This window comes from Euphorbia lathyris, chromosome 6 (genome assembly GCF_963576675.1).
Source record: "Euphorbia lathyris chromosome 6, ddEupLath1.1, whole genome shotgun sequence".
Classification (NCBI taxonomy): Eukaryota; Viridiplantae; Streptophyta; class Magnoliopsida; order Malpighiales; family Euphorbiaceae; genus Euphorbia; species Euphorbia lathyris.
The window spans coordinates 38,916,822-39,061,000 of record NC_088915.1 but is presented as its reverse complement, the minus strand read 5'-3'; the positions used below and the strand labels follow the sequence as shown (position 1 = coordinate 39,061,000).

The 144,179-nt window shown below is 37.1% G+C and overlaps 1 non-coding gene across 1 annotated transcript; it reads left to right on the top strand.

The window, feature by feature from the left end:
• Positions 1–104,891: 104,891 nt before the first annotated feature.
• LOC136234434 (small nucleolar RNA R71) lies at positions 104,892–104,997 on the top strand. The gene has a single exon (XR_010691318.1). It is a non-coding gene; the product is annotated as a small nucleolar RNA R71 (small nucleolar RNA).
• Positions 104,998–144,179: the final 39,182 nt, after the last annotated feature.

The window sequence follows — 144,179 nt, the reverse complement described above, 5'->3', positions numbered from 1 at the left end:
GGTGATAAGTTATAAATATGATAAACAATGACTCCTAATATATACGGTTAATGATTTACTCTTGCAATGACGACTACGTGTAGTGTAACCGACCCGTGAAGTACTTAGACTACGTGGTTCCTAGTCAAGGCGTGTCTAATGCTTGGGATTAGAAATTAGGGCCCGTAAGTTCCGTGGCTTGTCAATTCCTACGGTTTCCGGCGCGTCACTTCCGGTAAGGCAACAACTATATGAATCCCTAAAGATAGCCCGAATGGCGACGGAAATCGCATTCCCCTACACGATAATCAATTACGAATATCAAAACAAGTAGCAAACATCAACACATATATAGAAAAAGAGATTGTGAATCATAAATTATAAATATGGAAAATGTAAATATGGGATACAACCAAGCCTTAGTACATAGGAAGAGTACAAGCTAATTAGCAAGTGAAAAGGGAAGAATCCACCCTCGGAACTAGCTAACCGGACTCAAGGCCGTCTCTTAGGACTTGGAGGTGGAACTCTCGAGCTTGGTGAACGAAGGTAGAACGGAACTTTGACGGAATGCCGGAATAAACGAACAAGCTCTCAAGGTGATAGAGTTTTGCTATGTAAAATGTGAAAAATAAAATCTAAAACTATATGGCAAGAGTTCAATACATAAAATTCTAGATCCTCAAAATGAGTGCTAGTCACTCTTATTTATACACATCAAGCTAGGGGTAGAATTGTAAGTTCACAAGATACAAGCATGGAGATACATTATTTCTGCAGAATTCCCATGACACGCCACGCGTATGGTAGGGGACGCCCCGCGTATTGACCCATTCCGTCAGAAATCTCCTGCATGTGGACCAAATTCAGATCTTGTTGTCTCAACCACGCCCCGCGTAGACTGGGGTACGCTCCGTCTGGTTGAGCTCCTGAGATTTAATAGCTCGAAATGTGTCTTTTACGCCTCGCGTGGCCTAGCGGACGCCTCGCGTATGTGAGTCCCTGGAACTTTAGATTGAAGAACTTCCCATATACGCCTCGCGTGTAGGTTGGGACGCCCCGCGCGAGAGCAGTTGACTTGGAAGACCATGCAGTCTGACATTCATGATTGAGCTTATCATTGCTTATACGCCCTGCGTGTAAGGTAGGACGCCCCGCGTGGCAGCGGGTAAGTCCCACATGGTGCCTGCGGATCGAGCAATTATTTCTGACTTGGTGTTCCACGCCCCGCGTGGAGGGTGATACGCCCCGCGTATGTCGGTGGATTTTTGCTCCTTACTCGTACCTGAAATACAATTCTCGAGAGCCGAGTTAGCTTGACGTTGATTTTCTAAATTAATAAAAAATAAAGATAATTAACCGAAAGTACGAATTTTATTTTTATTTCATTATTTTATTAAAACATTCTATTTTTGCAATTAAACTTATTTATTTAATCCAGAATTAAACCGTAAATCACGCTGAAAGATAGGGACGAAATGCCCCTATCAATTAGTGGCACCAAAAATAATGTCATCAACATATATCTGAGCCAGTAGGGTATCTTTACCCTTCCTCTTAATGAATAAGGTTGTATCAGCTTTACCTCTGACATAATTTCTAGTCAGCAGGAAACTGGTCAGCCTCTCATACCAAGCACGTGGTGCTTGCTTGAGACCATACAGAGTCTTTTTGAGCTTATAAACATGGTTTGGGAACTTGGGATCCTCAAACCCTGGAGGCTGATTAACATAGACTTCCTCGTTTATAACTCGATTAAGGAATGCACTCTTAACATCCATTTGAAATAACTTAAAGTTCATGTAACTAGCATAAGCACATAAAATTCTTATAGCCTCTAGCCTTGCCACTGGTGCAAAGGTCTCACATAAATGATATCATCCACATAAATCTGAGCCAACAGGGTATCTTTACCCTTCCTCTTAATGAATAAGGTTGTATCAGCTTTGCCTCTGACGTAATTTCTAGTCACAGGAAACTGGTCAGCCTCTCATAACAAGCACGTGGTGCTTGCTTGAGGCCGTACAAAGACTTTTTGAGTTTATAAACGTGGTTGGGGAACTTAGGGTCCTCAAACCCTGGAGGTTGATTAACATAGACTTCCTCGTTTACAACTCCATTAAGAAATGCACTCTTAAAATCCATTTGAAATAATTTAAAGTTCATATAAGATGCATATGCACATAAAATTCTAATAGCCTCTAGCCTTGCCACTGGGGCAAAGGTCTCACCGTAGTCAATACCTTCTTGCTGACTGTAGCCCTGAGCTACAAGTCTTGCTTTGTTTCTGACCACGTTCCCTTGTTCATCCAGCTTGTTGCTGAAGACCCATCTTGTTCCTATGGTCTTCTGGCTTCTTGGGTTTGGCACTAAGTCCCATACTTCATTTCTTCTGAACTGATCAAGTTCTTCTTGCATTGCATTCATCCAGAATTCATCGTACTCAGCTTCAGCGAAATTCTTTGGTTCCTGGACTGAGACGAATGCTACGTTGCTGAGGTATCTCCCGAGTTGATTTCTTGTCATCAGGGTGTTTTCAGCAGCATCAAGAATGACACTCTCTAACTGTCCTCTTGGTATTCTGATCTCTTTTGGAAGAGTGATGTCTTGAGCTGGTTGTGTTTCAACAATCTCTGCAGGTGTAGATTGGTCAGTGAAGACAATTTGAGTTTCGCTTTTACCTTTGGTCATCCCTTGAGGTAGTGACTCAGCAGCTGTTTCTTGGTCAGCAGGTGCTGAGTGTGGATCATCCTCAGTCAGCTGTTTGTCTTTTCCTGCAGGGTTAGTTTCATCGAACTCAATATGTACGGACTCTTCTAAGACCTGAGTTCGTTTATTGAAAACTCCGTATGCTTTGCTGTTTGTTGAGTAGCCTAAAAAGATAGCTTCATCAGCTTTTGAATCAAACTTAGCAAGGCTGTCTTTAGTATTTAAAATGAAACATTTACAGCCGAAGGCACGAAAGTATCCAATGTTGGGTTTTCGTCCTTTCCAAAGTTCGTAGGGAGTCTTCTTTAATATGGGTTTGACTAGAGCCCTATTAAGTATGTAGCAAGCTGTGTTGACAGATTCTCCCCAAAAGTACTTCGGAAGCCTATTCTCACTCAGCATTGTCCTGGCTATTTCAACCAAGGTTCTGCTTTTCCTCTCAACTACCCCATTCTATTGAGGCGTTCTAGGAGCAGAAAAATTATGGTCAATGTCGCTGGCTTCACAGAATTCAACAAACTGTTGATTTTTGAATTCTCCACCATTATCACTTCGGATGTGAGCTAACTTTAGGTCTTTATCATTTTCAAGTTTTCTTACTAATGTTAAAAATGTCTCAAAGGTTTCATCCTTGCTACTCATCAAGATGATCCAAGTGTACCGAGAAAAGTCATCTACAATGACCAAGGAAAATCTCCTACCACCCAAGCTCAGCGGCTGGACTGGTCCGAAGAGATCCAAGTGTAGCAACTCGAGTGGACGCTTGGTCGAGACAATGTTTTTTTACTGTGAAAAGATTTTTTAGTTTGTTTCCCATACTGACAAGCATTGCATAATTGATCCTTTTCGAACTTAAGTTCTAGCAGTCCCTCAACTAATTGCTTTCTTGCTAATTTGGCCAGGAGGTCCATGCTTACATGACCAAGTCTCCTGTGCCATAGCCAGGAATTTTCTTCCTTTGACACTAAGCATACAATTTTTGAGAATTTCTTTTCCAAATTCAGCATAAAGACATTATCAACACGAGGGCCAGTTAAAATTAATTCATTTGTTTTTCCCTCGAGTATTTTACATCCAGTGTTATCAAATATAACTTTTCTGCCATTGTCACATAGCTGAGCTACGCTCAGTAAGTTATATATAAGTCCACTGACTAGGGAGACTGACTCAATAGTAGGATTACCACCAACGGTTCCTGACCCTACTATCTTACCCTTTTTGTTGTCTCTGAAACTTACGCTTCCACCTCGTTTACGCACAAGTGTTATGAACTGAGTTTCATCACCAGTCATATGCTTCGAGCATGCGCTGTCAATGTACCACATTTTTTACTTCTCAGCACACCTCAGGCTTACCTGCAATATAGCTAGTTATCTTTAGGTACCCAAGTCTTTTTGGGTCCTTGTTTGTTAGGCTCAGCAGGTGAAACATCATGTTTAATCTTATGACGACACACTTGAATAGTGTGCCCATTTTTCCCACAGAAGTCACATCTGACCTTCCATTGGGGATATCTCACTGACTGGTCAGCACCCTAGTGCTGAGCATGCCAGCACACCTTTGTGGTGTGTCCTTTCTTCCCACAAAAGTCACACTGGAAATTCCACTGAGGATTCCATCTCTGCTGACTAGTACTTCGGTACTAAGTAGTCAGAGGAATATTTCTTTTATTCGGAACCTTGAATTGATTCTGAATAGATGTGACGTCCTTTCTCAGTTTCTTAGAATCTGATTGGACCTTGGAGACAAACTTGTGCATAGTTTTTATGTTGCTATGCAAAGTTGAGTTGTCTTGGAGAAGATATCGAAGGTCACTGAGTTTGACCTCTTCAATCTCATCACATCGCCTGCTGAGTGCTCTAACCTTCTTGTTACACTTTTTGATAAGTGTGTAAAGGTCACTTAGGCCATTTATCATTTCATTTCTGAGCAGGGGTAGTGATATTACCTCAGTTGAGTGTGCCTCATCGTCAGATGCAATGGAGGGGTCAGCATGCTTAGAAACACAAGGCTCAGCAAGCTCATCAGCCATGAAACAAATCTTTGCTGACTCAGTGGCATCAGCTTCTGATGATGATGACTCATCACTGTCACTCCAGGTTGCCACCATTGCCTTCTTGCTGTTCCTCTTTTCCTTCCTCAAGGTAGGACAGCTTGATTTGATATGGCTAGTTTGATGACATTCAAAGCATGTGATGGGCTTTGACCTGTCCTTCTTGTACTTGCTGTCGCTGGACTCAGCTTTGTACTTGTCAAACTTCTTGTAAGGCTTCTTGGAATATTTGTCATTCTTTATGAACAGCCTTTTCATTTTTCTAGTGAACATGGCCATTTCTTCATCGTCTGTTGAGCTCCCATCAATGGAGTCAGCTTTCATGACAAGAGACTTTTGCTTCTTGTCCTCAGACTTCTCCTTCACCTCAAAGTTCTTCATTGAAATCTCATGGGTCAGCAGAGATCCAATGAGTTCATCATATTTGTAGGTGGTCAAGTCTTGAGCTTCCTCAACAGCAGTTTTCTTGGCTTGCCAGCTTTTGGGAAGACTCCTCAGTATCTTCTTGACTTGCTCTTCCTCAGTAAAGATCTTGCCAAGTCTTTTGAGCTCGTTGATTATGTTTGTGAATCTTGAGTTCATTTCAGAGATTCCTTCATCATCATTCATCTCAAACAGCTCGTACAACCTCATGTGCTGATTCACCTTGGACTCCTTAACTTTGTTGGTTCCTTCATAGGTGACCTCAAGTTTCTTCCAGATTTCCTGTGCTGACTTACAACCTGAAATTTTGTTGTACTCTGCAGCATCTAACGCACAGTGAAGCATGTTTATAGCCGAAGCATGATTTTGTAGCTTCTTAAGGTCATCTTCTGTCCACTTAGTCTCAGCCTTAACAACCGTTTGGCCGTCAACAGTTTCAACAGGAACAAATGGGCCTTGGACTATAAAAAGCCACGCACTCATATTTGTTGCCTGAATGAAGTTTTTCATTCTGTTCTTCCAAAAGGTGTAGTTAGACCCGAAGAACAGAGGAGGCCGAGTAATGGACAATCCCTCAGGAAGAATCTGAGTTGTCTGATTTTCTAGGAGGAAACGAGTGCTGTTCTCAGCCATTGTGGGGATCAGCTCAAGATAGTTATATCTTGCTCAGTGAGCTTTTAAGCTCTGATACCACTTGTTGGTCCGGTGTAACGTGACAAGATTAGTTCCAAAGGGGGGGGGTAGGAACTATTCTAAATTTTTGTCCGTTAAGGCTGACTTCTTTTCTTTAAGAAAATGTTTACACAACAGTGCTGAGTAGTTTAAGACACAAGCATAGTCAACTGGTGACTAAGTCTGTTTCTTTTCTTGAGTCAGGAGATAGCACTAAAGTCTATTCCTGAACTCAGATTCTCAGTGCACTCAACTCAGCGTGAGTTCGTTACTAAGTCAGTTTTATAGCAAGCAATATATAAAGGAGTTAAGGGTTAGAAATATGTTACTCAGCAGACATATCCTGGTTCGGCCTCTCCGCCTACGTCCAGTCCCCAGAACTCGTTTCGAGCTTTTTGAATCCTCTACTGAGCTCTTTAAAGGTACAACACGAAACCTTTTACGACAGAAGCTGAGTATACAAGAGTACCTTCCTCTATTCCTCTACTCACTCCTATTACTACCGCTGAGTACTATAACCGAGTACTCAGCTTCTCCTTTCTATACTTCTAGAAATGATAAGTGTTAGTCCTAAACAACAATTGCTAAGAAACTTTAGATGAATAAAATCACTCTAGACTTTTACACAAGATTGGAATTGGTGTAAGATTTGCTTTGCTTTTCTCACAGAACTTCAAGTATTAATTTGGTCAGCGTTTCGACTTAATTGAAGATCTGCATCGAATGAAGCAATTGAGAGGCCTATTTATAGTGACACTTCAAGCACCGGTGATTTCGAATTTCGAAATAACCGTTGGAGGCAAACGGCTTCCTGTCGCTTTCACTCAGTACGTTCTCAGCGTCCTCGGCCAATCATATTCTTGTATCTTTTGTCTTCGCCAGTGCTTAGCGGCTTTTCGTTAGATGAAACAGAATGTTCCCACATTTATGGAAAAGTCTTCCAGACAGCTTCCTGCGCCTTCTGAGCTTTACCCAAAGTAGAAATACTTTATCTCCAAGTTTATTATGTTTTGCCGCTGACTTGTACTTCTTGTCGTTCAACTCAGCAGCTTCATCTTGAAGCTATTGGTAGGAGGCTTCTCGATCCTTCTTGTTGCTGGGCTTATGTCTTACTCAGTACGACGTCGTTTTGTCTTCATGGGCCGTGAGGTCTTGATCTGTTGACTTGGTCTTGACTTCCACTTATGGGCCTTTAGGCTTTTTATCTTAATGTCTTATAAATCAAATAACTCAACATTGAACAAACACATTAGTATGAATAAATCAAAGCATTTAAATTTAATGTGTTGGAATATTTTTATCATTCACATAAATAATTTTGTCAAATCAAAATCATGTGGAAAGGTGTTTCAACACAAGTTAGAAGTAAAATGAAGTGATAATTCACAAGACACGCGGGGCGTGGAAGCAACCATGCGGGGCATAGGACAATGCCCCCTGACTCATGGCAGTCAACTGCGTGTTCCCACACGGTTAACACTTACCACACGGGGCCCAATCCTAATGAACTCCTTCACCGGATCCATGTAACTGTCTAGATATCTGAATATCTAAAGCTTGTGAGATCAGCTTTCTGTCTCGACAGAAAACACTGTTACATGCAAGTCTCAACAGTAATATGCCAACCCCTATAACATATTACTTGACTTGGGTTAACTTTATGTCTATTGGTCTATTATAAAGTACAGTCTCACTTCATGCTTGTATGAACACTTTATAACTACTTAAATAAACTTAGGGTTACTTTCTTTATGAAAGATTTGTGCCTTTATATATAGTTACATTTTAATGCTATATATCTGATTAAACAAATGATCAAATAAACAATTTATTCATTAATATTAATATCCTAAAACAATTGTCTTTAGGACACTAAACTCCAACATTCTCCCACTTGGACTAAAGCCAATTGTTTCTGAAACTAATACCAGAAGAACTAAGATGTTTATCGTGAGCTCTTTGTGGTAATGGCTTGGTCAACGGATCTGCAACGTTGTCCTCAGTAGGCACCTTTCTATTCTCACATCTCCCCTGGCTATGATCCCCCTAATGAGATGATATCGCTTGAGATAATGTTTGGATGCATTATGAGATTGTGGTTCCTTTTCTTGTGCAATGGCTCCATTGTTATCACAGTACATAGTAATGGGATTCACAATGTCAGGCACCACTCCTAGTTCTGTTATGAACTTCCTAATCCAAACAGCCTCCTTTGCCGCTTCTGCAGCTGCGATGTACTCTGATTCTGTCGACGAGAAAGCAACACTTCCTTGCTTGGAACTCTTCCAACTGACTGAAACTCCATTCAGGATAAACTGGTATCCTGATTGGGATCTATAATCATTTTAATCAGTCAGATGACTAGCAATCCAGTCAGATAAACTGGTATCCTTCAATTTTCAATTCTCCGTGTCCATATATGAGGAACATGTCTTTAGTTCTTCTAAGATACTTAAGAATGTTCTTGACAGCAATCCTGTGATCAAATCCTGGATTCCCTTGATATCGGCTCATCATACTCAATGCGAACGCCACATCAGGTCTAGTGCAAAGCATGGCATACATGATCGAACCAACCGCACTAGAGTAAGGGATTACAACCATGCTTTTCTTATCACTATCCGTTTTAGGACATTGATCATTTGATAACTTGACACCATGGATCATTGGTAAGTTACCTCTTTTCGATTCATGCATGTCAAAACGCTTTAGGACTTTGTCAATATATGTAGACTGGGATAGTCCGAGCAGTCTCTTCGATCTATCCCGATAGATCTTAATCCCTAAGATATAGGCTGCTTCTCCCAAGTCTTTCATGGAGAAATTACCCGATAACCAAACTTTTACTGATTGCAACATTGCAACATCGTTTCCCATAAGTAGTATATCATCAACATATAGTACTAAGAAAACGTCTGAGCTCCCACTTATCTTCTTGTAAACACAAGCCTCTTCAGGGTTTTGCTCGAAACCAAATTGTTTTATGGTTTCATCAAAACGTTTGTTCCAGCTTCTAGATGCTTGCTTGAGTCCATAAATGGACCTTTGAAGTTTGTAAACCTTGGTTGCATCCTTCGACGTGAAACCTTCAGGTTGCATCATGTATACATCCTCAAGCAGGTTTCCATTTAGGAAAGCTGTTTTCACATCCATTTGCCAAATCTCATAGTCAAAATGAGCGGCAACTGCAAGCAATATTCTGATGGATTTGAACATGGCTACTGGAGAGAAAGTCTCGTCATATCCTTTCGCTACTAACCTAGCTTTGTAGGTACTAACCTTTCCATCCATATCCGTCTTCTTCTTGAAGATCCACCTGCACCCAATGGGCTTTATCCCTTCGGGTGGATCAACCAAAGTCCACACTTGGTTAGTATATATGGAGTCCATTTCAGAATTCATGGCTTCAAGCCATGCTTTCGATTCTAGACTAGCAAGAGCTTCTTCATAGGTTTCAGGTTCATCGTGTAACACGGGAACCAGTTCGTTATCTCCCACTAGAAAACCATATCTAACTGGGAGTTCACGAATTCTTTGAGACCTACGAGTGGGATATGACACTTGTGTTTCATCTAGTGAAACGAGTTCGGGTTCAACTTCTTCCGCTGCTGTCTCAACATGTGTTTCCTCTTGAACTTCCTCAAGTTCAATTACGCTTCCATTTCGTGTCTCTTCCAGAAACTCTTTCTCTAGAAACACTGCATGTTTGGATACTATTACTTTCTGATCATCTCGATGATAAAAGTAATATCCCACAGTTTCCTTTGGGTATCCAATGAAGAAACATTTGTCAGATTTGGGATCCAATTTATTTGACATAATACGTTTGACGTATGATGAACATCCCTATATTCTCATAAAGGAGAAGATGGGTTTTCTACCAATGAACAGTTCATGCGGTGTAGAACTTGTGGATTTAGTTGGAACTCGGTTTAAGGTAAATAGGGCAGTTTCTAAGGCATAGCCCCAGAATGATTTTGGAAGAGATGTGGTACTCATCATGGATCGTACCATATCCAATAAGGTTTGATTTCTCCTTTCTGACACACCATTGTGTTGTGGTGTAGAAGGAGGCGTCCATTGTGAGCATATTCCACATTCATTTAGATAATTCATAAATTCTTCTGAAAGATATTCCCCACCTCGATCGGATCGAAGTATTTTAATAGTCTTTCCAGTTTGATTTTCAACTTCATTCTTAAAGCATTTGAATTTCTCAAAAGCTTCTAACTTATGCTTCATCAAATAGATATAACCATATCTAGTATGATCATATATGAAGCTAATGAAGTATCTGAATCCTCCTCTTGCTTGGACTGACATAGGACCACATACATCTGAATGTATTAATCCTAGAGTGTCTGATACACGTTGACCTTTATTAAAGGGTGTCTTTGTCATTTTTCCTTTTAAACATGACTTACATGTTCCCATTGATTCACAATCAATCGAGTCTATAAGCCCATCTTGATGTAGCTTAAGCATGCGTCTCTGGTTTATATGGCCTAAATGACAATGTCACAAGTAAGTTGAATTATCTAATCTAAGTCTTTTGGTATCAATTGCGAAAGCAGAAATCTTATTATTTAAAACATAAATTCCATTCAATGATATTCCTGAAAAATAGAAAATGTTATTTCTATAAAATTCGCAACTATTGTTCTTAATTGAAACATGAAAGCCATCATCAACTAGACAGTTAATAGAAATAATGTTACAAGACATCTTTGGAACATACAAACAGTTCCTTAATTCTATTACAAGTCCTGATGGTAGATGTAGATCATAATCTCCAATTGTGAGTGCGGCAACCCTTGCACCATTTCCAACTCGCAAGTTCACGTCTCCTTTCTTCAAATCCCTAGCCTACTTTAGTTCCTGCATATTCATACAAATATGAGATCCACATCCGGTATCTAATACCCAAGATTCAGACTGTGAGATTGAGTTAATTTCAATATAGAACATACCAGAAGTTGAAGCACCGTCCTTTCCCTTCTTGAGAGAAGCTAGGTACTCCTTGCAATTTCTCCTCCAATGCCCTTCTTTACCACAGAAGTGGCATTCCCCTTTGGGCTTTTTGACTTGCTTTCCTTTGGCTTGGACTGGCTTGCCTCCCTTGTTCTTCTTGGGATATTTTGGATTGGGAAAATTCCCTTTCCTCTTCTTTGATCCCTCAATCACAAGAGCGGGTATCACCTTATCTTTCTTTAAGTTGGGCTCAACAGCCTTGAGCATATTGGCGAGCTCTTCAAGAGAGGTCTGTAAGTCATTCATCTGGTAGTTCATGGTGAACTGTGAATAACTTTCTGGGAGGGATGTGAGAAGTAAGTCGACACTTAGTTCATGATCCATCGCGAAGCCAATACTAGAAAGTTTGGTGATATAGCCAATCATCTTGACACAATGTGTCATAACAGATGTACCCTCTTGCATCTTGCAGCGAAACAACAGTTTTGATATCTCAAAACGTTCACAACGAGTCTGTTTCCCGAACAGCTCTTTCAAGTGCATGACGATAGAATATGCATCCATCTCCTCATTTTGCCTTTGTAGATCTGGTGTCATCGATGCAAGTATGATGCACCCTACATGTTCATCATCGGATTTATGCTTCTGATAGGCATCAATCTCATCAATGGGTGCATCATTAGCCGGGAGAGCGGGTATCAACGTATCCAATACATACCCTATCTTTTCGAACTTCAAAACAATTTTGAGGTTACGAAACCAGTCGGCGAAGTTTGAACCATTCAATTTGTTATTGGTAAGGATATTTCTTAGATCGGTTTTCGACATGATTATTTTAGAGTACGATTTGTATATAACCTGAGAGTGAGAAAAGTGACGAATGTTATTCATTTGGTTAATTCATTTGCAATTTAAATACGTTGGACTTTTATGTTTTTAAACTGCTCCCACTATTTTACCAAATTAATAACCCTCAATATTAATTCGAAGAATTAATCAAACTCTTTAGTGGGCTAGGACCCTATCTAGCGAAGTTTCACCTTGAGTGACTCAACAAGCTAGCCCCATTCGATAGGTAGATTTATGTAATCAATCATATCTCAATATGACTCCTAGGTTATTGGGTTACTAACCGCATTAGTAACTAATATATCTTTGATTATTAATCCCAATCATATTGCCTACTAGCTTTGAACAACATGAGTGACTCATCCAATTATTCTCTACTAGTTTAAGTCGTAACCTTATATTCGTGAAAACGATTTTCGATAATTCAGGTGTTACCATAAGATCCCAAGCTTGAGTGACTTAATAACCCAAAGGCCCCCAGTACTGCCGGCTGAATTATAAAATTAGGGAGGCAACTATTTTATAACTTGCTTATCCACTTAACTTTTATTGTGTGAGGGATTTTATTTTAAGTCTCATAATCTAACCTAGTCTTGATTTGCTTTAGCATACATCAGACACTCATTCAACATTGACAATTATGGACATATCTCTAAGTTTATTCCGTTGAGCCAGAAACAGAATAAAGGGTCACCTTAGGGAAATACTAACTATTATATATTTCTCTTTGGGTCCTCCGTCTTTTCCTTGGCGCCTTGAATTACAACAATATTCAATTTCTAAGAAACTTCAATTTACTTGAAGGGATTTGGATGAGAAGAGAAATACAATAGAGAGTAAGAGAAGGAAGGACTCGCAGGTCCTATTTTTAAAATACCAAAAGACTGAATAACTATTATAGAGGGTCTAATATGTCCATAACGCCAAACATGCAAAGACTCAATTAAATTAAATTTAGTTGGTTGATTACACAAACTATTTATGTAATATTTTTAGTTAAACAAATTAACAACTTAATTAATTTTACATCCAATTTTGTTCTTGTTAATTTTGCATCCTTTATATTAAATCTAATCAAATTGTAGCAAGTACGTATTAGATTAATATAACATGTACAAAATCAGTATTATGCATATCCTAATTAATTCGTATAATTCATTTAACTCTTTGAATTACTTATATCAAATATTTAAGTAAAACAAAGTTTTAAATAAATTGGTTTTGATAATCAAAACAAAACAATTATATTCTGAAAACTATTCATATATATATTTAAAACCCGAGCCTATTTTTAAAATAATTTTAAAAACCCGCACCTTATGATTGGGCCGGGCCGACCCTTACGTCATGGTTGCTGCCCTAGGGCAGCAGCAGGCACCGCAACGCTGCTGCCTTAGCGGCAGTAGCGTCGCGCCCCACTGGTTGCCTCGCGGCGGCGACCCCAATGCTACTGTTTTATTTATTTATTTTTTTTAAATAAATATATATATATATATATATATAATTGTTTCAAAACGGTTTCAAAACAATTTTTCAGAATATCAGTTTTATCTTTTAGATTCAACAAAAACTAAAACGTTTTAATCTAACTATAAAACCTTTAATTTTGTTTAAACGATTATCAACCGAAATAATTAGGAACTATTCATAATCAGTTTTAATTATCAAGTAATCAAAACATATTTTTCTTTAGATTAATTGAACTAACCAATTAATTAATTAATCTAACAATAAATCTATTCAATCTGATTGACAAACTATTTTATTTACATATATGAAATAACAGATTAACATAAGCTCTGATACCAATGAAGGAAAATAGACAAGCCTAGGCGTAGCGGAATAATAAAATTTTATCTATTTTATTTATTTCCTTTTTCCAAGATCTGTTAATTGTTATTTCATACAAGGAAGGATAGAAAGCAATACCTTTAGGGAAGAACTATCTATAGTTGCAAACGAAGTGCCCACAACTTCTTATAATCAACCTGTGAGCAACGAACGTTTTTGTTAAACACAGAAAAACAAAACGAATCAGTAATCAACCTTTAAAGTATAGCAATCACAATGATTGTCTCTAACAGAAATCGATACGAGATCAAAGAGGGAGTAAGAAATAAAGTAAATTAGCCGAGACAAAAAACGGAACGATTCCTCTTCTCCTTCTTTTATATGTATCGAAATAATGGGGGTTAGGGTGTCTATTTGTAGACTTCTCAAAACCCTAATCCCAGTTGTGTTAGGAAATTAAATAAATGGAATCTTATTCGGAATAGGATTCCTAATTAGATAATTAAATAAACACTTCACTATTATCTAAATAATAACTAATTATATCTAGATAATTATTATTAATCAAATTAATAATGAATTAATGTTAGGGATAATTAATTAGAGTTTCAATCACATAAAAATTTCTAATTAATATTATCAGATAATCCTTTAATTTAATTTATAACCATAATCTGATTATAATTATTAAATCAAACTAATATCCCTATTTAATATATAAATTTCGGCCCATGCACTATGTCTCACTAATTTACACTTTCGTCCTCCGATTCCAAGTCCTATATGCGACCCATTAGGTTCTTTATTGCCACTACCGTATATATCCTTTGAAATTATTCATCAAGATTAATTCCAACATATATATAACGGAATACCGTCGCGAGCTGTTACTAGCAGAACCTATGATATTCCCCCAGAGCAATTAAGAAGTCAGGTTGATAACTAACATTAACCTTTCTGCATTAGGTACAGTATAATACGATCCTTCATCAACTATATCCTGTTGGTCAATTCCTTATAACAATGGAACGTGTCAAGGTTACATATAACGAAGAGTCCATTTTACTTGGACAGGTTGAATTCACTCTGAAAGATAAGTTAAGTGAAATATTCATTTATACTCTTAACTCTATCACCTTGCAAGGATTTCAGTTAATTCACCACAAGCGGCCATTTGGATATATCTCCCACTTATCGGGAGTGACGAATGCTCAATCTGACATTAACTATTCTGCAATTACTTTGTGTGATACCCAACCCTGCTCTCTCACACCCCAGGCTCTCACCTGTTGGATCATGCTCGCACATAATCAAAGTATCGGACTCCGTAATCCAGAATCACTAATTAACGAATGTTTGAGTCTGAGGATTAGTTATACCTACTAATACCAATGAGATGAACAATTGACACATTAGATAAATCAATCCATTCTGTTATCTCAAGTCGGGTCCCAATCCTAATGAACTCCTTCACCGGATCCATGTAACAGTCTAGATATTTGAATATCTAAAGCTTGTGAGATCAGCTTTCTGTCTCGACAGAAAACACTGTTACTGTTACATGCAAGTCTCAACAGTAATATGCCAACCCCTATAACATATTACTTGACTTGAGTTAATTTTAAGTCTATTGGTCTATTATAAAGTACAGTCTCACTTCATGCTTGTATGAACACTTTATAACTACTTAAATAAACTTAGGGTTACTTTCTTTATGAATGATTTGTGCCTTTATATATAGTTACATTTTAATGCTATATATCTGATTAAACAAATGATCAAATAAACAATTTATTCATTAATATTAATATCCTAAAACAATTGTCTTTAGGACACTAAACTCCAACAAACGGTACGCCCCTCTTATCCGAGTCTCTGCCTAAAAACAAGCAATAAAAGGCGTCTCACACGGAGCGTACTCTTCGGTACGCTCCGCGTGAGAACAGACCTGTAAGGTCCTTGTGATTTGCCCTAATTCTCCTATTTTTCATTTTGTTTTTGTTTTCTTTTATTTTACGACGTTTTTGGAATTAACGTCCTTTTAATCACGCGGAGGGCCGTGCAACCCCGCACTTATAGTTTGTTTTGAACTAACAAAAACAAAAATAAAAATAAGATAAACAAAATAATAAACTACTTTATTAGTTCAAATCTTTCCCGACACACCACCTCCATCGGAAATTAATTAAAAGTTCCGTTATTTGTCTTTAAAAGTAAAATCGTTAAAATAGAAAGGATCGGTTTAATTAAGAAATTTAAGTCTTGATTTCGAAGTTAAGGAATTTATGCATAGTCGAGATTTGTACTCAACAAAAAGCATTGAGTCCTAACCCACAAGATATCTCTATAATGAAATTTAAAAAGGCAATAAAGACGAGATTTTTGAAAATTTTACGAGAACTTGAAACTACACAATTAAACCCGAAATTCATGTGAGGTATTTTGAGCCTAAAAGAGTTCATACGAGAACTCTATTCCTTTCACAACAATTTGAGGGCTTTGACTTCACTCAACTCATAGAGTTTGCATCTAATACCGGGTTAAGTACACTTGTTTTGGTAAGAAGGACGATAGATGATAAAACGAACCCACTTAGGCTAATTATTTCTTAATTATTTTTCTCGTTTTTCATAAACCTCTAGGAAGCCCCCTCGAGCCTATTAACCGACTTCTTTGCTAACACCCTTATTTTTCCTCTTGTTCGAATACCGAACTCAAATGCATCGGAAATACCCAAACTAAGCTAAGTCTCTAGCAAGTAAGCATAATGAATCTTTGAAATCGTTTTTGTGCCACTCTCAAATAAAAAGAAAAGAAAAATAAATAAAACAACAATGGAGAGCAAATAGGCATTCTCAAGCTCCACCCGAGCAATTTCAAAATATATTTTTCGCGCTTGCTAGGACAAAACAATGAGAAAACGATGCAACCCCCAAAAGTGGTATTCGGACTCGAGTTTCCAAAAAAATTAACCACTTACCACTAAAAATCCACCCACATTACAACCCCCCTCCGGGTTCATTTTTAATATTGCCCAACTATAACATAGGTGGAAAAACCCGGATGAGCATGCAAACTTGAGGTGACTTTGAGTAAGTATAAAGAAGAGCGATAAACACCAACCCACCAAAGATTGAGCGTTAAGAGTGAAATCCCTTGGTGAGGTACAATTGAGTTCTCAAAAGATAATCAATCCCCATTAATATTGCCTATTAACTTTGATCATGGAGGTTTCGAATAAGTTTGGTCACTGATTCGCTTGCGTAAGTACTTGCCGAAAACTTTTCGTAAAACCTTAGTTTTGAAATCACACACTTGGTTAAACCAACCGGAGGTTTTTTTCTTAATTGTCTCAATCCCTTGTCTTTAGACTTCTTTTACTTGAGGACAAGTGAAACTTTAAAGTCCGAGGAGGTTGATAGGAACGTTTTGTCCCTATCTTTTAGCGTGATTTACGGTTTAATTTTGGACTAAATAAGTAAGTTTAATTACAAAAAGTGTGTGTTTTTAAATAAATAACAAAATAAAAATAAATTATATGTTTTTAGTTAATTTCCTTTGTTTTTGATTAATTTCAGAAAAATAAACGTCAAGCTAATTTGGTTCTCGAGAATCGTATTTTGTAGGTACAAGTTAGAAGTAAAACGAAGTGATAATTCACAAGATACGCGGGGCGTGGAAGTAACCATGAGGGGAATAGGACAATGCCCCCTGAATCACGGCAGCCAATTGCGCGTTCCCACATGGTCAACACCTACCACGCGTGGCGTCTATGGTGTGAATCAAGAACAAAAGTTCCAGAAGCTCAACTACGCGGGGCGTCCCCCATACCATCCGGGCGTCCAAGGCATAATCCAAGCAACAAAGTTCTAGGATCTCAACCACGCGGAAGAAATGATCAACGGAATGGGCTAATTTGGCAGAGACGCGGGGCGTACCACCTTCCACGTGCGGCGTGCCTTGTGAAACCTGCAAATATAGTGTGAATTCTTACTTATAACTTGTGTATTTATGATTTTACCCCCGAGCTTGATGTGTATAAATAAGAGTGATTAGCACTCATTTCCTCATTCAGATTTTTATGTAACTAAACTCTATCACTTTGAGAGCTTGTTCACCTATCCCGTCACTCCTTTAAAGTTACGTTCCATCCTCTTCCAACGAGCTCGAGAAGTTCCACCTCCAAGACCTAAGAGACGGCCTTGAGTCCGATTAGCTAGTTCCAAGGGCCGATTCTTCCCTTCTTACTTGCTAATTAGCTTGTACTCTTCCTATGTACTAGGCTTGGTTGTATTCATATTCTTTCCATTCCATATTTATAATATATGATTTGCAATTCCCGTTTCTCTATACTTGTTGATGTTTACTACTTGTTTTGATATTCGTAATTGATTATTGTGTAGGGGATGCGATTACCGGTGCCCTTTCACAGGTCATCTTTAGGGAACCATATAGGTGCTGCCCTACTGGAAGTAACACACCGGAAATTGTAGGCATTGACAAGCCACGGAACTTACAGGCCCTAGTTTCTAATCCCCAGTATTAGACACACCTTGACTAGGAACCACATAGTCTAAGCACTTCACGGGTCGGTCGGTCTACAGATAGTCATCTTTGCAAGACTAAAGTATCAATCGTATATGTTCGGAGTCATTGCTCATTATAATTGTAACTTATCACAACCCGTAGAGTTTTGGTTACATAAGTCTGTCTCACCATAGTTTAGGAGTAGTTTGTAGTTGTCACCCAAACCAACCTAAAGTATTCACCGCCTAGATAACGAATAGAATTGAGTAGTTAAATACTTGTGGTTATAAATCCTGTGGATTCGATACCCAGTCTTAATCGGATTATTACTTGATACAGCGGGGTACACTTGCCCCTAAGTAGCCGCGTCTAGTAGAGTTTAAGCACACACACATAACACCGTACTCTTACATATTCTCACCCCTCATCCACACACATACATACACCTCTACTCGGACCGCGCATCAGAAATCCGCAGTGAGACACCACAGATCTTCGTCTCGAGTCCTCAAGTGAGTATCTAGTTATATACAATAAAACATTGCAAAACTAATTTATTACAATTAAAAAGATTAAATTTAATAACAGAAAAAATGTCTTACTTGATCGCATCAATATAAGCCTCAATGTCTTTGTGCACCTTCTCCCACACTGTATCGAGTGCTCCAGTTGATGAATTCAACCACTGCTTTAAATGTGTGCACTCTCTACTCGACACGTTGTTGTGTTTCCTAAGTGCAACACATTGTTCGTCCACGCTCGGCAAAACTTATCCTTAGGCACTATCTATGTGGTCTCCACATACTGTATCACACGAGGCCATTTGGCAGTACTATTCTTCATGATTCTCACTGCCTCCTCAAATTCGGCTACTGTTGGCGCTTCAATTATTTTTTTTCCATTTGTTATTCTTAAAAATTTCTCCAAAATCCTTCATTCCAATCAATTTGCCAACTCTATCCTCCACATCTTTATTAATATGCCACGTACACAACAAATGATGAGTTTCTGGAAAAATCTCACTAACCGGTCTCATTAATCCTAACTCCCCGTTAGTAGCAATGGCTATTGGATGAACATCACCTCCGAGAAAAAGCCTCAATTTTCCTAAAACCCACATATTGTTGGGGTTTAGTGTCCTATAGTCAATTGTTCTAGATATAAACCAGCTGTAAATGAATTGTTCTTTATATCATTTGTTTTAATAAGATATGGTTTACAAACTGTATAAAGGCAATTACTTTTAAGAACTAAATAAGTCTAATAAAAGGAAATCCCTAAGTTTATTTAAAGTGATTATAAAGTGTTCATACAAGCATGACGTGAGACAAAACATTATAATAAACTAATAAACTTAAAACCACCCCAAGTCAGGCATTGACATAATGCTATAGAGACTTGCATGTAATAATGTTTTCTATCGAGACAGAGAGCTGATCTCATAAGCTTCAGATATGCAGATATCTGGACAGTTACATGGATCTAGTGAAGGAGTTCATTAGGATTGGGGACCCGACTTGAGATAATAGGATGGATGGATTTATCCTTTGTCACATGTTCATCGCATTGGTATTAATAGGTATAAGTAATCCTCAGACTCAAATGATTGTTAGTGATTCTGGATTATGGAATGTGATACTTTGACTCTGTTCAAACACGATCCACCACAGAGATGACTCTGGGGTGTGTGCGGGCAGGCGTTGGGTATCATAGGAAGTAATTGCAGGATAGTTAACATTGGATTGAGCATTTGTCACTCCTGATAAATGGGAGATACGTCCAAGGTTCACTTGTGGAAGACTTGACTCTAAATCATTGCAATGTGATAGCTTAAGACTTGAAATAGAGATTTCACTTAACCTATCTATTCGGAGTTAACTCGGCCTGTACAAGTAAAACAAACGTCTCGCTATATGTGACTTGACATAATCCATAGTCATAAGATTCTGTTCAAGGATGTAGTTGATAAAGGATCGAATTATACTGTAACTAATACGAAAAGGTCAACGACGGAATCAACCTGTCTTCTTATAGCTCTGGGGGAATGTTTACGGTTCTGCCAATCACAGTCCTCGCACTCATTCCGTTATACAAAGATTAAATGTAATTTTGGGAAATTAATTTAATGGTTATATACGGCTAGTAGTAATAAGAACCTAATGGGTCACACATAAGACTTGGAACCAAAAAGAGGAATGAATATTAATTAATTGATGGAAGCCCAACTTAGTCCACTAAGCCCCAAATAAGGAGGGGGGCAAAATTCAATGTGTTTAGACACATGTGGGAATTAATTTAATTTTGACAATTTTAATTAGATTATAATTGTGGATTAAATTAATTATAGGATAATTAAGTTAGAAGGTTTATTGAGATTAAATTGCTTCTAATTATTATCCTATTAAATAAGTTAATATTATCTTTATATATTTAGATATAATTATAGATAATGATAATAATAGTATTATTCCGAATATAACTCTTAATAAGTAACCCAATTCTATCTAACTAGAGTTTAGATAGAAGAGGTTATTTATACCCCCTCCTGTTGTGAATTTCGGCCAACCCTAGTCTATCCCACATACTGAGATTTTCGACCCCTACAGTAGAGGACGAAATTCCACCGCTTGCTTCCATTCGATTGATTTTATCTCTTTCTCTTTCTCATTGATCTTGTGTTGATTTGTTAGAGACAATCTATTTTGATTGTTTTCCTGGCTAAGATTCTAACTTGTTTGATCTTGTGTTTTGTTTGTGCTCGTGAACTCGGAACTAGAGTTGAGGGAACTTTGCTAGCAACAGTAGATAGTTCATCAGAAATGTATTTCCTTCTATCCTTCCTTATATGAAATAACGATTAACGGATCTTGGTTTAAGGAAATATGTTAAAAAATTTATATTTTTGCTGCCAAACGTTTGCCTATTTTCCTTTAGTGGTATCAGAGCCTTTGTTAAATCCGTTATTTCATATATGAAAATAAAAGGTTTCAATGAGATTGAATAAATATTTATTGTTAGGTTAATTAATAAAATTGTTTTGATTAATTAATCTAAAGATAAATAAGTTTTGATTACCTGATAATTAAAACTGATTATGCAAAAGTTCCTGATTAATTTGGTTGATAATCATTATAACAAAAACTAATAGTTTTATGATTAGATTAATAAAAGTTTGTTTTGTTAATTCTAAAAGATAAAACATAAAATCTTTGAAAGTTTTCTGATATTCTGAAAATTGTTTTAAATTATATATATATATATATATATATATATATATATATATATATAGTTGCAGCAGCTCGGGTTGCGCCTCAAGGCAGCAACCTGAGCTGCTGCTCGTTGGTTGCTGCTTTGCGCAGCAACCAACAGCGGTAGGCCGCTGGTGCCACGAAGGCAGCAGCGGTAGGTCGCTGGTGCCACGAAGGAAGCAGCGGGCCTGCCGCTAACGGCAGCAGCAAGTCGAGGGTCGGGCCATCTATCGGCCCGACCCGACCATTGGTATTTTAAAACTGTTTTAAAATATAAGGTTTTAAATATATATGTATATGTTTTCAGAAATAAATAGTTTTCTGTTTTGATTATCTAATAAAATGAATTTATTTAAAAGTTTGTTTTACTTAATATTTGATATATGTAAATCAAAGTGTTAAATGAATTATACAAATTAATTGGGATATGCATAATGTGAATTTTTGTTTAGTTATATTAATGTAATATGTAATTGTTACAGTTTGATTAAATTAGATATAAGAGATACAAAATTAATGGAATTAAAATTGGATGAAAGTTAATTTGAGAAGTTAATGTGATTAACCTAGATATTACATAAATAATTTATGGAATCAACCAATTAAATTTATTTAATTGAGTCTATGCATGTTTGAAGTTATGGACATACTTGGACCCTTTATTTAGTCTTTTGGTATTTTTGGAAAATAGGGTCTGTGTGTCTTGCCTATCTACTATCTATTGTAATTTCTCCTCTCATCTAATTCCCTTCAAATTAGTTGAAGTTTTCTTTAGTAGTATAGAAATCCATATTGATGTAATTTTAAGGCACCATGGAGAAGACGGGGGACCTAAAGAGAAATATGTAATAGTTAGTATTTCCCTAGGGTTGACCATTTATTCCGTTTCTGGCTCAACAGAATAATTTAGATTATATGACCATAACTACCAATGTAAATTTTATGTGTCTGATGTATGCTAAAGCAAATCAAGACTAGGTTAGATTATGAGACTTAAAATAAAAATCTCTCACTAATTAAAAGCTAAGTAAATAAGCAAGTTATTAAAATCGGTTGCTCCTCCCTAATATTATAATTCAGCCGGCTGTATCTGGGGACTTTGGGTTGTTGAGCAAACTCAAGCTCGGGTCTTATGGTAACACCTGAATTATTGAAAATTGTTTTCACGAATATGGGGTAATACTTAAATTAGATTATAATAATTGGATGAGTAAACTCATGTTGTTATAAACTAGTGGGCAATATGGTTGTGATTAATATAATGTGGTTAGTAATCCAATAACCTAGGAATCGCATTGTTGATGTGATTGATTATATGAATCTACCTAACAAATGAGACTAGCTTGTTGAGCAAACTCAAGGCGAAATTTCAAGAGTTAGGATCCTAGCTCACTAAATGATTTGTGAAATTCTTCGAATTAATATGGAGGGCTATTAATTTGGCAAAATAGTGGGAGCAATTTAAAATAAAATTAAAAGTCCTATAATTATAAATTGATATACTTTAAAGCAAATGAATAACATACGTTTACTCTTTCTCGCTCTCAGGTTACATTAAAACACACTCCTAAAATCATGACTAAAACCAATCTGCAAAATATACTTACCGATAATAAGTTGAACGGTTCAAACTTCATCGACTAGTATCGCAACCTCAAAATCGTTTTGAAGTTCGATAAGATAGGGTATGTACTTGATACATCAATACCCCCTACCCCAGCTGATGATGCTCCCATTGAAGAGATTGATGCTTACCAGAAGCATAAGTCCGATGACGATCACGCGGGATGCATCATACTTGCATCAATGACACCAGAATTGCAAAGGCAACATGAGGAGATGGATGCCTATTCTATTGTCGCACACCTGAAAGAGTTGCTTGGGAAACAGACTCGTTGCAAACACGAGATATCGAAGCTGTTGTATCGCTGCAGGATGCAAGAGGTCACATCTGTGATGACACATTGTGTCAAGATGATTGACTATATTACTAAGCTTTCTAATATTGGATTCGCGATGGATCATGAACTAAGTGTCGACTTAATTCTTTAGTCCCTCCCAGAGAGTTATTCACAGTTCATCATGAACTACCAGATGAATGACTTGCAAACCTCTATTGAAGAGCTTGCAAACATGCTCAAGACAGTTGAGCCCAATATGAAGAAAGATAAGGCAATACCCGCTCTTGTCATTGAGGGATCAAGGAAGAGGAAAGGGAACCCTCCCAATCCTAGATATCCCAAGAAGGGCAAGAGAGCCATGCCAGCTCAAGCCAAGGGGAAGCAAGTGAAGAAGCCCAAAGGAGAATGCCACTTTTGTGGTAAAGATGGGCATTGGAGAAGGAACTGCAAGGAGTACCTAGCCTCCCTCAAGAAGGGAAAAGACGGTGCTTCTACATCTGGTATGTTTTATATTGAAATCAATACAATGTCACAGTCTGAATCTTGGGTATTGGATACTGGATGTGGATCTCATATTTGTACAAATATGCAGGAACTAAGGCAGACTAGGGATTTGAAGAAAGGAGACATAAACTTGCGAGTTGGGAATGGAGCAAGAGTTGCAGCGCTCGCAATTGGAGATTATGTTCTAAATTTTCCATCTAGGCTTGTAATAGAATTAAGGAACTGTTTGTATGTTCCAGAGATGTCTCGAAACATTATTTCTATTAGTTGTCTTATTGATGATCGCTTTAATATTTCAATAAAGAACAAAGCTTGTGAGTTTTATAGAAATGGGATTTTCTATTTTTCAGGAATATCATTGAATGGAATTTATGTTTTATATGATAAGATTTATGTATTCACAATTGATACCAAAAGACATAAGCTAGATAATTCAACTTACTTGTGGCATTGTCGTTTAGGCCATATAAACAAAAGACGCATGCTTAAGCTACATCAAGATGGACTTATAGACTCAATTGATTGTGAATCAATGGAAACATTTGAATCTTGTTCAAAAGGAAAAATGACAAAGACGCCCATTAGCAATAAAGGCGAGCGTGTATCAGACACTCTAGGATTAATACATTCAGATGTATGTGGTCCTATATCAGTCCAAGCAAGAGGAGGATTCAGATACTTCATTAGCTTCATAGATGACCATACCAGATATGGATATATGTACTTAATGAAGCACAAGTCAGAAGCTTTTGAGAAATTCAAATGCTTTAAGAATGAAGTAGAAAATCAAACAGGAAAGAAAATTAAAATACTTCGATCAGATCGAGGTGGAGAATATCTTTCAGATGATTTTCTAAATTATCTAGTTTAATGTGGGATTTGCTCACAATGGACACCTCCTTATACACCACAACACAATGGTGTACCCTGATGAGTATCCGGTAGAGCGGTAAAATATAATGATGATAAGTGTGTGCTAGGGTTATGGATATGATCTTTCTAAGTGCTTTAACTCTACTAGATGCTACTACGTAGGGGCAAGTATACCCCGTCGTATCAAGTAATAATCCGGTTAAGACCGGGTATCGAATCCACGAGATTTATATCTACAAGTATTAAACTACTCGGTTTTACACGTTATCTAAGCGGTGAATACTTTAGACTTGAGTTTGGTGACGACTATAAACTACTCCTAAACTATGGGTGAGACAATTTTCATGTATTTTAAGCCATTTTCGAGTGATACAGATAATGATAAGTTATAACATATGACAAACAACACGAAACATATACGATTAATGATTTACTCTTGCAAAGACGACTATTTATAGACCGAACAACTCCGTGAGGTTCTAGGGTCGTGATTTCCCTTTAAGGCGACTCTAATTCTTAGGATAAGAAACTAGGGCCCGTAAGTTTCGTGGCTCGTCAATTCCTACGGTTTCTGGATTGTCAACTCCGGTAAGGCAACACCTATGTGATTCCTAATAGATTTCGGAGCTCGTAAACGACCTACACAATAATCAATTATAAGTATCAAAGCAAGCAATAAGTAATAACATGTATAGTGAAAACGGAATTGGAAATCATATATTATAAATATGAAATGCGATAATACGGAATACAACCAAGCCTAGTACATAGAAAGAGTACAAGCTAATTAACGAGTAGAAAGGGAAGAAGAATCGGCCCTTAGGACTAGCTAACCAGACTCAAAGTCGTCTCTTAGGACTTGGAGGTGGAACTTTCGAGCTTGGTGAATACGGATGGAACTGAACTTCGACGGAGTAACGGGAGGATTATACAAGCTCTCAAGGTGTGGGGAACTTTAGTACATAGAAAATTGAATCCTGAAATGAGTGCTAATCACTCTTATTTATACATCAAGCTCGGGGGTAGAATAGTAAATACACTAGTTACATTATTTCTGCAGTTTTCCCATAACACGCCCCGCGTGGACAGGCAGATGCCCCGCGTGTTTGCCCATTCCGTTGATAATTTCCTGCATGAGGATCAGATTCAGGCCTGATGTCATAAACACGCCCCGCGTGGACAGGCAGATGCCCCGCGTGTTTGCCCATTCCGTTGATAATTTCTGGCATGTGGATCAGATTCAGTCTTGTTATTTGAACCACGCCCCACGTGGACAGGCAGACGCCCCGCGTGTTTGCCCATTTCGTTGATAATTAACCTACGTGTGGATCAGATTCAGACCTGTTGTCATAATTATGCCCCACGTAGGTTGGCGTACGCCCCACGTAGGTTGGCGTACGCCCCACGTGGTTGAGCCTCTGAAGTTTAATGGTTTGAATCATGCCTTTGACGCCCCGCGTGGCTTGGAGAACGCCCCGTGTACCTGAGCTCCTGAAACTTTAGATTGAAGAATTGCTCCTGTACGCCCCGCGTATAAGTGGAGACGCCCCGTGTGGTGTCTTTTGTCTTCTATGATTGAGAGGGCCTTGTTTTACGCCCCGCGTGGTTGCTTCTACGCCCCGCGTGTGCGTTTTACTCCTTAACTTGTACCTGCGAAATACAATTCTCGAGAGCTGAGTTAGCTTGACGTTTGTTTTTCTGAAATTAATCAAAAACAAAGGAAATTAACCAAAAGCATAAAATTTATTTTTATTTTGTTATTTTAATAAAAACACATTATTTTTGTAATTAAACTTACTTATTTAGTCCAAAATTAAACCGTAAATCACGCTAAAAGATAGGGACAAAATGTCCCTATCAACCTCCTCGGACTTTAAAGTTTTACTTGTCCTCAAGTAAATAAAATCGAAAGACAAGGGATTGAGACAATTGAGAAACAAACCTCCGGTTGGTTTTACCAAGTGCGTGATTTCGAAACGACGGTTTTACGAAAAGTTTTCGACAAGTACTTACGCAAGAGAATGAGTGACCAAAACTTATTTGAAACCTCCATGATCAAACTTAATATGCAATATTAACGGGGATTGATTATCTTTTGATAACTTGATTGTACCTCACCAAGGGATTTCACTCTTACGCTCAAACTTTGGTGGGCCGGTGTTTTTGCGCTCTTCTTTGTACTTACTCGAAGTCACTTTGAGTTTGCATTTTCATCCGTGTTTTTCCTCCTATATTATGGTTTAGGCAATATTAAAAATGAACCTGGAGGGGGGTTGTAATGTGGGTGGCTTTTTTAACGGTTAATTTTTAGAAACTCGAGTCCAAATACCATTTTGATGATCGCATTGCTTTTTCATTTTGGCCTTAGCAAGTTTGTAAAATATAACTTGAAATTGCTCGGGTGGAGCTTGAGAATGTCTTTTTGCTCTTTATTTCTGCTTCATTTGTTCTCTTTATTTGAGAGCGGCACAAAAAATGATTTCGGAGATTTATTGTGCTTACTTGTTAGGCCGTTTCGGGTGATTCCAATGCGATTGATTTTATTGGTATTTAAACAAGAGGAAAAATGGTTAAATGTTAAAAAGGTTTTAGCAAAGAAGTCGGTTAATAGGCTAGAGGGGGCTTCTTAAAGGTTTATGAAAACAAGAAAAATAATTAAGAAAGGAATTAGCCTAAGTGGGTCCATTTTATCATCTATTACCCTTCTTACCAAAATAAGTGTGTACTTAACCCGGTATTAGATGCAAACTCTATGAGTTGAGTGAAGTCAAAGCTCTCGAAATGTTGTGAAAGAAGTAGAGTTCTCGTACGAACTCTTTTGGGCTCAAAAATACCTCACATGAATTTCGGGTTAAATTATGTACTTTCAAATTCTCGTAAAATTTTCAAAAATCCCATTTTTATTGCCTTTTTAAATTTCATTATAGAGATAACTTGTGGGTTAGGACTCAATGCTTTTGTTTAGTACAAACCTTAGCTTTGCATAAATTCCATAACTTCGAAATCAAGACTTAAATTTCTTAATTAAACCGATCCTTTATGTTTCGATGTATTTACCTTTGACGACAAATAACGGAACTTTTAATTATTGTCTGTAGAAGATAGTGTGTTGGGTAATTTATGAGCAAATAAATGAGTTCAATTATGTTTGTTTATTTTATTTTTATTTTTGTTTTTGGTAGTGCAAAACAAACTGTAAGTGCGGGGTTGCATGGCCCTCCGCGTGATTAAAACGACATGTATTCCAACGACGTCGCAAAAGAAATGAAAACAAAAACAAAATGAAAAATAAAGATGGAATTAAAGAGAAACAAGGACCTTAGAGCTCTGTACTTACGCGAGGCGTACCCAAGAGGGCGCTCCGCGTAAGAGGTGTATTTTATGTGATTTTTGGGCAGAGACTCGGATACGCGGGGCGTAGACAGGGGTACGCTCCGCGTAGACCGAGTGGAAATTCGTTATTTAATGGACAAGGTGGTTCACGCGGGGCGTAGATAGGGGTACGCTCCATGTAAACCTTATTAATGCATGCAAAAACAGGAAAATCGAACACGTAAACCACGAGTTAGGGCAAATAAACGAACAAAACACAAATAGAGACCGAAGGAAAGTGAAATATATATTAAGATAAACGAAAGAAAATAAAATACGATAAAAACACAAAAAACAAAACAAGAAACGGAAGACATAAAAACGGAAATGTAAAAACACAGAAATTACAAAAAATGAAAACACAAGGACAGAAAATCATAAAAACATAAAAACCGAAAATAAAAACATAAAGAAATTATGGTGGAGACGGAGGAGGATGGCCATGAATGTTGAAGTGGGTGAAGAAGGTGTTGGTGAAGGCGTCGAACTTGGCCCGGTCCGCTTGCCGTTAGGCCTCGAATGTGTCGAAGCGAGTGGCGAGGGCGGCTTGGTCCATGAGGCGATGAGCCTCTAGGGTGTTGAAATGGGTGGCGACGTTGGCCTCGAGGGTGTCAAACCGGGAGTTGAAGTGGGCCCGATCTTGCCTTTGGTTCCCTTCCAAGACCTCCAACCGGGCATAGATCGATTGGAAGTCGGGGTTGGGGGTGGGCTAAAGTTGAGGCCAAAGTCCGAGTCCTACTCGTCGTCCGCTTGTTGTTGGCTGGCCCCCGAACTTTCACCCGGACCGGAGGGACAACGTTTGAGGGTTTGGAAGGCATTCTTATCCAATGGGCGAGGGTCATAGTGGGGAAGGCGATCAAGAGTGGCGGGGCCAAGAGCGGAGGCAGCATAGATGTTAATCAAGTGCCCCAACCCGAGTTTGGCACGCTTTCGTGAGGGCATTTGGTGGAGCATGGTGGTAACAAGGTAGGAGAGGTCGAAAGTAAGGCCATTCTCGCAACAATAAAGGGCAAGAAGCTCGAGCTTGTTGACCTTGTTGGCCTCAGAATTCCCCGAGAAATAGTAGTTGATGTAGAGATGGAGGAGGTAGAGGACGGGATCGCGGATGCTACCCATGTGAAGGTTGGAGACGTCATAAGTGTCCGACCCGGTTATGGTTTTCCAGAATTCGCTAGCAGAGGCATCGGTGGGCCAATGGGTGATGTCGACATTCGTTTGCATGGTGAAATGGGTTCGGATCCAAGCCGTGTCGATGGAATGGGGTTGGTTTTAATGGCGAAAGGTGAGGAGCGTGGCACCGGGGACACCGTTGGAAGTGAGGGAAGTGTAGAATTCTTGGACCAACAAAGGGTACACGTGGTGGCATGCACAAAAAAGGTCGTGCCATCCAAGGGTACGAAGGCGATCCTCGATACACGACCAAGATCATAATGATCGAGCGCGCTGAGGTTGATGTAGGGGAGAGCCATGACGGTGGAAGAGGAGATAGTTTGGTTAGTGATCGCCTCCCCTTCAGTGAGAATATGAAAGGGGGCACGGTATTGGCAAGTAAGAGGTGGTGTTTCCTCGCGTTCGGATGGGGGAGGTGATTGTGTTTGGTTTGGACGGGAAGAGCGGACACGAGTGGACCGCGGGGGATGGTCATTGGCGGGTCGCTTACTTCGGGTCATGGTAAGAGGGAGTGAGTGAGATTAGGAGGGAAGTAGGAGGTTGGAGTGAGTGTGAGGGAGGAAGGGGGAGAAATAGGGTAGTTTATATAGGGAAGGGGTGGGAATCTAGGCAATTTGCGGATTCCCAGGGGGGTATGCGGGGCGTGAAGGGGCCATGCCACGCGTATCCCATGTCCTGATCAATTTTTGGTCCAATAGGGCCAAGGCACGCGGGCTGTGCGTGGGAGCACGCCACGCGTACTCTGGCCTCTGACCGAAAAGTGGTGGAAGGATGGATAGTACGCGGGGCGTGCATGGGGGTACGCCCCGCGTGGAAGACGGGAGTTGAAGCATTTTGTTTTGTTTTTTAAAGATGTTTTTAATTTTTATGGGGTTTTAATGGTTTTTAAATTTTTATGGGTTTTAATGAGTAATTAAGGTGGTGGTTAAAGGGAAAATTAATTATGGATGGAGGTTAAGTTATTTTTGAATTTGAAAAGAATGGAGGTGATTGGAGGTTAGAAGAGGTGGAGTGGAGAAGTGGGAAAGAGGTGTGGGGAAGAGGGAAAGTTGCCATGGGGAGTTGCAGTCCGCAACTCCCCTAGGATACGCGGGGCATGCCATAGGGCACGCTACGCGTGATTTTATTATGTCATTTATTGGCGAAGGATGCTACAAGTCTAGGAACACGCGGGGCGTAGTAGGGGGTACGCCCCGTGTAACATGCTTTGTAGCACTAGGAAATGTTCAGAAGCTCATCTACGCGAGGCGCACCGGTGTGTACGCTCCACGTAGATGTTTGGATTAAAAATGGGATTTGTTTTTTCGTATTGTGGGTTTTATGATTTTTTTTTACGTTTTGGTGTGTATTTAAAAATGGACGAAACGATAAAACCGAAAGAAAACGAAAACAATTTGAAAGAAGATGAAAATACACACAAAGAAAAATAAAATTAATTTGCAAAACGTATATGATACATATAGATAAAAAGTTTGGAAAATGCAAAACGGGGCTACGTTTATAGTTAGAGTAGCTCGACTTTCGTGCGTGCGTGCTCATGGAGTCTGGATATGTGTGGCTTCGCCATGTTGTGGGAAGGCTCCGCCTCGGTATATTTTCAATCGGTGGCCGTTCACTCGTTGGATTATGTTGTCGGGACCTTGGATTTCTACCACTCCGGATGGGTGTGCATTGATGACCGTGTATGGTCCCGACCACCGACTTTTCAATTTTCCAAGGAAAAAACGGAGACGGGAGTTGTATAAGAGAACTTGGTCCCCCTTGTTGAACTCCCGAATTTGCACGTGCTTGTCGTGCCATTTTTTCGTACGCTCCTTGTAAAGTTTTGCATTTTCGTACAACCCTAGACGAAGTTCATTAAGGACATTGAGTTGAAGGAGACGATGTTCCCCTGTAACCTGCACATCAAAATTTAAAAATTTCAGAGCCCAATATGCCTTATGCTCTAATTCCACCGGTAAGTGGTATGATTTCCCGAAAACTAATCGATAAGGTGACATTCTGATGGGCGTTTTATGTAGGAAAATAGACAAGCCTAAGCATAGCGGAATAATAAAATTTTATCTATTTTATCTATTTCCCTTTTTCCAAGATCTGTTAATTGTTATTTCACATAAAGAGGGATAGAAAGTAATACATTTATCGAAGAACTATATACTGTTGCAAACGAAGTGCCCACAACTTGTTATTATCAACTCGTGAACCACGAACGTTTGATTCAACACAAAAACAAAAACTATCAGTAATCAACCTTTAATAAATAGCAATCGCAATGATTACCTCTAACAGAAATCGATACGAGATCAAAGAATGAGTAAGAAATAAAGTAAATTAGCCGAGATGACAACGGAACAATTCCTTCTCCTCTTTTACTGTGTGTGTCGAAATTATGGGGTTAGGGAGTCTATTTATAGACTTCTCAAAACCCTAATCCCAGTTGTGTTAGGTAATTAAATAATTGGAATCTTATTCGGAATAGGATTCCTAATTAGATAATTAAATAAACACTTTACTATTATCTAAATAATAACTAATTATATCTAGATAATTATTATTAATCAAATTAATAATTAATGTTAGGGATAATTAATTAGAGTTTCAATCACATAAAAACTTCTAATTAATATTATCAGATAATCTTTTAATTTAATTCATAACCATAATCAAATTATAATTATTAATCAAATTAATTTATCCCCTAATTAATATATATAAATTTCGGCCCCCTATATTGTGTCTCACTAATTACATTTTCGTCCTCCGATTTCAAGTCCCATATGCGACCCATTAGGTTCTTTATTGCCACTAGCCGTATATATCCTTTGAAATTATTCATCACGATTAATTCCAACATATATATAACGGAATACCGTCGCGAGCTGTTACTAGCAGAACCTATGATATTCCCCCAGAGCAATTAAGAAGTCAGGTTGATAACTGACGTTAACCTTTCTGTATTAGGTGCAGTATAATACGATCCTTCATCAACTATATACCGTCGGTCAATTCCTTATAACCATAGAATGTGTCAAGGTTACATATAACGAAGAGCCCGGTTTTACTTGTACAGGTTGAATTCATTCTGAAAAGATAAGTTAAGTGAAATGTTCATTTCTACTCTTAGCTGTATCACCTTGCAAGGATTTTAGTCAATTCACCACAAGCGGCCATTTGGATATATCTCCCACTTACCGGGAGTGACGAATGCTCAATCTGACATTAACTATTCTGCAATTACTTTGTGTGATACCCAACCCTGCTCTCACACACCCTAGGCTCTCACCTATTGGATCGTGCTCGCACAGAATCAAAGTATCAGACCCCATAATCCTGAATCACTAATTAACGAATGTTTGAGTCTGAGGATTAGTTATACCTACTAATACCAATGAGATGAACAGTTGACACATTAGATAAATCAATCCATTCTATTATCTCAAGTCGGGTCCCAATCCTAATGAACTCCTTCACCGGATCCATGTAACTGTCTAGATATCCGAATGTCTAAAGCTTGTGAGATCAGCTTTCTGTCTCGACAGAAAACACTGTTACATGCAAGTCTCAACAGTAATATGCCAACCCCTATAACATATCACTTGACTTGGGTTTACTTTAATTCTATTGGTCTATTATAAAGTACAGTCTCACTTCATGCTTGTATGAACACTTTATAACTACTTAAATAAACTTAGGGTTACTTTCTTTATGAAAGATTCTTGCCTTTATATATAGTTTCATTTTAATGCTATATATCTGATTAATCAAATGATCAAATAAAAAATTTATTCATTAATATTAATATCCTAAAACAATTGTCTTTAGGACACTAAACTCCAACATTTTAAACGTCGTGCGGTAGGCCCAAAGAGCGTCATCGAGCTTTAGGCTCCAATCTTTCCTAGAAGTGCTAACCGTTTTTTCCAGAATACGTTTTAATTCTCGGTTAGAAACCTCAACTTGCCCACTAGTTTGCGGGTGGTAGGGCGTGGATACTCGGTGTGTAACCCCGTATTTATGTAAGAGTTGATCGAATTGACGGTTGCAAAAGTGGGAACCACCATCACTAATGATAGACCGAGGGGTCCCGAACCGAGTAAAATGTTTTTCTTAATGAATTTTCCCACCACCTTAGAATCGTTTGAGGGCAAGGCAACGACTTCCACCCATTTAGAGACATAGTCAACGGCCACTAAAATGTAGGCGTTGTTATGCGACTTAGGGAAAGGTCCCATGAAGTCTATCCCTCAAACATCGAAGAGTTCACAAACTAGGATTCCTTGTTGGAGCATTTCATTTTTACGGGAGATGTTCCCGCTTCGTTGACAAGCGTCACATGACTTGACGAAGTCTTGGGATTCTTTGGACATGGTGGGCCAATAAAAGCCGCATTGCAAGACTTTTGCCATAGTTCGACTCGGGCCAAAATGGTCCCCCGGCTCTTGGGTGTGACACATGTGTAATACATGGTTGACCTCTTCCTCCGATATTCACCTACGAATAATATTGTCGGCACAAGATTTGAACAAAAAAGGTTCTTCCCAAAAATAATTCTTAGCGTCGTGAAAGAACTTCTTACATTGCTCATAGGTAAGGTGCAGGGGAAGAATATTACCGGCCTTGTAGTTTGCCATGTCTGCATACCAAGGTAGAGGGGTTACCGCGTAGAGTGTCTCGTCGGGAAAAGTCTCTTTGATCTCCACAAGTTCCGGAGATTCGGCTTTCTCGCTTTGCAAACGGGAAAGATGGTCGGCCAGGACATTCTCCACTCCTTTTTTATCTTTTATTTCAATGTCGAATTCTTGGAGGAGGAGAATCCATCGTATCAACCGAGGTTTGGCATCTTTCTTGGTCATTAAGTACTTAAGAGCTGCGTGGTCAGTGTATACGATAATTTTTTATAACATAAGATATGATCTAAATTTATCGAAAGCAAAAACTACCGCAAGCATCTCTTTCTCCGTGATTGAATAGTTTCGTTGGGCCTCATTAAGAGTTTTGCTCGCATAGAAAATTGGGCGGAAAAGTTTATCCACCCGTTGGCCCAAACAAGCACCTACTGCCAAATCACTAACATCGCACATTAGTTCAAAGGGGAGATCCCAATTGGGTTTCACCATGATGGTTGATAGCTCCCATTTATATAGGTTTTTAGGATTAATTTAGTTTGTTTTAATTAGCTTTTAGTTAAGTTTCTGTATTAATTTTTTAGTTTTTAGTTAAATTTAGTAACCGTTACTTTTCGTGTGGGGATTAATTCCCCTTGATCATTTTTCGTCACCGTTGTGCCCCCTTTTTTGGGAACGCATTGGACCGGACTAACCCATTAACTATCGGAGATAGGAAAGATTATACCTGTGTCGAGGAGTTTGATTACCTCGGCCTTCACTACCTCTTTCATGTTCGGGTTAAGTCGTCATTGCGGTTGCACGAAGGGTGTGACTTTATCCTCCATAAAGATGCGGTGTGTGAAAATGGTGGGGCTAATCCCTTTGATGTCATGAATGGTCCATCCAAATGCGCTTTTGTGTTTTTGTAACACCGTAATCAATGCTTCCTCCATTTCCTCTGTCAAAAGAGAAGATATGACAACGGGTAAGAAACTAGGAGGTTGTAAAAATACATATTTCAAATTAGGAGGCAAGGGTTTAAGTTCCAAAGTCGGGGGCTCTTCGAGAGACGACTTTGGCTTCGCTTTGCTATCTCGGTCCAAACCCTCGAACCGGTTCCTTGCCAACAAACACTGTTCTATCTCGGAGGAGTATTCAAACAGTTTATTTAATGGCTCCTCATCCACGTGCTCATTATTACTTGAATCCAAAGAAGTTTCCATGGAAGGCCTATCACACAAATTCTCAATAGAGTCCATGGAATTTAAAAAATGACAATCCTCCATGGTATGAGAAGGGAATTTCATGGAGTTGTATACGTTAAATACTACCTCTTCGTCTTGCAACCGTAGTATAAGCTTACCCTCGTGGACATCAATGAGAGTCCTACCCGTTGCAAGAAATGGTCATCCTAGGAGGATTGGTACCGAATCGTCTTCCGCCATGTCGAGCACTACAAAATCGGCGGGGAAAATGAACTTGTCCACTTTCACTAAGACATCCTCCACAACTCCTTTCGGCCGGGCAATTGATCTATCGGCCAATTGAAGCGTCATGTTGGTAGGCTTTGGCTCTCCCAAACTGAGTTTCCTAAAAACGGACAAAGGCATTAGATTGATACTAGCACCTAAATCACATAAAGCTCTACTAAACTCAACATTACCAATTGTGCATGGGATGGAAAAACTTCCTAAATCTTTGAGTTTAGGTGGGAGTTTATTCATTATAATCGCGGAGCATTCCTCCGTTAGCGCTATCGTTTCATTTTGTTCTAACTTTCGCTTTTTAGCGAGGATTTCTTTAAGAAACTTTGCATAGGTCGGGATTTGTTCCAATGCCTACGCAAACGGGATATTAATGTGAAGCTTCTTAAAAATTTCCAAAAACTTGCCATATTGGTGATCCAATTTTTCCTTTTTTAGTCTTTGTGGAAATGGGAGCTTCGGTACATAAGTCCCAATTGGATCACTAACATCTTTACTATTATCCGAGGAAATCATGGTTTTCGGGTCCGAACCGGGGTTGCTTACCGCTTCCGGTTCGTTACTTACCTTTGGAGCGGTTGGAATCGCCTTTGGAACCGGTGGCTCCAAACCCTTACCACTACGGAGTGTAATCGCTTGCGCGGTCTCCCGATTCTTGGGCCTTGGGTTTTGTTTGGTATTGGTTGGGAGAGAACCGTGTTGTCTCTCTTGTTGTTGGCGATTCAATTGGGCCACTTGATGCCCCACATCCTTGGGCGTGGGGGGGTTGACCCAAACCTTGCTCCTTGTATTCATTATTAAATCCGAATGGGGGCTTCAACACATTTTGATTGTTTCCATATGACAAATTCGGGTGTTGGTGTTGAGGCCTCCATCCGTTGTTATTATTATTACAGTGGTGATAAGAATTAGGGTTATGATAGGAGTTATAATTAGAATTGTACCTTGGTTGTCCCCCTACATAACTTACGCTTTCGGCATCGCCGGCAAAAGGGCTACCGACGTGGCATTCTTGACCATGATGGTCACCACCGCAATGCGAGCACATAAGGACTTGTGCGGATTGTTTGAGGCTCATTTGTGCCATTAAGGCATCTAGCTTCTTATTCATCTCAACCATGGAGATTTTGGGAGCCTCGTCTTCCACAACAAATGTTTGATGTCGCGAGGGTCCGACAAGACGATCTTCCTGCCATTAGACGCTTTTTCTAGCTAACTCGTGGATAAGTTCATAAGCCTCGCTTGCTGATTTCCTAAACAAATCCCCACCTGCGGTGGAATCCACGGTTGCATGATTAGTGGGAGTTAAACCATGATAGAAGGTACTTACAAGATCGTGCTTGGGGATGTCATGATGTGGGAAATTTCGGAGCAACTTTCGAAACCTAGCCCAAGCTGAGTGAAGGGCCTCGTATTCAAGTTGCCTAAAGGAAGTGATATCATTTCTCAACTTAACCGTTTTGGACGACGGGAAGTAGTAGGAAAGGAACTCCTTCTCAAGCTCCTCCCACGATGTAATCGATCCCGCTTCCAACGAGTGCAACCATTCCAATGCTTGACATGTCAAAGAGAAAGGAAAAAGCTTTAGACATACGGCTTCAATCGGAACACCATTTTGCCGAGAAGTATCGGCACACATAAGAAATTTATCAAGATGTCCGTTAGGGTTCTCATGAAGTTCTCCTCCAAATTGACCGAGTTGTTGAATCAATTGGATCATGCTTGTCTTAATCTCATAGGTGTTGGCCGAGATGGTGGGAGCGACGATTCCATTGCGATTTTGGGGCCTATATGGAGCAAGGATCTCCATCATCGTTCGTGTGTCATTGCCCCCTCCATTTCGGATGTTGTTCACGGGTTGGACGGGTGGTCTTTGGTTTGCCTCGGGTTGGTTGGCTTCGTTGTTGAGGTTGGCCATCTTTTCTCTCCGGATCCTACAAAGAGTACGTTCAATTTCAAGATCAATAGGAACGAGAGTACCACTTCGAGATCAGGTGTACATAAACTATAGAAATAAATAAAGAAAATTTAAGTACATGAAGAATGTTGTTAGTAGAAGTTGATATAAACAATTTATACAAAAAGAATGCTTAGACTAACAATAAACCATTTTTGTCTAATATTGCAAGAAATTATAAATCCCCGGCAACAGCGCCAAAAACTTGATGAGTATCCGGTAGAGCAGTAAAATATAATGATGATAAGTGTGTGCTAGGGTTATGGATATGATCTTTCTAAGTGCTTTAACTCTACTGGACGCTACTACGTAGGGGCAAGTGTACCCCGTCGTATCAAGTAATAATCCGGTTAAGACCGGGTATCGAATCCACGGGATTTATATCTACAAGTATTAAACTACTCGGTTTTACATGTTATCTAAGCGGTGAATACTTTAGACTTGAGTTTGGCGATGACTATAAACTACTCCTAAACTATGGGTGAGACAATTTTCATGTATTTCAAGCCCTTTTCGAGTGATATGGATAATGATAAGTTATAACATATGACAAACAACACGAAACATATACGATTAATGATTTACTCTTGCAAAGACGACTATTTATAGACCGAACAACTCCGTGAGGTTCTAGGGTCGTGATTTCCCTTTAAGGCGACTCTAATTATTAGAATCAGAAACTAGGGCCCGTAAGTTCCGTGGCTCGTCAATTCCTACGGTTTCCGGATTGTCAACTCCGGTAAGGCAACACCTATGTGATTCCTAATAGATTTCGGAGCTCGTAAACGACCTACACAATAATCAATTATAAGTATCAAAGCAAGCAATAAGTAATAACACGTAAGTGAAAACAGAATTGTAAATCATATATTATAAATTTGAAATGCGATAATACGGAATACAACCAAGCCTAGTACATAGAAAGAGTACAAGCTAATTAATGAGTAGAAAGGGAAGAAGAATCGGCCCTTAGGACTAGCTAACCGGACTCAAAGTCGTCTCTTAGGACTTGGAGGTGGAACTTTCGAGCTTGGTGAATACGGATGGAACGGAACTTTAGCGGAGTAATGGGAGGATTATACAAGCTCTCAAGGTGTGGGGAACTTTAGTACATAGAAAATTAAATCCTGAAATGAGTGCTAATCACTCTTATTTATACATCAAGCTCGGGGGTAGAATCATAAATACACAAGTTACATTATTTCTGCAGTTTTCCCATGACACACCCCACGTGGATAGGCAGACGCCCCGCGTTTTTGCCTATTCCGTTGATAATTTCCTGCATGAGGATCAGATTCAGGCCTGATGTCATAAACACGCCCCACGTGGACAGGCAGACGCCCTGCGTGTTTGCCCATTCCATTGATAATTTCTGGCATGTGGATCAGATTCAGGCCTGATGTCATAAACACGCCCCGCGTGGATAGGCAGACGCCCCGCGTGTTTGCCCATTCCATTGATAATTTCCTACATATGGATCAGATTCAGACCTGTTGTCATAACTACGCCCCGCGTAGGTTGGCGTACGCCCCACGTAGGTTGGCGTACGCCCCGCATGGTTGAGCCTCTGAAGTTCAATGGTTTGAATCATGCCTTTGATGCCCCGCGTGGCTTGGAGAACACCCCGCGTACCTGAGCTCCTGAAACTTTAGATTGAAGAATTGCTCCTGTACGCCCCGCGTATAAGTGGAGACGCCCCGCGTGGTGTCTTTTGACTTCTGTGATTAAGAGGGCATTGTTTTACATCCCGCGTGGTTGCTTCTGCACCCCGCGTGTGCGTTTTACTCCTTAACTTGTACCTGCGAAATACAATTCTTGAGAGCCGAGTTAGCTTGACGTTTGTTTTTCTGAAATTAATAAAAAACAAAGGAAATTAACCAAAAGCATAAAATTTATTTTTATTTTGTTATTTTATTAAAAACACATTATTTTTGTAATTAAACTTACTTATTTAGTCCAAAATTAAACCGTAAATCGCGCTAAAAGATAGGGACAAAACGTCCCTATCATACCCGAAAGGAGAAAATGTACCTTATTGGATATGGTACGGTCCATGATGAGCACAATATTACTTCCAAAGATGTTCTAGGGTTATGCCTTAGAAACTGCCCTGTTTACCCTAAATCGAGTACCAACTAAATCCGCAAGTTCCACACCATATCAATTGTTCATTGGTAGGAAACTTGTCTTCTCTTTTATGAGAATATGCTGTTGTTCAGCATTTGTAAAACGTGTAGCATCAGATAAATTGGATGCTAAATCTGATAAGTGTTTCTTCATAGGATACCCTAAGGAAACTTTGGGGTATTACTTCTATCATCCAGATGATCAGAAAGTAATAGTATCCAAACATGCAGTGTTTCTAGAGAAAGAGTTTCTTGAAGAAATACAAACGGGAAGCATGATTGGACTTGAAGAAGTTTAAGAAGAAACACCAGCTGAAACAATAGAGGCGATTGAGGAACCCGAGGTATAAAGGCAAATAGGCTAACGTTTGGCAGCGGAAATATAAAAAATTTAACCTTTTTCCATTAACCCAATATCCGTTAATCGTTATTTCATATAAAGAGTGATAGAAGGAAATACCTTTCGAAGTTCTATCTACCGTTGCAATCGAAGTGCCCACAACTCTTACTCCGAGTTCCCGAGCACAAGACAAAAACACAATTCAAAATTAAGTAAGAACTCAACCGTGTAAAAAACAATCAAGAATAGATTGTCTCTAATTAATCAACACAAGATCAAGGAATAAGAGAAAGAGATGAAATTCGATCGAATCGGAAGGAAGCGGTGAATGATCTTGTCCTCAACAAGGGGGTCGAAATTCTCTCTCTTCGGTAGACTAGGGCTTGGCCAAAATTCTCATATAAGGGGGTATATATACTCTCTTGTATCTAAACCCTAGTTAGATAGAATTAGGTTACTGAATAAGAATTTAATTCGGAATAAAATTCTTATTAGTTATTATCTATAATTATATCTAAATATAAAGATAATAATAATAACCTTATAGGATAATAATAATAGAAGCAATTTAATCTCATTAAACCTCCTAACTTATTTATCCTTTAATTAATTTAATTCACAATCATAATCTAATTAGAATTGTTAAAATCAAATTAATTATTTATGTATTTTACATACATAAAATCGCCCCCCTATGTACTGGGCCTTAGTGGACTCAGTTGGGCTTCCATCAATTAATTAACATTTGTTTCTCTTTCGGGCTCCAAGTCTTATGTGTGACCCATTAGGTTCTTATTGCTTCTAGCCGTATGCAACTATTAAATTAATTTTTTCAGAATTATATTTAATCTTTGCATAACGGAATGAGCACGCGAAATGTGATTAGCAAATCCGAAACATTCCCCCAAAGCTATAAGAAGACAGGTTGATTCTGTCGTTGACCTTTCCGTATTAGTTACAGTATAATTCGATCCTTTATCAACTACATCCTTGAACTGAATCTTATGACTATGGATAATGTCAAGTCACATATAGCGAGATGTTCATTTTACTTGTACAGGCCGAGTTAACTCCAATTAGATAGCTTAAGTGAAATCTGTATTTCAAGTCTTAAGCTATCACCTTGTAAGGATTTAGAGTCAAGTCTTCCACAAGCGATCCTTGGACGTATCTCCCATTTATCGGGAGTGACAAATGCTCAATCCAATGTATAACTATCCTGCAATTACTTCCTGTGATACCCAACATCTGACGTTCACACCCCAGAGTCATCTTTGTTATGGATCGTGTTACAACTGGATCAAAGCATCACATTCCATAATCCAGAATCACTAATTAATATTCCTTTGAGTCTTAGGATTACTTATACCTATTAATACCAATGAGATGAACAGGTGACAAGGATGAATCTACCCATCCCGTTATCTCAAGTCGGGCCCCCAATCCTAATGATTTCCCTTTCATCGGATCCATGCAACTGTCCAGATATCTGCATATCTAAAGCTTGTGAGATCAGCTCTCTGTCTGGACAGAAGACATTGTTACATGCAAGTCTCAGCAGTGATATTTCAATCCTATTTCTAAACATATTACTTGACTTGGGGTGGTTTTAAGTTTATTAGTTTATTATAAAGTTTCGTCTCACTTCAAGCTTGTATGAACACTTTATAATAACTTTAAACAAACTTAGGGATTTCCTTTTATTAGACTTATTTAGTTCTTAAAAGAGGTTGCCTTTATATAGTTATGAAACCATATCTTATTAAAATAAATGACATAAAGAACACTTCATTTATATTAAGTTCATATCCTATAACAATTGTCTATAGGACACTAAACCCTAACATACTCCCACTTGGACTAAAGCCAATTGTTTCTACAACTTATCCTTGTAGAACTTAGATGACGATCATGTACTTTCTGGGCTAAGGGCTTTGTCAACGGATCTGCAATGTTGTCCTCAGTAGGTACTCTTTCTATTCTCACATCTCCTCTTGCCACAATCTCTCTTACAATGTGGTATCGCTTTAGGTAATGCTTGGATGCATTATGAGACCGTGGTTCCTTTGCTTGTGCAATGGCTCCATTGTTATCACAGTACAGAGTAATGGGATTTACAATGTCAGGCACCACACCAAGTTCTGTAATGAACTTCTTAATCCAAACCGCTTCCTTTGCTGCTTCCGCAGCAGCGATGTACTCTGACTCGGTCGTAGAGAAAGCTACGCTTCCCTGCTTGGAACTCTTCCAACTGACCGCGCCCCCATTCAAAATAAACAGGTATCCTGATTGGGATCTAAAATCGTTCTCATCTATGAGATGACTGACATCTGAAAATCCTTCTATTTTCAGATCCCATTCTCCATACACTAGGAACATGTCTTTAGTCCTTCTCAAGTACTTAAGTATGTTCTTGACGGCATTCCAATGCTCGTCTCCCGGATTACCTTGATAACGACTCGTTATACTTAACGTGAATGCTACGTCAGGTCTAGTGCAAAGCATAGCATACATAATCGAACCGATTGCGCTGGTGTACGGGATTACAGCCATGCGTTTCTTATCATCTTCGGTTTTAGGACATTGATGATTGCTTAACTTTACTCCATGTACCATGGGTAAGTTACCTCGTTTCGATTCAAGCATGCTAAACCGCTTTAGCACCTTTTCAATGTATGTAGCCTGTGAAAGACCAAGCAGTCTTCTTGATCTATCTCTGTAAATCTTTATACCAAGTATATAAGCTGCTTCACTAAGGTCTTTCATGGAGAAGTTACCTGATAACCATACTTTCACCGACTGTAGTAGAGCTATATCATTTCCCATCAATAATATATCGTCGACATATAATATTAGAAATGCAATTGAGCTCCCACTTTCTTTCTTGTAAATGCAAGCTTCTTCGCAATTTTGTTCGAAACCAAATTGTTTTATGGTTTCGTCAAAACGCTTGTTCCAGCTTCTCGATGCTTGCTTGAGTCCATAAATGGATCTCTGTAGTTTGCAAACTTTCTTTGCAAACTTTCTTTGCATCCTTTGATATGAAACCTTTAGGCTGAATCATATATACATCCTCAAGCAGGTTTCCGTTTAGGAAAGCTGTTTTCACATCCATTTGCCAAATCTCGTAATCGTAGTGAGCGGCAATAGCGAGCATTATTCTGATTGATTTGGACATAGCCACAGGAGAGAAAGTTTCGTCATAATCAATTCCTTGTTTCTGATGATATCCTTTCGCTACTAACCTAGCTTTGTAGGTGCTAACCTTTCCATCCATGCCAATCTTCTTCTTGAAGATCCACCTGCACCCAATGGGTTTTATCCCTTCGGGTGGATCAACCAAAGTCCACACCTGGTTGGTATACATGGAATCCATTTCAGAATCCATGGCCTCGAGCCATGCTTTAGAATCTGGACTGGTAAGAGCCTCTTCGTAGTTTTCGGGTTCGTCGTCTAACACGGGAACCTCATCATCATCTCCCACTAGAAAACCATATCTAACTGGGAGTTCACGAACTCTTTGTGATCTACAAGTAGGTGGCACTTGAGTCTCATCCAATGGGACTGCTTCGGGTTCCTCAACCGCCTCTATTGTTTCAGTCGGTGTTTCTTCTTCTTGAACTTCATCAAGTTCAATCATGCCTCCCTTTTCTGTTTCTTCGAGAAACTCTTTCTCCAAGAAGGTTGCGTGCTTGGATACTATTACTTTCTGATCATCTGGATGATAGAAGTAATACCCTATAGTTTCCTTAGGGTATCCAATGAAGAAACATTTATCGGATTTAGAATCTAGTTTGTCTGACGCTACGCGTTTGACAAATGCTGAACAACCCCATACTCTCATGAATAAAAATGTGGGTTTCCTACCAACGAACAATTCATATGGTGTGGAACTAGCGGATTTAGTTGGTACTCGATTTAGGGTGAAGAGGGCAGTTTCTAAGGCATAGCCCTAGAATGTCTTTGGAAGTAATGCAATGCTCATCATAGATCGCACCATATCTAGTAAGGTACGGTTCCTCCTTTCGGATACAACATTGTGTTGTGGTGTATAGGGAGGTGTCCATTGTGAGCATATCCCACATTCAGTTAGATAATTCAGAAAATCATCTGAAAGATATTCACCACCTCGATCGGATTGAAGTATCTTTATTTTCTTTCCTAATTGATTTTCTACTTCATTCTTGAAGCATTTGAATTTCTCAAAAGCTTCGGACTTGTGCTTCATCAAGTAAACATAACCATATCTGGTATGGTCATCTATGAAGCTTAAGAAGTATCTGAATCCTCCTCTTGCTTGGACTGATATAGGACCGCATACATCTGAATGTATTAATCTAGAGTGTCTGATACACGCTCACCTTTATTGCTAAAGGGTGTCTTTGTCGTTTTACCTTTTAAACATGCTTCGCATGTTTCCAATGATTCAGAATCAATTGAATCTATAAACTCATCTTGATGTAGCTTAAGCATGCGTCTTTTGTTTATATGGCCTAAACGACAATGCCACAAGTAAGTCGAATTATCTAGCTTATGTCTTTTGGTATCAATCGTGAATACAAAAATTTTATCATCTAGCACATAAATCCCATTTTGTGATATTCCTGAAAAATAGAAAATCCCATCTCTATAAAAATCGCAATGTTTGTCTTTTATTGAAATATGAAAACCGTCGTCAACAAGACGGCTAATAGAAATAATGTTTCTGGACATTTCTGGAACATACAAACAGTTCCCTAATTCTATTACAAGCCCAGAGGGCAAACTCAAAGCATAATCTCCAACAGCGAGGGCGGCAACTCTTGCTCCATTTCCCACTCGCAAGTTTATGCTTCCTTTCTTCAATTCCTTAGTCCGTCTGAGTCCCTGAATGTTCATACAAATATGAGATCCACATCCGGTATCTAATACCCATGATTCAGAAAGTGAAATTGTATTTATTTCAATATAAAACATACCAGATGTTGATGTCCCGACTTTTCCCTTCTTGAGGGTAGCTAGGTACACCAAACAGTTTCTTTTCCAATGGCCATCTTCACCACAAAAGTGGCACTCTCCTTTGGGCTTCTTCACTTCCTTTCCCTTTGTTTCGGTGAGCATGGCCCCCTTGCCCTTCTTAGGGTAGTTAGGATTGGGAGAGTTCCCTTTCCTCTTCTTTGATCCTTCAATAGCAAGGGCCGGTATTCCCTCGTTTTCTTTCATATTATGCTCGACTGTCTCGAGCATATTTGCAAGCTCTTCAAAAGAGGTTTGCAAGCCATTCACCTGGTAGTTCATGATGAACTGTGAATAACTCTCGGGGAGGGATTGAAGAAGTAAGTCTACACTTAGTTCATGATCCATCGCATCTCCAATACTAGAAAACATGGTAATAAGACCAATCATCTTGACACAATGTGTCATTACAAATGTGCCCTCCTGCATCTTGCATCTATACAACTGCTTTGTTATCTTGTAGCATTCGCACCGAGTTTGATTCCCAAACAACTCTTTCAGGTGCGCGACCATGGAATAGGCATCCATTTCCTCATGTTGCCTTTTCAATTCCGGTGTCATTGATGCAAGCATGATGCATCCCTCGTGATCGTCATCAGCCTTATGCTTCAGGTAAGCATTGATCTCTTCGATGGGAGCATCACAAGCCGGGGTAGGGGATATCGGTGTATCAAGTACATACCCTATCTTATCGAACTTCAAAACGATTTTGAGGTTGCGATACCAGTCAGTGAAGTTTGAACCGTTCAACTTGTTATCGGTAAGTATATTTTGCAGATTGGTTTTAGTCATGATTTTAGGAGTGTTTTAATTTAACCTGAGAGTGAGAAAGAGTAAACGTATGTTATTCATTTGCCTTAAAGTACATCAATCTAAAATTATAGGTCTTTTAATTCATTTTAAATTGCTCCCACTATTTTACCAAATTAATAGCCCTCCATATTAATTCGAAGAATTTCACAAATCCTTTAGTGAGCTAGGATCCTAACTCTTGAGATTTCACCTTGAGTTTACTCAACAAGCTAGTCTCATTTATTAGGTAGATTCATGCAATCAATCACATCAATAATGTGATTCCTAGGTTATTGGGTTACTAACCACATTAGTAACTAATATGCTATTCATATTAATCCTAACCATATTGCCCATTAGTTTATGATAACATGAGTTTACCCATCCAATTACCATAATCTAATTTAAGTATTACCCCATATTCATGAAAAACGATTTTTCGATAATTCAGGTGTTACCATAAGACCCCCGAGCTTGAGTTTACTCAACAACCCAAAGGCTCGCAGTACTACCGGCTGAATTATAATATTAAGGAGGGGCAACCGATTTTAATAACTTGCTTATTTACTTAACTTTTAATTAGTGAGGGATTTTTATTTTAAGTCTCATAATCTAACCTAGTCTTGGTTTGCTTTAGCATACATCAGACACATACATTGGTGTTATGGACATATTATCTACATTATTCCGTTGAGCCATAAACGGAATAAAAGGGCAACCTAGGGAAATACTAACTATTACATATTTCTCTTTAGGTCCTCCATCTTCTCCATGGCGCCTTGAAATTACATATTAATTTCTATACTACTAAAGAAAACTTCAATTAACTTGAAGGGAATTAGATGAGAGGAGAAATTACAATAGATAGTAGATAGGCAGGACTAGCAGACCCTATTTCAAAAATACCAAAAGACTAAATAGAGGGTCCAAATATGTCCATAACTCCAAACATACATAGACTAAATTAAATAAATTTAATTGGTTGATTACATAAAATATTTATGTAATATTTAGGTTAATCGCATTAACTTATCAAATCAACTTTCATCCAATTTTAATTCTATCAGTTTCGTATCTTCTATATTAAATCTAATTAAATGTATCAATTACATATTAGATTAATACAACTATACAAAACCTTATTTATGCATATCCCGGTTATTTTGATTTTAATTCATTTAATACTTTTGATTTACAAATAGGTAAAACCAAACTTTTAAATAAATTTTCATTCGATAATCAAAACGGAAAACTATTAATTTCTGAAACTTATATATATAAATATATTTAAAACTATTTTATTTTAAAACGGTTTTAAAACAAATAGCCTTTTACTCGTGTCGAGCCCGCAAAGGGGGCCAGGACCTAAACACGCTGGTGCCGTTTGGCAGCAGCGCTGCGGCTGGCTGCCGCTGCCTTACGGTAGCGATGTCCAGTCGCAAAACGGTTGCTGCCGCGAGGCAGCAACCGTGAACAGTAGTTCGGGTTGCTGCCTCGCGGTGCAACCTGGACTACTGTTCCATTTTATTTATATATATATATATATATATATATATATATATATATATATATCAGTATTAAAATGGTTTTAAAACGATTTTCAGAAAATAGAAAAACCTTTCAAAGATTTTCTGTTTTATCTTTAGAATTAATAAAACTAACTTTTATCAATCTAACTATAAAACTAATAGATTTTGTCACAATGATTGTCAACCAAAATAATTAGGAATATATGCATAATCTATTTTAATTAACAATTAATTAAAACTTATTTATCTTTAGAGTTAATCAATCAAAACAGTTTCGTTAATTAACCTAACTATAAATATTTATTCAATCTGATTGAAAAACCTTTTAATTTTCATATATGATATAACGGATTTAACACAGGCTCTGATACCACTAAAGGCAAATAGGCTAACGTTTGGCAGCAGAAATATAAAAATTTTAACCTTTTTCCATTAACCCAAGATTCGTTAATCGTTATTTCATATAAAGAGGGATAGAAGGAAATACCTTTCGAAGTTCTATCTACTGTTGCAATCGAAGTGCCCACAACTCTTACTCCGAGTTCCCGAGCACAAGACAAAAACACAATTCAAAATTAAGTTAGAACTCAACCGTGTAAAAAACAATCAAGAATAGATTTTCTCTAATTAATCAACACAAGATCAAGGAATAAGAGAAAGAGATGAAATTCGATCGAATCGGAAGGAAGCGGTGAATGATCTCGTCCTCAACAAGGGGGTCGAAATTCTCTCTCTTCGGTAGACTAGGGCTTGGCCGAAATTCTCATATAAGGGGGGTATATATACTCTATTGTATCTAAACCCTAGTTAGATAGAATTAGGTTACTGAATAAGAATTTAATTCAGAATAAAATTCTTATTAGTTATTATCTATAATTATATCTAAATATAAAGATAATAATAATAACCTTATAGGATAATAATAGAAGCAATTTAATCTCATTAAACCTCCTAACTTATTTATCCTTTAATTAATTTAATTCACAATCATAATCTAATTAGAATTGTTAAAATCAAATTAATTATTTATGTATTTTACATACATAAAATCGCCCCCCTATGTACTGGGCCTTAGTGGACTCAGTTGGGCTTCCATCAATTAATTAACATCTGTTTCTCTTTTGGGCTCCAAGTCTCATGTGTGACCCGTTAGGTTCTTATTGCTTCTAGCCGTATGCAACTATTAAATTAATTTTCTTAGAATTATATTTAATCTTTGCATAACGGAATGAGTACGCGAAATGTGATTAGCAAATCAGAAACATTCCCCCAGAGCTATAAGAAGACAGGTTGATTCTGTCGTTGACCTTTCCGTATTAGTTACAGTATAATTCGATCCTTTATCAACTACATCCTTGAACTGAATCTTATGACTATGGATAATGTCAAGTCACATATAGCGAGACGTTCGTTTTACTTGTACAGGCCGTGTTAACTCCAATTAGATAGGTTAAGTGAATTTTGTATTTCAAGTCTTAAGCTATCACCTTGCAAGGATTTAGAGTCAAGTCTTCCACAAGCGATCCTTGGACGTATCTCCCATTTATCGGGAGTGACAAATGCTCAATCCAATGTATAACTATCCTGCAATTACTTCCTGTGATACCCAACGTCTGCCGTTCACACCCCAGAGTCATCTCTGTTATGGATCGTGTTACAATAGGATCAAAGCATCACATTCCATAATCCAGAATCACTAATTAACATTCCTTTGAGTCTTAGGATTACTTATACCTATTAATACCAATGAGATGAACAGGTGACAAGGATGAATCTACCCATCCTGTTATCTCAATTCGGGCCCCCAATCCTAATGAACTCCCTTTCATCGGATCCATGCAACTGTCCAGATATCTGCATATCTGAAGCTTGTGAGATCAGCTCTCTGTCTCGACAGAAGAAATTGTTACATGCAAGTCTCAACAGTGATATGTCAATCCTATTTCTAAACATATTACTTGACTTGGGGTTGTTTTAAGTTTATTAGTTTATTATAAAGTTTCGTCTCACTTCATGCTTGTATGAACACTTTATAATCACTTTAAACAAACTTAGGGATTTCCTTTTATTAGACTTATTTAGTTCTTAAAAGATGTTGCCTTTATATAGTTATGAAACCATATCTTATTAAAACAAATGACATAAAGAACACTTCATTTATATTTAGTTCATATCCTAGAACAATTGTCTATAGGACACTAAACCCCAACAAGGTAGTCCCATTAGATGAGACTCAAGTGTCATTACCTACTCGTAGATCACAAAGAGTTTGTGAACTCCCAGTTAGATATGGTTTTCTAGTGGGATATGATGAAGAGGTTCCCATGTTAGACGACGAACCCGAGAACTACGAAGAGGCTCTCACCAGTCCAGATTCCAAAGCATGGCTTGAAGCCATAAATTCTGAAATGGATTCCATGTATACCAACAAAGTGTGGACTTTGGTTGATCCACCCGAAGGGATAAAACCCATTGGGTGCAGGTGGATCTTCAAGAAGAAGACAGATATGGATGGAAAGGTTAGCACCTACAAAGCTAGGTTAGTAGCGAAAGGATACCATCAGAAACAAGGAGTTGATTATGACGAAACTTTCTCTCTAGTAGCCATGTCCAAATCAATCATAATTATGCTCGCTATTGCCGCTCACTACAATTATGAGATTTGGTAAATGGATGTGAAAAAACCTTTCCTAAATGGAAACCTGCTTGAGGATGTATATATGATGCAACCTGAAGGTTTCACTTTGAAGGATGCAACCAAGGTTTGCAAAATTCAGAGATCCATTTATGGACTCAAGTAAGCATCAAGGAGCTGGAACAAACGTTTTGATGAAACCATAAAACAATTTGGTTTCGAACAAAACTGCGAAGAAGCTTGTATTTAGAAGAAAATTAGTGGGAGCTCAGTAGCATTTCTCATACTATATGTGGATGACATATTACTGATGGGAAATGACATATCTCTACTAGAGTCGGTGAAAGTATGGTTATCAGGTAACTTCTCCATGAAAGACCTAGGTGAAGCAGCTTATATATTAGGGATAAAGATTTATAAAGATATATCAAGAAGACTGTTTGGTCTTTCACAAGCTACATACATTGAAAAGGTGCTAAAGCGGTTTAGCATGCTTGAATCGAAAAGAGGTAACTTACCTATGAGACATGGGATGAAGTTAAATAATCATCAGTGTCCTAAAACAGAAATGATAAGAAACACATGACTGTAGTTCTGTACCCCAGTGCGATTGGTTCGATTATGTATGCTATGCTTTGCACTAGGCCTGATGTAGCATTCACGTTAAGCATAACGAGTCGCTATCAAGGAAATCCAGGTGATGAGCACTGGAATGCTGTCAAGAACATTCTTAAGTACTTGAGAAGGACTAAAGATATGTTCCTAGTGTACGGAGAAGGGGAACTGAAAATAGAGGGATTTTCAGATGTCAGTCATCTCACGGATGAGAACGGTCAGTTGGAAGAGTTCCAAGCAGGGAAGCGTGGCTTTCTTTACGACCGAGTCTGAGTACATCGCAACTGCGGAGGCAGCAAAGGAAGCGGTTTGGATTAAGAAGTTCATCACTGAACTTGGTGTGGTGCCTGACATTTTGAATCCCATTACTTTGTATTGTGATAACAATGGAGCCGTTGCATAAGCAAAGGAACCACGGTCTCAAAATGCATCCAAGCATTACCTTAAGCGATACCACCTTGTAAGACAGATTGTTGCAAGAGGAGATGTGAGAATAGAAAGAGTGCCTACAGAGGACAACGTAGCAGATCCGTTGACAAAGCCCTTAACCCAGAAAGTACATGATCGTCATCTGAGTTCTACTGGGATAAGTGGTAGAAACAATTGGCTTTAGTCCAAGTGGGAGTATATTGGAGTTTAGTGTCCTATAGTCAATTGTTCTAGGATATAAACCAGCTGTAAATGAATTGTTCTTTATGTTGGGGTTTAGTGTCCTATAGACAATTGTTCCAGGATATAAACCTACTGTAAATGAATTGTTCTTTATGTCATTTGTTTCAATAAGATATGGTTTCATAACTGTACAAAGGTAACCACTTTTAAAGAACTAAATAAGTCTAAATAAAAGGAAATCCCTAAGTTTATTTAAAGTGATTATAAAGTGTTCATACAAGCATAAAGTGAGACAAAACATTATAATAAACTAATAAACTTAAAACCACCCCAAGTCAAGTAATATGTTTTGAATAGGGATTGACATAACACTGTTAAGACTTGCATGTGACAATGTTTTCTGTCGAGACAAAGAGCTGATCTCATAAGCTTCAGATATGCAGATATCTGGACAGTTACATGGATCCAATGAAAGGGTTCATTAGGATTGGGGGGGCCGACTTGAGATAACAGGATGGGTAGATTTATCCTTGTCACTTGTTTATCTCATTGGTATTAATAGGTATAAATAATCCTAACACTCAAAGGAATATTAATTAGTGATTCTGGATTATGGAATATGATGCTTTGATCCTGTTGTAACACGATCCATAACAGGGATGACTCTGGGGTGTGTACGGCAGACGTTGGGTATCACAGGAAGTAATTGCAGGATAGTTAACATTGGATTGAGCATTTGTCACTCCTGATAAATGGGAGATACGTCCAAGGATCACTTGTGGAAGACTTGACTCTAAATCCTTGCAAGGTGATAACTTAAGACTTGAAATGAAGATTTCACTTAACCTATCTAATTGGAGTTAACTCGGCCTGTACAAGTAAAACAAACGTCTCGCTATATGTGACTTGACATTATCCATAGTCATAAGATTTTGTTCAAGGATGTAGTTGATAAAGGGTCGAATTATACTGTAACTAATACTGAAAGGTCAACGATGGAATCAACCTGTCTTCTTATAGCTCTGAGGGAATGTTTCGGATCTGCCAATCACAGTTCGCGTACTCATTCCGTTATACAAAGATTGAATGTAATTTTGAGAAATTAATTTAATGGTTGTATACGACTAGAAGCAATAAGAACCTAATGGGTCACACATAAGACTTGGAACCCAAAAGAGAAACAGATGTTAATTAATTGACGGAAGCCCAACTGAGTCCACTAAGGCCTAGTAATAGAGGGGGGCGATTTTTATGTGTTGTGACACATAAGGAATTAATTTTTTTTATTGAAATACGGACCTAGCCTAATGGGAATCCCAACCAGGTTGGTACCCCCGAAAAGGCAAAGAACCAAATATATAAATTAATTTAGTTTAATTTAGGATATGGATTAAATTTAATTTTAATTTAATTTTAAACAATTATAATTAGATTATGATTATGAATTAAATTAATTATAGGATAAATAAGTTAGGAGGTTTATTGAGATTAAATTGCTTCTAATTATTATCCTATTAATAAGTTATTATTATCTTTATATTTAGATATAATTATAGATAATAATAATAAGAGTATTATTCCGAATACAACTCTTATTCAGTAACCTAATTCTATCTAACTAGGGTTTAGATACAAGAGGCTATATATACCCCCTCTTATTGTAAATTTCTCCCAGGGCCTACTATCCCGGAGAGAGAGAATTTTCGACCCCCTACCGTAGTGGATTGATTTCATCTCTTTCCTTTGTTCCTTGATCTTGTGTTGATTAATTAGAGGCAATCTATCTTGATTGCTATTATTCGGTTGAGTTCTAATATCGTTTTGATTTTTGTTTTTGTTTTGTGCTCATGAACTCGGATTAAGAGTTGAGGGCACTTCGCTTGCAACAGTAGATAGTTCATCAAAAGGTATTTCCTTCTATCCCTCTTTATATGAAATAACGATTAACGGATCTTGGTTTAAAGGAAATAGGTTAAAATTTTTATATTTCCGCTGCCAAACGTTTCCCTATTTTCCTTCACTTTATATCATTTGTTTTAATAAGATATGGTTTACAAACTATATAAAGGCAATTACTTTTAAGAACTAAATAAGTCTAATAAAAGGAAATCCCTAAGTTTATTTAAAGTAATTATAAAGTGTTCATACAAGCATGAAGTGAGACAAAACATTATAATAAACTAATAAACTTAAAACCATCCCAAGTCAAGTAATATGTTTTGAATACACATTGACATAATACTGTAGAGACTTGCATGTAACAATGTTTTCTATCGAGCCAGAGAGCTGATCTCACAAGCTTCAGATATGCAGATATTTGGACAGTTACATGGATCCAGTGAAGGAGTTCATTAGGATTGGGGACCCGACTTGAGATAATAGGATGGATGGATTTATCCTTTGTCACATGTTCATCACATTGGTATTAATAGGTATAAGTAATCCTCAGACTCAAAGGATTGTTAATTAGTGATTCTGGATTATGGAATGTGATACTTTGACTCTGTTCAAACACGATCCATAACAGAGATGACTCTGGAGTGTGTGTGCGGGCAGGTGTTGGGTATCATAAGAAGTAATTGCAGGTAGTTAACATTAGATTTAGCATTTGTCACTCCTGATAAATGGGAGATACGTCCAAGGATCGCTTGTGGAAGACTTGACTCTAAATCCTTGCAAGGTGATAGCTTAAGACTTGAAATAGAGATTTCACTTAACCTATCTATTCGGAGTTAACTCGACCTGTACAAGTAAAACGAACGTCTCGCTATATGTGACTTGACATAATCCATAGTCATAAGATTCTGTTCAAGTATGTAGTTGATAAAGGATCGAATTATACTGCAACTAATACGGAAAGGTCAACGATGGAATCAACCTGTCTTCTTATAGCTCTGGGGGAATGTTTACGGTTCTGCCAATCACAGTCCTCACACTCATTCCTTTATACAAAGATTAAATGTAATTTTGGGAAATTAATTTAATGGTTGTATACAGCTAGTAGTAATAAGAACCTAATGGGTCACACATAAGACTTAGAACCAAAAAGAGGAATGGATATTAATTAATTGATGGAAGCCCAACTTAGTCCACTAAGGCCCAAATAAGGAGGGGGCGAAATTCAATGTGTTTAGACACATGTAGGAATTAATTTAATTTTGATAATTTTAATTAGATTATAATTGTGGATTAAATTAATTATAGGATAATTAAGTTAGAAGGTTTATTGAGATTAAATTGCTTCTAATTATTATCCTATTAAATAAGTTAATATTATCTTTATATATTTAGATATAATTATAGATAATAATAATAATAGTATTATTCCGAATATAACTCTTAATAAGTAACCCAATTCTATCTAACTAGGGTTTAGATACAAAAGGTGTGAGATTTTTTACCCCTAGAGTAGAGGACGGAATTACACCGCTTGCTTCCATTCGATTGATTTTATCTCTTTCTCTTTCTCCTTGATCTTATGTTGATTTGTTAGAGACAATCTATTTTGATTGTTTTCCTGGTTGAGATTCTAACTTGTTTGATCTTGTGTTTTGTTTGTGCTCGTGAACTCGGAACTAGAGTTGAGGGCACTTTGCTAGCAACAGTAGATAGTTCATCAGAAAGGTATTTCCTTCTATCTTTGCTTGTATGAAATAACGATTAACGGATCTTGGTTTAAGGAAATAGGTTAAAAATTTTATATTTTCGCTACCAAAGGTTTGCCTATTTTCCTTCACATATAACTACCCTCAGTCTTATCCTTCATAATTACGTAGGCAATCAAGAAGTTCTTGTTAGAAGGCGTCATTCCAATGATCTCAAAAAATGACATTTTATACTTGTTTGTTTTATATGTTGAATCCATGCCAACAAACAAGTAGTAGGATCGGAACAAGGTCATCGAAGTAGGATGTGCCATAAAGAGGTGAGTCACAACATTGTTATCCGTAATCGCTTGCGTCCAATGTATGTAATCCATATCTATAGCAAGCCGATAAAACTGACTGATTACATCCCAACCCTCAAAACTCCCAGTCCTTATTTTTTCCCTATAATTATACACATGTCTTTGGGTCGGGTTATCCTCGGGGTGTTTTTCTTTAATCGCTACAAAAATAGCACAAGGCTTTGCTTGAGCTGCACTCATTTGACGCACAATTTTTTTTGAAGCGGGACTTAGTCTTCTCTGATGATATACAACAAATCCATGATTGTGCTGTCCTCTCTCTCCAGCAACACCATTTACCACCCTAATTCTCCGATTTCTAGAACCTTCACCTGGAATTTGCAACAACAATATTTTGTTTTCGTATTCCTCCGTATTACGTCCTCTATATCCCTATCGCTTTGGGTAATTCTTTATACTATGGACACATTTAACCAATATCCATTTTAATTTACACCCGATCTTGTGAGAAGCTATAGTTAACTCGAAGCCAAGACGAATTGTTGTCTGTTGTGCCCATTTAACAGCTTCCTGGTATATTTCAAACATTTGTAGAGGATAAAATTCCCCACTGTAATCGACACTGTCACCTCCAAGTCTTCTAACGGAACCTGCAAATGTTAACTAACGAACATTAGATTCCATTACGATCAAATTCGCCAATATTTCGGGTCTCTATCTCCAAAATTCTATTTTCTGGGTACGGGGCATGTGCATATTGCGCCCCACCACTAGGTGGGACGTGTGAACATCACGCCCCACCTGTAGGTGGGGCGTAGGGCATAATGTACACACGCCCCACCTACAGGTGGGGCGTGATGTTCATACGCCTGGCCAACAGCCATTTTTTTCAAAAAAATTTAAAACGTAATCAGAAATTTTTAAACGGGAATATACCTCGACTTCAACGGATTGGTCGTTCTCGTCTCTTCCCGGGGATGACGGATTGCTCGCCATTACACGTGTAATCAAGGATTTCGGAAATAAATGAGTTTGAGAGAGTTTGAGAGAATTTAGAGTTTTTGAAATATATGGTAAGGGACAGTATCGTTTTTTCTATAGGTTGAGGATGGGAAATTGGTGCTGTGTATAATAATCCACTAGAATTGTTTTTTTTTTTTGTGTGTATAAAATATGATTTAATGAGCTTTGTGCATTCCATTCCATCCATATGAATCTGTTAGTCATGCCCATAATATACCGCTAAATCTTTTGGTTAATACATCATTTGCCTCCTGAACTTGTTCAAAATGGTTGATTGGCTCCCTGAACTTTCAAAGTGTCTCGATAGCTCCCTAAACTAGCACAAAAATTCAGTTAGCCCTCTGAACTTGCATAAAATGTAATCAATTAATCACTCGGTTGTAAAAAAAAAGTAAGTTAAATGCGGAAGATATGTTGCACGCATCTTAAAAAAGTAAAACGATCAAGATCGGGGTATGCGATTATAATATTAGAGAAGAAAATGTTTTATAGTTGAATAAGTAAGACTTTCTTTTTTAACATGTTTTAATCTATTTTTGTGAAGTATGTAATAACATTCTAAGGCGCGTGTAACATATCTTCCGCATTTGACTTACTTTTTTACAACCGAATGATTAATTGATTACATTTTACGCAAGTTCAGGGGCTAACTGAACATTTTATACAAGTTCATGGGGCTATCGAGACACTTTGAAAGTTCAGGGGGCCAATCAACTATTTTGGACAAGTTCAGGGGACAAATGATGTATTAAGCCAAATCTTTTTATTTATTTTTTTGGTAAGAATCTTTTTATTTATTATAGACATAATTCAACACGTTAGAACTTCATAAATTAAAAGATTAATAATTGGTACTATCGTAAGCATGAAAATATTAAAAACTAAATACCGGAGTTTATATTATTTATATCTTTTTGTGTGTATGATGGATATAGAATGACTGAAATTAAAATTATAAAAAAAAAGTTGTGCAAATGAATAATAAGAAAGCTAGTCACACATATAGTTTATTAATTTTTTAAATAACACACAGTAAATTATATAATCAATAAAATAAGGCATATCATAATTACTTTTTTTTTAATGTATATCATAATTACTTATTTTATATAATTCTGACTTTTTCTTTTTGCATAATTAAGTTGATTTGTAATTTTTATATAATATATGTGTTGTGTGCGTATATCTTAATGGCTTAAAGATATAAATAATTATTCTAAAAAAAATTTGTGGAATCCAAATTTTAATTCTCTTCCGAAAATTTCGTACGATAGGCACATAACGATGATGACATGGCCATTGAGATTTTGTTAGAAGAATTTAAGGTGAGGCGAGTGTTTGTAGACAATGGAAGTTCTGCTAATATAGTTACATGCAAATCTTATGAGGCGTTGGGTCTTGATCATGATAGGTTCGTTCCAACTTTATCACCCCTTGTAGAAATTTCGGGACATTCAATTCCCCTCTTGGGCAATACAGTGATGAATGTTACTATTTGTGATGGGCCGGTTAAATGGCACTCAAAGGCTGAGTTTCTAGTGATTGATTTAGTGTTGCCTTACAATATGATCATTGGAAAACAGCTACTGGCTGAATCGGCGGGTGCCTTGTCAATTCACCATTTGGCATGGCAGATGCCCACAAAGTGAGGGATGGTGGTGGCCTAGGGAAATTAAGTGCTTGCTCAAGAAACTTACTTGGCTTCTTTGAATATGAAGCTGGTGCAGGACCATATTGAAGAGGTGAAGGAATGAGCTAGGCGAGTTGGGACTTTGGAAATCGTATGGTTGGCTGAAGGAAAATCTGTTCAAATTGCATCAGATATACCGAAGCAACCGAATATGATATTGTCTCCACTTTGAAGTCAAATATCCAGGATTTGACATGTAGTCCTATGGACTTTGAATATGAAGCTGGTGCAGGACCATATTGAAGAGGTGAAGGAATGAGCTAGGCGAGTTGGGACTTTGGAAATCGTATGGTTGGCTGAAGGAAAATCTGTTCAAATTGCATCAGATATACCGAAGCAACCGAATATGATATTGTCTCCACTTTGAAGTCAAATATCCAGGATTTGACATATAGTCCTATGGACATCATTGGAATTTCTTCAGACCTAATGATGCATTCACTAAACATTCAAAAGGATGCTTCTCCTCTCAAGCAGGAACTCAGAAATCATGGCTTGGAGAAACAGAAAATTATCAAAGCCGGAGTAAAGAAGCTACTCGATTGTCATCATATAAAGGAAGTCATATATGCGGAATGGATTGCTAACATAGTTCTGGTAAAAAAACGTCAACGATAAGTGGCATATGTATGTGGATTTCACTGATCTAAACAAGGCTTGCCCTAAGGATTCTTATCCATTGCCATGCATTGATATGTTGATTGATTGCACGACTGGCTTCACCATTTATTCACTTTTAGATGTTGCAGCCGGATATCATCAGATCCCAATGAATCTTGAGGATCTTCCAAATAACTGCTTCAGAACAGATGAAGGGACGTAGGGATATAATGTTATGCCCTTTAGCTTGAAGAATGCGGGAGCCGGTGTTCTGGTGAACCCTCTCTGATGCTAAAGTCAGAAGATATCTAAGGAATATCAAGCTAACTTAGAACAGGGAAATGAGTAATGAAATATTTGAAGTAAGATACTTGTCAACGTGGGCTTCCAACCTATTTATAAGTAAAAATGAGGTGTACCTAAACACATGGCAACATTTGATTGGACTTCGGACCCTATCTTTCCGTGTAGTGAAGTATATAAGATTAGGGAGTGTGCTTTTGGAATTTAGTGTGTTCATTGGTCCACGTGTCTCCTTAAGCAGCTCCCAAAGAGAAACCTTCGATCGCTTCGACCAAGGAGAACAATCAAGGGATTTGGTGGAATTGGGTCCATACGACGACTTCGGATCATGGCCAGGGCCCAACTTCCAAAAGCCCAAGTAACTTGATATTGTATCACTAACCTATACACATGACGCTTCGCGTCAGAACCACTCCATTAGAACTGGCTAATTAGCTGATGTATCAAAAAGTATCTAGAAGCATAAAACAAGATATCACATATGTGGGTATAGATCGAGCAACTGCCTTGATTAGGATTTCCTGCCCCCTGTTGACAATTTCTGTTCTTCCATCCCCGGAGCCTTCGATGTATTCGCTACTTAATGATAGAGAAGTTTGCTCTCTTACTTCGACCAATAATTGTTTGGAGGCCTAAATATTTCGAAAGTTCTCCTGTGATATTGACATTCAACATTGTGGAAATGATTTCCCTCTGGCCTATAGGCACACCAACACTAAAGAAAATCTCTGATTTATCAAAATTGATAACTTATCCCAAACAAAGTTCATACTCACGAAGGATACTGCGTAGATTAACAAATTCCGAGACAATAGCTCTACCAGAGATGAGAGAATCTCATCAGCAAAAAAATAAGTGTGAGATACCTGGACTATGACGTGCCACTTTAAGGCCATGTAAACTACTAGTCTCTTCAACTTTTCTGATGTTGGCAGATAACACTTCAGCACACACAAGAAATGGATATGGGGAGATTGGATTTAGCCAACCCTCAAGTTGCCCATTGATTAGGAAAGACATAGATACATATGATACATACTTTATCACAAGTTGAACAAACTGGGGAGGAATTCTCATATGGATCAGAACCTTCTCCAAGAAAGACCATTCAATCCTGTCATAGGCCTTGCTCATATCAAGTTTTGTTGCATCAGTTCCCTTTGATTCTAGTTTTCATATTGTGAAACGCTTCAAAGGCTAGGATAGCATTAACAGTAATCAGCTGACCCGAGACAAAAGCGGATTGTGTATCATTAATCAGACTAGGGATTACGACCTTTATTCTATTTGAAAGCACCTTAGATATAACTTTATATAGGACATTGCATAGAGCTATGGATCGTAGTTCCTTCATTACCGTTGGATTATTCACCTTAGGTATGAGTGTAACTGGAGAGTATGGTTAAGAATTCAAGCAATCAAGCACTATGGTAGCAACATCATCCCTAATTATTGACCAACAAGACTGATAAAATATAGGAGACATACCATCCGGGCTAGGGGGTTTTGTAGGGTGAATTTGATGAAGCGCGTGATCCACCTCCTCTCTCCTGAAAGGTGCAGATAGAGTCATATGTTGCTGACCGCTTAGACGAGAATCCACGGCCTCCAGGTACGATTCACAAGGTTTTGGATTAGAGCATTAGAAAAGACTGGAAAAAATACTCGGCAACAACTTAGCTGATGGCCGCAGGCCCTTCCCTCCAGTTTTCGTCCGCGTTCGGTAGACGGTGTAGAGTATTGACCCATTGTCTAGTGAAGCACTTTGCATGAAAATAACTCGTATTCCAGTCTTCCGCTTTAAACCAGTATGATTTTGCTCGTTGTTTCCACATAACTTCATCCCGCCATTGAAGCTCATGTATTTGTGCCGCAATAGCTTATTCACGACCTATTAGGGAGGAGTTTGCGGCTCGCTGTAATCTCTCAAGTTGTCGGGTCAATTGTTGGATCTGTCTAAGTTTTACCTATAATTTATTTCCATGACCAAGACCAACTTTTTTAATTAAATGTTAAATGGACTTTTGTAATTTGAAAAGACATATATAAAAATCTGTTGCGTGGGAACATTTCTAGTTTGCCCTAAGTTCAGGACCTAGTCTTGTACAGTTTTTCTTGATGAGTTCCTATAAATTTATTTAAATAATGTCACTTGTTTAAATAATGCCACTTGTTTGTTTAAATAAATTTTATGGTTAGGAAGCCGAAGTTGTATGTTTAGGACTAACGAATGTATAAGTATTTAAATAATGTCACTTAAATAATTTATTTACAATTTATTTAAATAATGTCACTTGTTTAAATAATGCAAAAGAAAAAGAATATTATAAGAAAATCATTTGTGGAAGGAAACATTAATTGATAATACGTCATGAATCCTTTGAATTTGGTCAATTGACTTTCTAAATTTATAGAGTCCTCCATTAGTTCATGAATTTGTTTTAGTTTATGAAATTGTTAAAAGTGATATAATTAACTTTATTTCTAAATAGAGATAGAAAACAAAAAAGAATTTGAATAAATTGAAATATATACCACTTTAAACAAATTTAATGGTAAATAAGTTTAGAATATCAATAAATCATATTAAATAAATTTCAGTGGCCAGTAAATAATCTAAGCAAGTTCAGTAAGCTAACGAGACACATTATATATTTAGGAATCCAATCGATTTTTAAGCCAAATTTAGAAAATCACTAGAAGCAACTAAAGTGTGGTTTGCAATAAAGGTTGTAGCTTCGATTGTCACGTCAACTTTCCAAACTACAACTCTCACTGATTTTTATTTTTTGGTTCATTAAATCATTCATCTTTTATTTGAATATATTAAGCTTCTAATCATTTATTTTTGGTCTCATTAAGTCTTTGATGACCAAAAAAATTAATTTTGAACACAAAATTTGGTTAACAGACTGTTAAGTATTGCACCTGCATTCAAAATTTGTACTTTGTCACTGTTTGAAACCATTTTTGGCTGTGTAATTTGGCTATAAGAAAACTGTAAAAACCATAATTCAAACTGTAAAAATTATATCTTTTAATACTTTCAAATACATATGAAGTTAATAACGTATTTTTAACAGAATTACATATTCACAACTTACTAATTTGATCATCAATTGCTTAATGGGACAAAAAATAAAAGATCACAGAATTAATGTATCCAAATAAAAGATCAAATGTTTATTGAACCAAAAAATTAAAAATGAGAGGCATAATGATGTTTTTTTTTGCCTTTATTTAACACTTTTTGTATTAGCAAAATATTTTTTAGTTGACTAATTATTAAATAAATAAATATTATTATTGGAATAAATATTATTGCTAAATAAATAAATAAATGATAATTATTGTTTAAGTGTTTGATTTTTTTTTGTTTTGAGTTTTTTAACTATGAGTACAAATTTCCGACTGCTTTCGATGATGAGTTAATTATGCCTTATCGGCCAATTTAATAAAAAAAATTAAATTCCAGATTCTCGATAAATTCCCGAAAACTGTTTTGATCTCATTTTAATTTATTTCAAATATGCATCCCTTTCTATCGCTTTATATTATTTTTATAAAAAAAATCGATTTTTTTGTGGAATTTTTCAAAGCCTTGAAACTCTATTTCATTCCTCGTAGTTCGTTTTAGACCCGTGTCGGATAGGTTTAGCATTATTTTTATTTACTATTCAAAAAATCTAAAACATTTCTCCTTATTTCACTTTATAATTATAAAAAAATTCATAAATTTTCGTAATTTTTTTGGGGCTCTATTAACTCAACTTAAAGTCACGTGACTCTACTTTAAAAAAATAGAGCCGCTCACCTCAAAATTCCATCATCTTGTTACATGTGTCAGCAAAAACAAATGGATGTCAGAATAGATAATACTGGGATACAATTTTCTGAAAAACGGTTATTTTCGTGTGATTGTAAAAAAAAAAGTCGCTTATTTGAAAATCATACAATTTCATCATTTTCCTCCATTTTTCTATAAATAGGCTCCTAATTTTAATTTTTTTTGTTTTGTTTTTGGAATTTCACGAAAATCTTTCAAAAAGGTTTTAAAAGATTTTTGAGGATAGATAAAAGAGAAAAATACACTATTATAGAGAGAAAAATAAAAAATAGAAGAAAATAAAGTTTTTAAGGAAAAAAACGAAAATTACAAAACTGGATCTAATGAAAGGTCATTTACATATTTAGACTAGTTACCTAACTCATTACATTTCTAGACTATTTATTTGTGACTTTTCCAAAATACTCCAAACTTTTCACCTTCACTTCTTCCTTCTATCGGTTTCATCTCCCTTTGTTGTTTATCTTTTCATCATCCCGTCTCTTCTTGTTCATCTTTTGGTTTCTTTCTTCTTGTGCGAATCGAAGGCATTATTATTCGACGTTCTTCTACGTTTATCATAAGTTTATTGTCGATTTCAATGGCAAAATACGGAAATAAGGTAAGTATCTACCGTTTCATTTTCATCTTTTTCTAAAAATTACTTCGCAAAATTAGTTTTCCTCACATTTTGCGAAGTCTGTGAACAGAAAATCACATAGAAAATGATGATTTTGCTTCGCAAAAAGCGAACCTACGAAGCATGCGAAGCAAAATCATTATTCTCCAGCTTGTTTTTCTCTTTGCAGGCTTCGCAGAATCGCTTTCTGCGAAGCAAAATCATCATTTTCCATGTGATTTTCTCTTCGCAGACTTCACAAAATGTGATGCAAACTCATATTGTGAAAATCATCATTTTTTAAGTGTTTTTCTTCACAGACTTCGCAAATTCTCTCTTTGTGAAGCGTTTCTTTCATTATTTTCCTAAAATGACTTAATTTTTATGAAGGTTGAATACAAAAGCATCAGTCACAGTGATCCGTTTATCTTGAATACAAAGACATCAATCACAGTGAGGGGTGATTGAGATGTGATGAAGATGGTGAACCTGTTCTGAAAAGAAAAGACAAATCACCATTATCATCCCAAAGGCCATTTGATTCTGTATGACACCGCTGATTTTTCTTACTTCTGTAAAGCCTTGAAGCACTCTAATGTTCTAGTTCCTTCTACTTCTGAACTTCCTTTTGCTTCTGAACTTCTTAGCAAATGCTTTGGAAGCACACACTCTCCCAAATTTCCTGGAAGCGCACTAGGGAGAAAGTGTGCTTCTAGAACATTTGGCTAATCATTCTGTTCTGGAAGCAAATTCCTAGGGTTTAAGGTTTGAATTATTCGTGCAATCTTGTTATAAATTTTGATAATGTTATGATTTTAATGTTAGAATCATTATTGCACTCTTGTTGTTATGACTTTAATGTTATATACCACTTCACATTAATTGTGAAGCCTACGAAGATAATACTACTTAAGAACATGACTTTTACTTCGCACTTTGTGAAAACTGCGAAGGAAAAGTCATTCTGTGAAGTAGTATTACCTTCGTAGGTGTTGAGCGATTTCCGCAAGTGCACAGCTCTCGCTTGTAGTAATAAAAGATATCAAACCCACAGGGAACACTTATTTTATAAAAACTTATTTATTTTGATTAAATCCGTTTTCTCTAGGTTTAATTAGAAAATTGTTTATTTGTTTAAATGGAATAAATGGTTGTGGATTTAGAATCCAATTCTGCCAACAGTTTGGATTACAATTACAGAAATTATGTTCAAGAACAAGTAGAATTCAAGACTTGTACACACAAAGCGAGAAAGCAACTTATAACTTTGATCAGATTATCAGTGTGTAATAATTTATCATTTAATTCAATTACTGGGCTTTGAACTGCAGACAATCTTTCTACAGTCGGAATAGATTGCTACCTTAATCAAATTCATGTTTTATATTTGATAAATTGTGGTCTTCCAGATACCAAACATAAATCCTAATTCTTTTAATTGTTCAACAAAGTTTCCATTGAAATGTAATTTGTGTAAAAAGGTTTTTATTGAAAACAACGGTTTATTACGTTTAAGAATATCGCTAGATCAGACTCAAAAATAACAACATTAGAAATGAATTGTATTGAAAATATAATTTATTAATTTGTTATGAATCGTCACAAGTTAACAGAGAAGAAGAAGCTTGGATAACTAATTTGAGTTCCGGGTTGTCAATCCTTTCCTCAAACTTCGTAGGCTTGTCAAACCCTGGGGCGCTTCACCCACTGGTTCTTCTCACTAAATCCTTAAAATAGAGATTGCGGTCGATCTTCTACAGAGTGTAAACTCGTCTTTCAAACAATACTCGAACTTAAACTACAATATCTGTGTTTGTATCTAAACTAATTGAACAACTTGTGTACATCAAGTTTGCTTTTACAAAATTGTAAACTAGAATCTCTAACTCTCTAACTCTCTTCTGAATTAGAAAATATCCAACAAAATATTCAAACCTGAATTCTGAAATGAATCATTTATTTATAGTTGATGAAAGGTCTTGTTGAAGTGTCGTGTCCGCTAGTGAAGAGTCGTCTTTATCCGGATGAATAGACGTGTTGTTTCGAATAAAAACATGTAAAATATGTGCTGCATTCTTGCTGTTTCTGTCGAGATAATGAGAATCTCGGTTGTGTCTTTGGATTGAGGGAGATAATAGCATGAACTCGCATTTCCTTCACAGGAAAACGCGTGTCGCGATCGAGATATTAGGAATCTTGGTCGCGACAGAGACTTTTGTCTCTGTTCCAAGATTATTCCCAAGTCCTTCATCATGGCCTCTGAATCGTATGTGTCTTTTAACTTGTAAATGTGATTTCTCTCTCGTTTTTGCTCCGTTTTAGCTCCTATTTGGATTTTTTCAAATAATTTAGTACCTTGCATATTAGAAACAAATATAGACGTAAAAGCATTCTAAATAAATATAATTAACATGATTTCAACACGAAACTGACGTAATTATTGATGTTATTTTAGGTATATTTTAGGCTTATCAAATCTCCTACACTTAAGCTTTTGCTAGTCCCGAGCAAAATTTCACTGAATTTATCCTTCAATCAATCTTTTATAAAAAATAGAACATATTTCCACATATCCTTTTTAAATTAGTTAAACCGAAAGATAAATCTTACAATGTAAATTTATACGCAAAACATCAACTAGCTAGTGTAAAAGTGATATATCATCCATCTTGTATTTCAATTTTTATATTGAAGCATTTGGGACGGTTGTAAGCACGCATGTTTTTGATTCTTTCGTCTCAAGGCATTTCAAAGCACAAAATTTCCTTTCCCAAACCTAAAATATACTATATAAATATGGATTAATATGAACTTAGGTTTTATTTATTTGCTAGTCACGCCCGTGATAAGGATGGTCTCAATCCGTGACTTTATATACATTTATTAATTTGTTTGTGTTTGTTTAAGAGGTTCTTACCATGCCATGGGTGGACGCAATCGTTACTTTAAACTTTAAACACGTTTAATTTGCTTTTATTTTAACGTTCCTTTCATACCTCGACCGTGATAAGGGTGGTCGCAATCGTGGCCAAAAGTACCGTTTTACTAACTTTTCTTCCCTTTCATACCTCGATTGTGATAAGGGTGGTCGCAATCGTGGCCAAAAGTTAAGAATACGACTACTTAATTAATACGAGTTATAAAACATAAATTTAAAATTGGGAAAGAAAAATAGCACATTCATCCTATATTGAGTTAAAATTCAACATGTATTACGGCTATAGTTTCCTTAAAAACTTTAATTGATTTTCAAGTAAGACGAAATCAAACCGAGCAAAAAGCTAAAAATGTTAGTTTGATTAATGCCTATAAACCTAATCGAAAAATAGAATTAAGAATTATATTTATCATGTTTTGCATGATATAAAATAAAGATTGAAATAGAGAAATTTTTACTTATATATATTCACTCGAGACGTTTTCTTTATAAAATCGTTTCAGAGATTTGTAAAAATATTCAAACTTTAATTTTGCCCGTATAGAAATATTTATTATTTCTAACAATAATGATAACCTAAAAATAAATATATATTAGTATGTATCAAAAATTGAAAAATTTAAGTTATGAAATTTTACGTTAAAACTTTAGTATAATGAAAATTTTACTTAATGAAAATTTTATTTTTGTGCATAACTTAACATATATTGAAAATTACATTTTATGTAAGCATAATTGGACCATGTCCTCATAGGTGAAAAAATTGATAATTCCATAAAATTGGATAGAGTACGAAATCAAACATACGAATTAAAATAGATAATAATGTACCAAACATATTCAACATAAAATTAAATATTGTACCAAGCATATGAAAAATATTGTACGAAACATATTAAAAATAAACATAAAATAGCAAATGAGTTGGAGAATGAAAAGATAAAACCTATTCATATGGAGGTGAACCCGATGGGGATGGTGTAGGCACGACTCCTTGACGACGGAAAAATGAAAATAACCAACGTCGAGTGGATGTGTGCTCCCACCTCAAACTATTGATGTTTGCATCCACCGCGATGATCCTTGAACTCATTTATCTATTGTTGGCAACAACTTCATCCAACCGCACATTCATTTGACGGTTGTTTGTATTGATTTGATCCAAAACACGTTGCCAACCTACTTGCTCTTCAACATTAGCCTCGACATTTACTCGTGGCTCTTCCTCTTCTTGCGCATGCTCTTGTGCTTGCCCTTCAACATTCTCTTCCTCTACATCCTCTTCATCTTCAACATCACCCTCTTGTGTACCTAAACCATGGGAACTCAAAGCACCACCACCCGAACTAGCAAATAGACTCCTAGTACGCTCTTTATATGATTTAAAAGCGGGTGGTCCTAGTTTAAGCACTAAATTGGCCATTTGAAGTGCCGAAATATCCAAGAGAGGCAATCCAAAATTATGAGGTAGGTTTTGAAAATCCGATAATTCACCCCGTGCTCCCAAAACAATTCCGGTAATTAAATTACCCATAGGAACTTGCCTATTGTGGGAAATGGCAGCTCGGTTTAAATTATCGAATATCAGGCCGATACTATCAATCTTCAAATGCTTAAAAATACAATCAAGCATAAACAAATCACGACTTTGCACTTTTGACCCCTCAACTCTATCAAATAGGGAATAAGATAAATATTTGTGAAAATAAAAGACACAATTATTCTTAATCAATTTGCTCGAAATGTTCTTTGGACGAAAAACATCCAAATCCGTCAAAAAGTTCCAAACCGTGTGTATTACAAAATTTCGGCTTGTGATAAAAAATCTTGAGTAGGAAAGCCAAACCATTCATCCATCTCGTCATACCCGACCTCAAATCTTATACCTTTATTTCTAAAAGAAATAATTCCATGCTTCTTATCATAATTTAAAGTAACTAAAAACTCCATAATATCAGACTCAATATGCGGAAAACGCATGCTAGCAAACTTCTTCCAACCAAGAACGTTTAAATATTCATCAATCCGTTCGGAGAAGGAGAAAGCATTTACCGTATCGAAGTCTAAAAACTGCATGTCGGTGAACTCCATCTTGTTCCCGGAAAAATGTCGATAGCGACGTCCTTCCACATCCGTCTCGATGTCGAAAGTCGCTCCATATTGGACTCTTAATCGATTATCTTGAGTGGCTTGTGTTTTATGTGCAACTCTCTTTTGTCTAGGCATTTTTGCTTGAAATTGGTTGAGAGAGTAGAAAGAGATGAAAGAAAATAAGAAAAATGGTGGTGTAAGGTTAGGGTTTGTGTTAAGAAGATGATGAATAGGGAAAGATATATGGGGAAGATGAAAAATCTTTGGTTTGGGGAAGAGTAAAAGATATTGATTGGTGAAAGTAGGAGGTGATGTATATAGGTGTGATTGATAGGTAATTAATAGGGAAGAAGAATAGGTGTTAATTTAGAGTTGGAATGGGAAAAGAGGCAATTTTGAGGTTCATGTCCGCACATAATAGCGCGTGTCGCGATTGAGATTCCTAGAATCTCGATCACGATATGGACTTTTCAGGGAGAAAAATTCTTCCTGAAACTCATGCTTTGCTGTTCGTCTAGAGATTTTAAAAATACATACCGAGATTCTGGACCTGCAACCCTAAAATCTGATTTTTTGACAATTTCAACTTGGAAAAATTGAATTCTTCTTATATTTATGTTCCATAAATATTAATTAATCCTTGAAACTTTAAAAATCAAAACTGAAACATTAAATTTAAGGTTAACCAAAGGTTTTACCTTAATCAAAATAAAATAAAGTTAAGGAATTAAATCTTTAATAACTTAGAAACATATATACTTTGATCATTTAATTAAAAACATCAAACATATATATACATTACACAAATACACGTAATACAATCAAACATAAATTAAATTAAACGTCATCCCGATGAATGGGAATTCGTCGTGCATTGGCCCTATTTATATTGGTTTGAATAAAAACTTGTCTTTCTTCCAGAGAAATAAATCGTGGACCAAGACGAAATACGCGTTTGACGAGCCCTTCATTTTCTAGGAACTCGAAGTCGAGGACGGGATATAATTCATTCTCGTTCCAAGGAACTGAAATCATACCCTTGGCGCCTAAAATTATTCCACAGATTATACTCCCATACCCAACCGTCTTGTTCTTCGAACGAGAGGTGGCTATCAATCCGTCCATCAAAATCTTTGAGGAATTCACGGTATTGCCCTGAAATATATCTCCTAAAATGTACAAATCCGTGTCACGGACAACACTGCTATGAAAACGACCAAATAAACTGTGGCAGAGATATTTGTGGAGATACAGCATGGAGTTCAGATTAATAGACTTGTTGAAAGCAAGACGCGAATTAAATCTCCAAAATCCTGTCAACATTCTCCAAATATCTCGAGAAGTCATATCTCTACCAGGATGGTATTGAGTTGTATCCCTTGGTGGGAATCCAAACCATTCATGCAATTCAGGATATCCAAATATTTATTCTTTTCCACCGTTATGGATACTGAGACGAACTCACCGTTTGTTGACGAAATGTACTGTCGAAAAGAACTCTATCACCCAATTACCAATAACTGGGAATCACATGAATGAAAATTTGATCCATCCTAAGTTTGTAAGATAGCGATTCATGTCATCGCTAGTTCCGAGTTAATCGTTTAAGAACTCGTCCATGTACATCATGCCACAAAACTGTAAGTGTTGTATGCCCTAGGCCATTCTTTTTGTATATTATACAGTGTGAATTTTGTATCCAAATGGCAGTTAATAAAATATGTATTCATGTGTAATTATTTGTATTTTTTAATTACTTAATGAATATATATTAGTCCAAAGATTATTTACAAAGAGATAATATTATTAAGAGTTAATAATAATGAGACATATTTCTTTGGTGAAATAATAATCTTAAATGTTCATAGTCGGTGGATAATGAATTGGACACTCATCTATCCTTAGACTATCACCTCTGTTTATTTTCTCGATTAGTATGAGATATTAATCAGAAACAGAAAATCTCATTCTGTTTGATATGATGATATCAGAATATCACTATGCCATTTTCCCTTTCACATGATACAAGATACATGATAGACATTTGTTTTCGTGTCGTCTGAATATTTTTCGTGACAGTATTTTAACTGTATGTCATCTGAAGGCGAAATAAAAAATGCGCTCGATTCTCAGATGACATTACGATTACAGGATCCTGTCATCCAAAGAAAACGCGCATTTTTGTTAAATTTGATGCGCTCAACATATGACACTTCTAATAAATGAATGTCATTGTATGCCGAAAACAAAAAAGCGGCAAATGAAATTTCACTTACGCGGCATACCAAATTTTAGGCGCTCTATATCATTTGACTGAAATTTCAGCTGATATATAAACCCTCTCTCAATCCCAAACCCCAGTTTAGGTTACGCAAGCTTCATCCCGCTCTATCTCCATGGTTGATTTGAACATGCAATCACTGGGTGAGCTCGAAACATGGTACTGGTAAGCCATATTTTCTTCGTTCCTAGCTGTATTAGAGTATCATTGTTCCTTACTCTATCTTTTCTTCATCCGATTTACTTTGGTGTATGTCGATTTCAGCAGCTGGTATAATGATTTTGTGATTTTCAGACCTATCGTTGAAAGGTTTAGATCTCTCGCTTAGCTACACTGATTTTATTGTATTTAGATTCACTGTTGTAAAGCTTGGGTCTTTATCTTTTTTAATCTAGGGCAAGACAGTGCCTGATACAGTGGATGGTATGAACTCATCTGATTCCTTTTTATTTGAACACTATTTGCAGGGATAGTAAGAATGCTTCAGTACATGGGAAGGCTGACTGAAGAGATTGTCAATCGGTTCATGCCTTTAGCATATGGGAAGATTTCTTTAACTTACTGAATATATATTAATGTTATATTGGTTTGAACTGATTGGTCATGCCTTTAAAGTGACTGTGTATGTTTGATGTACTATTTTGGAACCTAGAACTCATTGATTTAGGAAACTAGCCTGATTTAGTATATATATTGTTATGTGGGTTTGAACTGAACGATTACATATATGTATGATGTTTTGGGTGATGATGAAATGATTGGTATGAACTGATTGGTTAGATATAACTGTTTAGGAAGCTAGGACTCATAGAGTTTATGTATGAATGATCATTAAGCATGTGGCTGATTAGGCATACTCTAAAGCTTTGAATGTTCATTGAGATTGGCACTACTCTTACACCTATGAGTTATACTGCTAGAAGTGATTGAGTATGTGTATGTGTATGAAACATGCTTATGTATGATGTTCTGTTGATGTTTATGTTTGAGGTTCTGTATGAGTATGTGTACGATTGTTCATTTGGGCATGTAGCTTATTAATCATGCATCAAGTATTAGAGGAACATTGATGAATGATCATTAAGCATGTGGCTGATTAGGCATACTCTAAAGCTTTGAATGTTCATTGGGATTGGCACTACTCTTACACCTATGAGTTATACTACTAGAAGTGATTGAGTATGTGTATGTGTATGAAACATGCTTATGTATGATGTTCTGTTGATGTTTATGTTTGGATATCCTAAGGAAACTGTAGGGTATTACTTCTATCATCCAGATGATCAGAAAGTAATAGTATCCAAGCACGCAACCTTCTTGGAGAAAGAGTTTCTCGAAGAAACAGAAAAGGGAAACATGATTGAACTTGATGAAGTTCAAGAAGAAGAAACATCGACTGAAACAACAGAGGCGGTTGAGGAACCCGAAGCAGTCCCATTGGATGAGACTCAAGTGCCACCCATTCGTAGATCACAAAGAGTTCGTGAACTCCCAATTAGATATGGTTTTCTAATGGGAGATGATGATGAGGTTCCCGTATTAGACGACGAACCTGAAAACTACGAAGAGGCTCTTACCAATCCAGATTCTAAAGCATGGCTCGAGGCCATGGATTCTGAAATGGATTCCATGTACACCAACCAAGTGTGGACTTTGGTTGATCCACCCGAAGCGATAAAACCCATTGGGTGCAGGTGGATCTTCAAAAGGAAGACTGACATAGATGGAAAGGTTAGCACCTACAAAGCTAGGTTAGTAGCGAAAGGATATCGTCAGAAACAAGGAATTGATTATGACGAAACTTTCTCACCTGTGGCTATATCCAAATCAATCAGAATAATGCTCGCTATTGCCGCTCACTACGATTACGAGATTTGGCAAATGAATGTGAAAACAGCTTTCCTAAATGGAAACCTGCTTGAGGATGTATATACGATACAGCCTGAAGGTTTCATATCAAATGATGGAAACAAGGTTTGCAAACTACTGAGATCCATTTATGGACTCAAGCAAGCATCTAGAAGCTGGAACAAGCATTTTGATGAAACCACAAAACAATTTGGTTTCGAACAAAATTGCGAAGAAGCTTGCATTTACAAGAAAGCAAGTGGGAGCTCAGTTGCATTTCTAATATTATATGTGGATGATATATTATTAATGGGAAATGATATAGCTCTACTACAGTCGGTGAAAGTATGGTTATCAGGTAACTTCTCCATGAAAGACCTTGGTGAAGCAGCTTATATACTTGGTATAAAGATCTACAGAGATAGATCAAGAAGACTGCTTGGTCTTTCACAGGCTACATACATTGAAAAGGTGCTAAAGCGGTTTAACATGCTTGAATCGGAACGAGGTAACTTACGCATGGTACATGGAGTAAAGTTAAGCAATCATCAATGTCCTAAAACCGAAGATGATAAGAAACGCATGGCTGTAATCTCGTACGCCAGCGCAATCGGTTCGATTATGTATGCTATGCTATGCACTAGACCTGACGTAGCGTTCACGTTAAGTATAACGAGTCATTATCAAGGTAATCCGGGAGACGAGCATTGGAATGCCGTCAAGAACATTCTTAAGTACTTGAGAAGGACTAAAGACATGTTCCTAGTGTACGGAGAAGGGGATCTGAAAATAGAAGGATTTTCAGATGCCAGTCATCTCACAGATGAGAACGATTTTAGATCCCAATCAGGATACCTGTTTATCTTGAATGGGGGCGCGGTCAGTTAGAAGAGTTCCAAGCAGGGAAGCGTAGCTTTCCCTACGACCGAGTCAGAGTACATCGTTGTTGTAGAAGCAGCAAAGGAAGCGGGTTGGATTAAGAAGTTCATTACTGAACTTGGTGTGGTGCCTGACATTGTAAATCCCATTACACTGTATTGTGATAACAATGGAGCCATTGCACAAGCAAAGGAACCCCGGTCTCATAATGCATCCAAGCATTACCTAAAGCAATACCACATTGTAAGAGAGATTGTGGCAAGAGGAGATGTGAGAATAGAAAGAGTACCTACTGAGGACAACGTTGCAGATCCGTTGACAAAGCCCTTAGCCCAGAAAGTACATGATCGTCATCTAAGTTCTACTGGGATAAGTTGTAGAAACAATTGGCTTTAGTCCAAGTGGGAGTATGTTGGGGTTTAGTGTCTTATAGACAATTGTTATAGGATATAAACTTAATGTAAATGAAGTGTTCTTTACATCATTTGTTTTAAATAGATATGGTTTCATAAACTATATAAAGGCAACCTCTTTTAAAAACTAAATAAGTCTAATAAAAGGAAACCCCTAAGTTTGTTTAAAGTGATTATAAAGTGTTCATACAAGCATGAAGTGAGTCGAAACTTTATAATAAACTAATAAACTTAAAACCACCCCAAGTCAAGTAATATGTTTAGAAATAGGATTGACATATCACTGTTGAGACTTGCATGTAACAATGTCTTCTATCGAGATAGAGAGCTGATCTCACAAGCTTCAGATATGCAGATATCTGGACAGTTACATGGATCCAACGAAAGGGGGTTCATTAGGATTGGGGTGTACGAAAATAGACAAGCCTAGGCATAGCGGAATAATAAAATTTTATCTATTTTATCTATTTCCCTTTTCCAAGTTCTGTTAATTGTTATTTCATATAAAGAGGGATAGATAGTAATACCTTTATTGATGAACTATCTACCATTGCAAACGAAGTGCCCACAACTTGTTATTATCAACTCGTGAACCACGAAAGTTTGATTCAACACAAAACCAAAAGATAATCAGTGATCAACCTTCAATGAATAGCAATCGCAATGATTGCCTCTAACAGAAATCGATACGAGATCAAAGAGGGAGTAAGAAATAAAGTGAATTAGCCGAGACGAAAGACGGAACGATTCCTCCTCTTCTATTTTATGTGTGTCGAAATTTAGGGGTTAGTGGAGTCTATTTATAGACTTTTCTTAACCCTAATCCCAGTTGTGTTAGGTAATTAAATAATTGGAATCTTATTCGGAATAGGATTCCTAATTAGATAATTAAATAAACACTTTACTATTATCTAAATAATAACTAATTATATCTAGATAATTATTATTAATCAAATTAATAATTAATTAATGTTAGGGATAATTAAATAGAGTTTTAATCACATAAAACTTCTAATTAATATTATCAGATAATCTTTTAATTTAATTGATAACAATAATCAAATTATAATTATTAATCAAATTAATTTATCCCTAAATTAATGTAAATTTCGGCCCATATGTGTATGTCCCACTAATTACATTTTCGTCCTCTGATTTCAAGTCCCATATGCGACCCATTATGTTCTTTATTGCCACTAGCCGTATATATCATTTGAAATTATTCATCACGATTAATTCCAACATATATATAACGGAATACCGTCGAGAGCTGTTACTAGCAGAACCTATGATATTCCCCCAGAGCAATTAAGAAGTCAGGTTGATAACTGACATTAACCTTTCTGTATTAGGTACAGTATAATACGATCCTTCATCAACTATATCCTGTCGGTCAATTCCTTATAACCATGGAATGTGTCAAGGTTACATATAACGAAGAGTCCGGTTTTACTTGTACAGGTTGAATTTACTCTGAAAGATAAGTTAAGTGAAATGTTTATTTCTACTCTTAACTTGTCAAGGTTACATATAACGAAGAGTCCGGTTGAAATGTTTATTACTCTGATACGATCCTTCATGCTTGTATGAACACTTTATAACTACTTGAATAAACTTAGGATTACTTCCTTTGCGAAAGATTTGTGCATTTATATATAGTTACATATTAATGCTATATATCTGATTAAACAAATGACCAAATAAACAGTTTATTCATTAATATTAATATCCAAAACAATTGTATTTAGGACACTAAATTCCAATATGGGGACCCGACTTGAGATAATATGATGGGTAGATTTATCCTTGTCACCTGTTCATCTCATTGGTATTAATAGGTATAAGTAATCCTCAGACTCAAAGGAATGTTAATTAGTGATTATGGATTATGGAATGTGATGCTTTGATCCTGTTGTAACACGATCCATAACAGAGATGACTCTGGGGTGTGAACGGCAGACGTTGGGTATCACAGGAAGTAATTGCAGGATAGTTATACATTGGATTGAGCATTTGTCACTCCCGATAAATGGGAGATACGTCCAAGGATCGCTTTTGGAAGACTTGACTTTAAATCCTTGCAAGGTGATAGCTTAAGACTTGAAATGCAGATTTCACTTAACCTATCTAATTGGAGTTAACTCGGCCTGTACAAGTAAAACGAACGTCTCACTATTTGTGACTTGACATTATCCATAGTCATAAGATTCAGTTCAAGGATGTAGTTGATGAAGGATCGAATTATACTGTAACTAATACGGAAAGGTCAACGATAGAATCAACCTGTCTTCTTATAGCTCTGGGGGAATGTTTCGAATTTGCTAATCACATTTCGCGTACTCATTCCGTTATGCAAAGATTAAATATAATTCTGAGAAAATTAATTTAATAGTTGCATACGGCTAGAAGCAATAAGAACCTAATGGGTCACACATAAGACTTGGAGCCCAAAAGAGAAACAGATGTTAATTGATTGATGGAAGCCCAACTGAGTCCACTAAAGCCCAGTACTTAAGAGGGGCGATTTTATGTATGTAAAATGCGTAAAGAAATTAATTTGATTTTAAGCAATCCTAATTAGATCATGATTGTGAATTAAATTAATTAAAGGATAAATAAGTTAGGAGGTTTAATGAGATTAAATTGCTCCTATTATTATCCTAAAAGGTTATTATTATTATTATTATCTTTATATTTAGATATAATTATAGATAATAAATAAGAATTATATTCCGAATTAAATTCTTATTCAGTAACCTAATTCTATCTAACTAGGGTTTAGATACAAGAGAGTATATATACCCCCTTATATGTAAATTTCGGCCAAGCCCTAGTCTACCGAAGAGAAGAATTTTCAACCCCCTTATTGAGGACGAGATTATTCACCGCTTCCTTCCGTTTCAATTGATTATTAATCTCTTTCTCTATTCCTTGATCTTGTGTTAATTAATTAGAGGCAATCTACTCTTGATTGCTTTCATACGGTTGAATTCTAACTTGGTTTTGAATTGTGTTTTTGTCTTGTGCTCGGGAACTCGAAGTAAGAGTTGTGGGCACTTCGATTGCAACGGTAGATAGAACATCAAAAGGTATTTCCTTCTATCCCTCTTTATATGAAATAACGATTAACGGATCTTGGGTTAATGGAAAAAAGTTAAAATTTTTATATTTCCGCTGCCAAACGTTTGCCTATTTTCCTTCAAAAGGGGAAGGGTCACCTAATTACTATTGAGTTTAGGGTTGTGTATAATATTAATGACCTGCTTGGCTTTTGCAAATACCAAGACCTTTGGGATTATAGGCCTAATTATTACTCCAAGATATGGATTGACTTATGGAAGATATTGGTTATTATTTTTTGTGTTTTAATTCAGAAATGTATTGGTTATTCAAGATATGGATTGACGTTAGGCACAAATGTAAACATATTATGAATATTGGTCTCCAATAAAATTGAAACCATTGTTATACAGAATTTAATCTTCATATTTTATAATGTTTCTGTATTCAGGTATAAAAACCAGAAATTCAAACGAAGAAGAAGGCATAAAGTGACATTTTAATTTTGAAAAATGTCATCTAAACAGCAATAAAAAGACATTAAAAAAATGTTTCTGTCATATGAAAAAACTCCTTTGACATGGTTGATTAAGACCCGTGCCATCTAAACAGGCTATAACGGTAGAATTTATTATACAAACTGTCATGTCAAATTAAATATGTCAATTTTCCACACGCTAACCTGACGATTTTAATTGTCAGAATGTCATGTGATGACATTAAAGGTGACGGCAGTAATAAATAAGCTGCATCGTAACAAGGGAAAGATGACAGTAAGAAAATAGGCTAATGTCATGTGTGATGACGAAACATGACAGAACCTGACCATCGTCTGAAGGTGCAATAGACGGCAGCGAGCCCCGTGACAGATTTATATCTCGCGGGACGACGGTTTTTAACCATCGTCTGAAGAGGGTTTTGGCGTAGTGTATATATGTGGACATTCAAAGAGGTGAATGGTCGAACTGACGTTAGATAATAATTGTACAAAGGTTTACTCCTAGTTAACATAGTTATTATCTAGGTCATAATAGTGCATATATTCCTTAGACTTGAGGAAACTTAGTTGTTCTTGCACAGGTAATTATAGTTTTTTCCTGCTTTGTACTGGGATCTTAATTCTGGTAATCCGGCAGTGAATCGCTATAGTTAGTTGAGTAGTGTAACAAGAGTTTGCTAATAGAGGATTCATTACTCTAAGTAAATAGAGATAAATTCTAAGATAGTTATTGATTGGTTTTTTGGTGGAATGAGTTCCTAGCCAGGACAATAAGACTCATCTGATGAGATAAGTATCAAGAAATGGTTCCTTGATGAGAGTCTTATTTTATCAAAGACTTAATCAATATTTCTTAGTATCTTGACGATTAGAGCTTGACACTTTGTGACTCTAGTCAAGATCGGGATTTTTAATGAAAGGACTTTAGTGCATGGAAATTATGATCGATGGTTCATAATTAGTTTAATTATAAGTTTACTTCGAGTAACTTCATTCTTTAATTGGGACGTCATGGCTCAGTGTGTTAGTTGGAGATCATGATCTTTAGAGGACTATAAGTAAATATAAATTCAGCTTATATAGGATACACTTATAGTACAAGGAATTGGATTCCTAACATACTTACTAAGAGTTAGTACTATGTCTTTACTGCCAGTTAAAGATGAATCTAGAAAGTCACACACATACAAGTTGTTTGTATCAAGCTTTAGTTAAATTGATTAATTAAAAGTGTTTTAATTAATTAATTGACACAATTGAATATGTCAATGGGATTGACAAAACATTCTAACACTGTTTGATATTCGATTGAAATGAGGAAATTATAAATAATTATTCTTGCTCAATTTAAGTTGATGGTTTTTTCCAAATACAATAGTCAAGTGTTGACTGTTGGTATTAAGAATATAATAGTAATTAATTAAGTTATTAATTAATTATTATCATATATATATATATATATATATAATAATATAATATAATAATATTATTATATATATAATAATAAGATTTATTATTATTAATATTTAATATTAATTATTATTATATATATTTTAAAAAATTAAGTTACATGCAGTAGGACAAGTGTCCTCGTGCATGCGTGTGTATGGATTGAAAAATTCAATCCATACATTGAGTAGTTTTTGTATAGTACAAAAACTATAAAAAAAAACTTAATTTTATATATTTGATTTTGGTTATCATCAATCTTTGAACAAGAACAATCAATGTTGAAACACCTTTCCATATGATTTTGATTTGACAAAATTATTTAAGTAAATGATAAAAAATATTCTAACACATTAAATTTAAATACTTTGATTTATTCACACTAATGTGTTTGTTCAATGTTGAGTTTATTGATCTATAAGACATTAAGATAAAAAGTCCAAAGGCCCATAAGTGGAAGTCAAGTCCAAGTCAACAGATCAAGACCTCACGGCCCAAGAAGATAAAACGCAGTCGTATCAAGTGAAACGACGACTCAGCATGAAGAAGGATCGAGAAGCCTTCTAACAAAAGCTTCAAGAGGAAGCTGCTGAGTTGAGCGACAATGCAGTCAGGTCAGCGGCAGAACAGAACCAACTTCTAGACAAAGTATTTCTACTTTGGGTAAAGTTCAGAAGGCGCAGGAAGCTGTCTGGAAGACTTTACCGTAAATGTCGAAACATTCTGTTTATCTGACGAAAAGCTGCTGAGCATTACCGTAGACAGAAGATGCAAGAATCTCATTGGCCAACGACACTGAGCACGTCTTGAGTGACAACGACAGGAAGCCGTTTGCCTCCAAGGGTTATTTCGAAATTCGAAATTACCGGTGCTTGAAGTGTCACTATATAAAGGCCTCTCATTTGCTTCATTCGACGCAGATCTTCAATTAGTCGAAACGCTGACCAAATTCATACTTGAAGTTCTGTGAGAAAAGCAAAGCAAAATCTTACACCAATTTCCAATCATTGTGTAAAAGTCTAGAGTGATTTCAATCATCTAAAGTGTCTTAGCAATTGCTGTTTAGGACAAACACTTTATCATTTCTAGAAGAATAGAAAGGAGAGGCTGAGTACTCGGTTATAGTACTCAGCGGTAGTTATAGGAGTGAGTAGAGGTATAGAGGAAGGTACTCTTGTATACTCAGCTTCTATTGTAAAAGGTTTCGTGCTCTACCTTTAAAGAGCTCAGTAGAGAATTCAAAAAGCTCGGAACGCGTTCCGGGGACTGGACGTAGGCGGAGAGGCCGAACCAGGATATGTCTGCTGAGTAACATATTTCTAACCCTTAAACTCCTTTATATATTGCTTGATATAAAACTGACTAAGTAACGAACTCATGCTGAGTTGAGTGCACTAAGAAGCTGAGTTCAGGAATAGACTCTAAGTGCTATCTCCTGACTCAAAGAAAGAAACAGACTTAGTCACAAGTTGACTAAGCTTGTTTCTTAAAACTACTTAGCGCCGCTGTGTAAACCTTTTCTTAAGAAAAGAAGTCAGCCTTAACGGATAAAATTTTAAATAGTTCATATCCCCCCCCTTGGAACTAACCTTGTCACGTTATAAGGGACCAACAAGTGGTATCAGAGCTTAAAAGCTCACTGAGCAAGATATAACTATCTTGAGCTGATCCCCACAATGGCTGAGAACAGCACTCGTTTCCTCCCAGGAAACCAGACAACTCAGATTTTACCTGAGGGACTGTCCATTACTCGGCCTCCTCTGTTCCTCGGGTCTAACTATACCTTTTGGAAGAACAGAATGAAAAATTTCATTCAGGCAACAAATATGAGTGCATGGCTTTCTATAGTCCAAGGCCCATTTGTTCCTGTTGAAACTATTGACGGCCAAACGGTTGTTAAAGCTGAGACTAAGTGGACAGAAGATGATCTCAAGAAGCTACAAAATCATGCTTCGGCTATAAACATGCTTCACTATGCGTTAGATGCTGCAGAGTACAACAAGATTTTAGGTTGTGAGTCAGCGCAGGAGATCTGGAAGAAACTGGAGGTCACCTACGAAGGAACCAACAAAGTTAAGGAGTCCAAGGTGAACCAGCACATGAGGTTGTACGAGCTTTTTGAAATGAATGATGATGAAGGAATATCTGACATGAACTCAAGATTCACAAACATAATCAACGAGCTCAAGAGACTTGGCAAGATCTTTACTGAGGAAGAGCAAGTCAAGAAGATACTGAGGAGTCTTCCTAAAAGCTGGCAAGCCAAGAAAAATGATGTTGAGGAAGCTCAAGACTTAACCACCTATAAGTATGATGAACTCATTGGCTCGCTGCTGACCCATGAGATCTCAATGAAGAACTTTGAGGTGAAGGAGAAGTCTAAAGACAAGAAGCAAAAGTCTCTTGTCATGAAAGCTGACTCCACTGATGGGAGCTCAACAGACGATGAAGAAATGGCAATGTTCACTAGAAAGATGAAAAGGCTGTTCAGAAAGAATGATAAATATTCCAAGAAGCCTTACAAGAAGTTTGATAAGTACAAAGCTGAGTCCAGCGACAGCAAGTACAAGAAGGACAGCTCAAAGCCCATTACATGCTTTGAATGTCATCAAACTGGCCATATCAAATCAAGTTGTCCTACCTTGAGGAAGGAAAGGAAGAACGGCAAGAAGGCAATGGTGGCAACCTGGAGTGATAGTGATGAGTCATCATCATCAGAAGCTGATGCCACTGAGTCAGCAAAAATCTGCTTCATGGCAGATGAGCTTGCGGAGCCTTGTGTTTCTAAGCATGCTGACCCCTCCATTGCATCTGACGATGAGGTACATTCAACTGAGGTAATATCACTACCCTTGCTCAGAAATGAAATGATAAATGCCCTGAGTGACCTCTACACACTTATCAAAAAGTGTAACAAGAAGGTTAGAGCACTCAGCAGGCGATGTGACGAGATTGAGGAGGTCAAACTGAGTGACCTTCGATATCTTCTCCAAGACAACTCAATTTTGCATAGCAACGTAGAAATTATGCAAAGGTTTGTCTCTGAGCTCCAATCAGATTCTAAGAAACTGAGAAAGGATGTCACATCTATTCAGAATCAACTCAAGGTTCCGAATAAAAGAAACATCCCTCTAAACACTCAGTACCGAAGTACTAGTCAGCAGAGATGGAATCCTCAGCGGAATGTCCAGTGTGACTTCTGTGGGAAGAAAGGACACACCACAAAGGTGTGCTGGCATGCTCAACACTAGGGTGCTGACCAGTCAGTGAGATATCCTAAACGGAAGGTCAGCTGTGACTTCTGTGGGAAAAATGGACACACTGTCCAAGTGTGTCGTCATAAGATTAAATATGATGCTTTACCTGCTGAGCCTAACAAATAAGGACCCAAAAAGACTTGGGTACCTAAAGATAACTAGCTATATTACAGGTAAGCCTGAGGTGTGTTGAGAAGTCAAAGATGTGGTACATTGACAGCGGATGCTCGAGGCATATGACTGGTGATGAAACTCAGTTCATCACATTTGTGTGTAAACGAGGTGGAAGCGTAAGTTTCGGAGACAACAAAAAGGGTAAGATAGTAGGGTCAGGAACCGTTGGTGGTAATCCTATTATTGAGTCAGTCTCCCTAGTCAGCGGACTCAAATATAACTTACTCAGCGTAGCTCAACTATGTGATAATGGGAGAAAAGTTATATTTGATGACACTGGATGTAAAATATTCGAGGGTAAAACAAATGAATTGATTTTAACTGCCCCTCGTATTGATAATGTCTTTATGCTGAACTTAGAAAAGAAATTTTCAAAAACTGTATGCTTAGTGTCAAAGGACGAAAATTCCTGGCTATGGCACAAGAGACTTGGTCATGTAAGCATGGACCTCCTGGTCAAATTAGCAAGAAAGCAATTAGTTGAGGGACTGCCAGAACTTAAGTTCGAAAAAGATCAATTATGCAACGCTTGTCAAGCTGGAAAACAAACCAAACAATCTTTTCATAGTAAAAACATTGTCTCAACTAAGCGTCCATTAGAGTTGCTACACTTGGATCTCTTCGGTCCAGTCCAGCCGCTGAGCTTGGGTGGTAGAAGATTTTCCTTGGTCATTGTAGATGACTTTTCTCGGTACACTTGGATCATCTTGCTGAGTAGCAAAGATGAAACCTTTGAGACATTTTCAACTTTAGTAAGAAAACTTGAAAATGATAAAGACCTTAAGTTAGCTCACATCCGAAGTGATAATGGTGGAGAATTCAAGAACCAACAGTTTGTTGAATTCTGTGAAGCCAACGGCATTGACCATAATTTTTCTGCTCCTAGAACGCCTCAACAGAATGGGGTTGTTGAAAGGAAAAACAGAACCTTGGTTGAAATAGCCAGGACAATACTGAGTGAGCATAGGCTTCCAAAGTACTTTTGGGGAGAAGCTGTCAACACAGCGTGCTACATACTTAATAGGGCTCTAGTCAGACCCATATTAAAGAAGACTCCCTATGAACTTTGGAAAGGACGAAAGCCCAACGTTGGATACTTTCGTGCCTTCAGCTGTAAATGTTTTATTCTAAATACCAAAGACAGCCTTGCTAAGTTTGACTCAAAAGCTGATGAAGCTATCTTTTTAGGCTACTCAACAAACAGCAAAGCATATAGAGTTTTCAATAAACGAACTCAGGTCCTAGAAGAGTCAGTACACGTTGAGTTCGATGAAACTAACCCTGCAGGAAAAGACAAGCAGCTGACTGAGGATGATCCATACTCAGCACCCGCTGACCAAGAAACAGCCGTTGAGTCACTACCTCAAGGGCTGACCAAAGGTAAAAGCGAAACTCAAATTGTTTTCACTGACCAATCTATACCTGCAGAGATTGTTGAAACACAACCAGCTCAAGACATCACTCTTCCAAAAGAGATCAGAATACCAAGAGGACAGTCAAAGAGTGTCATTCTTGATGCTGCTGAAAACACCCTGATGATAAGAAATCAACTCAGGAGATACCTCAGCAACGTAGCATTCGTCTCAGTTCAGGAACCAAAGAAATTCGCTGAAGCTGAGCACGATGAGTTCTGGATGGGTGCAATGCAAGAAGAACTTGATCAATTCAGAAGAAATGAAGTATGGGACTTAGTGCCAAATCCAAGAAGCCAGAAGACCATAGGAACAAGATGGGTCTTCCGCAACAAGCTGGATGAACAAGGGAATGTGGTCAGAAACAAAGCAAGACTTGTAGCTCAGGGCTACAGTCAGCAAGAAGGTATTGACTACGGTGAGACCTTCGCCCCAGTGGCAAGGCTAGAGGCTATAAGAATTTTATGTGCATATGCAAGTTATATGAACTTTAAATTGTTTCAAATGGATGTTAAGAGTGCATTCCTTAATGGAGTTATAAATGAGGAAGTCTATGTTAATCAGCCTCCAGGGTTTGAGGATCCTAAGTTCCCAAACCACGTTTATAAACTTAAAAAGGCTCTGTATGGTCTCAAGCAAGCACCACGTGCTTGGTATGAGAGGCTGACCAGTTTCCTGCTGACTAGAAACTATGTCAGAGGTAAAGCTGATACAACCTTATTCATTAAGAGGAAGGGTAAAGATACCCTACTGGCTCAGATATATGTTGATAATATTATTTTTGGTGCCACTAACGAGTCAATGTGCAAGGAATTTAGTAAGCAGATGCAGAATGAGTTTGAAATGTCAATGATGGGAGAACTCAACTTCTTCCTTGGACTTCAAATCAAACAAGGGAAAAATGGCATCTTCATCAGTCAAACTAAGTATGCTAAGGAGATATTGAAGAAGTATGAACTTGAGAACTGCAAGTCAATATCTACCCCTATGGGCACTGACACTGTCCTCTGCGCTGACGAAAATGGTAAGTCAGTAGACAGCAGATTGTACCGAGGTATGATTGGCTCTCTACTCTACTTAACTGCTAGTAGGCCGGACATTCAGTTCTTAGTATGTTATTGTGCTAGATATCAATCTAACCCTAAGGAATCTCATTACATAACTGTAAAAAGAATCCTTAGATATTTGCAAGGCTCAGTGAATGCAGGTTTGTGGTACCCCAATACTCATGATTTCACACTCATTGGATACACTGACGCTGACTACGGACGAGACAAGCTTGAACGAAAAAGCACCTCAGGAGGATGCCACTTCCTTGGAAGCTGTCTTGTGTCCTGGTTCAGCAAGAAGCAGGCATCAGTAGCCCTGTCAACCACTGAAGCTGAGTACATTGCTGCTGGAAGCTGTGTTGCTCAAGTCCTATGGATTAAGCAACAGCTTGAAGATTATGGCGTTCAGACTAAAACAATTGAAGTGAAATGTGACAACAAGAGTGCCATTGACCTGTCAAAGAACCCAATCCAGCACAGTAGGATGAAGCACGTCAGCATAAGACATCACTTCATCAGAGATCATGTACTCAAGGGAGAGATCAAGCTGACCTATGTCCCAACGGATGAGCAGCTTGCTGATATCTTCACAAAGCCACTGGCTCGTGAGCAATTCAATATACTTAGAGAAGCCATTGGTATGTTTAATCATCTTCAATAAATTCCAAGTATAATATGTGATATATGCATGCTGAGTGAATTACCATGCTGAATGATTTATGCTAAATCAATAACTATCACATGCTGAGTAGATATACATGCTGAGTGTTTATCTTAAGCTGAGCTACTAAGCATACAAATTATTCCTTTGCGTAACACTAACTACTCAGTACTGTAAACGTTTGAAATCCTTAACACTGAGTAAAGATCCGTTGCAAAATTTAATGCATAACACGCGAATTAAATAGCCACCTAGGATGACGTATGCGCAATAATTAGAAAATACATGCACCGAATGTGTCATAAATGCCAGAATCTTTGTCGATTGAGTATCTCGAGGTCAAACGGCCACCTCAACGCTTCAGATCAACTCGACACCTCTATAAATAGTGGACGATTTCCCACTTTTACTTCTTTATGCTTAGAAATTTCTGGTATTCAAATACTCTTCTCTAAAAATTCCCAAACTTCTCAAACTTCTCTAAGAATCATGACAAAAGATTCTCAGAATGTCTCCGGTGCCGGTTACGCCGATAATCGCTCTGATGAAAACCCTCCATCTCCTGCTCAACAGGAACATAGAGAGACTTCCACTAAGTCTCAAGAAACGAGTCAGCGTGACCACTCAAAGGTCACCACACCGAGGAAGAAAACCAAGGCTGACCAAGCCACCTCCTCGAAAGGGAAGCAAAAGCAGGATAAGGCAAAGAAACCCATGGAACGCACCTACTCTCTGGTTTACGAGAGTGTGAGGGGGTATAAGGTTGACCACTCTCGATGGTTTTCAAAGGGATTTGTGGAAGCGGAGCAACCCTTCTGTGAGTGGATCACAAAGAACGGCTGGACCGAGCTGTTCTCATTTCGAGAAGCTACCTATCCTGAGTTAGTGAAGGAATTCTACGCTAACCTAAGAGCCGCTGATGATAACCGGGACTACATGGTCACTAAGGTTCGAGGGAAGGACATCTTCATCAACCCTGCTTACCTTGCCTCACTGCTCAAACTAAAAAATGAAGGAGCTCAACTCAGAAAATCAGGTGACCAAGATAAGATTGAGTACTCCGTTGAGTTCTGTAAACCTCCTGGTCATATAGGGGAAATTTCGAGTACCTCCATGGGTCAACATCAAAAGATGGCCCACTACATACTGACCAATTTCCTCTTCCCTAAGGTCAACTCCACCAACTCAGCGACAAACTTTGAGCAGTGCTTCATCTGGCACATGCTGGCCTATAAGCCGATCAACATGCCTGTCTTTATAATCGGTGGGTTTCAAAGAAGTACTAGAACCCTTAGGTTAGGCTCCATTATCACCAGAATCCTCAAAGATCACCGGGTGAGCTTGGTTGAGGAAATCCACACTTGGGGAACAGAAATTACTGCAACTGCATTGTTTGGTCTATTCTACGATCAACCAATTATGCCCAAGAAAGGAAAAGGGGCCGCTGTTCAGGAAACCGAGGGGATGTAGACCCGAAAAGGAAAGAAGGAAAGAAAGAGGAAATTTGTTCAAAGCCCCTCTAGAGACGCTGTTTCTCCACCGAAAAAGCTTAAGTTTGTGTCCAGAGGAACTAAGCCTCAAATTCAACAAGGCCAGGTTGGACCTAAGTCAACGGAAAACCTCAAAAGGCAAGCTGAGCCTAAGGTAGAAGAGAAAGAGGACACTGATGAGCAACCACTGAGAAAGAAGAAGAAAATCTCTTCTGGGTTGAGTCCCATCAATGCACCTCCCACTGACTTCGTCATTCCTGCTGACTCACACTTTGCACAAAGTCTTAGCATTGACATTGAGCAACCACAGGTTGAACAAGATGAAGAAGAACTGGGTGGTCAGTTTGATAATGAGGAAACAGTGGATGATGAGCAACATGAGCCATCAGATGTTGACCAACATGGCACAACCTACACTGAGGAGGTTGACGAAGAAGCTGAGCCAATAGCAAAGGATCACACTAATCAAGGAGCAACTTCACCTACTGACTCTATTGAGTCCATTCCTGCTGACCCCTCTCCTCAAAAGACTAAGAAGTTAAAGAGACTTAAGAAGAAAGCACATCGATCCCCTGTCATTGACCTCATGAGTGACTCACCTCTGCGGGATCAGATTACTGACCTATCAGATATGCAATTTAAGTTCTTCTCAAATTCCATTGAGTCTCCACCAGAGCAACAGGAAAAGCAAGCCTCTGTTTCTAATCCTAAGGAACATGCCGACTCAACTTCTCCCCTAAGCCAAGATGATCCCGAGCAAGTGCTCGAAGTTCCTGCTCCTCAACATACTGAGATAGCTAAGGAAATACCTGCTCAGGTCAATGCTGAAATTCCTCAACCTCCTGAAACCAGTCAGATTCAGCCTGACACTGAGCAAGTAGATAATTCTGCCGATCATACTCTTCCACAAATACAAGTGCAGAATATCATCCAGTCAGCTTCTACTGGAAATCTAAACTCAAGACCAGCCGCTGATAATGCTGGCACTTCTAATATTGAGCAGAACCAAACACCTCCACAATTCGGTTCTACTCGTACTCCGACAACTGGGCCAAATAATGATGGATCTTTCTCGTATCTGAATGCCTCTGAGTCTGGTCGAAGAATTATTGACTCAGCTCAAGCTCTACTCTAGGACCTACATCAAACAAATATCGATGCCGCTGGGTCAGTTCCTGTTGAGCCAACTCAGCTTTCGTCTGTCACTCAGCTTCTCACAGAAATTGAAGGTCTTAAGGATCTTCTGAGTGTCAAGACTTCACTTCAGTCTCAACAGCCCAGGCAAGAATCAATAACCAAGCTAGCCGAACTCCAGCTGACTATGGTCAATCACTTGAACTCTCTTCAGGGTCAATTTCATTCTTTGTCAACTGCGAACACAATGTATGCAACTTCTGATGAAGTTCATCAACTCTTCAACCAGCTTCACACTGAGCAAGCCAGAACAAATGAGCAACTCTCTTCCTCCTCCCAATGCTCCATTGAGCAAATTAGTGAGGTTGTCCGTCTACTCAACTTGAGTAAGGAATAGATGGAAACTGACCAGCTCAAGACGAATGAAATTCTGAGGTACTCTCGAGTCACTTTCAACCATGTGCGCCACTCAAATGTTCAACATCAGTACTTTGACTCAGCTTTGCTAAAGATGTTTCATCAAGCATTTTCCATGCTGACTGACAGTATAACCTGGGTTGGAAAGTCTCAAGCATACATCCTGAGTATGCTCAATGCCTCGGCTATCAGGATTCCACGTTCTGTTTTGGATGAGGGTGTTCCTATTTTTGATGGCATCAATGAAAGCACACGCATGCTTAAGGCATTCTCTGGCCGATTAACTCGTGCTGCCATCGATGACACCTTCATTCCTACTCCTCCCGATGATAACAAAATAGGGGAGAAAGAACAAGCTCAAAGAACTCAACAATCAGGAGAAGCATAAGGAAGTCAGCAGAAATTCAAGGGAAAAGGAAAAGCTACAGAGCATGATGTCCAAATTAACTACAAGAAAAAATAGCTTGACTAGGATTGACTAGATTTAGTTTTGTTAAACTTGTAGTCTTTTCCTTATGTATTTTGTTGTGCTGACCCTGAATACAAAACTATGCATGCATATACCTTTTCAAAATTTACCAATCGTATGTGATGCTTACTTATGTTTTGTGATAAACTCTAACGCATCTTCCTTAAGTCAACTGTGTTAATTGTCTACATTGCTTTATGATTGTATGCTGTGTTGATCTATAAGTTGACCTCTTTTATATGTCTTCTTAACTAAATCACATTGAACAAAGATATACTCAGCGCTCTCTGATATCTAAATCTTCCGCATAAACTGAGTTAAAAAGAATATGTTCCATGAGCTGACCTATTTCTGAAAACTGACCTTAGACTTACTTGATTAAACCTTGAAATGTTTAAAGTAAAACTAAGTCAGTAGCTCAACCCTTACGAGGGAGTATCCTGAGTAATATAAGGTCAACTATCATAGGGGAGCTCAACACTGAGTTCTTGACTGAATATTTTTGCCAACATCAAAATGGGGGAGTTTGTTGAAACACCTTTCCACATGATTTTGATTTGACAAAATTATTTAAGTAAATGATAAAAAATATTCTAACACATTAAATTTAAATGCTTTGATTTATTCACACTAATGTGTTTGTTCAATGTTGAGTTTATTGATCTATAAGACATTAAGATAAAAAGTCCAAAGGCCCATAAGTGGAAGTCAAGCCCAAGTCAGCAGATCAAGACCTCACGGCCCAAGAAGATAAAACGCAGTCGTATCAAGTGAAACGACGACTCAGCATGAAGAAGGATCGAGAAGCCTTCTAACAAAAGCTTCAAGAGGAAGTTGCTAAGTTGAGCGACAATGTAGTCAGGTCAACGGCAGAACAGAACCAACTTCTAGACAAAGTATTTCTACTTTGGGTAAAGATCAGAAGGCGCAGGAAGCTGTCTGGAAGACTTTGCCGTAAATGTCGAAACATTCTGTTTATCTGATGAAAAGCTACTGAGCACTGCCGTAGACAGAAGATGCAAGAATCTCATTGGCCAACGACACTGAGCACGTCCTGAGTGACAACGACAGGAAGCCGTTTGCCTCCAACGGTTATTTCGAAATTTGAAATTACCGGTGCTTGAAGTGTCACTATATAAAGGCCTCTCATTTGCTTCATTTGACGTAGATCTTCAATTAGTCGCAACGCTGACCAAATTCATACTTGAAGTTCTGTGAGAAAAGCAAAGCAAAATCTTACACCAATTTCCAATCATTGTGTAAAATTCTAGAGTGATTTCAATCATCTAAAGTGTCTTAGCAATTGCTGTTTAAGACAAACACTTTATCATTTCTAGAAGAATAGAAAGGAGAGGCTGAGTACTCGGTTATAGTACTCAGCGGTAGTTATAGGAGTGAGTAGAGGTATAGAGGAAGGTACTCTTGTATACTCAGCTTCTATTGTAAAAGGTTTCGTGTTATACCTTTAAAGAGCTCAGTAGAGAATTCAAAAAACTCGGAACGTGTTCCGGGGACTGGACGTAGGCGGAGAGGCCAAACTAGGATATGTCTGCTGAGTAACATATTTCTAACCCTTAAACTCCTTTATATATTGCTTGCTATAAAACTGACTAAGTAACGAACTCACGCTGAGTTGAGTGCACTAAGAAGCTGAGTTCAGGAATAGACTCTAAGTGCTATCTCCTGACTCAAAGAAAGAAACAGACTTAGTCACAAGTTGACTAAGCTTGTGTCTTAAAACTACTTAGCGCCGCTGTGTAAACCTTTTCTTAAGAAAAGAAGTCAGTCTTAACGGAAAAATTTTTAAATAGTTCCTATGTTTATTAGAGTGATTGGATCACACTGATTGTTTGTTTAAGATTTTTTTTTGAAATTCGTTTCCTAAATACCAACATGCTTCCACTTCAAATCCTTCAAAAACATGACATAACGAAACTGTAAATACCGTCGTCCCTCATCTGCATTATAAATGGGAAACCATGCACCGTAACGTGCTGATATATCAACACGTTTGCTACGAGCAGACGTATTTTTCTTCATGTGTTTAGGAGAGGAAGTCATGTTGAAAGAGATTTGGTGTCTGTAACTTAATAAATTGTAAAGTGAGAAGTTCAGAATTTCTGAAAGAGATGAAAAGATAATGTAATTCTGAAAAATATTTTAATTTATAGGTTACTAAAACCAAAAATTATGACTGTTAAAAATGAAAAGGTGCCAAATTGGTACCTTTTGGGCATAAACTGACTTAAAAATTCGAATTAGAGCATATTGACTTAGGAAAGATAAAAGAAATAAAGCTACAACACAGATAATATGTCGTGTCGCGATCGAGATTCTTGGAATCTCGGTCGCGACACGCTTTGCTCCTTAGCAAAGACGTATGTTCGACCTCTTCCAATGTCGCGGTGGAGATTTCAAAAATCTCTACACGAGCAGAAACTTTTCTAAGACTGAAATGCTAAAAATCTCAATTGAGATTTCAGAAATCCATGCAGAGATTTTAAATAAAAAGTATTTTTGACTTAAAGCACATTTATTTTCTAAAATAAAAATTCAAAACATGACATTTATTATTCTTTTTAATGATAAAATTTATTTTTTCTTAACTAAAACAAAAAGTAAAATAAAATAAACTGAAATAAAATTAAAATTATGAACTAAAACTAAGAAAAATGAAAAACTAAAAACGAAGAACTAAGTAAATTAAATGCTATAAAATTTATCCACAGATTCAATTGCTTGAATTGGAGCTCCATCATAATAAATTTTACAACGATTACCGTTAATCTTAAATCGTTCTCCTTTAGAATTCTCTAATTCTAAAGCTCCATACTCAAACGTTTTATTTACTAGATACGGTCCATTCCATCTAGACTTAAGCTTACCTGGAAATAACTTCAATCGGGAATTAAAAAGAAAAACTTTATCCCCAATATTGAAGGTTTTGACCTTAATTCTGGCATCGTGCCATTTTTTCACTTTTTCTTTGTATACCCTAGCATTTTCGTAAGATAAATAGCGTAATTCATCCAACTCGTTTAAATCGAACAAACGCTTTCTACCTGCACTTTGTAAATTACAATTAAGGGTTTTGATTGCCCAATACGCCTTATGTTCTAACTCTACCGGTAAATGACAAGCTTTTCCATAGACTAATCTATATGGTGTCACTACTATAGGTGTTTTGAATGCAGTATGGTATGCCCATAACGCATCGTTAAGTTTATGTGACCAGTCTCTCCTAGAAGACGAAACTGTTTTCTCCAATATCCATTTGAGTTCTCTATTTGAAATTTCCGCCTGACCATTCGTTTGAGGATGGTATGGCGTAAATACACGGTGATGTACTCCGTATTTCTTCATAACCAATTCAAAACTTCTATTTATGAAATGACTACCTCCATCGCTTATCATTACTCTCGGGACTCCAAATCGACAAAATATTTCGATTAAAAACTTAACAACTACCTTAGAATCATTGGTCGGGGTTGCAATTGCTTCAACCCACTTTGAAACATAATCTACGGCTACTAAAATATAAGTTTTGTCAAAAGGAGGAAAAGGACCCATAAAATCGATTCCCCACACGTCGAAGATTTCAACTTCCATGATGATCGTGAGAGGCATCTCATCTTTCTTACCTAAATTCCTTGTTCTTTGACACTTATCACAACGGATAACAAATGAACAAACATCTTTAAACAGAGTAGGCCAAAAGAATCCACATTCTAATACCTTCGCAACTGTTTTCCTTATACCATTATGACCTCCGTAAGAGCTTGCATGACATTCTAACATAATAGAATTATACTCAAACTCACTAACGCATCTCCTAAGCATTCCATCACCACATGTTTTGAACAAGAATGGATCTTCCCAAAAATATTTTTTAACTTCCGAAAAGAATTTCTTCTTTTGCTGGGAATTCAATCCATTTGGAACAATATTAGCAGCAAGGTAATTAGCTATATCCGCATACCATGGTGCTATTACACTTTTTACTTGCATGAGATATCCATCGGGGAAATCATCTCGTATGCCTATGGTCTCACCAATGGGACAATTTTCATCTTTAAGCCTTGATAGATGATCGGCTACAAGGTTTTCGACTCCCTTTTTATCTTTTATTTCAATGTCAAATTCTTGCAATAATAAAACCCATCTAATAAGACGCGGTTTTACATCTTTCTTAACAAACAAATACCTTAAAGCAGTATGATCGGTGTAAATGATGACTTTAGATCCTAACAAGTACGATCTAAACTTATCACATGCAAAAACTACCGCTAGCATTTCTTTTTCGGTTGTTGTATAATTTAATTGTGCACCGGATAAAGTGTGACTTGCATAATATATGACATGAAGTTTCTTATCTTTCCTTTGACCCAGTACACATCCTACGGCTTGTAAACAATCCTCGTTAAAATCAAAAGTAGAATCTTTCATAAGAAAATTAGTAAGTGGTTTGGCAATTACGGAAAAGTTCTTTATAAACCTTCTGTAAAAACTTGTGTGTCCTAAAAATGATCTTACTCCCTTAACTGTGGTTGGAGGGGGTAAATTTTCTATTACAGAAGTTTTCGCTCTATCAACTTTTAATCCTTTTTTAGAAATTTTTTGTCCTAAAACTATTCCTTCGTCTACCATGAAGTGACATTTTTCCCAATTAAGTACTAGGTTCGTTTCTTCACATATAGACAATACTTTATCTAAGTTTTGTAAACATGCATCGAAAGAATCTCCATAAACGAAAAAATCATCCATGAATACTTCCATGATATCTTCAATGAAATCATTAAAAATTGCAGTCATACAACATTGAAACGTTACGGGTGCATTATATAGACCAAAAAGCATTCTTCTATAAGCAAAAGTTCTAAAGGGACACGTGAAGGTTGTTTTGTCTTGGTCATCCAGGTAAATGTAAATTTGAAAGAATCCAGAATAACCATCTAGGAAACAATAAAATGCATGACCGACTATCCTCTCGATCATTTCATCAATGAAAGGAAGAGGAAAATTATCTTTCCTTGTTGCCTTGTTTAGGTTCCTATAATCTATACAAACCCTCCAACCTATGGTGGTTCGCGTAGGTATAAACTCACCTTCTTCATTTCTCACTACAGTCAGACCTCCCTTCTTTGGTGCACAATGGATCGGACTAACCCATTCACTATCCGAAATCGAATAAATGATTCCATTATCCAAAAGTTTTGTGATTTTGTTTTTAACGACTTCTTTCATGTTCGGATTTAGGCGTCTTTGCCTATCCACTTTAGGGGGTTTACCTTCTTCTAAATGAATCATATGCATTACAATGCTGGGATTAATTCCCTTAAGGTCTGAAATTTGCCAACTTATACTTCCTATCCTATTTCTAATAACTTCTTTTAAACTTTCCTCTTGTTCTTTAGTCAATTTGTTAGAGATAATTATAGGTAGAGTATCACCTTCACTTAGAAAAGTGTATCTCAAATGCTGGGCAACTCTTTTAGTTCTAATTTAGGGGGTTTCAAAATTGAGGGTGGAATTGGTCCATCTTCACGAATCAAAGGCTCTGGAGCCTTATCTTCCATTTCTTCATCAACTATTGGTTCTATTATACTTTCCTCTTTAACAACTTCGTTAACACATTCGTCAACCAAATCAAGTTTCATACAAACGAACTCTTCCATAGGATATTTCCTGGCTCTATTCATATTAAACTCAATTTTGTCTTCTCCTATTCTCAAAATTACTTTTCCTTCCGGCACATCGACTAATGCACATCCCGCATTCATAAATGGTCTACCAAAAATTAGTGGACAATTAACGTCATATGCAAAGTCAAGTATAACAAATTCGGTAGGAAAAATGAATTTATCGACTTTTACTAAAACATCTTCAATTATACCATATGGATTTTTAGTGGTTTGATCCGCTAATTGTAAAACCATATTAGTACGTTTAATGTCTTCTTCTAGACCTAACTTTTTGAATATAGACAATGGCATTAACTTAATGCTCGCTCCTAAGTCGCAAAGACAACTTGGGAATTCGATATCTCCCAGTTTGCACGGGATGGTAAAACATCCTGGGTCTTTTAACTTAGTTGGCAAATGACTTGATACGATTGAACTACAATGGTCGGTTAAAACTATGGATGAAATGCCTTCCCAACTTATTTTCTTAGAAATTAAATCCTTTCAAAACTTACCGTAGATAGGAATTTGGGTTATCGCATCCATAAATGTCAAATTAATATGTAAATTTTTAAGTTTGTCTAAAAATGTCAAAAGTTATTTATCATAGTCCTTGTTTCGGACTTTATGTGGAAAAGCTGGTTTTGGTGAAAATGCTATTGCATTAGCATCATTGGGTGAACTTTTCAAATTTGTATTCACTTCTGTGGACTTTATTGTCAAATCACTTCCCTGCAAAATGTTAGTAGTACTTTCGGGCATTTTCGGACCTAAATAATGTTTTCCCGATCCAAGAGTTATAGCCTTAACCTGCTCTTTAGGATTTTCTTCTGTATGGCTAGGAAGACTACCCTCCTTTCGGGATGGAATTGACTTTGCAATTTGTCCAATTTGTACTTCCAAATTATGGATGCTAGACGAATGGTTCTCAATCAATTGATCAAACTTGTTCTCAATACGTTTAAAACCTTTATCGTGGTTGTTAATTTTACCACCGATAGCATCTATAAATTTATCAATTTTAGAAGATAATGTGCCAATAGTATCCCTTGATTGATTTTGGTAATTAGTACTTCTACCTTGATTGGCACCAGTATTATTATTCTCTTTCCAACTAAAGTTAGGGTTGTTTCTCCATCCGGGATTATAGGTATTCGAATAGGGGTTATTGATTTGATTCTATCATTGGATAAAATTTACATGTTCTACCTCATCCGCACCACTATAATCTGTTGGAAATTAGGCTAAGGTATAGCAGCGGAAATATAAAAAAATTTAACCTATTTCCATTAACCCTAGGATCCGTTAATCGTTATTTCATATAAAGAGGGATAAGAAGAATTACCTTTTGATGATCAATCTACCGTTGTTAATGAAGTGCCCACAACTCTTCTCCGAGTTCCCAAACACAAAATAAAACACAGGAAGATTAAGTTAGAATCAACCGTTGAGTAGCAACCAAAATAGATTACCTCTAATTAATCAACACAAGATCAAGGATAAAAGAAATAGATGAAATCAATTGATCGGAAGGAAGCCGTGGAAAATCTCGTCCTCAAACTGGGGGTCAAAATTCTCTCTCTTGCTCTTAGGGATGGATTTCGAAAATCACTTAGGCTTAGCCTTTTGTGTGTTAGCCGAAATTCCTATATAGGGGGGTATTTATAATCTCTTGTATCTAATCCCTAGTTAGATATTACTGAATAGGAATTCAATTTGGAATAGAATTCCTAATTATTATCTCATTATATATCTAATATATTAAGGATAATAATAATAACCTTATTGGATAATAATAGGAGTATTATAATCTAATTAAAACTCCTAACTTATTTATCTTTTAATTAATTTAATTCATAATCCTAATCTAATTAGGATTGATTAAAATCAAATTAATCATTCATGTATTATACATGAATTTCGACCCCCCCCCCCCTTATGGTCCATGGGCCTTATTGGGCTCAATTGGGCTTCCATCAATTAATTAATATCTATCTCTCTTTTAGGTTCCAAGTCTTATGTGTGACCGATTAGGTTCCTATTACTTCTGGTCGTATGCAACTATTAAATTAATTTTCAAAGAATTATATTTAATCTTTGCATAACGGAATGATGTACAGAGTATGTGATTAGCAAGTCCGTAATCATTCCCTCAGAGCCATAAGAAGATAGGTTGATTCTGTCGTTAACCTTTCCGTATTAGTTACAGTATAATTCGATCCTTTAACAACTACATCCTTGAACTGAATCTTATGACTATGGATGATGTCAAGTCACATATAGCGAGACGTTCGTTTTACTTGTACAGGCCGAGTCAACTCAAATAGATAGGTTAAGTGAAATCTGTATTTCAAGTCTTAAGCTATCACCTTGCAAGGATTTAGAGTCGAGTCTTCCACAAGCGATCCTTGGATGTATCTCCCATTTATCGGGAGTGATAAATGCTCAATCCAATGTATAACTATCCTGAAATTACCTCCTGTGACACCCAACCTTTGCTGTTCACACCCCAGAGTCATCTCTGTTAAGGATCGTGTTACAACAGGATCAAAGTCTCACATTCAGTAATTCAGAATGACCAATTAACATTCCTTTGAGTTTGAGGATTAGTTATACCTATTAATACCAATGAGATGAACATGTGACAGGGATGAATCTACACATCTTGTTATCTCAAATCGGATCCCCAATCCTAATGAACTCCCTTTCATTGGATCCACGTAACTGTCCAGATATCTATATATATGAAGCTTGTGAGATCAGCTTTCTGTCGGACAGAAGACATTGTTACATGCAAGTCTCAACAGTGATATGTCAATCCTGGGCATATCACTTGACTTGGGGTGGTTTTAAGTTTATTAGTTTATCATAAAGTTTAGTCTCACTTCATGCTTGTATGAACACTTTATGATCACTTTAAACAAACTTACGGATTTCCTTTTATTAGACTTTATTTAGTGCTTAAAAGGGATTGCCTTTATATAGTTATAAAACATATATCTCATTAAAACAAATGATATAAAGAACACTTAATTTACATTAAGTTTGTATCCTAGAACAATTGTCTATAGGACACTAAACCCCAACATACTCCCACTTGGACTAAAGCCAATTGTTTCTAAAACTTATCCCAGTAGAAGTTAGATGACGATCATGTACTCTCTAGGTTAAGGGCTTTGTCAACAGATCTGCAACGTTGTCCTCTGTAGGTACTCTTTCTATTCTCACATCTCCTCTAGCCACAATCTCTCTTATGATGTGGTATCGCTTTAGGTAATGCTTGGATGCATTATGAGACCGTGGTTCCTTTGCTTGCGCAATGGCTCCATTGTTATCACAATACAGTGTAATGGGATTTACAATGTCAGGCACCACACCAAGTTCTGTAATGAACTTTCTAATCCAAACCGCTTCCTTTGCTGCTTCCGTAGCTGCGATATACTCTGACTCGGTCGTAGAGAAAGCTATGCTTCCCTGCTTGGAACTCTTCCAACTGACCGCGCCCCCATTCAAGATAAACAGGTATCCTTCTATTTTTAGATCACCTTCTGCGTACACTAGGAACATATCTTTAGTTCTTCTCAAGTACTTAAGAATGTTCTTGACGGAAATCCAATGCTCGTCTCCCGGATTTCCTTGGTAACGACTCGTTATACTTAACGCGAACGGTACGTCAGGTCTAGTGCATAGCATAGCATACATAATCGAACCGATTGCGCCGGCGTACGGGACTACAACCATGCGTATTTTGTCATCATCGATTTTAGGACATTGATTATTGTTTAACTTTACTCCATGTAGCATGGGTAAGTTACCTCGTTTCGATTCAAGCATGCTAAACCGATTTAGCACCTTTTCAATGTATGTAGCCTGTGAAAAACCAAGCAGTCTTCTCGATCTATCTCTGTAGATCTTTATACCAAGTATATAAGCTGCTTCACCAAGGTCTTTCATTAAGAAGTTACCAGATAACCATACTTTTACCGACTGTAGTAGAGCAATGTCATTTCCCGTTAATAATATATCGTCCACATATAGTATGAGAAATGCTATAGAGCTCCCACTTGCTTTCTTGTAAATGCAAGGTTCTTCGCAATTTTGTTCGAAACCAAATTGTTTTATGGTTTCGTCAAAACGCTTATTCCAGCTTCTCGATGCTTGCTTGAGTCCATAAATGGATCTCTGAAGTTTGCAAAATTTGTTTGCATCCTTTGATATGAAACCTTCAGGTTGCATCATATATAGATCCTCAAGCAGGTTTCCGTTTAGGAAAGCTGTTTTCACATCCATTTGCCAAATCTCATAATCGTAGTGAGCGGCAATAGCAAGCATGATTCTGATTGATTTGGACATAGCCACAGGAGAGAAAGTTTCGTCATAATCAATTCCTTGCTTCTGACGATATCCTTTCGCTACTAACCTAGCTTTGTAGGTGCTAACCTTTCCATCCATGTCAGTCTTCTTTTTGAAGATCCACCTGCACCCAATGGGTTTTATCCCTTCGGGTGGATCAACCAAAGTCCACACTTGGTTGGTGTACATGGAATCCATTTCATAATCCATAGCCTCAAGCCATGCTTTAGAATCTGGACTAGTAAGAGCCTCTTCGTAGTTTTCGGGTTCGTCGTCTAACACGGGAACCTCATTATCATCTCCCACTAGAAAACCATATCTAACTGGGAGTTCACGAACTCTTTGTGATCTACGAATAGGTGGCACTGGAGTCTCATCTAATGGGACTACTTCGGGTACCTCAACCGCCTCTGTTGTTTCAGTCGGTGTTTCTTCTTATTGAACTTCGTCAAGTTCAATCATGCTTCCCTTTTGTGTTTCTTCGAGAAAATCTTTCCCTAAGAAGGTTGTGTGCTTGGATACTATTACTTTCTGATCATCTGGATGATAGAAGTAACATCCCATAGTTTCCTTAGGGTATCCAATGAAGAAACATTTATCAGATTTCGAATCTAGTTTGTCGGACGCAATGCGTTTGACAAATGCTGAACAACCCCATACTCTCATAAATAAAAACACGGGTTTCCTACCAACGAACAATTCATATGGTGTGGAACTAGCGGATTTAGTTGGTACTCGATTTAGGGTGAAGAGGGCAGTTTCTAAGGCATAGCCCCAGAACATCTTTGGAAGTAAGGCCATGCTCATCATGGAGCGTACCATATCTAGTAGGGTACGGTTTCTCCTTTCGGATACACCATTGTGTTGTGGTGTATAGGGAGGTGTCCATTGTGAGCATATCCCACATTCAGTTAGATAATTCAGAAAATCATCTGAAAGATATTCGCCACCTCGATCTGATCGAAGTGTCTTTATTTTCTTTCCTAATTGATTTTCTACTTCATTTTTGAAGCATTTGAATTTCTCAAAAGCTTCTGATTTGTGCTTCATCAAGTAGATGTAACCATATCGGGTATGGTCATCTATGAAGCTTATGAAGAATCTAAATCCTCCTCTTGCTTGGACTGACATAGGACCGCATACATCTGAATGAATAAGTCCTAGAGTGTCTGATACACGCTCACCTTTATTGCTAAAGGGTGTCTTTGTCATTTTACCTTTTAAACATGATTCGCATGTTTCCAATGATTCAGGATCGATTGGATCTATAAGCCCATCTAAATGTAGCTTTAGCATGCGTCTCTTGTTTATATGGCCTAAACGACAATGCCACAAGTAAGTTGAATTATTTAGCTTATGTCTTTTGGTATCAATTGCGAAAACAGAAATTTTATCATCTAACACATAAATCACATTTTGTGATATTCCTGAAAAATAAAAGATCGAATCTTTATAAAAATCGCAATGTTTGTCTTTTATTGAAATATGAAAACCGTCGTCAACAAGACGACTAATATAAATAATGTTGTGAGACATTTGTGGAACATACAAACAGTTCCTTAATTCTATTACAAGCCCAGAGGGAAAATTCAAAACATAATCTCCAATTGCGAGGGCGGCAACTCTTGCTCCATTTCCTACTCGCAAGTTTATGCTTCCTTTCTTTAGTTCCTTAGTCTGTTTTAGCTCCTGCATATTTGTACAAATATGAGATCCACATCCGGTATCAAGTACCCAAGATTCAGACTGTGAAACTGTATTTATTTCAATATAAAACATACCAGACGTTGAAGCACCGCCATTTCCCTTCTTGAGGGAGGCTAGGTACTCCTTGCAGTTTCTCTTCCAATGCCCGTCTTTACCATAGAAGTGGCACTCTCCTTTGGGCTTCTTCACTTCCTTTCCCTTAGTTTTGTTGGGCACGACTTTCTTACCTTTCTTGGGATATTTAGGATTGGGAGAATTCCCTTTCCTCTTCTTTGATCCCTCTATGACAAGAGCCGGTATGGCTTTGTCTTTCTTCATATTGGGCTCAACTGACTTGAGCATATTTGCAAGCTCTTCAAGAGAGGTTTGCAAGTCATTCATCTGATAGTTCATGATGAACTGTGAATAACTCTCTGGGAGGGATTGAAGAATGAAGTCTATGCTTAATTCGTTATCCATCACAAATCCAATACTAGAAAGTTTGGTAATGTAGCCAATCATCTTGACACAATGTGTCATGACAGATGTGCCCTCTTGCATCCTGCAACGATATAGCAACTTGGATATCTCGTAGCGTTCGCACCTGGTCTGTTTCCCAAACAATTCCTTTAGGTGCATGATGATGGAATAGGCATCCATTTCCTCATGTTGCCTTTGTAATTCCGGTGTCATCGATGCAAGTATGATGCATCCGGCATGATCATCACCAGCCTTGTGCTTCTGGTAAGCATCAATTTCCTCAATGGGAGCATCATCAGCAGGGAGAGGGGGTATCAATGTATCAAGTACATACCCTATTTTATCGAACTTCAAAACGATTTTGAGGTTACAAAACCAGTCGGTGAAGTTTGAACCATTCAATTTGTTATGGGTAAGAATGTTTTGCAGATTGGGTTTAGTCATGATTTTAAGAGTGTGTTCAATTAAACCTGAGAGTGAGAAAGAGTAAACGTATGTCATTCATTTGCTTAAAGTATATCAATCTAAAATTATAGGCCTTTTAGTTTATTTTAGATTGCTCCCACTATTTTGCCAAATTAATAGCCCTCCATATTAATTCGAAGAATTTCACAAATCCTTTAGTGAGCTAGGATCCTAACTCCTGAGATTTCGCCTTGAGTTTACTCAACAAGCTAGTCTCATTCATTAGGTAGATTCATGTAATCAATCACATCCTTAATGTGATTCCTAGGTTATTGGGTTACTAACCACATTAGTAACTAATATGCTATTCATATTAATCCCAACCATATTGCCCATTAGTTTATGACAACATCAGTTTACTAATCCAATTATCATAATCTAATTTAAGTATTACCCCATATTCATGAAAAATGATTTTCGATAATTCAGGTGTTACCGTAAGACCCCGAGCTTGAGTTTACTCAACAACCCAAAGGCCCTCAGTACTGCCGACTGAATTATAATATTAGGGAGGGGCAACCGCTTTTAATAACTTGCTTATTTACTTAACTTTTTAATGAGGGATTTTATTTTAGGTCTCATAATCTAACTTAGTCTTGATTTGCTTTAGCATACATCAGACACATACATTCACATACGTTGGCGTTATGGACATATCATCTAAATTATTTCGTCGAGCCAGAGACGGAATAAAAGGGCAAACCTAAGGAAATGCTAACTATTACATATTTCTCTTTAGGTCCTCCGTCTTCTCCATGGTGCCTTGAAATTACATATTAATTTCTATACTACTAAAGAAAACTTCAATTGAATTAAAGGGAATTAGATGAGAGGCGAAATTACAATAGATAGTAGAAAGGCAGGACTCGCAGGCCCTATTTCAAAAATACCAAAAGACTAAAAGATGGTCCAAATATGTCCATAACTCCAAACATGCATAGACTCAATTAAATAAATTTAATTGGTTGATTACATAACTATTTTATGTAATGTTTAGGTTAATCACATTAACTTATTAAATTAACTTTCATCCAATTTTACTTCTAATAGTTTCGTATCTTTATATTAATCCTTAGATTAATATAACTATACAAAACGTCAATTATGCACGTCCCAATTATTTTGATTTCAATTCATTTAATATTTTGATTTACAAATTGGTAAAACAAACTTTTAAACAAATTTTCGTTCGATAATCAAAACAGAAAACTATCAATTTCCGAAACATATATATTTAAAACTAATTTAACTAATTAAAATTAAGTGGGTTTCGGGCCGGGGCCCGGGGTCGGGCTGCTTCCGTTTGGCAGCAGCCCTCTGGCGGCTGAAAACGCCGCTGCCTTACGGCAGCGGCGGCCCAGACGCCGCACGCGGCTGCTGCCGCGAGGCAGCAGCCGCGCGATAGTGGCTGGTCGCGCCGTGAGGCGCGACCCGAGCCGCTGTCGTATTTATTTTTTTTTTAAATAATTTTAAATATACATATATCAGTTTTAAAACGATTTCAGAAAATAGGAAAAACTATTATAGATTTCCGTTTTATCTTTAGAATTAATAAAACTGATTTTATCAACCTAACTATAAAACTAATAGATTTTTGTTATGATGATTATCAACCAAAATAATTAGGAACATACGCATAATCTATTTTAATTAACAATTAATTAAAACTTATTTATCTTTAGAATTAATTAATCAAAACAATTTGTTAGTTAATCCTAACTATAAATATTTATTCAATCCTATTGAAAAACTTCTAAATTTTCATATATGAAATAACGGATTTAACAATGGCTCTGATACCACTGTTGGAAATTAGGCTAAGGTATAGCAGCGAAAATATAAAAAAATTTAACTTATTTCCATTAACCCTAGGATCTGTTAATCGTTATTTCATATAAAGAGGGATAAGAAGAATTAACTTTTGATGATCAATCTACCGTTGTTAATGAAGTGCCCACAACTCTTCTCCGAGTTCCCAAGCACAAAATAAAACACAGGAAGATTAAGTTAGAATCAACCGTTGAGTAGCAACCAAAATAGATTGCCTCTAATTAATCAACACAAGATCAAGGATAAAAGAAATAGATGAAATCAATTGATCGGAAGGAAGCCGTGAAAAATATCGTCCTCAAACTAGGGGTCAAAATTCTCTCTCTTGCTCTTAGGGATGGATTTCGAAAATCACTTAGGGTTAGCCTTTTGTGTGTTAGCCGAAATTCCTATATAGGGGGGTATTTATAATCTCTTGTATCTAATCCCTAGTTAGATAGAATTAGGTTACTGAATAGGAATTCAATTCGGAATAGAATTCCTAATTATTATCTCATTATATATCTAATATATTAAGGATAATAATAATAACCTTATTGGATAATAATAATAGGAGTATTATAATCTAATTAAAACTCCTAACTTATTTATCTTTTAATTAATTTAATTCATAATCCTAATCTAATTAGGATTGATTAAAATCAAATTAATCATTCATGTATTATACATGAATTTCGACCCCCCTTATGGTCCATGGGCTCAATTGGGCTTCCATCAATTAATTAACATCTATCTCTCTTTTAGGTTCCAAGTCTTATGTGTGACCCATTAGGTTCCTATTACTTCTGACCGTATGCAACTATTAAATTAATTTTCAAAGAATTATATTTAATCTTTGCATAACGGAATGATGTACAGAGTATGTGATTAGCAAGTCCGTAATCATTCCCCCAGAGCCATAAGAAGACAGGTTGATTCTGTCGTTAACCTTTCCGTATTAGTTACAGTATAATTCGATCCTTTATCAACTACATCCTTGAACTGAATCTTATGACTATGGATGATGTCAAGTCACATATAGCGAGACGTTCGTTTTACTTGTACAGGCCGAGTCAACTCAAATAGATAGGTTAAGTGAAATCTGTATTTCAAGTCTTAAGCTATCACCTTGCAAGGATTTAGAGTCGAGTCTTCCACAAGCGATCCTTGGATGTATCTCTCATTTATCAGAAGTGATAAATGCTCAATCCAATGTATAACTATCCTGAAATTACCTCCTGTGACACCCAACCTTTGCTGTTCACACCCCAGAGTCATCTCTGTTAAGGATCGTGTTACAACAGGATCAAAGTCTCACATTCAGTAATTCAGAATGACCAATTAACATTCCTTTGAGTTTGAGGATTAGTTATACCTATTAATACCAATGAGATGAACATGTGACAAGGATGAATCTACCCATCCTGTTATCTCAAATCGGATCCCCAATCCTAATGAACTCCCTTTCATTGGATCCACGTAACTGTCCAGATATCTATATATATATGAAGCTTGTGAGATCAGCTTTCTGTCGGACAGAAGACATTGTTACATGCAAGTCTCAACAGTGATATGTCAATCCTGGGCATATCACTTGACTTGGGGTGGTTTTAAGTTTATTAGTTTATCATAAAGTTTAGTCTCACTTCATGCTTGTATGAATACTTTATGATCACTTTAAACAAACTTACGGATTTCCTTTTATTAGACTTTATTTAGTGCTTAAAAGGGATTGCCTTTATATAGTTATAAAACATATATCTCATTAAAACAAATGATATAAAGAACACTTAATTTACATTAAGTTTGTATCCTAGAACAATTGTCTATAGGACACTAAACCCCAACATAATCCATATCAACTTGGATGAGGCTTCCCTTAATGTCACACGGTGTCATAAACTTGTCAATTTTGTGCGAAAGCGCAGAAAATTGGGCTTGTAACATCGCAATAGGGTCAAGATTAACTATACCTTTAATAGATGACGAAGCCGAGGATGATGATTTTGGAGTAACTGGTGTATGTGCACGTTCGGCATGCCACATGCTACTGTTAATTGCCATTTCCTCTAAAAGTTCTTTTGCTTCAGTAGATGTCTTCTTCATAAATAACTCTCCCAACATAGCATCTAGTGAACCTCTTGTTGTGGGATTTATTCCATTATAGAAAGTTTGCATTAAAAGTTCATCGGGAAAATGGTGGTGTGGGCATAACGTTGAAGTTCTTTGAAACGTTCCCATGCTTCATACAAGGTTTCATTTTCATGTTGTGTTAATGATGTCAGTTCTTTTATAATTTTTGCTGTTTTGGCTAGGGGAAAATATTTGGATAAAAATGCTTGGGCTAATTGGTTCCATGTTTGGAATGTTCCGATCGGCATAGAAATCAACCAAACTTTAGCCATGTCCTTCAAAGTGAAAGGAAATAGGCGAAGTTTGACTACTTCGGCAGAAACGTCCGTAATTTTAAAGGTATCACAAATTTCAAGAAAATTGGTCAAATGGGCATTAGGGTTTTCGTTAGGTTGTCCATAAAACGTCACACTATTTTGTAACATGTTTAGCAAAGCTGGTTTGATTTCAAATTAGTGTGCATTTATTTGGGGGTCTAGCTATACTATTCGTAACACCTTCAACTCCTGGTGTAGCGAAATCCATAAGTCTATGGGGATCTGCCATTTACTCTGGTTGTGGTTCTTGATTGTGTGGCTCTTTGTTCTTTTTCTTTTTCTTTTTATTTCTCTTAATCGTTCTTTCAATTTCTGGATTGAGTGATTCCGGTTGAATGCCCGAACTTCTAGTACTGCGCATGAACTGAAATTACCTTCAAAAAATTGAAAAATAAAATTGTTAGTAAAATTAATATATAATATGTAAATAATAATATAAGTATATGTAAACCTAGATTCGGAATAAAATACGAAAAATATAATTTTTTATAAAAAATATTGGCGTTCCTCGGCAACGGCGCCAAAAACTTGTTGAGCGATTTCTGCAAGTGCACGACTTTCGCTTGTAGTAATAAAAGATATCGAACCCACAGGGAACACTTATTTTATAAAAACTTATTTATTTTGATTAAATTCGTTTTCTCTAGGTTTAATTAGAAAATCGTTTATTTGTTTAAATGGAATAAATGGTTGTCGATTTAGAATCCAATTCTGTCAACAGTTTGGATTATAATTATAGAAATTATGTTCAAGAACAAGTAGAATTCAAGACTTGTACACACAAAGCGAGAAAGCAACTTATAACGTTGATCAGATTATCAGTGTGTAATAATTTATCGATTAATTCAGTTACCGGGCTTTGAACTGCAGACAATCTTTCTACGGTCGGAATAGATTGCTACCTTAATCGAATTGGTGTTTTATATTTGATAAATCGTGGTCTCGCAGATACCAAACATAAATCCTAATTCTTTTAAGTGTTCAACAAAGTTTCCATTGAAATGTAATTTGTGTAAAAAGGTTTTTATTGAAAACACTCGTTTATTACTTTTAAAAATATCGCTAGATCAGACTCGAAAATAACAACAGTAGAAATGAATTGTATCGAAAAGATAATTTATTAATTTGTTATGAATCGTCACAAGTTAACAGAGGAGAAGAAGCTTGGATAGCATTTTAACTAATTTGAGTTTCGGGTTGTCAATCCTTTCCTTAAACTTCGTAGGCTTATCAGACCCTGGGGCGCTTCACCCACTGGTTCTTCTCACTGAATCCTCGAAATAATTTCGTGTAAACTCGTCTTTCGAACAATACCGAACTTAAACTACAATATCTATGTTTGTATCTAAACTAATTGAACAACTTGTGTACATCAAGTTTGCTTTTATAAAATTGTAAACTAGAATCTCTAACTCTCCAACTCTCTTCTGAATTAGAAAATATCCAACAAAATATTCAACCCTGAATTCTGAAATGAATCATTTATTTATAGTTGATGAAGGGTCTTGTTGAAGTGTCGTGTCCGCTGGTGAAGAGTCGTCTCTATCCGGATGAATAGACGTGTTGTTTCGAATTAAAAACATGTAAAATATGTGCTGTATTCTTGTTGTTTCTATCGAGATAATGAGAATCTCAGATTGAGGGAGATAACAACACGAACTCGCATTTCCTTCACAGGAAAACGCATGTCCATGTTGGGGTTTAGTGTCCTATAGACAATTGTTCTAGGATATGAACTAAATGTAAATAAAGTGTTCTTTATATCATTTGTTTTAATAAGATATGGTTTCATAACTATATAAAGGCAACCTCTTTTAAGAACTAAATAAGTCTAATCAAAGGAAATCCCTAATTTTGTTTAAAGTGATTATAAAGTGTTCATACAAGCATGAAGTGAGACAAAACTTTACAATAAACTAATAAACTTAAAACCACCCCAAGTCAAGTAATATGTTTAGAAATAGGATTGATATATCACTACTGAGACTTGCATGTAACATTGTCTTCTGTCGAGACAGAGAGCTGATCTCACAAGCTTCAGATATGCAGATATCTGGACAGTTACATGGATCCGATGAAAGGGAGTTCATTAGGATTGGGGACCCAACTTGAGATAACAGGATGGGTAGATTTATCCTTGTCACCTGTTCATCTCATTGGTATTAATAGGTATAAGTAATCCTAAGACTCAAAGGAATGTTAATTAGTGATTCTGGATTATGGAATGTGATGCTTTGATCCCGTTGTAACACGATCCATAACAGAGATGACTCTGGGGTGTGAACGGTAGACGTTGGGTATCACAGGAAGTAATTGCAGGATCATTGGATTGAGCATTTGTCACTCCCAATAAATGGGAGATACGTCCAAGGATCGCTTGTGGAAGACTTGACTCTAAATCCTTACAAGGTGATAGTTTAAGACTTTGAAATGCTGATTTCACTTAACCTATCTAATTGGAGTTAACTCGGCCTGTACAAGTAAAACGAACGTCTCGCTATATGTAACTTGACATTATCCATAGTCATAAGATTCAGTTCAAGGATGTAGTTGATGAAGGATCGAATTATACTATAACTAATACGGAAAGGTCAACGACAGAATCAACCTGTCTTCTTATAGCTCTGGGGGAATGTTTCGGATCTGCCAATCACATTTCGCGTACTCATTTCGTTATGCAAAGATTAAATATAATTCTGAGAAAATTAATTTAATGGTTGCATACGGCTAAGAACCTAACGGGTCACACATAAGACTTGGAACCCAAAAGAGAAACAAATGTTAATTAATTGATGGAAGCCCAACTGAGTCCACTAAGGCCCAATACATAGGGGGGCGATTTTATGTATATAAAATTCATAAATAATTAATTTTATTTTTAACAATTCTAATTAGATTATGATTGTGAATTAAATTAATTAAAGGATAAATAAGTTAGGAGGTTTAATGAGATTAAATTGCTTCTATTATTATCCTGTCAGGTTATTATTATTATCTTTATATTTAGATATAATTATAGATAATAACTAATAAGAATTTAATTCCGAATTAAATTCTTATTCAGTAACCTAATTATATCTAACTAGGGTTTAGATACAAGAGAGTATATATACCCCCCTTGTAGTAGAATTCGGCCAGTGCTAGCCAATTGAAGAGAGAGAATTTTGACCCCCTTGTTGAAGACGAGATCATCTACCGCTTCCTTCCGTTTCAATTGATTATTCATCTCTTTCTCTTATTCCTTAATCTTGTGTTGATTTATTAGAGGCAATCTACTTAGGTTGCTTTCATACGGTTGAGTTCTAATCATATTTTGAATTGTGTTTTAGTCTTGTGCTCGGGAACTCGGAGTAAGAGTTGTGGGCACTACGATTGCAACGGTAGATAGTTCATCGAAAGGTATTTCCTTCTATCCCTCTTTATATGAAATAAAGATTAACGGATCTTGGGTTAATAGAAAAAGGTCAAAATTTTTATATTTCCGCTGCCAAACGATAGCCTATTTTCCTTCAGTGGTATCAGAGCATGCGTTAAATCTGTTATTTCATATATGAAAATTAAAAGGTTTTTCAATCAGATTGAATAAATATTTATAGTTAGATTAATTAACGAAACCGTTTTGATTAATTAATTCTAAAGATAAATAAGTTTTAATTAATTGTTAATTAAAATAGATTATGCATATGTTCCGGATGATATTTTGGTTGATAATCATTATAACAAAACTATTGGTTTTATAGTTAGATTGATAAAAGTTAGTTTTGTTAATTGTAAAGATATATATATATATATATATATATATATATATATATATATATGTTATATTTAAAAAAAATTGGAACAACAGTCCGGGTTGCGCCGCGAGGCAGCAACCCGAACTGCTGTTCGCGGTTGCTACCTCGCGGCAGCAACTGTGTGCGGCTGGACGTCGCTGCCGTAAGGCAGCGGCGGCCAGCCACGGCGCTGCTGCCAGACGGCAGCGGCGCCACTGTCTCGGGCCTTCCCTTTTTTGTGGACCTGACACGAGCCCACTCCTATTTGTTTTAAAACTGTTTTAAAATAAAATTGAGTTATATATATATATATATGTTTCAGAAATTAATAGTTTTCTGTTTTTGATTATCGGATAAAAGAATTTATTTAAAAGTTTGTTTTACCTATTTGTAAATCAAAAGTATTAAATGAATTAAATCAAAATTACCGGGATATGCATAGATAAGGTTTCGTATAGTTGTATTAATCTAATGTGATTAAATATAGAAGATACGAAACTGATAGAATTAAAATTGGATGAAAGTTAATTTGATAAGTTAATGCGATTAACCTAAATATTACATAAATATTTTATGTAATCAACCAATTAAATTTATTTAATTGAGTCTATGTATGTTTGGAGTTATGGACATATTTGGACCCTCTATTTAGTCTTTTGGTATTTTTGAAATAGGGTCTGCGAGTCCTGCCTATCTACTATCTATTGTAATTTCTCCTCTCATCTAATTCCCTTCAAGATAATTGAAGTTTTCTTTAGTAGTATAGAAATTAATATGTAATTTCAAGGCGCCATGGAGAAGACGGAGGACCTAAAGAGAAATATGTAATAGTTAGTATTTCCCTAGGTTTGGCCTTTTATTCCGTTTCTGGCTCAACAGAATAATTTAGATAATATGTCCATAACGCCAATGTATTTGTCTGATGTATGCTAAAGCAAATCAAGACTAGGTTAGATTGTGAGACTTAAAATAAAAATCCCTCACTAATTAAAAGTTAAGTAAATAAGCAAGTTATTAAAATCGGTTGCCCCTCCCTAATATTATAATTCAGCCGGCAGTACTGGGGGCCTTTGGGTTGTTGAGTAAACTCAAGCTCGGGGTCTTATGGTAACACCTGAATTATTGAAAAATCGTTTTTCATGAATATGGGGTAATACTTAAAATTAGATTATGATAATTGGATGGGTAAACTCATGTTATCATAAACTAATGGGCAATATGGTTGGGATTAATATGAATAGCATATTAGTTACTAATGTGGTTAGTAACCCAATAACCTAGGAATCACATTAAAGATGTGATTGATTGCATGAATCTACCTAACAAATGAGACTCACTTGTTGAGTAAACTCAAGGTGAAATCTCAGGAGTTAGGATCCTAGCTCACTAAAGGATTTGTGAAATTCTTCGAATTAATATGGAGGGCTATTAATTTGGCAAAATAGTGGGAGCAATTTAAAATAAATTAAAAGACCTATAATTTTAGATTGATGTACTTTAAAGCAAATGAATAACATATGTTTACTCTTTCTCACTCTCAGGTTAAATTAAAACACTCCTAAAATCATGACTAAAACCAATCTGCAAAATATACTTACCGATAACAAGTTGAACGGTTCAAACTTCACCGACTGGTATCGCAACCTCAAAATCGTTTTGAAGTTCGATAAGATAGGTTAGGGGTGGGCACGGTTCGGTTAACCGGTCCATCAGGGTAATTTTTTAACCGAACCGAAACTATCGGTTTTTAAATTACTTAAACCGAAACCGGTCCATTAATATCGGTTAACCATATCAACGGTTAACCAATATTTTCGGTTAGGTTTTCCGGTTATCGGTTTTTAACCATTTTTATATAATTAGCTAAAAACAAGCGGTTAACCATAATTTTTACAACATGGTTAACCAAAACCGATCCATTAATTTTTTTTTTATCAAAGCCACTTTACAAAATTAATATCATAAACACTCATTATAGCTTATAAGTAATTCAAGATGTTCCAAATTAATTAACCTCTTAAACACTACTTCTGTTTTATACTGCAAGTGCTTCAATGCTTTCTCAAACAAGTGGTCAAACAAATGGTAGAATAACAATCCCTGAATATAATTGAAAAACATGATCTAAAATACCAAAACCCAATCCTAAAATTAAAGATACATCAGTAAAGATACCAAATCTTTGAAATCTAAATACAAATAGGGGAAAAACTGAAGCAGAAGTAGTGAGAAAAGAAAAGAAGAGAGACTTTAGAGAAAGTATAACAAGAACCCACAAAATTGAAGATCCAGAAATGCAAAACATGTAGCAAATCAATTCAAAATACTAAGATATAAGGTAAAATCTCATAAGATGCGGAGATGAAACCGGCTATGCCTATATATGCGTTAATCATCAATAACTGGCACCATGCGAATTCTCTCCTCCATGTTTATAGCTTTATCAGATCTTCTTAAACTGGGAAACTTTGAAATCAAGAGAGAGATTTCTGTTTGACTGAGAAGAAATTATCAGCATCAGAGTGTTTTTCCTATCCCTGAAACCCAATCATCGGTGATGGTTGTTGTCTGCTGGGTGGCGGAAGAGAAAATGAATGGGGAATAGGGATGGTTGAAAGAAAGCAGAGAAAGAAAAATGGGGGTGGGCGGCTGTTTATGAAAAATGAAAGCAGGAAGAGATACAACTTTAGGGTTTCAACTATTTATTTTTCAAAAAAATTATATATTATAATATAATAATATAAAAGGTTCGGTTAACCGAAAACCGTCGGTTTTTGTATATTCAAATCCGAAACCGAAACCGAAAACCGAAAAATTCAATTTACATAAACCTAAACCGTAACCATCGGTTCGGTTAACCTATTTTTTTGGTTCGGTTTTCTGGTTTTCGGTTCGGGTAACGGTTTGATCGGTTTTTTTTCCCACCCCTAAGATAGGGTATGTACTTGATACGCTGATACCCCCTAACCCGGCGGATGATGCTCCCACTGAAGAGAACGATGCTTACCAGAAGCACAAGGCTGATGATGATCATGCGAGATGCATCATACTTGCATCGATGACACCGGAATTGCAAAGGCAACATGAGGAAATGGATGCCTATTCCATCATCATGCACCTAAAGGAGTTGTTTGGGAAACAGACTAGGTGCGAACGCTACGAGATATCAAAATTGTTATATCGTTGCAGGATGCAAGAGGGCACATCTGTGATGACACATTGTGTCAAGATGATTGGCTATATTACCAAGCTTTCTAATACTGGATTCGCGATGGATAATGAACTAAGTGTGGACTTAATTCTTCAATCCCTCCCAAAGAGTTATTCACAGTTCATTATGAACTACCAGATGAATGACTTGTAAACCTCTCTTGAAGAGCTTGCAAACATGCTCAAGTCAGTTGAGCCCAATATGAAGAAAGACAAGGCAATACCGGCTATTGTCATAGAGGGATCAAAGAAGAGGAAAGGGAATTTTCCCAATCCTAAACATTCCAAGAAAGGCAAGAGGGCCATGCCCACTAGAGCTAAGGGGAAGGAAGTGAAGAAGCCCAAAGGAGAGTGCCACTTTTGTGGTAAAGACGGGCATTGGAGAAGGAACTGCAAGGAGTACCTAGCCTCCCTCAAGAAGGGAAAAGATGGTGCTTCAACATCTGGTATATTTTATATTGAAATAAATACAATTTCACAGTCTGAATCATGGGTACTTGATACCGGATGTGAATCTCATATTTGTACGAATATGCAGGAACTAAATCAGACTAAGGAATTGAAGAAAGGAAGCATAAGCTTGCGAGTAGGAAATGGAGCAAGAGTTGCCGCCCTCGCTGTTGGAGATTATACTTTGAGTTTGCCCTCTGGGCTTGTAATAGGATTAAGGAACTGTTTGTATGTTCCAGAAATGTCCAGAAACATTATTTCTATTAGCCGTCTTGTTGTCGACGGTTTTCATATTTCAATAAAAGACAAACATTGCGAGTTTTATAGAGATGGGATTTTCTATTTTTCAGGAATATCACAAAATGGGATTTATGTGCTAGATGACAAATATTTTGTATTCGCGATTGATACCAAAAGACATAAGCTAGATAATTCGACTTACTTGTGGCATTGTCGTTTAGGCCATATAAACAAAAGACGCATGCTTAAGCTACATCAAGATGGGCTTATAGATTCAATTGATTCTGAATCATTGGAAACATGCGAAGCATGTTTAAAAGGTAAAATGACAAAGACACCCTTTAGCAATAAAGGTGAGCGCGTATCAGACACTCTAGGATTAATACATTCGGATGTATGCGGTCCTATGTCAGTCCAAGAAAGAGGAGGATTCAGATACTTCATAAGCTTCATAAACGACCATACCAGATATGGTTGTGTTTACTTGATGAAGCACAAATCCGAAGCTTTTGAGAAATTCAAATGCTTCAAGAATGAAGTAGAAAATCAATTAGGAAAGAAAATAAAGATACTTCGATCCGATCGAGGTGGTGAATATCTTTTGGATGATTTCCTAAATTATCTAACTGAATGTGGGATATGCTCACAATGGACACCTCCCTATACACCACAACACAATGGTGTATCCGAGAGGAGGAACCGTACCTTACTAGATATGGTACGATCTATGATGAGCATATCATTACTTCCAAAGACATTCTAGGGCTATGCCTTAGAAACTGCCGTCTTCACCCTAAATCGAGTACCAACTAAATCCGTCACTTCCACACCATATGAATTGTTCGTTGGTAGGAAACCCACATTCTCATTCATGAGAGTATGGGGTTGTTCAGCGTTTGTCAAACACGCTGCGTCAGACAAACTAGATTCTAAATCTGATAAATGTTTCTTCATTAGATACCCTAAGGAAACTATGGGGTATTACTTCTATCATCCAGATGATCAGAAAGTAATAGTATCCAAGCACGCAACCTTCTTGGAGAAAGAGTTTCTCAAAGAAACAGAAAAGGGAAGCATGATTGAACTTGATGAAGTTCAAGAAGAAGAAACACCGACTGAAACAACAGAGGCGGTTGAGGAACCCGAAGCAGTCCCATTGGATGAGACTCAAGTGCCACCTACTCGTAGATCACAAAGAGTTCGTGAACTCCCAGTTAGATATGGTTTTCTAGTGGGAGATGATGATGAGGTTCCCGTGTTAGACGACGAACCCGAAAACTACGAAGAGGCTCTTACCAGTCCAGATTCTAAAGCATGGCTCAAGGCCATGGATTATGAAATGGATTCCATGTACACCAACCAAGTGTGGACTTTGGTTGATCCACCCGAAGGGATAAAACCCATTGGGTGCAGGTGGATCTTCAAGAAGAAGACTGACATAGATGGAAAGGTTAGTACCTACAAAGCTAGGTTAGTAGCGAAAGGATATCGTCAGAAGCAAGGAATTGATTATGATGAAACTTTCTCTCCTGTAGCCATGTCCAAATCAATCAGAATAATGCTTGCTATTTCCGCTCACTACGATTACGAGATTTGGCAAATGGATGTGAAAACAGCTTTCCTAAACAGAAACCTGCTTGAGGATGTATATATGATGCAGCCTGAAGGTTTCATATCAAAGGATGCAAACAAGGTTTGCAAACTACAGAGATCCATTTATGGACTCAAGCAAGCATCGAGAAGCTGGAACAAGCGTTTTGATGAAACCATAAAACAATTTGGTTTCGAACAAAATTGCGAAGAAGCTTGCATTTACAAGAAGGCAAGTGGGAGCTCAGTTGCATTTCTCACATTATATGTGGACGATATATTACTAATGGGAAATGACATAGCTTTACTACAGTCGGTGAAAGTATGGTTATCCGGTAACTTCTCCATGAAAGACCTTGGTGAAGCAGCTTATATACTTGGTATAAAGATCTACAGAGATAGATCAAGAAGACTGCTTGGTCTTTCACAAGCTACATACATTGAAAAGGTGTTAAAGCGGTTTAGCATGCTTGAATCGAAACGAGGTAACTTACCCATGGTACATGGAGTAAAGTTAAGCAATCATCAATGTCCTAAAACCGAAGATGATAAGAAACGCATGGCTGTAATCCCGTACGCCAACGCAATCGGTTCGATTATGTATGCTATCCTTTGCACTAGACCTGACGTAGCGTTCGCTTTAAGCATAATGAGTCGTTATCAAGGTAATCCGGGAGACAAGCATTGGAATGCCATCAAGCACTTTCTTATGTACTTGAGAAGGAATAAAGACATGTTCCTAGTGTACGGAGAAGGGGATCTGAAAATAGAACGATTTTCAGATGTCAGTCATCTCACAGATGAGAACGATTTTAGATCCCAATCAGGATACCTGTTTATCTTGAATGGGGGCGCGGTCAGTTGGAAGAGTTCCAAGCAGGGAAGTGTAGCTTTCTCTACGACCGAGTCAGAGTGCATCGCTGCTGCGGAAGCAGCAAAGGAAGCGGTTTGGATTAAGAAGTTCATTACAGAACTTGGTGTGGTGCCTGACATTGTAAATCCCATTACTCTGTATTGTGATAACAATGGAGCGATTGCACAAGCAAAGGAACCACGGTCTCATAATGCATCCAACCATTACCTAAAGCGATACCACATTGTAAGAGAGATTGTGGCAAGAGGAGGTGTGAGAATAGAAATAGTACCTACTGAGGAAAACGTTGCAGATCCGTTGACAAAGCCCTTAGCCCAGAAAGTACATGATCGTCATCTAAGTTCTACTGGGATAAGTTGTAGAAACAATTGGCTTTAGTCCAAGTGGGAGTATGTTGGGGTTTAGTGTCCTATAGACAATTGTTCTAGGATATGAATGTAAATGAAGTGTTTTTTATATCATTTGTTTTAATAAGATATGGTTTCATAACTATATAAAGGCAACCTCTTTTAAGAACTAAATAAGTCTAATAAAAGGAAATCCCTAAGTTTGTTTAAAGTGATTATAAAGTGTTCATACAAGCATGAAGTGAGACAAAACTTTATAATAAACTAATAAACTTAAAACCACCCCAAGTCAAGTAATATGTTTAGAAATAGGATTGACATATCACTGCTGAGACTTGCATGTAACAATGTCTTCTGTCGAGACAGAGAGCTGATCTCACAAGCTTCAGATATGCAGATATCTGGATAGTTACATGGATCCGATGAAAGGGAGTTCATTAGGATTGGGGACCCGACTTGAGATAACAAGATGGGTAGATTTATCCTTGTCACTTGTTCATCTCATTGGTATTAATAGGTATAAGTAATCCTAAGACTCAAAGGAATGTTAATTAGTGATTCTGGATTATGGAATGTGATGCTTTGATCCTGTTGTAACACGATCCATAACAGAGATGACTCTGGGGTGTGAACGGTAGACGTTGGGTATCACAGGAAGTAATTGCAGGATAGTTATACATTGGATTGAGCATTTGTCACTCTCGATAAATGGGAGATACGTCCAAGGATCGCTTGTGGAAGACTTGACTCTAAATCCTTGCAAGGTGATAGCTTAAGACTTGAAATGCAGATTTCACTTAACCTATCTAATTGGTGTTAACTCGGCCTGTACAAGTAAAATGAATGTCTCGCTATATGTGACTTGACATTATCCATAGTCATAAGATTCAGTTCAAGGATGTAGTTGATGAAGGATCGAATTATACTGTAACTAATACAGAAAGGTCAACGACAGAATCAACCTGTCTTCTTATAGCTCTAGGGGAATGTTTCGGATCTGCCAATCACATTTCGCGTACTCATTCCGTTATGCAAAGATTAAATATAATTCGGTGGCGGAGATGCGTATGTTGAGATGGATGTATGGTCATACGAGAAAGGATCGGGTGAGTAATGAAATAATTAGGACAAAAGTAGGGGTCACGTCTATTGAGAATAAAATGAGAGAAAACCGACTAAGGTGGTTTGGCCATGTGAGACGTAGAGCACTTGATGCGCCGGTTAGGAGAACCGAAGAGTGGCAAAGGGATGTAGTGGTGAGGGGTAGGGGAAGACCTAAGCAAACTTGGAAGAGGGTGATCGAGAGTGATATGAGTTTATTAGGAATTGAGGAAAATATGGTAGTGGATAGGATGGAGTGGAGGGAGCGAATTTGTGTCGCTGACACGACTTGATTTTACGGTTTTATATGATGGTTCATGTTAGCCGACCCCGAATCATTTCGGGACTAAGGCTTTGTTGTTGTTGTTATTGTTGTTGTATACGGCTAGAAGCAATAAGAACCCAATGGGTCACACATAAGACTTGGAGCCCAAAAGAGAAACAGATTTTAATTAATTGATGGAAGCCCAACTGAGTCCACTAAGGCCCAATACATAGGGGGGCGATTTTATGTATATAAAATACATAAATAATTAATTTGATTTTTAACAATTCTAATTAGATTATGATTGTGAATTAAATTAATTAAAGGATAAATAAGTTAGGAGGTTTAATGAGATTAAATTGCTTCTATTATTATCCTGTCAGGTTATTATTATTATCTTTATATTTAGATATAATTATAGATAATAACTAATAAGAATTTTATTCCGAATTAAATTCTTATTCAGTAACCTAATTCTACCTAACTAGGGTTTAGATACAAGAGAGTATATATACCCCCCTTATAGTAGAATTCGGCCAGTGCTAGCCAATTGAAGAGAGAGAATTTTGACCCCCTTGTTGAGGACGAGATCATCTACCGCTTCCTTCCGTTTCCAATTGATTATTCATCTCTTTCTCTTATTCCTTGATCTTGTGTTGATTTATTAGAGGCAATCTACTTAGGTTGCTTTCATACGGTTGAGTTCTAATCATATTTTGAATTGTGTTTTTGTCTTGTGCTCGGGAACTCGGAGTAAGAGTTGTGGGCACTACGATTGCAACGGTAGATAGTTCATCGAAAGGTATTTCCTTTTATTCCTCTTTATATAAAATAACGATTAACGGATCTTGGGTTAATAGAAAAAGGTCAAAATTTTTATATTTCCGCTGCCAAACGATAGCCTATTTTCCTTCAGTCCCGATCGAGATATTGGGAATCTCGATCGCGACAGAGACTTTTGTCTCTGTTCTAAAATTGTTCCCAAGTCCTTCGTCACGACCTCTGAATCGTACGTGTATTTTAACTTGTAAATGTGATTTCTCTCTCGTTTTTGCTCCATTTTAGCTCCTATTTGGATTTTTCCAAATAATTTAGTACCTTGCATAATAGAAACAAATATAGACGTAAAAGAATTCTAAATAAATATAATTAACATGATTTCAACATGAAACTGACGTAATTATTGATGTTATTTTGGGTATATTTTGGGCTTATCAGTAGGCTTTGCAGTTTGCAAAAAATGTGAAGTAAATTTCATGTTCTTGTATTTTTCCAAATAATTTAGTACCTTTCATAATAGAAACAAATATAGACGTAAAAGCATTCTAAATAAATATAATTAACATGATTTCAACACGAAACTGGCGTAATTATTGATGTTATTTTAGGTATATTTTGGGCTTATCAGTAGGCCAAACAGTTTGCAAAAAATGTGAAGTAAATTTCATGTTCTTAAGTAGTATTACCTTCTTAGGCTTCAGAGTTTGCGAAAAATGTGAAGTAAATTTCATGTTCTTAAGTAGTATTATCTTCGCAGGCTTCACATTTTGCGAAAGATGCGAAGTAAAACGGAAGAGAGAAAGAAGAAAGAATAAGAAATTTCTAAGTGGTATATATATATGAAGGATATTTTGGAAAAGTCACAACTAAATAGTCTAGATATGTAATGAGTTGGATAATTGGTCTAAATTTGTAAATGGTGTTGGTGTGCCCTAGTTCATAGGCATTGGTTCTTATAAAATGTATTTGTGTCACATTAATAAAGACATTAATCTAGTTCATGTATATCTTGTGCTATAATATGAATAGAGAATCCATTGATTGATAATCGTAAAACCATATCCCAAGTCTATTCTATCATGGGAATGATTAGGACCACAAACTTGTATATTTGACGACTGTATGGTAGTAATTGATACTAGCCATAGCACTTGATAAGTCAGTTGTGAATATGGGTACATGTTGTATACATGTGACTGAATCGATCCGCCCGAGAAAACTACATGGTGGTTGTGTCATTAGTTTTCTTAAGTAGGTCTCTAACTGTCTTCAGACTAGATTTCATTATAATATCAATGTGGGATCCGGTTCACTTTGACATACGCCTAATAGGTCTGTAACATGATGTCAAATACGGGTATGATTGGGTGAACAGGTGAACACATTAGTATTGATAGTGAAGTGATGGAATTACCACTCACATAACAATGAGATGATATCACATGCCACTTGATAAGTGAGATTGATAAGTGTGTGGCAACACCCTGATAAGTAGTTTACTTATCTGATTCATTAATCTACTTAAGATCAAGAAATATCATAAACATCAGAGAGGATGACAGCCGCCATGCCTCTAGTTTATAATATCGATATCAAATGGTAAAAGACGTTAAGAGATAACTACAGGGTCTCTGCATCTTTAGACTGCTAAAACTCTGTCTTAGTTAGGGGCAGTAATGGTTTGCTAGAACCCATTTACTGTCTATGAGCCATAAGCCCACTACTAGCTAAGGACAGTCCCACAGGATCGTGCACATCGAACATCTGAGTTAGAACTTATAGAACGGTACATTGGAGAGATAGAATTAGTTAATTGATTGACAGTAAAATGTCAAGGTAATTAATTGGTGGTTAATGAATTGATTAATTGATACTATGTATCAAGGTAATTAATTAATGGTCTTAAGTGTTGAGTATTTAATTGATTAATTAGTTTGCGCGATGTAATTAGTTAATTTGTAAATTAATGAAATTGCATTCGGTGAATAATTAATTAGATCAATACATTAATTTATTAATTAGTGTTATTCATTTAATTGGGGTAATTAAATTTAATCTAATCATAGAATAAATATTATTGGTGTTTATTTATATAATTAGATTAGGATTGGATTAGTTTTGTAATTAACCAATTAACCCTAAACCAATTAGGTTTAGGAATACACTATATATATAAAAATTAAAACACTAAAACCCTTATTGACATACATCACATTCGGCCAACTGTTTTGCTCTGTAAAACAAAAGAAGATTCGGCCACCACCACTTAGATTAGTATAGTGGAATTTGGCAAAATTACACAATCTCTCCCGTTGTTCTTCCGTTCTTCGGCTAGCACCGGTTCTGGCTCAATAGCTGTTCGTGCACCTGACTACGGAGATCTCACTAACTTGTGGATTCTTCAGCCGTCTCTAGAAGAGACAGTCCGGGTATGTTTATATCCTTAAACGGATCAAAAGGTTTTATTCAATCAATGGTTAACGGACAAAGATCAAGCTATAAGGGATTAGAAATAAATTTTAAACCGCAATTCCATTGCACAACAGTTGATTAACTGGCTTTAATCCCTAACAGTGTTATCAGAGCTATGGTTTAGTTCGTTTTGATTGATTGAAAAATTAATATGATTTGGTTTTATTATTTTTCCAAATCAAGTTTTTGAAATTTCCTATTAATTCCTCGTGTAGAAATTGTTCTATGAAGTTTTCAATTTTATTTCTGCCTGTATTTTTGGTGTGTTTGGTTCTGAAATTAATTTTAGAATAATAAATTTTAAAAAATACAGCAGCAGTTTTATTTCAACAGTAAAAAAAATAGTTTCGGACACAGAATAACAGTCGCGGGACTGCTGTCCGCGAACAGCAGCCACACGGCTGCTGTTGGGCAGACAGCAGCACTACTACTGTCCGCGGACAGCAGCCCCGTCGATGTCCCAGGTCCGTCAAAAATTTACAATTAGTCTAATTTTGGATTTAACGGGACTGATTTTAATCTTTAAAATTTTTCACGGGTATTTTTAATAAAATCAGGGCTCTAATACCGTTTAATTTATTAAACGTGTTTTGAATGAAATTAATTGGTATTAAAACGTTTTTTTATTGACATGCATATTTAATTTTAATCGAATTGATAATTTGTGTAAAATTGAATATGGTTAATTTGTGAAATTGGCCCAATAGACTGTGACACCGGTTTAAATTGGGAGGGCTAAATTTTAGATATATGACGACCCTAAAATTCAGTGGGAGCGAAATTGTAATTTTGCATACAAATGGATGTTAACCGTTTGGGCCTTTATGGGCCTTAGTCACATATGGTAAAATTGGCGATTTCACCCTAAGTAACTCGACTTAACTTTATTAGATGATTTTAGAATGCCATGATCATGCATTATATTTATATGTCTTACCATGTAGCAATGTGTTATAGAGTTCTATGGGCCTTAAATTAAAGTCGGTTTGTAATTTAATTTATTTTGGCAAATATGGCATGCGTGCCATTCTTTCATTAGTGTAATTTTAGAATAGGTTCTATTCATAAAAAATTATAATTGGTCGTGAAGAAGCCCAGATGGTCCAAGCCCATGGTGGGAGCCCAATGAGACTTGAAGCAAGCCCGTGGAGATTAGATAGTTTATCTAGTTTTACTAGGATGTATTATAAGGCCCATAGAGTCTCTATGTTTATTTTAATTATACAATTGCTTAGTATAACATGAAATATAAGTACCAACGATCACCAGATCATCACCCGCGATAATTATATGTTAAAGCCGTATCACTTAATTAATCCGGATAATGAAATATTGAGTCGCTTAAAAGTGCTTTCCAGATTCACACCTCTTCCTCCCAGGTAGTGCTACAGTGTATGATGTGCCCTAGCAGGTATGCTATAGTAATTAGTGGGCCATCGAGGGTTAGGATACTTCGGTATGGCTAACGCGTGTATGGTGGTTGGACTCAACGTGGGTAGCATTAGCTCAGAGCGGGCCCTAAGCACAGATGGGCTAAGTGTCACAAAGCCCATCAAACCAAGAGTCCTTATGGAGGATTGGATAGTTTATCCTATCAAATCGTCAATGGTCGACGGCGGAGCCCTAGCTCGGTCTATTGTTGATGGATTGTGGATCTTGGTCAAGACATCCAACTAAATATCACCAATAATGAATTAAAATGGATTATTAATTTGATCTTTGGCTTAAGCTCTTTATTCTAACTCTAATGTAATTTTTCCACGTAGATTAAACTCCACATCAAAATTACACAAAAATAAAATTAAATGGCTGCAACAAGCAACAACTCACTCAGACCACTCCTGGAAAAGGAAAAGCTTTTAGGGACTAATTTCCTTGACTGGTCCAGGAACTTGCAAATAGTTCTTAGACACGAGTCGAAGGAATATGTGCTGACTACTGCCTTACCAGCAGCTCGTCCTGCAGGTCGGGGCGTAACCACTGATCAAATGGCGGAGTACGACCGACATGTTAAGGATGTCAAAGATGTGTCATGCATTATGTTGGGTACCATGGTTCCTGATCTTTAGAAACAGTTCATAGAGCAGCACGCCTTTGAGATCATGGATCAACTCAAAAGGATGTTCCAAGATCAAGCTCGTCGGGAAATACACTTGACAACAAAGGCACTATGCAGCACTACGATGCAAGTCGGGACTTCTGTTAGCACACATGTGCTAAAGTTGAAGGGTTTTATTGACACATTGTCAAGGCTTGGCTCACCAGTGCCTGCACAACTAGCAGTCGACATCATTCTTGGATCACTTCCGGCATCCTACAATCAGTTTATCATGCACTACCACATGAAGGGCGTTGATAAGTCTGTAGTAGAATTGCATGGCATGTTAAAACTTGCTGAGCAATCTTGCAAGAGGACCCTAGAAGTGTTGCTGGTCAACAAAGGGAACGTGCCTAAGGGAAAGGCCAAGTCCAATTCCAAAGCGAAGGCCCAAAAGGCCAAGCCCAAGGCTAGGAAGGCGGCAGCTTCTAAAGGTAGGTTGGCCTCAGCAGATGATATCTGCCATAAGTGTAATGAGGAGGGACACTGGAAAAATGCGTGTCCAAAGCTAAGGGAGAAACAGAAGAACGAAGCTTCTGGTTCAGGTATTTATGTTGTTTAAATTAATCTGGCTATTTCTACATCTTGGGTTGTAAACACTAGATGTGGTACTCACATTTGTTCAAATGTGGAGGGACAAATAAATAGGAGATTGCTGGGATCTGGTGAAGTGGATCTTCGAGTCGACAATGGTGCTCATGTAGAGGCCTTAAAGATCGAAGATTATTCTTAGAGATACCTACTGGATTAGTTTTAGAAATTAGAAATTGCTATCTTGTACCTGCAATGTGCAGGAATATTATTTCAGTTTCTATGTTGGATATTTATGGTTTTAATTTTAATATTGGACGTGGTATGATTTCTATACATCGTGGCAATATTGTTTATGGAACCGGATTTCTAGAAAATGGTTTGTATATCCTTGATCTAAAATGTAGTGAATCAATCTATAACATAAAAGCTAAAAGGATTAAGACTAATGAACTGAATCTTACATATATCTGGCACTGTCGTCTTAGCCACATAAATGAGAAATGCATAACTAGCTTCACTCTAGTGGAGCGCTAGGGTCATTTGACATGCAGTCTTATGACACGTGTGAATCTTGTTTAAGAGGGAGGATGACAAAGGCGCCTTTCACCAAAACTGGTGAAAGGGCCACGAAGCTGTTGGAGCTTATACACTCAGATGTATACGGTCCAATGAGCACCAGTGTTAGATCTGGTTTTTCTATACTTCATTACTTCCACAAATGACTATACCCGGTACGGGTATGTGTATCTGAAGAAGCATAAGTCTGAAACTCTTTTGAGATTCAAAGACTTGAAGAATGAAGCAGAAAAACAACTTGGCAAGAAAGTAAAGGTGCTCTGTGCTGACAGAGGGAGTGAATACTTGAGCCAAGAGCTTGTCTCATTCTTGAGAGAGTGTGGGATCGTTTCCCAACTCACTCCTCCTGGTACACCCCAATGGAATGGAGTGTCAAAAGGAGGAACAGGACCCTGCTCGACATGGTCCGCTCAATGATGAGTCAAGCTTCTCTCTTTATCTCCTTTTGGGGATTTGCTTTGGAAACTGCTACTCATATAATTAACAATACACCGAGCAAAGGCAGTTGAAGGAACACCATATGAATTATGGACGGGCCGAAAGCCCAATGTTTCCTTCATGAAGATTTGGGGCTTTGACGCACATGTCAAGAAATTGATAAGTGGCAAACTAGAGTCCAGATCTGTTAAATGCCAGTTCGTGGGTTACCCTAAGGAAGCTAAGGGTTATTACTTCTACAACCCAGCTGAGAATAAAACATTCATGGAATTCCTTTCCAAAGTAGACAGTGGGAGTGATATTGATCTCGTTGAGATTCAAGACTCACAAACTCCTGCAGCTTATGTTGAGGATGCTTTGGGAACCGATATAGATCCTCAAAACATTGAGGAGGCTGAACCGGTTATACATGTGGTGTTTCAAGTAGATTTGTACAGAATTCTGATGAACCCTGTGTGTATATGAAATCCAGTGGGAGCATATCCACTTTCCTAATATTGTATGTCGATGACATACTGCTCATTGGAGGCAATATATTAACACTGCAAGACCAAGCAGTGGTTGAGTAAATGCTTCATAATGAAAGACTTAGGAGAAGCCGGTCAAGATCTACAAGGTTAGATCCAACCGACTTCTAGGCTTGAGTCAGGCATCGTACATAGACAAGAATCCATCATATATTGTATGTTATGTACAAGGCCAGATGTTGCGTGTTGCACCGAACATGACTAGTCGGTGCCAGTCAGATCCCGATAAGGAACAATGGAAGATAGTCAAGGCAATCCTGAAGTACCTCAACCGTACCAAAGATGTTTTTCTGAGTATTTGATGAGTAGGAGGAATGGCAATATCAGGTTACATTGACCGAGGTTTTAAGAATGATAACCAGTCATATATTGGGTATGGATTTCTCCTAAATGGCAATGCCATTAGTTGGAGATCCTTAAGTTTGGATATATCTCCCACTTATCGGGAGTGACGAATGCTCAATCTGACATTAACTATTCTGCAATTACTTTGTGTGATACCCAACCCTACTCTCACACACCCCAGGCTCTCACCTGTTGGATCGTACTCGTACAGAATCAAAGTATCAGACTCCATAATCCAGAATCACTAATTAACGAATGTTTGAGTCTGAGGATTAGTTATACCTACTAATACCAATGAGATGAACAGTTGACACATTAGATAAATCAATCCATTCTGTTATCTCAAGTCGGGTCCCAATCCTAATGAACTCCTTCACTAGATCCATGTAACTGTCTAGATATCTGAATATCTAAAGCTTGTGAGATCAGCTTTCTGTCTCGACAGAAAACACTGTTACATGCAAGTCTCAACAGTAATATGCCAACCCCTATAACATATTACTTGACTTGGGTTTACTTTAAGTCTATTGGTCTATTATAAAGTACAGTCTCACTTCATGCTTGTATGAACACTTTATAACTACTTAAATAAACTTAGGGTTACTTTCTTTATGAAAGATTTGTGCCTTGATATATAGTTACAGTTTAATGCTATATATCTGATTAAACAAATGATTAAATAAACAATTTATTCATTAATATTTATATCCTAAAACAATTGTCTATAGGACATAAACCCCAACATTTCTCCCACTTGGACTAAAGCCAATTGTTTCTAAAAAACATTCCCATAAGCGTTCGTATGACGATCATGAACCTTTTGGGGTAAGGCATTCTTTTAAATGGATCTATAATCTCATTAACAATGTTAGGTACCACGCCTAGTTCATTAATGAACTTGCATTCCAAACTTCCTTTTAGCTGCTTCCGAAGCTGCTATATATATATATATATATATATATATATATATATATATATATATATATATATACTCTGATTTAATTTTATTGGCTCGGTCACGATTTCCTGCTCGGAACTATTCCAGCTAATCGTACCTCTTTCAGAATAAACTTGTATTCCGTAAGATCATCTTTATATGTTTGATGACTTATATTTGAAAGTCTCTAACTCTCAAATTTCATCTCCATATACCCGGAACATATCTTCAGTCATTTTAAGTACTTAAGAATGTTCTTGACAACAATCCAGTGACCATCACTCGGATTGACCTATAATCGACTTTGTCATGCTTAAAGCAAAAGTGATGTTAGGTCTAGTGCAAAACGCTTTGAGCACTTTGTCAACATGTTTAGACTAGGAGGGGTCAAGCAATCTTCTCAATCTATCTCCATAGATCTTAATCCTTAAGATGTAAGCTGCTTCTCCTAAGTCTATGATGGAGAATTTTATCCGATAACCAAAATTTTCACCGATTGCAGTATAGCTACGTCGTTCCCATTAGTAGAATATCGTCGATGTATAATACTAAGTAAACGACCAAGCTCCCACTAGTTTACATGTAAAGGCTCATACGAGCTCCCACTAGCTTACATGTATATGTTTGCAAGAGCCTTCTCATAAGTCGTAGATTCATCGTCTAACACGTGAACCTCTTCATCGTCTCCCACTAAAAATCCAAATTTCTTTGGGATTTCATCGGCTCCCACTAGAAATCCAAATCTCTTTGGGATTTGATAAACTCAACCAGACCTATGAGTTAGTAATGTCACCAGTGTCTCATCTTGTGAGACAGATTCGGGTTCCACCATCGCTTCCGCTATTTCAGCCAATCCTTCTTCTTGAACTTCTTCAAGTTCAATCACGCTTTCTTCTTGTGTTTCTAGAAGAAACTCTTTCTCTAGAAATACAGCGTGTTTGGATACTATTACTTTCGATCATCCGAATGATAGAAGTGATATCCTATTGTTTCTTTCGGAATTCCAATGAAGAAATATTTATCAGATTTAGGGTCTAACTTAATCTGATGTTATGTCTTTAGCATGTGCTGAACACGCTTAAATTCTCATGAAAGAGAAACTAGGTTTCCTTTCAAATGAACAATTCAAATGGAATAGAACTTGGCGGTTTTGTGGATACTCGGTTCCAGGTAAACAATGCGGTTTCTAGGGTGTAGCCTTAGAACATCTTTGGAAGAGAGGCTGTGCTCATCATGGATCGTACTATATCTAATAGAGTACAATTTTTCCTTTTAGATACATCATGGTGTATACGGAGGAGTCTATTATGAGCGAATCTCATATTCAATTTAGATAATTCAGAAAATCATTAGAAAGATATTCTCCACGATGATCTAATCGAAGCACTATAATATTCTTTCTTGTTTGATTTACTACTTCATTCTTGAATCATTTGAATTTTCTCAAAAGATTCTGACTTATGCTTCATCAAGCAGATGAATCAATATTTGGTATGATCATCTTATGGAGCTAATGAAGTGATTGAACATTTCTCTTGCTTGTGTTTGATGTATGACTACATACATCTGAATGCACTAGTATTAGAGTGTCTGATACACATTCTCCTTTATTACTAAAGGGTGTCTTTGTCATCTTTCCTTTAAACAAGACTTACATGTGCCCATTGATTGAAAATCAACCGAATCTATAAGCCCATCTTGATGTAGCTTAGACATGTGTTTCTTGCTTACATGGCCTAGGTGACTATCACAAGTAAGTTGAATTATCTATCCTTTAGTTCTAAAAGTAAAAGCACCATCATGACCCTTCTTCTAGAGAGAGTCTAAGTTCTTCTTATAGTTCCTCTTCCAATTCCCTTCTTTACCATATTGGTGGAATTCCCTTCTTGCTTTTATTGACTTGGGTTTAATGCATTTATTCTTCTTAGAATCTTTAGAATTGGGAAACTTCCCTTTCTCTCATGAGAACCCTCAATAACAAGTGCTGACATTACTTTCTTAAGATTTGGGCTCAACTGACTTGAGCATATTCAAGAGCTCTTCTAGAGAGGTCTCTGATTTTATTCATCTGACAGTTCGAGATGAACTTATGAATAAATCTCTAGGAGGGATTGTAGAACTAAGTCGACACTTAATTCATTATCCATCATAAATCTAATACTAGAAAGCTTTGGTGATGTAGTCAATCATCTTGACACAAAGTGCCACAACAGAAGAACCTTCTTGCATCTTGGAGCGAAACATTCATCGCTATCTCATAGCGTCCGCATTTGAGTATGTTTCTCAAAACACCTCTTCCAAGTGTATAAACATGGAATACGTATCCATGTTCTCATGTTGCTTTTGTAGCTCTAATGCCATAACTGCAAGTATGATACATCATGTACGTTCGTCATCTGATTGGTGCTTCCGGTAAACATCAATCCTCTTAACAGGAGCATCATCAACAAGGACATTCGGTATTGATGTATCTTAATACATACCCAATCTTTTCGAACTTCAAAACAATTTTGATGATGGGTATCAGTGTATTTTAATACATACCCAATCTTTTCGAACTTCAAAACAATTTTGATGATGGGTATCAGTGTATTTTAATACATACCCAATCATTTCGAATCCTCAAAACAATTTTGAGTTTGCCAAAATAGTTGGTAAATTTTGAACTATTCAATTTGTTATCGGTAAAATATTACGTAGATCCATTTTAGATATGATGATTTAGAGTATTTACTTGAGAGTGAGATAGAGTGACGAATGTTATTCATTTGCTTAATTCACTTACAATTTAAATACGTTGGACTTTTATGTTTTTAAATTGCTCCCACTATTTTACCAAATTAATAACCCTCCACATTAATTCGAAGGATATTCACAATTCCTTTAGTGAGCTAGAATCCTAACTCCTGAAATTTCACCTTGAGTTTACTCAACAAGCTAGTTTCATTCATTAGGTAGATTCATGTAATCAATCACATCAAAACATGTGATTTCTAGGTTGTTGGGTCACTAACCACATTAGTAACTGATATGTGTCGTCTATCAATCCCAACCATATTGCCCATTAGGTTAGAACAACATGAGTTTACTCATCCAATTATTCTATCCTAATTTAAGCATTACCCCATATTCGTGAAAAAACAATTTTTCGATAATTCAGGTGTTACCATAAGACCCCGAGCTTGAGTTTACTCAACAACACAAAGGCCCCCCAGTACTGCCGGCTGAATTATAATATTAGGGAGGGGCAACCGATTTTAATAACTTGCTTATTTACTTAACTTTTGATTCGTGAGGGATTTTATTTAAGTCTCATAATCTAACCTAGTCTTGATTTGCTTTAGCACATATCAAACATTCATACATTCAACATTGACAATTATGGACATATCTCTAAGTTTATTCTGTTGAGCCAGAAACGGAATAAAGGGTCACCCTAGGGAAATACTAACTATTACATATTTCTCTTTGGTTCCTCCGTCTTCTCCTTGGCGCCTTGAATTACAACAATATTCTATTTCTAAGAAACTTCAATTTAATAGAAGGGATTTGGATGAGAGGAGAAATACAATAGAGAGTAAGAGAATGCAGGACACGCAGGTCCTATTTAAATACCAAAAGACTAAATAACGATGATAGAGGGTCTAATATGTCCATAACGCCAAACATGCATAGACTCAATTAAACTAAATTTAATTGGTTGATTACATAAACTATTTATGTAATCTTTGAGTTTTTTTTAATAAAGGTTGGGACTCGAAGGAAGGCCGGACATCCCAACTAGGTTGGCACCTCCAGCACAGCCAACATCTCGTTTATTAATAAAAAATGAAAAAATTACAGAAAAATGGGAAAGAAGAAAAGAGAAAGAAAAGAAAACACAAGGTTACAGCAAGCGGATATGTGCGACATTACAAATGTCGTCAAACACTAGAGCCCGACAAAATTGAGGTGCTGAGTGCCACCAGCAGGTGGAGGAAGCCGATTGTCCGTAACTCGCAAGTCTGTCCGCTGTTTGATTTCCTTCCCTGAAAATGTGAGTGGCTCTCCAATTCATTAGCGAGAGTTGATTTAAACAAGATTGCCATTATCTTTTGATTCTCCATGGTACCTCTTCGCTATTATTATTTAACAATTGCACAACATAAACTGAATCGGATTCTATCCAGATGTTCCGCCAATTTCGTAAACAATCGCTTGGAGTTCAGCTACATGCGCTGGGGTGTTCAGCATAGGAAAAGTGAAGCAACTGAGTAAGAAACCCCTAGTGTTTCGAAAAACTCCACCTGCCCTAGCATTCCCATTATTACTCGAAGCTCCATCTGTGTTTACCTTCAGCCAGTTTATTGGTGGGGCAATCCAGTGAACAATGACATAGTCAGGATCAGGGGGCGGTCTTTCATCAGCCACAGTTACATTGGAGCTTTCATTGATTAATTGCAGCAGCCTATACTTTAAATTTTGGATTGAAGGGAGCGCTCTGTCAAAAATCGCAAAGTTACGTACCTGCCAGATGAACCAAATGCAGGTTGTTACAGCAAATTTCCATATGTTTCTCCTGCTGTGATTAATTCTTTTTTCCCGAATTCCTGTGAAAAAATCCTCAAAGCCAGGCGTGAAACTGCAGTTCAAACTGAAGATTCAAAAAATTAAACCCCAAAGTTGCCTCGCAACAGTACAGTGCACGAAGAGATGAGCATCGTTCTCTTCGTTGATTTTGCACAGTTCACATCGCTGCGCCATATGCAGTCCGCGAGCTTGCAGTCGGTTTTGTACAGCGAGTCTTCCATGCAACAACTTCCAGCAAGTGGTGGCACGGCTAGGGGGAACCGCTGAATTCCAGATGAATTTATTCCACGCCACTGGTTCACCCTGAGCAAGGTGCAGATAAACCGATCAGACTGTGAGCCGTCTAGAATCAGACGGATGCCAAACACAGAGATCATCCCCGTCAAGAGCTTTGATTTGTCTGATGTTTGTCTGAATATCAATCGGAATCTCTTGTAAATTGATCCAGTTTCCGTCAACTCTGAACTTTTGGATGGGATCATAGAGCTTACCTGTGACTTTCTAGGAATGTCAAGCTGATCAGCAACCGATGGCATAATCCATCTATCAGTCCAGAAATTCAGATTTGAATCCTCTCCAAACCACCAAACTGAATCTTCTTTTATTAAATCAAAATTAGCTCTAATTGAAGACCAGATGGAGGAATTCGCAATATATTTTTTAGGAATCCCAGAAGTCTCAAGAAAGCGAAGTCTGAGCATGTTGATGATGAAACCATTGCCCTGTATCAGATCCCAACTGAACTTAGCAAGAAGAGCAGTGTTGAAAATTCTGAGATCTTTGATCCCCAGTCCCCCATTTGCAATCTGCTGACAGCAGACTCTAGGGAACAACAATGAGCTTTCTTTTATCCCTGTCCCCTATCCAAAGGAAATTCCGAATCGCTTTATTCAGCCGCTCAATAAGGGAAGCAGGCCAACGATACAGAAGAAAGGAGTGCACCAGGGCACCAGTTAATGCAGACTTGATCAGTGTGAGCCTACCTGCAAAAGAGAGAGAGTGCCCTTTCCAAAGACTGAATTTACTGAGAAATTTGTCTATTAATGGATTCAGAAATCGAGATCTAGGTGCTCCTTGAAACAGACCGTCGGATCGTCGCGAATTTTGGACAGGAGCTTCTAGACATATTCTTCCACGTTTCCACCGAAGGGATTGTAGTTCGGAGGTCTGGAAGGTCTGTTTCGGATAGGGGCAGATTGGTAGACAGTTTCTATCTCTTTTGAAGTTGTGGGCACTTCGTTTGCAACGGTAGATAGAACTTCTAAAGTGTATTTCTTCTTATCCTTCTTTATATGAAATAACGGTTAACGGATCTTGTGGTTAAATGGAAATAGGTTAAAAATTTTATATTTCCGCTGCTATACCTTAGATTTTGTTATGATGATTATCAACCAAAATAATTAGGAACATACGCATAATCTATTTTAAGTAACAATTAATTAAAACTTATTTATCTTTAGAACTAATTAATCAAAACAGTTTTGTTAATTAACCTAACTATAAATATTTATTCAATCTGATTGAAAAACCTTTTAATTTTCATATATGAAATAACGGATTTAACGCAGGCTCTAATACTACTGATGGAAAATAGGCTAACGTATAGCAACAGAAATATAAAAATTTTAACCTTTTTCCATTAACCCAAGATCCGCTAATCGTTATTTCATATAAAGAGAGATATAAGGAAATACCTTTTGAAGTTCTATCTACCGTTGCAATCGAAGTGCCCACAACTCTTACTCTGAGTTCCCGAGCACAAGACAAAAACACAATCCAAAATCAAGTTAGATATCAACCGTGTAAAAGCAATCAAGAATAGATTGCCTCTAATAAATCAACACAAGATCAAGGAATAAGAGAAAGAGATGAAAATCAATTGAATCGGGAGGAAGCGGTGAATGATCTCGTCCTCAACTATAGGGGTCGAAATTCTCTTTCTACGGCAGACTAGGGTTGACCGAAATTTACATATAGAGGGGGTATATATACTCTCTTGTATCTAAACCCTAGTTAGATAGAATTAGGTTACTAAATAAGAATTTAATTCAGAATATAATTCTTATTTATTATCTATAATTATATCTAAATATAAAGATAATAATAATAACCTTTTAGGATAATAATAGGAGCAATTTAATCTCATTAAACCCCCTAACTTATTTATCTTTTAATTAATTTAATTACAATCATAATCTAATTAGGATTGCTTAAAATCAAATTAATTTCTTTATGCATTTAATACATAAAAATCGCCCCCCTCTATTTACTGGGCCTTGGTGGACTCAGTTGGGCTTCCATCAATTAATTAACATATGTTTCTCTTTTGGGCTCCAAGTCTAATGTGTGACCCATTAGGTTCTTATTGCTTCTAGCCGTATGCAACTATTAAATTAATTTTCTCAGAATTATATTTAATCTTTGCATAACGGAATGAGTATGCGAAATGTTATTAGCAAATCCGAAACATTCCCCTAGAGCTATAAGAAGACAGGTTGATTCTGTCGTTGACCTTTCCGTATTAGTTACAGTATAATTCGATCCTTTATCAACTACATCCTTGAACTGAATCTTATGACTATGGATAATGTCAAGTCATATATAGTGAGACGTTCGTTTTACTTGTACAGGCCGAGTTAACTCCAATTAGATAAGTTAAGTGAAATCTGCATTTCAAGTCTTAAGCTATCACCTTGCAAGGATTTAGAGTCAAGTCTTCCACAAGCGATCATTGGACGTATCTCCCATTTATCGGGAGTGACAAATGCTCAATCCAATGTATAATTATCCTGCAATGACTTCCTGTGATACCCAACGTCTGCCGTTCACACCCCAGAGTCATCTCTGTTATGGATCGTGTTACAACAGGATCAAAGCATCACATTCCATAATCCAGAATCACCAATTAACATTCCTTTGAGTCTGAGGATTACTTATACCTATTAATACCAATGAGATGAACAGGTGACAAGGATGAATCTACCCATCCTGTTATCTCAAGTCGGGTCCCCAATCCTAATGAACTCCCTTTCATTGGATCCACGTAACTGTCCAGATATCTGCATATCTGAAGCTTGTGAGATCAGCTTTCTGTCTCGACAGAAGACATTGTTACATGCAAGTCTCAGCAGTGATATGTCAATCCTAAACATATTACTTGACTTGGGGTGGTTTTAAGTTTGTTAGTTTATTATAAAGTTTCATCTCACTTCATGCTTGTATGAACACTTTATAATCACTTTAAACAAACTTAGGGATTTCCTTTTATTAGACTTTATTTAGTTCTTAAAAGAGGTTGCCTTTATATAGTTATGAAACCATATCTCATTAAAACAAATGATATAAAGAACACTTCATTTACATTAAGTTTATATCCTAGAATAATTGTCTATAGGACACTAAACCCCAACAACAACATTTATCCATTTTCACACTTTGGTGTATAACCTTTAATTTTGCACACTAAAGTTTACAACCTTTTGGTGACCTCCCACTAAAGTGTACAGTCGGTATTTGTGACCGGTCAACGCAAGTCAACATTGCCACGTCAGCATTTTGACCACTTTAAAAGTCAGAAATTCACATCCCCAATATGAAATTACTAAAATACCCTCATCCCTTCCAAATTGAAAAAAAAGTATAACCCACCCCCCTCTCTCTCTCAAAGTTTTCAATCTCTTTAATATTCTCGAGTTGTGCGAGACTAACTCTTCTTTCTCGATGCTTCTTTCTGTTTCCTTCTCCAAACTAGCTCCACCCCTTCCTACATCGCTGACGACTCCACCCCTCCATCAGCGTCAGATTATGTAGATAGAATTTAATTTTTTGGGTTTGGCACTTAATTCACCTGTTTATGTTTATTTCTCTATCTCTTCAAACTAGTTCTACCGGTGGCAGCTCTTCGACCGGTCTGTGGGTTAAGGGAGACAAAAAAAAAAAGCAGAGGGATAAGGGACACAAATTTTTTTTTAGCTGAGAAAGCCCTTCTCTCTTAGTTCGCAAATGCAATCAAAGCCCACCAAACTGGATGCTTGCTTTTTAATCTCATATTTCAATTGTCTTTTTTTTAGTTGAAGAATCTTATAGGTTTCATTTTTTATTTTGATTAGTTTTGTCATGAAAATTCTTTTCAATTCACTTTCTGATCGCTTTTTCTTTCTCTCGCATATTAGAAGCTTCCATATCCAAAATTCATTGTTGCAATGGATCAGTAAACCTAGACTAAGGAAATAATCGGCTAAAAATTACAAGAGAGAAAAGATTAATTTAGTATTTTAGTATTGCTTTTGTGTATTAAAATAATTTTAATACAATGCACCTGCAAACCAGAGTTGTCGGCGACGGAGGGATGGGGCTAGTTTGTTGGAGAAACAGATGAAATTCCACCTATATATCTGATATGTATTTTTTTTATGTGTCAAGTTTTAGTGTCAAGTTGGCAACTAATTTCGAATTTACAAGGCTTGGCTGACAGCTTACTGGAATATCAACCTTCTATTATTAGATAGATAGAGAGAAAAATTAGAGAGAGAAATGGAAAGTGAGAGAGAGATTGAAAGATTTTAGAGAGAAAAATGGAAAGGGAGAGAGATTGAAAGCTTTTAGAGAGAGGACAGTTAGAGAGAGAAAGGGAAAGATTGAGAGAGAGAAGAGTTAGAGAGGGAGTGTGTTATATTTTTTTTTTAAATTTGGAAGGGATGAGGGTATTTTAGTAATTTCATATTGGGGATGTGAATTTTTGACTTTTAAAGTGGTCAAAATGCTGACATGGCAACGTTGACTTGCGTTGACCGGTCACAAATACCGACTGTACACTTTAGTTTGAGGTCACCAAAAGGTTGTACACTTTAGTGTGCAAAATTAAAGGTTGTACACCAAAGTGTAAAAATGGATAAAGATTGTACACCACGTATGTAATTTACCCGCTTTTTCATCATCTTTTATTACTTTTCTTTAGTTTAAGTTGGCGATTAATTAATAAACTTAACACTAAATATTTAGTATTTGGGATTCGTTTTGGTCGATTCAGAGCCAAAATGAGGATTTGATAGGTCAAATCACATTAAACGTTACAGGGGCAATCTTTGTAAAATATAGAGACTTTTTTTATTGATTTATTTATTCTTATATTTTTGGATAATGTTTGGATTATTTTAACTTAATGATACATTGGCAATTAAATGGCTCTGAATGCTTGGACTTCAGTTTAGGCTTGAATACAACATTTGAGCCTAAGCTCTTCAAGGCTCACGAATATTTACTCATATGGATATTTGATAGTGAATAGAGCTTTTTTGGGAGCTACCTTAGGGGATATGTGGACCAATGGGCAGTCTGGATCCTAAAGGCACGTTCACCAATTCTTGTTTAGCACGGAACAGAAAGATAGAGTCTGAATACCAATTAGATGTTGCCGCATGTCAATGTACACATTTTAAATAGCATGGGAATTAGAGATACATGTACGTAATGATAAACACACACATACACACACACACTCTCTCTCTCTCTCTCTCTCTCTCTCCCTCTCTCGTATCCAACTGCTTTCAAGTTAACTTTGTACTTCTTCAAGTACTTATCTTACTTTAGCATCAGAGAGGGTTTGCCGGAACTCCGACCCTTTTTCTGACGGTTGTTATTGTTTCAGTTCATCAGAGACGGTTAGAGAGTATATTCCAGAAAGGAAGATATCATTTGGTGCAGTGAGTGTGGATGCTTTTCCTAGAAAATGGTTCATATTCAAAGTTCAGTCGTTCATCATGTAGTTAAACCTACAGTTCAATTTGGAGTTCAACCGGTGATTCAACATAACCAAAGAGCTGAAGATATGCTAAGTACTTTAGTTGTACTTAATCGTGGCTTTGTTGATTCCTGTAATCACCCAATACCACCATTGTTTATTACTCCAACTTTGGACCAGTGAATTGACCCTTTTCTTGGCTCGTTGATCCAAAACACCGAAGCTTTATAGATGGTTTAACAAGGCAACTAATCTACAATATGGGATCTGTTCAAGAATCAATAAACATCCTTCGAGCTAAGCATACTTTGCAGATGGAAGATATGCATTTAGAATTAAAGGAGGCAATGGATGCTGACATATATGGTGAAAGAAAAGGGTCGATCGCTTATTCTAATAGACATCATATCACTCAAACATATCCTAGGAAGCAGGGATTTTCCGAAGAATCTCAGCTAGAGGTACTTAGAGGAATATCAAAAGAAAGGCCTAAAACCTCGTCATATCGAAAATGCCATCATTCGCCTTCACCCATCAAACATGTTCCCAAGCCAGAATGATCCAAGTCCACCGAATCCATGATTCGTCGCTATGAAGCTCACAAGAAGAAATTAGAGGTTTTCAGATCTCCTGATTATCATGACCGAAGGTAGCCGAAGTGCAAGGAAAATGAATCTTCTCTCAAGGAAGAAGTTTATAACCTTATCAAAAGCGAGCTTCGCCGTGTAATGAAAGATGAAAGACTGGAGCCCAGGATGCCAGAAACCACTGATGTTGACACTCCTTTGAGTGCAGACATAATGAGTCAACCAATGCTAAGGGGATTCATGAAGGAAAATAGACAAAGGTAAGCGCAACATATTTTTTTTATCTATTTCCTTTTTCCCAAGATTCATTAATCATTTTTTCATATTAAAAGGGATTAAACGTATGTACCTTTTCTGAAGAACTATCTACCATTGCAAATAAAGTGCCTACCAACTTCTCAACCGTGTTTCACGAACAATTAGAAAAGAAAATAGGTTAGTAATCAACCAATGAATAACAAACTAAATTGATTGTCTCTAAAGGAATCAACACGAAATCAAAAAGAGAGTAAACGAGAAAGCTATTTATTCGAGTGGAAGTCGAAAGAATATTTTCTCCCTATCTCTTCAGCCCTTAGAAATGAGTTCACTCCATTACATGTAATATAAGGTGTATTTATATTCCTTTTTGTAAGTTGTTAACTCCTAACAATTTAATATAGTTTAATTGTTTATCAATACTCCATTAACTTGTCATTTAGCTTTGCATAAATACGTACTTAATTTGTCATCAATTCTTCTCTTAGAAAGAATAACGTTTTGTCCTAATTTCTATTAATTACCATTATTCCTTCAAGAAGGAATAACGGTTGATGACATCAATGCAAATCAGGATGTTATCAAATTTTAATTAGTGTTATAATCGCATTATATTTACTAATTAATTTAGGAACATTATCATTAATTATATATATATACTTATATAATTAATGATCAACAATTCTAATCAAATTAGAATTTCTACTTCCTTATAGAATTATAGTCCTTTAATTAATTTATCTACAACTATAATCAAATTACAATTATCAATAAATCAATTAAGCAAATAATCCTATAATACACTACACATTCTGGTTGATTCCTATCTCACTCTAAAATTACCATTCTGTCCTCCAATTCCCAGTCCCATATATGGACGCATTAGGTTCTTACCGCTACTAGTGTATATATTTATTGAAATTAATTCAACCAGATTAATTTCAACTAAACATATAACGGAATGAGTTCGAAGACTGGTACTAGCGAAACCGTAAACATTCCCCCAGAGCGATAAGAACTGAGGTTCATACTGACATTTACCTTTCTGTATTAGGTCCAGTATAATTCGATCCTTCATCAACTATATCCTTAGACGAAACTTATAACTATGAAATATGTCAAGTTACATATAGCGAGATGTCTATTTTACTTGCCTATGTAAAATTAACTCTAAAAAGATAGGTTAAGTGAAATCTCCATTTTTACTCTTAATCTTATCACCTTGCAAGGATTTCAGTTAATTCTCGACAAGAGGTCCTTGGATATATCTCCTATTTATCAGGAGTGACGAATGTTCAATCTAATATTAACTACCCTATAATTACTTTATGTGACCCCAACGTTTGCTTGGACACACCCCATAGCCATCCCTGTTATGGATCGTGTTTAAACAGAGTCTAAGTATCATACTCCATAATCCAGAATCACTAATTAATGTGTATTTGAGTTTGATGAATACTTATACCTACTAATACAAATGAGACGAAGAGGTGACACCCCTTCACCAGATCCATGTAATTGCCTAGATATCTCCATATCTAAATCTTGTGAGATCAACTCTCTGTTCACAACAGAAGACACTATTACATACAAGTCTCAACAACATTATGTTAATCCTATGAACATATTACTTGACTTGGGGTTATTTTAAGTTTATTGACTTATCATAAAGTATAGTCTTACTTCATGCTTGTATGAGCACTTTTGATTAGTTGTGATAAACGATTAATGCCTTTATATAGTTAAACATACTATAGCTCATAAAACAAATGTTAATGAACAATTCATTTACAATTAGTTTATATCCTAAAACAATTGTCTATATGACATAAAACCCCAACATCTTCCACTTGGATTAAAGCCAATTGTTTCTAAAAGCATTCCCATAAGTGTTCGCATGACGATCATGAACCTTTTGGAGTAAGACCTTCTTTAAATGGATCTACAAGATTGTCCTTGATGGACACTCTTTTAATTGTCATATCTACTCTAGTTGTTATCTCTCGGAAGAGATAGTAACGATTAAGGTAGTGTTTGGACATATTATGAGACTGTGGGTCTTTAGCTTATGCAAAAGGTCTATTGTTAATCCCATTAACAATGTTAGATACCATGCCTAGTTCAGTAATTAACTTTCAATCCAAACTTCCCTTTCAGCTACTTCCGAAGCTGCTATATACTCTAATTTGGTCTTGGCTCCACTACAGTTCCATGCTTGGAACTATTCCAGCTAACCGTATTTCTTTCAGAATAAACTTGTGTTTTGTGAAATCATCTTTATCTGTTTGATGACTTGTATCTTAAAGTCTCCAACTTTCAAAATTACATCTCCATATACTCGGATCATGTCTTTAGTCATTTCAATTACTTAAGAATGTTCTTGACAACAATCTAGTGACCATCACTCGGATTGACCTGTAATCGACTTTGTTATGCTTAAACCAAAAGTGATTGTTGAAACACCTTTCCACATGATTTTGATTTGACAAAATTATTTAAGTATATGATTAAAAATATTCTAAACACACTAAGTTTAAATGCTTTGATTTATTATACTAATGTGTTTGTTCAATGTTAAGTTACTTTTTTATAAGACACAAATATTAAAAGGCTAAAGGCCCAAAAGAAAGTCAAAGGCCCAAGTCAAAACAGATCAAGACCACTCGGCCCGTGTAAGCAAAACGCCGTCGTTGTTGATAAAACACAGCTCAGCATGAGAAGGATCGAGAAGACCTTCCTTGACTACTTCGGAACGAAGTTGCTGAGTTGAACGACAAAGAGTACAAGACAGAAGCTGAGCAAGAGCAACTTCCAGACAAAGTATTTCCACTTCGGGTAAAGTTCAAAAGACACAGAAAGCTGTCTGGTTGACTTTGCTATAAAAGGAGAGACATTCTGCTAGACTGACCAAAAGCTGCTCATCACTGACCGAAGACAGAAGATGCAAGAATATGATTGGCCAACGGCACTGAGTAGACTGAGTGACAACGACATGAAGCCGTTTTCCCTCCAACGATTATTTCGAAATTCGAAATCACTGAATGCCTCAGATGTCACTATAAATAGGCCTCTCAGTTGCTTTATTACACACAGATCTTCAACTAGCCATTACACTGACCAAATTCACACTTGAAGTTCTGTGAGAAAAAGCAAAGCAAATACTTACACCAATTTCCAGATTATTGTGTAAAAGTCTAGAGTGATTTCCAATCATCTAAAGTGTCTTAGCAATTGTTGTTTAGGACAATCTTATTATCAATTCTAGAAATAGAAAGGAGAGGCTGAGTACTCGGTTATAGTACTCAACGGTAGAATAGGAGTGAGTAGAGGTATAGAGGAAGGTACTCTTGTTATACTCAGCTTCTAGTTGTAAAAGGTTTGGTGCTCTACCTTTAAAGAGCTCAGTAGAGAATTCGAAAGCTCGGAACGTGTTCCGGGGACAGGACGTAGGCATAGAGGCCGAACCTGGATAAATCTGCTGAGTAACATCTCTCTAACCTTAAACTCCTTATATATATATATTGCTTGCTTAAAAAAAACTGACTAAGTAAAGAGGTCACGATGAGTTGTGTGCATTGAGTATCTGAGTTCAGGAATAGACTCAAGTGCTATCTCCTGACTCAAGGAAAGAAACTGACTTAGTCACCAGTTGACTAAGCTAGTGTCTTAAGTTCACTCAGCGAGCTGTGTAAATCTTTTATAAAGAAAAAGAAGTCAGCCTCAATGTACAAAATTTTAAATAGTTCCTATCCCCCCCCCCCCACCTGGAACTAACTTGTTACGTTATAAGGGACCAACAAGTGGAATCAGAGCTTAAAAGCTCACTGTGCAAGGTTTAACTACCTTGAGCTGATCCCCACTATGGCTGAAAACAGCACTCGGTTTCTCCCAGGAAATCTGACAACTCAGATTCTACCTGAGGGTCTGTCCATAACTCGGCCTCCCCTATTCTTCGGGTCTAACTATACCTTCTGGAAGAATAGGATGAAAAATTTCATTCAGGCTACAAATATGAGTGCATGGCTATCTATAGTCCAAGGCCCATTTGTTCCTGTTGAAATTGTTGATGGCCAAACGGTTGTCAAATCTGAGACCAGATGGACAGAGGATGATCTCAAGAAGCTACAAAATCATGCTTCGGCTATAAACATGCTTCACTGTGCGCTAGATGCTGCAGAATACAATAAGATTTTAGGTTGTGAGTCAGCGCAGGAGATCTGGAAGAAGCTGGAGGTCACCTACGAAGGAACCAACAAGGTGAAAGAATCCAAGGTGAACCAGCATATGAGATTGTACGAGCTGTTCGAAATGAACGATGATGAAGGGATCTCAGACATGAATGCAAGATTCACAAACATCATCAACGAGCTCAAGAGACTTGGGAAGATCTTCACTGAGGAAGAACAAGTCAAGAAGATTCTTAGGAGTCTTCCTAAAAGCTGGCAAGCAAAGAAGACTGCTGTTGAAGAAGCTCAGGACTTAACCACCTATAAGTATGATGAACTCATCGGCTCACTGCTGACCCATGAGATCTCGATGAAGAATTTCGAGGTGAAGGAAAAGTCTGAAGATAAGAAGCAAAAGTCTCTTGTCATGAAAGCTGACTCCACTGATGGGAGCTCAACAGACGATGAAGAGATGGCTATGTTTACCAGAAAGATGAAAAGGCTGTTCAAAAAGAATGACAAATATTCTAAGAAGCCTTATAAGAAGTTTGATAAGTACAAAGCTGACTCCAGCGACAGCAAGTACAAGAAGGACAGCTCAAAGCCCATTACATGCTTTGAATGTCATCAAACTGGCCATATCAAGTCAAACTGTCCCTCGCTGAGGAAAGAAAGAAAGAACGGCAAGAAGGCAATGGTGGCAACCTGGAGTGATAGTGATGATTCATCATCATCTGAAGCTGATGCCACTGAGTCAGCAAAGATTTGTTTCATGGCTGATGAACTTGCTGAGCCATGTGTTTCTGAGCATGCTGACCCCTCCATTGCATCTGATGATGAGGAACATTCAACTGAGGTAATATCACTACCCTTGCTCAGAAATGAAATGGTTAATGCCCTGAGTGACCTCTACACACTTGTCAAAAAGTGTAATAAAAAGGTTAGAGCACTCAGTAGGCGATGTGACGAGGTTGAGGAGGTCAAACTGAGTGACCTTCGATATCTTCTTTTGGACAACTCAGATTTGCATAGTAACATTGGAATTATACAAAAGTTTGTCTTTGAGGTCCAATCAGATTCTAAGAAACTGAGAAAGGACGTCACATCTATTCAGAACCAACTAAAGCTTCCAAACAAAAGAAATATTCCTCTGAATACTCAGTACCGAAGTACTGGTCAGCAGAGATGGAATCCTTAGCGGAATGTCCAGTGTGACTTCTGTGGGAAGAAAGGACACACCACAAAGGTGTGCTGGCACGCTCAGCACTGGAGTGCTGACCAGTCAGTGAGACATCCTAAACGGAAGGTCAGCTGTGACTTCTGTGGAAAGAATGTCCATACTATCCAAATATGTCGCCATAAAATAAAATATGATGCTTTACCTGCTGAACCTAACAAGCCAGGACCCAAAAAGAATTGGGTACCTAAAAGTAACTAGTTACATTGCAGGTAAGCCTGAGGTGTGCTGAGAAGTAAAAAATGTGGTATATTGACAGCGCATGCTCGAGGCATATGAGTGGTGATGAAACTCAGTTCATCACATTTAAGCGTAAACGAGGAGGAAGCGTAAGTTTTGGAGACAACAAAAAGGGTAAGATAGTAGGGTCAGGAACCGTTGGAGGTAATCCTACTATTGAGTCTGTCTCCCTAGTCAGCGGACTCAAATATAACTTACTCAGCGTAGCTCAGCTATGTGACAATGGGAGAAAAGTTATATTTGATGACACTGGATGTAAAATATTCGAGGGTAAAACAAATGAGTTAATTTTAACTGCCCTCGTATTGATAATGTCTTCATGCTGAACTTAGAGAAAAAGTTTTCAAAAACTGTATGCTTAGTTTCAAAGGAAGAAAATTCCTGGCTATGGCACAGGAGACTTGGTCATGTAAGCATGGACCTCCTGGCCAAATTAGCAAGAAAGCAATTGGTTGAGGGACTCCCAGAACTTAAATTTGAAAAAGATCAATTATGCCACGCTTGCCAAGCTGGAAAACAAACCAAACAATCTTTTTATAGTAAAAACATTGTCTCAACTAAGCGTCCATTAGAGTTAGTACACTTGGATCTCTTTGGTCCAGTCCAGCCGCTGAGCTTGGGTGGAAGAAGATTTTCCTTGGTCATTGTAGATGACTTTTCTCGGTACACTTGGATCATCTTGCTGAGTAGCAAGGATGAGACCTTTGAGACATTTTCAAATTTGGTAAGAAAACTTGAAAATGACAAAGACCTAAAATTGGCTCACATCCGAAGTGATAATGGTGGAGAATTCAAGAACCAACAGTTTGTTGAATTCTGTGAAACCAACGGCATTGACCATAATTTTTCTGCTCCTAGAACGCCTCAACAAAATGGGGTTGTTGAAAGGAAGAACAGAACCTTGGTTGAAATAGCCAGGACAATGCTGAGTGAGCATAGGGTTCCAAAGTACTTTTGGGGAGAAGTTGTCAACACAGCGTGCTATATTCTTAATAGGGCTCTCGTTAGACCTATACTAAAGAAAACTTCTTACGAACTTTGGAAAGGACGAAAGCCCAATATTGGATACTTTCGTGCCTTTGGCTGTAAATGTTTTATTTTGAATACCAAAGATAGCTTAGCTAAGTTTGACTCAAAAGCTGATGAAGCTATCTTTTTAGGCTACTCAACAAACAGCAAAGCATACCGAGTTTTCAATAAACGAACTCAAGTTTTAGAAGAGTTAGTACATGTAGAGTTCGACGAAACTAACCCTGCAGGTAGATACCAGCCGCTGACCGAGGATGATCCACACTCAACACCCGCTGACCAAGAAACAGCTACTGAGTTGTTTCCTCAAGTGCTGACCAAAGGTAAAGGTGAAACTCAAATTACCTTCACTGACTAATCTACATCTGCAGAGATTGTTGAAACACAGCCAGCAAAAGACATCAGTCAACCAAAGGAAATTAGAATACCAAGAGGCCACTCAGAAAGTGCTATTCTTGATGCCGCTGAGAATACCCTGATGACAAGAAATCAACTCAGGAGATACCTTAGCAACGTAGCATTCGTCTCAATCCAGGAACCAAAGAATTTCGCTGAAGCTGAGTATGATGAATTCTGGATGAATGCAATGCAAGAAGAACTTGATCAGTTCAGATGAAATGAAGTATGGGATCTAGTGCCAAAGCCAAGA